The 144,179-nt window shown below is 37.0% G+C and overlaps 2 protein-coding genes across 3 annotated transcripts; both read right to left on the minus strand.

Annotated features, from left to right (window-relative positions):
• Window positions 1–10,162: 10,162 nt before the first annotated feature.
• LOC134529454 (uncharacterized) lies at window positions 10,163–118,705 on the minus strand. Of its 2 annotated transcripts, none has more exons than XM_063363569.1 (8): window positions 118,355–118,705; window positions 92,032–92,273; window positions 77,037–77,335; window positions 67,263–67,380; window positions 32,131–32,265; window positions 17,834–18,082; window positions 14,865–15,028; window positions 10,163–10,382 (listed from the first exon to the last, which is right to left on the minus strand). In XM_063363569.1, the coding sequence occupies exons 1-8, from the start codon at window positions 118,488–118,490 to the stop codon at window positions 10,250–10,252; spliced, it is 1,476 nt and encodes a 491-aa protein (XP_063219639.1). In that variant the 5' UTR covers window positions 118,491–118,705; the 3' UTR covers window positions 10,163–10,249. The 2 variants fall into 2 exon arrangements, with proteins under 2 accessions (XP_063219639.1, XP_063219640.1); XM_063363570.1 differs by having other exon boundaries at window positions 10,163–10,379; window positions 118,355–118,697.
• Window positions 118,706–133,530: 14,825 nt separating this feature from the next.
• Window positions 133,531–135,924, minus strand: LOC134528922 (uncharacterized). Its single transcript, XM_063362590.1, has 3 exons — window positions 135,076–135,924; window positions 133,593–134,620; window positions 133,531–133,537 (listed from the first exon to the last, which is right to left on the minus strand). Exons 1-3 carry the CDS (start codon window positions 135,922–135,924, stop codon window positions 133,531–133,533), a joined length of 1,884 nt encoding a protein of 627 aa, XP_063218660.1.
• Window positions 135,925–144,179: the final 8,255 nt, after the last annotated feature.

The following is a 144,179-nucleotide window of genomic DNA, read 5'->3' on the forward strand; positions in this document are numbered from 1 at the left end:
AAAGATAGTGAGACTTCAAAAAACATGTAAGTTAGAAAATCGGTACTGGAAATTAAAGTTTCACGACTTTCAGCAATATTGCTGCTTATTTAGGGACTTTTTGACTCCCGTGACCAGTCCTTCAGTTTCCTTACTTTTTCATCACTCTTGTGTGTGACCTGTAAAAACACTGATTTATGTGATTAACTGCATTATTTTAATTACTGCGAAAAATTTGCAGTGAAGAGTGACCTAGGTGTGTTACCATTGAGAACGGAGCAGAGAAGTTGTGCAGCCTGGGCCCAAGAAGGTGAAAAAAAAAGGCAGTTAAGCCTGCCCCACACGACACCCATTTCCTTAGCAGTTTTCATGTAATTTTTATGCTAGCGCGCCTGCTCCCGTGTGGGTAACATTTCAGCACCCTTCCAAGGGGTCTGGCTCTGGGTATAAAAGTTTTCATAACAGAAGTCTTAGCCAAAACCGTAATAGAACGTGTTCTATTTTTCTGCTATACCCACGAGCTGGAGCCGTCAAGATGGCGGACCCACGTGTTGCAATATAACCCCGTATATAGTCTGTATTGTCAACATTAAGGGACGTAACAAATGTAATGGTATGCCAAATGAAACTTTATAATAGTAAAACTACTATGGAATATATTTGTTAAGCTGAAATTGCCACAGAAAGAAGTAATCGAAAATTTTAAAATACGTTATGAAAATACATTGCACTCTATATTACCCATTATCTCCTATCACATCCGTAGAAGTTGCGGTAGCGTAGTGGCGAAGGGCACGATGGCAGAGGTAGAAAGGTGACTTTTGAATGTGGTTCGAATCCTCATCAATCCTATTTTTTTTTAGTTTTTTTTAAATAACAGATAATTAAATTGTACATACTGTGCTTTCTGCAAATATAAATTATTAGAATTAATTTATGATATAATATTATTAACTACATTTAGGTGTCTCAGTCCATTGATTTTATTCATAGTACTACGTACCTAGATTTATTTTTACTTTTAAAAAAGTAAAGTAAAATCACATGTTCACAAATAATTTAAACCAAAAGTTAATTTTATAATTAAAACGCCAACGTTTATTAAGAAACGAGTGTCCATAAATTAATAATGAATAAACTGATACTTCATAGCGACACACCTGTGAGGGTAAAAAAAAAAACATGCAAAATGTTTTTCTTCACCGAAGATTTAAATTTATTACGCGGTATGTGCGTGTTTATTTGTCTCACTGGGTTACAAAAAATATTAGTTACGATTCCTCTAATTATGTAGTTAAATATATAAGTAATCAATAAATCTTATATATAACATATATGAATCGGTAGCATTTTTTTACTATTACAATGAAATTAGCTTGATTAACTGTATAATTAAATTAAAATTAGAATTTAAACCGTACATAAACTACATTTAGTAAACCCAATGTCCCTTGTATCATTTAAATTTATATATTTTTAGATTTTGAAATTAACCTACAACTTAAAAATATATTTGTAATTCCAAAATTGCTCTTAATTTGTTTTTAAATACTAAACAAATTTTGTTATTTATTTGCAAATGAAAAATATAAGATAAAATATCAAATAATATTTCCGCAAGTTACATAATTTTTAACACAAACAGGTGTTTTTTTTTCAGTATTTTGATAAGTTGACTACGACAGGTTTATCCTCCCCTGATATGTTTGCTTTGGTCGGCAACTGCGTTGGCTGGTTTTCTGTTAGCATTCTAGGTATCGTGTGTATGGAGTTAAGAAATCTTTCTGCGGTTCTGCTATACAAATTTTTATGAAAATTTTTATACCCATGGGTATAACAGAAGTTATAGCAGAAAATGGGCATCGTGTGGGGTGGGCTTAAGTACTCTTAGCTGACATCAACCAGGCTCTTGCTGGTTTAGAGCACTTCAGTGTTCAAAATTTCATCTGATGATTTATGCATCAAATGGGCCAAGACTTGGTTTATTCGGCATCTTTGGTAAGGTAGGCTAAACTGGCAGTGCAGGTTGGTGTCTTATATATATTTCCGTAATTTTGCAGGGTTAGGATTCAAGATTTTAGTACTGTTAAAAGGCAATTAGTTAGGGAATGGTTAAAGGAAAATTGCCAATTTAGTAACGTTCGCAAAACACATACTCAGTTCCCTCTCCCCTGGCTGAATTGATAATAATTTGACTTTATCTATACTTACTATTTTTGTTTCATGAGTACAATGATTTAAATCAATATTTGAATGTAATTGAAGTTTTCTTTTGAGCATAGTTAACAAAATAAATTAATAACAGATGCCTTAGTTCATATGGCTTCTGCCAACTTTTGCCCATGCTATATGAACAACTATATGAGTTTTATCGTAAAATTAATTCTAAGAGATAAATAGGTGGTAAAATTATTGAAGTTAAAAATTAGAGATATGATATTTTACTGTTTGAGAAATAAATAAAAGAATATATAATATCACAAACTATTACAAATAGTGGGACAAGAACTACCAAGCCTAAGTTTTCAATCACTGTGTTTAGGCTTACTTACAATACTAACTTTGTCGTACCATTAATTAAGTTAGCTTAAAAATATAAACCTTTAGGCTAAAAATTTTTTATGTCAAATCTATAACACCATAAGTAGAGAATTGTTTCACTGTCTTTGAAAGTGGGTGAAAAGTGGTTGAAAAGTGCATTAAAATTATTATGTTGAGAGGCATAACGTAGGGCCTGGAAAATTTCGGTGTTTTCAGTATGCAAAAAGCGGTAATTTCAAATTAGAAAAGCGGTGGTTTATAGTCGGTATTTTCGTTATGCAATGGAAATTTTACCGGTATTTTAAATGTTGACTAAATTGTGCAGTTATTGAATATAATAGTTTACATATTTAATAAACAATCCATGTATACTAGGAATAGACTAATATGCATAATAACAGCCAATTAAATCCAAAACAGTTACACAAAACAGACACGTTGCTATAGATGTTTGCAAATGCAAAAACAAATTTTCTATTTTTTTCGGCTGCCGATGCCACATGCTTAGCCGAATTTAGGTGTTTGTCAATGGAATCTTTTCTTTCCCATGAAACTTTACAGTTGCAAAATTTGCACATCACTGTGCTATTGTCAGTACAATATAACCCATGTTTCTGATACTGATATGCTCTGTCTCGAGCACTCAAAGTATTATTCTGCATTTTCAAACTCTAGCCAGAAATATGTTGCAACATACTACATACAGGCTGTTACGAAAACAATCAACTAAACTTGGCGCGCGAATAAATATCAGCAGTGGAATGCCACTACGTTGGAAACGCTGTCGCGGGTCGTTACGTCAACAACAGATGATGGCTGCATGATAGTCTCACTGTGCAGACTAATTTTGTACCTGCAAAATCATTATTTGCTTATTCTCTTGCTATTTACGAAGTTACACAAAATAAATAACTACGGTAAGATAAATTCGTTAGCCGCTAACATATGTGTTTAGCTTTACACAAAACAAAACTTCTCACAGTCTGGGAAATGTATGATCTTCGTTAAGGAAGCATTCGCTTACGTGAGAAGTTAGTAGAAACTATGTTGGCTAACCTGGACAAACCAGGTTTGTTTTGTTTACATTTTACCGTATATGACGCAACTTGGATAAATACAAGATATTAGGTTATTCTTTTGCTTTGATATAATATTTTATACACTTTTCGCAAAATACAATAAACGCGTTCTCATATCCGGCCAAGTGTGCACGGTAGTTTAGAATTCGGCATCATATTATTTTTATTTTTTGTAGAGTGCAAAAGTTTGAGTTTGCTTGCATTCAATAAATACGGTATTGACATAATGGAGTGGAGGAACACGGGGTTGCCACTTGAACAAACCCCGGTGCACAAATGAGAAGAAACTTAGTGCGAACTATACCCGAGATCAATTTTGAGCATCAAAACCATACACGAACACGGCTTATGTAAAAATAAGGTAATTATGCTGAAACACAAGACTTGGGTTAAAGGATACTTTAACCTTGCGTGAGTATTAGTGATCTGCAAATATGTAATGGTAATTTTCGGGGATATATTCGCAGTGTAATATAGAAATGTTGTGGTTTTCGCGAATGTACTTACTTTTCACGTTTTCATGAAATTCGCGCAAATTTTCGCAAAATTCGCGATCGCGAAAAATTCCAGGCCCTAGGCATAAGAAATTTTAGAATTCTGCATTAGCATATATATATATATGTGTGTGTGTGTGTGTATGCGTGTGTGTGTATGTGTGTGTGTCTATATATATATATATATATATATATAAACTGTTACATTTTGAGTACTACCACTTGGATATATGGAAAATTATATATGAATTAAATTAACTTTGACACAGACTTTACACTTGCCCCATAATTGCACATCATACAACAAAGACAACTTCCCATCAGTTCACTACCTTGCATTTAAAGGTGACAACACATTAGATACATCAGCAAGCACTACCTCTCATTGTCAAATGATTGTGTATCATGCACAGAAACAAACCTAGTGGTAGGCGGAAGTCTTCAAAACAGCAATGTGTTATCAGTTATTACATAAAAAAACCTCACAAAAAATTATGTTATTCTACTATTAATCAATATTATATATTAAGGTAACACCAGAACAGGCATATGGTGTATGCCTTTTTTCCAGCTCGTCCTCTTAATTCAAATCACACAAAGGCTACAAGCCTTTTACTCTGTTTTGTAGTAACTATAACCATCTTCCACCTGTACACTGCAATACTGTTGTGTATTTCTCTTAATAATTCAAGTGTATTGCAATTAATAATTTCATTACTCAGAAATAGATTTCACCAAAAAATGTATTGTTTTCATACCACATTCTACTAACTTTAAGATCCATGATTGCAATGAAACTTGTAATTGTGAACATGCATGCAAACAATATTAACTTTCAATGAAAACAATAAATAAAAATGTTTATCAAATCACAACTTCAGCACCAACATACAACTGGTAACATTTTCATTGTTTTAATTAATGTTTTGACATAACATTTATTAACATGCAAAATATTCCAGCATATAACATTTGTTTTTCTAAAATTGTATTACTATCAATCCTTACTACTATACAGGCATAAATAAAAACTAAATTATGTCAAATAATAATAATAACAACAATAACAATAAATACAGAAGTTCTTCAGATCATATAAAAAATTGCACAGAAGTGTCCCTTTCATCCAAGGCAATGTGGACTAAAATCAATTGGAATTGAAAGAAAAAAAAACTTTGATATTGGTCATCAGTTGCCAACCATAACTTCTTTAATACTAACTGGCTTCCATTATTCACTTTCCTTTTGTAACATATTTCCTCAACTACCATACAAAAATTATTTGTTATGTGGTGACCTTGGTAACCTTTTTAATAAGGACAGTTTTGAAGCTCTTTTGTTGATGTGTAAATAAAAATTCATGCCACTCGCCAATTCATCCTCTACCCTAACCTTTCGGCATACATAGTTAAAACTACCATAACAAGAAGATGTATTTAAGTTTCATGGACAGTTAGCCTCTGTCAAATACACACATATGTGAAATGCCTCTCAGACATGAAAACAGCAGCAACAACAAAAAAGTTTGCTTTTCGAGTCAGCTTTCACCATACTGCTACAAGGAGGTGATAATTCCTACATTTATTTTACCCCAAAGAGTCCTAGATAACAGGGAACCTTGGATATTGGAGACACTAATGTATATAAATTAATAAATAATATTTTGCATTAATGCAGTGTCATTACAATTTCAGGGTGTCTACCAAACTAGAGTTTTCAGATTCCCGCTTTTTTAGTCAAATTTTTAATTTAGTTTTCCTGATTATTTGTAAGGCAGTTAGACTCCCTAGTGGCATGTGCGAAGTTGAGAACTTACCCAGTCACCAAATAAAAATAAATACAGTAGATCCCAGCTAAACAATGATTTTTATCTAATCGTGTTTGTTTTTTAAATAAAAAATATCCGCGTGAAAAGAATGTACACCTCCGCATGCCTCACGTCATGCTGCTGTAAAAGTCTCGCTTCCGCACGCAGCTTGGAATTGCCTAAGACTTCAAGTTTGTTTTGTTTGTACCTAAAACAAGGTCACTGGTAATGATGTACAGCTCGGATACTGTCGAGTGCTAACATTTTGACAAATACAGTAGTAGCATGTTTATTAGATATTTTGTTTGGTAGGTACAGTAAGCCATCATGCATGCACGTACCTCCTCTGTTTAATCATTTTTCACTATTTAATCTCACCTATGTTTCCATGCTATTGAGAAAAGCATGTCCCTCCCAGCTTATACTATATATGCAGCCAAGATCTATACTTGCCCACTGCTTTGCTAAACTGGCTGCAGCAATATATCTGTAAAACGAATAAGCAAAACTATGCAACAGCTGTGTTTACTCAAATGTGCTTCATTTCACCACCCTAACCCCAGAACTACACGAGAAAATATTACACTCAAGGTCAAGCCTTGCTGACGCAGCATCTTGTTACCTCTTCCAGGGATGACCTGGATTGCTGTAAAGTGAAGCAGCCAGACTATTGACAGCCATTACCGGCTGACTTCTGTCAAGTATGCGTGACTTGTCTAATCGTGATTTTTGATAATCGGAAACACTCATACACTGCATTTTCACTATGATAAGAGATTCTACTGTAGTCAAAAATTTAGCGAATTTAAAGAAACACCCCTTGAGAAACTATACTGCTGCCATTGCCGATGATGTCAACACGAGGATCATTAGACGGATGAGTGATTACGATATGAGTATGGAGTAGTGGTGCAGTATATTTATGTGGAGTAAATAGGAGTACCCTGCCAAGAATCAAACCAGAATTGATTAAGTGGAAGGTGAGTGATCTGACCACTCATCAACCTTGGCTCCTGGAGGGGAAGAGTGGCTGTGAAAGTAGGGTAAATGATGGGTATTGTCACTTCAAAACATGTGTTTTGAGTTTTCATTTGTGAATAGGCCTGTACGAATATTCAAATTTTTGGATACAAACAACCAACTATTCATATTTGATACGACCTCGAATACTAACACTTCGAAATAACGAATATTAATTTGCTTACGAACACTTGACATAGTATACCTCGTGAATTTATCATATACCAACGTTCGCTGGTGAGATTGTCATTTGTGCGATATAATACCCTTTTTCTGATGTTTAATGTAACTTCATAATCACAAACATGAACAATAAGCATAGTTTTAAACATGCAACAAGAAATAAATTTTTTTCCGCTAACGTCTTGCTAAACATTAATGGAAAACATTGTGTAATTGAAAACACGGCATATTTGTCATTCAAACTTGAAAACCAAATATTATTTGTATTCTTTTCATCACACACACCAGAAATGAAAAAAAAAAAGTCAACAACCATGGACTACAACACCACAAAACACGGACACTCCATTGAGATGGGCATTAAAAGAAGTAATCATCATAGTTCCATCGGAGTATTAATCAATAGTCACAATCGCTCTTACACCATTTGATGCAGTTGCAGCTTACTTGCTGTATGTATCTATGATGAAACAGAAGTTGCGACTCAAAAGTATATAAAAAACATAAATAATGGTTTAAAATTCAAGATGAAATTAGCAAAAATTGTTTTTATAATACTGCTGAACTAAAATACTGGCTGCCATTAAAAACAAAAACTCGTGAATAACTAGGGTTTAAAATTAAATATATAAATATGAGCTCATTCAATCACTAATTTGGGAATACAGCATTAAAAAAAATATTCATTTTTTTCGCAAAATAGATTGCAATGGGTTTTACAACATTTTGTGGTCCTCGAAAATTTTCTAGATCAATATGTACAGAAGCAGGTTGTGGAAAATAAGGCGAATAGGAACTGAAATGAAAGATTAGTTGGTTGGGTGGATAACTTAAGTTAGGTTAAGTTGAATCAGGTTAACTGCACAATTTAAAAAACAATTATTTCATAATTTAAATATTTTAACAAACACATTCCATATAATTATTGTAGCTAACTTAACTTAACCAACCTTTCACTTTAGTAATATTTGTAAAATTTTAAGAAGTTGTTATATGATGTGAAATTTTTTTTTATTGGGATTCTAATTCTCATTCTTACTATTCAAATTTGATATTCATATTCAATCCGAATTAAAAAAAAAAACTTATATTCGTACAGGCCTACTTGTGGAAGAAGTGTGAGGAAGCATAGGACTGGTGGGAACGATGAACCCGGAAGACGAGTTAGGGAGACAGATTCTGAGCATGGTATAATCTGCGTCGCAGACAGAAGTGTAAAGGAAAGCAACGATAATGACGCGACTACTTCCAACATTGTGCAGAAACTTTTTGATGTGAAAAAAAAAAAAGTTTCTAAACAGACAGACTTGCCCATATTTGATGTTTTGTTGTTTTTTTACCAGAGATGTGGCAAACAAGAGCAGCCCGGCCCATGGACTCTAATGTCACTTCTTTTTGCAAAAATTACCAACTGTTTTTTAATAATGTGTCCCTTCTGTCACCTAAGGAAATTTTTTCTTTCCAGCTTAATTAGAAATGTGTCAAGACTGACACATTAATAGACTATGAAAAATAATAAGTAGAATTTGAGTGGCTACTAATCAAATGGAATGTATCAAAATTTGTGACACATTTAAAAGTTTTTTGAAAAAGTGTACAACTTACTTAAATAAGACATGCTGTTTCCCACCTAAAATTACCTTAAAAAACATAAGGTAATTTGAAAAGTGTTTAAAACATTCCCAAATGGATTAAGGATTATGTTTCACTTTATAATGGGTTAGTAGTCTGCCATTACACCATTGACATCTTCAAGAAACCACATACAACTACTTACTGGTTCTGTAAACTAAGTACAAAAAAACCCTGTTGTTAAGACCCCATTTATAATGATGATCACCTCTATATTTCAACCTCCTGTTTTGAAGAACCATAAAAAAAAATTGTGTTTAAAAAAGTCGAAAATTTGAAGGAAATCTGCCGAAAATAAGTTTGAAGAGTGTTGCGCTGCATTTCTCTAGGCAAGCGCTGCATTGCCTCTGGTGCAGTCCTCTTCACCCTGCTGCCACAGATAATGGTTCCGTGGCATCAGCATGTCTGCCAGTCGCCCGCCTGCATAATGCCCAGCAGCCAACCATTGTGATATTGCTTGCTCTTGGACACGCTGAAAAACCCGCGATCATAATAAACTCAAAAAATAACACAATTTGTAATGCTTTGTAGCTGAAATACAAATTGTTTGAATTTTTTCCCTTCATATTTTACATGATTTCCTACACATTTAGGCTCTCATTTTATTAATGTAAATTTTTCATGACTTTCTCTTTAATAGTATCTTGATAACGGTGCATCATACAGAAAAATGCATAAAATAAAACTTGTTGAAAATTTAGTTATGAACAAAAAAACATTTCTAGTAAATTTTTTGTATTCCTTACCGTTTTTATTTTATTAGCATATCTCAATATGCCCTGCTGTGCTGCTGTTTTGTAACTCTTCCGCTGTTAACCCCAAGCCCTTCCGACCTTTCACTTTCAGAAGAACATATGAAGAACTTTACGCTCTGCTGTTTAGGCCACTTTTAACTGCCTCAACTGGCACAGGTGTGACAGATCAGAAAGCGTCCCCAAATGCAATTTGTCACATGCAGGTACCTGCCACTTCTATTCCCTCTTCTTTCCAAGGTTTGCACACATCCCTTCTCACACAGACGTTCCTGCTGGACAGGTAGCATCAAAAGGCAAACAAAATAAAGAGGCTAAAAATTATGCCCGCGTGAAGAGAAAAGCATCACCAACACAACAAAACAATTCCGGAATTATCTAAAAATTTCAGACTTTATCCTAGAATTTCCCGATCCTGTCAAATCCCCGCCATTCTCCCGGTTTTCCTGGTTTTCATGGTTGGTAGACACCCTGGATTTGCACAGAAATATATCAATTTAGCTGTGCGCACAAGTATATATGTGTGGAACAAGTCCAAATTTTTAAAATACACAAGGGCCTACACTTAAATAACATTTATAATTAACTTCCTTGTTTATACATTGACTAGAATAAAATAATTGTACTACACACAACCTATCTGAGCAGGAGTTAACTTGAAATGGAATGCATGGACAGTAAATGAGTGTTCTTTTAATGATTTGTGATTATTATAACAGGATAGCGTTTGCTCTTCACATCTACAACTTCATTCTTCCATTCTCAGGATTTGATAGCTTCGTACATCTTACGAGCTTGAACACGAACATCTTCAGATCTATGCTGATTCATCAACACAAATGCTTTACTACGCATCTTCTCCTGGATATTCACTCCAAATATAGCTGCATACCTGCTAGGAAATAAAATACTAAGGTTTACAAACAATTCTGCACGATTATTACAACTTTAAAATAGTATTTTCATGGAAATGTAAAAAATTTTGAAATATTTTTCAAAATTGTACTAATATTGATTATAGTAAACTTGACATGTTGGCAAACCACTGTACATACTGCCATTATGATTTATTTTATAAGGTATTTACTCACATACACTAAATTTGTTCTTTGAATGATCCTTGCGATGGAGAAGAATGATTAAAAAATTTTTTTGGACATACGCAATTGATGGTATAGAGAGGTTTCTGTATGACATACAGTGTAAACCAGCAATGGCATATGTCCACAAAAATGTTTTAAATCAAATACTTCATGTACAAGCACTAAAAAAAGCACAAGATTTTGCATAATCTGAGAGAGGAACGAAGGATTTGTCGCACATTTCTCTCCAACAAAAGTTTGTTATAGTTTTACATTCAAAAATGGAAGAACAGATCAATTAAAAAACACTTTTTGTATAATAATCTTTAAGTTTGCACAGAGAAACAATTTCTGCCTGACAAATTGCAATGTCATTGCTCCTTACAAGTTCGTTTTCTGGGATTCTATAGCTAGGTAAAACATACAAAATATCTTACACAGATAAATTTTTTTATATATTACTTCATAAAAAAATCTATAATCAGTCAAAAACAATAAAAAAATCAAATGAGTTAAGTGAATAATCATGCACGAAACATTTAAAAACCCTTAGCTGGGGCTGTATTCAAACTAATATCCTACATTGTTATTCTGCTAAATTTTTTTCATGCTTTTCAGATGTTGGTAGAATTTCACAATTTCAATAACTGAATAAAATTAAAATGATCATTTAAAGTTTATACATTGATATCATGAGAATAAATTTTTCGTCAGATTTTCTATGACAGAGAGTATCACGGGTGTCTTATTAGTGTATGTTTTATTTTTCCCACTGCCATCTGCACATTGTTACACATTTAGAAGGTCAACTGAGAAGTTCAACTCCTCCGGTCAACACTGGAAGACCGATTGTTTAGCCATTGAAAAATGGGATTCCAATGATGTCCCAGAGTCTTTTCCAGTTGAATAACAGAGCTTGGTATGATGCATGTGTCACATAAATATGTCCTGATTATCACTTTACTGATGATTGCCATTTAAAAATGTTTTGGCAATGAAACTGGCTAATTGGCTCTTCTTAAATATTGTAACCTTACCTAAAACTGCCTCTAAGTAGTAGTAAATTGAACCACGTGTTGTTCCTACAGTAATTACTGCAATATTGCTGAATGTCTTGCTTGAGTAAAAAAAAAAAGTATATCAGCTAAGATAAATAGTGAATTCAATTGCCTCAACATTATGGCGAGATGCTAAGGTGAGAAATAAAGAAAGGTTTGACATACTGTGACAGGGTAGTGGTGATTCCAACCCCCCCTCCCCACAAATCAAAAATAAACTTGCTAAAGGAAGTTTTCACTATGCAGATTGTCTGCTGTTTCAAATACATTAAAAATCAGGTGTTTCCAACTTGTAAGGGCTATATGGCTACGTTGGAAAACTTAGGCATAATTGTGGGCCCTCATTTCAATAAGAGGCCAAATTTCATAAAATTCTGCAAATAGAATATAGATACCAGTTTGAAGATATATGCACTGTTTAGTTGGAAATAAGGTTTAGTAATTTTAATTTTTAAAATGTTTATATTTTAGAATAAAATAAAAGAGCAAAATTAAAAAAAAGCTATTATAACCAGAACAATTGAATTTTCAAAAGAACCACTCAACATGGTCCAGTTTTTTTTTAGAATATTTAATAAATGGCAAAACAAATTAAACTAAACAGAATCTGAAATAAATAATCAATTGAAATAATATTTTGGACTAGTTATTAAATATTTTTAGTAACTTTTCTCAAGATTTAATATATAGGGGCAGTCTTCCCCCCCCCCCCCCGGCAACCCCACAGGGCAAATGCTTACAACATTCCTGCCAGCAGAGAGACATTTCAAACTCACAACAGCAATTACCTACACTTTAATTAAAAATTATCTTTTAGGTGTTTACTGTATGCATTAAGGGCTGTTGGGGCTGTCTGGACTTAAGAATTTAGTCTGCTATAATACTACCACAGGTTCGGTGACTGGGTGGGACGGATCCTTCAAAATAATTGGGAGATTCATATTGTCCCCTTTGCTTTGTTCATTAAGAAATCATTAAATCACAGATAATACACTCTTATTATGGTCATATAATAGTTATTACAGCATTGGACAACAAATTAATTAATTAATATTAAATAAGTAATATTCTCTAAACAAACTAATACTTCATAACACTGAATCATTTGTTATTTTTAGTAAGCAGCCAGCAGGAAATTAATTTTAAATGGCTTGTTGTGAGAAAATGAGTGATTAGTGTGTTTAAATATTAACTTATTTCATCAGTTACATGTCCTACAAACAAAATGATACCATTCAATGTCTTTTTATAGTAAAAACAAAGCATAAACACTGAATGACATGAATGTTTTAGTAGAATTCGCACAAAGTTAGTTAACAGTAAGTTCTTGCTGAAATGTAAATATACTTTTTACAGGAATATGAATTTAATTTAATAAATTGATGACTATTTAATAAATTGTTACCATAGAAGTGAAAATACCCATTCAAGGCCTAACACACGTGATGCATATCATCACCCATATTTACATTTTTTCCATGAAGAACTAAGATTTTTATATAAAAATTTTATTATTTAAGCAAACAACCTTTAATAACCCTTGGCCGATAATGTGGAGCTATTCAAAAGTATCCTTACTGTATTACAACACATAAACCCAACAGTAACAAAGCTACTTTAAAATGTCTGCATCAGGTATGAAAAGCATTGTATTATTGAAATGCTAACTAAACTTGTATTCATGTTGTAACTTAAATGTGACAAGGTAAAGAGGTAAAAGTTAGGTTTTATGCAATACTGTTATGAACACGGTTCAACTTCACCGGCCATGTAGGAATTTTGGTTTGTTTGCTGAAACTATAAAAACTATTTGGCTTATGTTATTCGCTGTGGAAAAACAGAAAATGAACTTGTAGTGGGTGGCCATAGCATAATTAGTGAAGTAAAAACTTTTAATTAAAAACACATTTTTGAATTTTTACAAATAGCAGCTAATTTGTAGTCTACACCTAGTGGCAAAAATTTGCAATTAAAACGTAATTTTCATAGATTTTAATATAAAACATTCATTTGAACCACCCTAAAACAAAAATTTCAATAAAATGCAAAAAATCCTAACAGAGTGTGAAACCAAGCTTTAAGTTGCTGGGACATTAAATTTTATACAGTTATATGGAAGTTACTCCATAAATTCCAGATAAATCTGTTCATTAAATATCAACAGTGGTACAACCTTGTTTTTTAAGAGTTAGAAATTTACAAAAAAATTAATATATTTTATTGCAAAACAACCTTCCTCTACTAACTAAAACACATGTGTTTGAAAAAAAATCAATATGCAGGTTTGCAAAACCATCTGTTAGGCCAGTAAAATTAATACAGTACACGTATGGTACTAAGCAGTTGTTGGAGCTCGAAGGACACAACATATCTACACGTAATGGCTTGTCCACATTTTATTGGGGAGTGAAACTATTCCATCACAAAAATAATTGTTTAAGCTTTAAAAGAAGTGGCAAAGTGTTGCCAACCACCCAAATGGTAAGTAAGATAATGTGGGCACAAAAGTCTCCCAACTGTGAATAAGTAAGTTTTTGGTGCTGAGGTCCAGACCTTTTTTCTTGTGCGTGTGTCTTTCTTTACACTAGGAGACAGGGATGATCACCTTAGCTAAAGGTAGACCAACATGAACAATATCACATGCTCAATATCCTTTTAAAATTAACTACTACAATTTACAAATGTCTACTTCTCATCACTACTATATACCAACAAAATTATGTGTGTGCTTCGCTTTCAACAGATCTCCGACTGTTAACTTTAGGGATATGGCACTTGGCACTCACCCATGATATGACTGCCACTTGCTAATGTATGTTCTTTCTTTGCAGAGTCAATTTTCAATTATCTGCTGCTGAATGAGTTTTATTTAACATTACATTGCTCAACACTAACTTAAGTACAAAAAGAGCAGACTGGAATAAATAATACTCAACATTTTCCATTCCCAGTAGCAGTGCACATACAGACTATCCCGCATGCTACCGGCTAGGTGATGGCACCCGAAGAGGTAGGCCTGCGCCAGTCAGTTGTTGCCACAAGAGTTAAAAACATTTACACTTTTATCGTGTGGGGGACACAATTGTAACCACGGTACACCAGAATCCACAACAACCTAAACAATGTTATATCAAGCTTCTACTCTCTAACCTTATTTCAATACAACAAACCACGGGTAAGTCAACATAGTACTTTTCTTAAGCATGTACAATGCTCTCAGAGTGACTGACAACTTACATTGTTTCAGGCGAGGCTGCCTTATCTTCTGCCGGTAAGTCAATGCTTGGGTTTAGCATGAGCTCCTTTGCTGTTGAAGTTAAGTTTGCAAGTAAAGTTACAACTCTTAAAAGAATTTCTTCATTAGACAGTGGGTCTAGAAGATACACAAGTCTGCGAGGAGCCTAAAAACAAAACCCACATTTAGTTAGTTTGGTGTGATGGTATATCACCATGACATGGCAACATGATATAGGACCAGTGCAGGGGAGCAAACACTAAAAAAGCCAAGTAAAGCAAAATAAAACAAGGAAGGCTGCATATGATCCTACACAAGTAATATTTAAACAAAATATTTTCAGACAAAACAAACAAATAGACTCAATGACAAAAAAATTGAACCTGCCAATACATTTTTCAGGTTTCCACCAGTGTGGTAATATTTCACTGGCTTGGCCACACAAATGACATGTCACATTATTTTAACACCGAGGCCATTTGAAACAGAGTTACAAGGCTTGGCATAAAGGGAAAGCAGAAATCAAAAGGTTTTTGAGAATGTGAACAAGTATTATTTTGTCTAAAGTATGTTCGTTATCTATAGTGTTCTTTGTTTATTCAAGAGTCTCTCTGGGATACTGTTAGTAAACGATTATCTTTTTTTGTCTATGACAAAACATGCAATGGAAATAATATATCACAAGTATTTATAAGAATATGAAGTGTCAAAATGTCAACATTAAGCTCCGCATCCCTGCCAATTTTTCCTTCCCCATGAAACCAACTGCCTCCTCCCCTAACAAATGACTAGCCCAACACTTTCCTTGTCACCAACCAGTATGCTTCTACTACTCTTTGTTCCTATGAAAGAGGACTGTTGTCAGCAAGAGAGGCAGCGGCGAGGTCAAAGTACATACTTGCAGTTTTGTTAACAGTTTTACACCACTCCTGCCCCTATTGCTCCCCAACACGAGTCATGAAAACAGCTTCATGTATCTGCATAAAAACTACATGACTTTTTTCTGGTGGCTGCTTCACATTAACTGTAAAGACAAAAAATTAATTTAAGAACATTAAAATAAGAATGAAGCTGCAGCCTTCTATGGCGCAAAAATACATAATCCAATTTGGTTATTTAAGGCAAGGGGGATGCAATCCTAAACCTACCAAAATCAAGAATATCATCTATTAAAAACATGTATGTAGTTATTTAAAACTAGCAATATTGTCACGTTCCTGAATTTTTAGGCGTAGCCGTCTTTAAATTTTTGTCTTTCTTGGTGCAGGCTCAGTGTGAGTTTCCACAGTTGCACAGTGGTGCAACCCGGTAACGGGAACACATGGCGGCCCAGGCGGTGGGTGTGCTGGCGTCGCACATACCGATGTGTGACGCGAACCCGGTTGTGCATCTGGCACTGCCTCGTGCTCACGTTTCTGGGTCGCTCTTAGGCGAAACATGTGTGCATGTTTTGATTTGACAGTTGCAGTGACGTAGCTATAAGATTATAAAGTTTAAGTTTGTACCTTTAATTATAAATTTAATTTGTATAACTTGTAAGGATAACCTAACTTACTGTACATTAATTTAATGACTGTTGAATAAGAGATTTAATTGTAAGTATTGTAGTTTTAATTTGAGTTCTGTTGTACAGCGAAGTGTCGTTTGTTTATGTGATGTTAGGAGATGATTATTTTATGGGTTACGTTAAGTTAGAATTACGAACCAGAGTATAGTTAATAAGAAATAAAATGGTTTATAGTTAACATTAGAAAAGGATGTACAATTATTAAGAAACTGAAGTGTTAATACGAAAAATTTTTAAGAGTTTACAAGACGTACACATTAGTAGTCACGCACAGCGTGTGCAGTATGTGCTGCTCTCTGGCAACGAGTGGCCGAGGTAGCAACCGTGACCTTGCCATTTGCTGGGAGCTTTTGTGTATGGTAAATTAATGGTAGTTTTTTGAACATACAAATATATATATATATATATATATATATATATATATATATATAATTATATATATATAATAATTCACAGAAAACAAGACTGAATCAGCTGATGTCGGCCAAACGGAACCAACGATGAAACTAAACAAGTATTATGAACAATACAACGACAGCACGGACAAAAAATGTTCAACATATAAATATCATACAGCACAAGAATTCCATGGAAGTAACTTAGTCATGGAAAAAATAATATAACAACACAGGTGAACACAGTGGGCTAACAACGACGAGTCAGATTAAATGCAGGCAGACAACAAACTTGGACAACACAATAAACATATAAACACAGCGATGAAGATAAACAAGTACTATGGACAACACAACGACGATAACACTGACTAACACAGAAGGTTTCAAGTGGCAACAGTCTGGACCAGTCTGTTTGTGCTTGATGATGGGAACATATGTCAGTTCCCGAAACATCACAACTGATATTCTCCTTCTTGATAAGTATTTCATGTTTAATGTTCACGTTTATTGCTGGATGCAGCAAGTTTTTTACTTTTACATAGTGAGGATTTTACAGGATTTTAGTTTAAGTTTATAGGATTTTTTTTACAGAATTTCTACTTAAAGTTACCAGGATTTTCCAGGATTATTTAGTATTGAGCCCAGAATTTAAGTTAGAAACCAGTGCAGCCTTGAGTTAAGCTCTCTTCTTTAATAATAATGAAACAATTTTTACAGCTTATTATGTGCTGATTGTCACAATTTGGTTCATTTCTAGTATAAAGGAATAGAACAAATTTTATAAACCAAAAGCTATAGTAAATGCATAGTTATTATTGTGACGAATCACACAGAAGGATTCTACACACGGTTTCCAGGAAAATTGGAAAATCCCACATTGTAGACATAGAAGACTTGTTTCTTTCCAAATATTTACAAAAAAACACAAAACTTCAGTCCATTCAGTTTGGTTACTGTAAATGTCTAGGAATTCTACAAGAGAAGTCAGAGACAAATAACACTGTACCTGAGCTGCCAAGAGACTGGGAACCATATCCTCATTGCAAGACAGGTTTACAAGCAGTTTCAGTGCTTGTAGCTTCACCTGAGGACTGCCATTGTCCACAAGGTTATAGAGAGAGTGCAGTGCAGGATAGAATTCTTCATGCCAGTCTGACAACACTGCAATGTTTGCCAGAGTCACGAGGGCACTCAACACAATACTCTCCTTTGGCTGTTCCACATTGATAAAAGTCAGCAATAATGGTATAGCATCCTGAAAATATTTCATGCCAATGTCACACAAACAAATCTTGGTTGACAAGAGTTTTGCTACCACATTATTTAAATAACCATGTTTCTAAACAGATGTTTGATGTATAAATTATTAGAAATTATGTCACAAAAATTTGCATGAGTTTGAAATAAAAGCATGTAATGATTTTCTTCTCAGTACTAATTTGCACACATACTTTTTAAAGTAGGATCTCACATTTACCAACATCATTTATTTAATACATTTGAGCAAAAATCATGTATTATAATGAAACATACGTTCTCCTTCAATTACTCCCTCACAGCTTGTAAGTTTATTAAAAGGCTTAAAAAAGATTATTAAAAAACGACATTCCAAATAAAAACACGATGAACAGATTGGAATGAATCATGATAAGATAGTTTCATGATACACAATGTCTACATTGAATAGTAACTAGCTATTTGTTTACTTGCAAAGAATTACCAAGCATGTGTGTTCAGGTACTATTTTTCACAGTTTTACAAATGTTGAGCTTCACTGAGGATTAGCAAACATAAAAAACTAGAATATAATAAGTCATAGAGCAATACAAATTGGATGACTTATGTTACTGTCTTGGAATCTACTCTATTATAAGGATGTATACACATTTTACAAAACTAACAAAAAGTCAACTGCATTACACTTAGTGATCTTGTAATTATATTAAATGATCAAAATCCTTTAACATTTCCATGATTGAGTACAGTACCAAAAAAAAAAAAGTTTAATTCATTTAAAATTTCAATTTACCATGGACCTACCACTTAATGAAACAAATTTTAATACGGTGAGAAGTACAACATTCATAACAATCCATCCAGAAATATTTTTCAGAAATTCAACTACTGCATATCTGCCCCTTAAAGTAATTTATTAATTCTTTCATTAAAAAAACACTAATTAGATTTGTATATTAATCTTAAAAATCTGTCTTCTGACAGTTAAACATGTTTATTATACCACTCTAAAAGTAAGTGACCATAAAACCAATGTTGAGGTGTAATGGGCATCCTGCACCAGGCTTCAGGCTGTGGATTGATGGATATTTACATTGTTCCTTCGAGCGCAGATTCTAGTGAGGTGTCGGTGTTCGCCATTTTGGATTGTGATGTCATGGCGGCCATCTTGGATCCACCATTTTGTTTCCTAGAACTTTCCACCATCTAACACCCCACTCCCTAATGTTGCACATTTTGTTACGGCCACCATCTTGAAAATCAGTATTTTTTATGCTATGAAATCGATAAAATTTTAAATTGTATAAAACAAATTACAAACAAATTATATAAAAACACTCTTCCATTTTATATCATGACATCACATCCACCATCTTGAAAATCAGTAATTTTTATCAGATTTTAATGAGAAAAAATTTAAAATTTATAAAAAAATTAATAAATCAAATATTAATAAAATATTATTCAAAACACAATCTTACGTCCTTCGTTCGAGCCCGGCAAGGGCAAAAAAAAATTATGACGAATCCATCATCCATGGAAGCTACTGCAGACTGACCTCCCACCACTAATGCCAAGGTATATATGAACAGCTAGTATGATGTCACGTCCGCCATCTTGTTTTCATCTGCTGGAGGCCACCATCCTGTTTTCGTCTGCTAGAGTGCACTACCACCATGTCAGTTTAATTGTTGTCCACTAGACATTTGACATTGACCTTTAACCTTGACTACAGTGACCAGTCGTTGGCCAGGCATGTATTTAGTGTACAGCCATATTCAGGGTGTTGGGCTAGACACGTCCAGTTGGTTAGGCACTTCCAGCCTATGGCCAAGCACATCCAGTAGTTGTTGGCTAGACACCTCCAGTCTGTGACCAGGAATGTATATTCAGTTGCCAGAAAAGCACATCCAGTAGGTGACAAGACGTATCCAGTTGGTAGATAAGCCTTTCTATTCAGTAGCCAGGCACATAATAGTCGTCCAGGTGCATTCAGTTTGTGGCCGACATGACCAGTTATCAGCTAGGCATGTCCAGACAGCAACAAGGCACGACCAGTTGGTGGCCAGGCATGTATTCGGCGGTCAGGAACGTACATCCATTAGGTGGCAAGTCATATCTAGTTGGTAGCCAGGCGCATCCAGTAGGTGGTCAAACACACACAATCACTAGTCAAGATATATTTTTTCCTCGATACTCAACAAACATTTTAAACAGCACATGTACACAATCATAAGCATAGGCCAAGCATCTCCGAACCAAGAGGTTTCATTCACAGATATGCGACCAACATTTTAAACAGGTCATGTTCGATGTCACACCAATATACCAGTCGTCTCCGAACCTTGAGACTAATCATGTCCTGAGTACAGAACTTATCTATGCTCATTCATCGACAAAAAGGAAGCAGTTTCTAAAATGAACGCACATTAGTAATAAAAGGAAGTACATTAAAAAAGAAAGCACATATGGATAACAATTCGATGTGGTGTGATACGATCTCGCTAATATACGGTAGGCTCCAACTGCACCAATGCTACGAGTGCTCCAAAAGCTCCAAAGCTCCAATTGCTACCAGAGCTCCAATACTCACAGACCTCCAAATCTCTAATTATGCCAACAGCTCCAAGTGCTAAAATTGCTCCAAACCTCCAAGTGCTCCAAAGCACCATTTGCTCTAAGAGCTGCAATACTCCAATTGGCCAACAGCTCTAAGTGCTCCAAAGCTTCAAATGCTCTATCAGCTCCAAGTGCTCCAAAGCTCCAACAGCTCCAATTGGTATAAATGCTCCAACTACTCCATCTACATTTGGCTCTAACTGATTTCATTTGCATTTTGTAATCGAACTTGGCCAGAATCATATTAAAAAAAAAGCCAGTATGGAAGCACATTCGTAAGCACAGTAAAAAAAAGAAGAAGAAAAAAACATTTAACGAAAAAGACGCACATTTGGACGAAAATTTAACTTGGTTAAATACAATCTCATCAGAATAACTATGTCCCATCAGTTGGATATAATACTACATACAGTCTTGTCTACCCACATTTAATGAAAAAGACGTACATTTTCACGAACATTGAACTCAGTAGGATGCGTTTGTCAATTTTATGATAAGATATAATGCCTCCAATAGTCATTGGCTCCAGCAGTCCATGGCTCCAACAGTCATTGGCTCAAACAGTCATTGGCTCAAACAGTCATTGGCTCAAACAGTCATTGGCTCAAACAGTCATTGGCTCAAACAGTCATTGGCTCCTACAGTCATTGGCTCCTACAGTCATTGGCTCCTACAGTCATTGGCTCCTACAGTCATTGGCTCCTACAGTCATTGGCACCTAGTCTTTTGACTCCAAAATTCATTGGCTCCAAATGTCATTGGCTCCAAATGTCATTGGCTCCAAATGTCATTGGCTCCAAATGTCATTGGCTCCAAATGTCATTGGCTCCAAATGTCATTGGCTCCAAATGTCATTGGCTCCAACAGTCATTGACTCCAACAGTCATTGACTCCAACAGTCATTGACTCCATAATCATTGGCTCCAGCAGTCATGGCTCCAGGAGTCATTGGCTCTAAAATTAAAAAAACAGCTTCTGTCAGCTTGTCGAGCAAGGATAGAGTTCTAGTACAAGCCAGAATGCCGCAGAGCCTAAAATCGTACAATGCAATGCTGCCAGAAGTAGTATCATGAGGAATTCTATGCACTTGAATTTTAGGTTGGTAAGGCAATGATCCATTATTTAATAGACAGACTTAACCCACCACTGAGCCGGAGGACTGCGGTATCAAGGACATAGAGTGGATCTACGTCACAAGGTAACAAGTGTCATGAAGACTGGTTATACCAGTTACCAATGTAAGGTACCATGGTAGTTAACGGTGATTGAGGATATTCTGTAAAAATAAAATGTAAATTTGAAGTGGAATTGTCAGCCAGTGGACAGTTTTTGGTGTTGTGTAAAGAAGAACCTTTCTTGGTATTAACGGTTTCTGTGGGATAGAAGCATTCTGTGCAGTTGCCAGTTTACTCACTGAGCAAGAAACAGACTACATTCAATGAGTTGCTGGACCAAGTCGCAGTGCAAGTTCCATGACAGTGCTTGACTCGGGGCATGCTAGCAACGAATTACCACGGTCATCTTCCGTCAAGAGCTGGCCAGCACCAGGCTACTAGTGTGTCCACGTCTCGCCAAGTACGTCATCATCCATGAGGGCCACGAGCAGGAGACATCACAAGCAAACGTGACTGCTGTTTTAATATGCACCCACTGTGTTCGAAAGGTGTTTACTAAAAAGAAAGTGTGGTATAATGATAGTTAGTTGCACGGTATCTAAGTAAATTCCTTTTTTTTAATAAACTTTAATATGATTCATTTTTTTTAGACTTTAATGAAATGTATAAATGTTTTTAAAGGTAATCAAAGTTGTAATAAAAGAAATTTATTGTATATATTATTGCTGATATATTTTGAGATATACATGTATATATATAATATTTTTGAATTTATATAATAATTAATGTTGGAAACATTTAGATAAGTGTTTCAATTACAGTAAAGCTGTGATATAATATTTCAGTGGCTCTAACATTTTATTATTTTTTTCATTCTGGAAAGATAATACGTATCAGATTATAAAGTGTAGTAAAAATTGCTACAATTCTGATAATTTACCTTATGAAATTTGTGTGTTGCAGCTATTCAGAGGCTTGAGGTTGGGTGTACCTCAAGACTGTATTAATTGAATCAGAGAACATGAGCTTTGGTTTATGTTTCTTGAAATGAAAGTTCAAAATAAACCAATATTTACGCTTGGCACTTTTCTTGCTTGTTACTCAAAAACTACGCCTGGTGTTGCACCTCCCCTGGTACAGCACTAGGCCAGAAAACTATGATAAAAAAATGAGGAGAAAATTTAAAAATTATTCAGGGTTCATGGTGAGGGAGGGGAGTGTGTGAAATGCTGCTATTGCCCTCCCTCTGGATCCACCAGTGCACTAAGCAGGTATGCTAACCAATGTACTCATATCTGACACACTACCATTAAAGTATGTCTTAGGCGTGCGTCTTTGCAACTAACAATTCTGTACTCTTACTCCTAACATAACTCTGCTCACTTTCATTGCTTCTACACAAGTCCCAGTCAGGGTCCCACTCAGGGTCAGTGCACACTGCCCGTCAGGGCTATTCTTCCACAAAGAGGTGAACTGCTAAATAGCACAACACACGCCTCGCTGCCAGAGGGGCGACGAACTCAGAGCTGAAAATGTGAATTTTCTCTCTCTCTTTCTCTCTCTCTCTCTCTCTCTCTCTCTCACTCTCTCTCTCTCGCACACCCAGACTAACTTACAACAAAATCTAATATTAAGTTCCCTTACACAGACATAAAGTAATCAGATACAGAACATATGAGGTGTGTTCAAAAAGAAACCAAACTTTTGAAATAGCGCACCAACCGGCACAAGGAGTGCACTGCAGCTATTCAGCGCACTTAGTGGCTGGTTTAGACACAAATTGCTATTTGCCGGTTTTCGCTAAGACCGACAGATGGTGAGTTACAGCCTCTGAACTAAGCACATGCTCGAGTCGTTCGTCGCATTACAGGGTGGCCACTCTTCTGGGATAATAAAATTCCTGGTTTTTTCCAGGTTTTTTCAAGGGTGGTTTTTATCAATATTTGCATACAATTTGCATTTTTGTTACACAAAGCACACACAATATGATGTTTTATTGCCGTTAAACAATAGACAACTTAACTATAGGCTTAAAAATTAAATCAATGAACTTGCTTAAAACAAAACCTACCACCAACAAAAAATTTATAATCTCACGTCACAAAAATTACTTGACACCAAACGCACGTGTTTTGCCCCTCTTGCATGGCTGGCTAATGCTGTTCTTCCCATCCATGCTACCGATATAGATTTTAAGATTACAGAAATTGCAAATAGCGTTCGTCCCGCACTTTGGATCTTTCTCCACCCATTCAAACTCTTCCGTACATTTGTCATTGTATGTGGTGACCGAACTCGTTGACATTTTGATAGTCTGCGCCAATTACATGTTAGATTAAAAGATTCAAAACAACGTCCCGCACAACTAAACTTTTAAAAAAAACTCGAGAAAAGTATCCGTGATACCGTGACGCAACAACATGAGCGCAAAGTAAAAACAAATATACATACAAAACTAGTGCTACCAACATGCCGTGCGAGAAATTACTACCATCCTGCAACAACATTTTCAGCCAAAATGCTGTTGCTTTTGAATACAGAAACATAATAAGTATGGAAGTCTGAATTGTTAACGGTTTCTTACGTACTACAAAAGTTTTTAAATGCAATATGAACAAATTAACTTTCACAAAATATAGCACACGAGCACACTGTCGTGCTTCGACGGGTGGTGAACGTGCTCATTTAACAGCCGTATGTTATTGTGATCGTTACTTCATAAAAAAAATTCCCGGTTCTAATAAAAATTCCTGGTTGATTCCAGGTATTCCTGGTTTTTTTTAAGAAATCCTGGCTATTTCCCGTATTTCCCGGTTGGCTGGCCACCCTGCATTAGTGCCAAAGAGACAATGAAAAAGCTTGAAGAAGAATGTGCATGTGTGTGACATTTTGCTACAAACGAAGGCGCAGTCATCGCAATGGGTGGGAAATGGGTCTTCTCGTCCAAAAAAGCACGCATAAGTTGGTCAAAAATCAAGGTGATGTTGGTTGTGTTTTTTGACTGCAAAGGCATTATCCAACAAGAATTTGTAACACATGGTCAGATGGTAAACAACAAAGTCTACCAGGGAATTCTAGTGCGTTTGAGGGATGCTGTGTGCAGGAACAGGCCTGTATTGTGGAGACACCAAACTTGGATATTGCAGCATGACAATGCCCCGGCTTCCGCGTCGCTCCTTGTCCGCAGCTATTTGACAAAACATCATACTCCTGTTGTGCCTAATCCACCCTATTCTCCGAACCTAGCACCAGCCACCTTTTTTTGTTTCCCAAACTTAAAACCAATATGAAAGGACATTGTTTCCAAACAATAGAGGAGACCTGCGCACCATCCCAAAAAGTACGTTCCAGGAGGTTTTTAAAAAAAATAAAATAAAAGTTGGGAACAGTGTATTGCAAGTGGTGGGAACTACTTTGAGGGGGACAGTGCTTAACATGTGCAATGAGCAATAAAGATGTTATAACAAAAGTTTGGTTTCTTTTTGAATACACCTCGTATTCGGCTGCAAACCAGCCAACATTAATACAGACTCAAGAAAAAGTTTCAAAGCGTAAACTGTTGGGCCCAGAAGATAACGAGGCATGTAACTTAAATGGCATGCTTAGGCATGCAGAAAACTTTCAGTAGTTGAAAACAAAAGTTTTTATGGAAAAAGCTATCAAATAAACATCTGGAAAAGATGTACAGAGAGCTTCATTAAAGTATTTTAGTTAAGCTGGAAGAAGAACCCTCTTTTATCGCATAATCATCGCACTCGCATAATCGTCGCACCCATATTTTAGGGCATCACAATTTGAATAAAAAAAACTTCTCACGTAAACGTTGCATGATGTTTTTGGTCCCGCTATTAGATTCCGAGCGCTTTGTGTAGGTATCTTTTCCATATAAAACTGTGTATTTTAAAGTAGAAATCTAATATTTATTCGGAAATGAACTATTTTACTTATTTAATTAACGGAAATACGAAGCTGTCTGATGTGTAAATTTTCTTTTAAAGACGTTTTTAAACGTTATAACCTTTGTCTGTTCGTCTGCATCGCCGCAGTGTACCGCTTGTAAAACTGTAGCCAGTGCTAGTTGGCAACATTCATAGGTTATGTTGCTTCCCGTATAGAGCGCGCACCCGTAGTCGAATATTTATATCTCACCGATTGGATGCAACGCGCGCTCTCTGTTGAGTGCTGAGTTAACTACATTTGATGTCCTGCACTTTTTCATGGTAAATGTGTACTATGATGATAGTTACGTGTTAGTTCACGTCACATATTCAAGTGGCTTGCGTTCGGGTTACAGATTTTGTTTTTCTATTTTAAGTTGAAGAAAGGTTTTTGTTGCATGACTTATTAATATAAATTGTTTGGCGTGCTCTTGTATACTCCACCTTTTTTTTAAATAAACGTACTTTCCATTAACGGGTTTTGTTTTTATGAATAACTTTACCTAACAAAAATATTTTTTTACGCATAATCGTTGCACCCCTACTTTTCAAACTTGATTTTGGAATAAAATGTCCGACGATTATGCGAGAAAACATGGTAAAGCATGGTGCTATTAACTACAGACTTTTAAACTTCCTGTGCCATTAACGAACATCTCTCATTGACTTCATTTTTATCAAAACAGAATTGGCACAACTGAACTCTGTCAGGCAGTAATCGAAGAAGTACCATTCAAAAAATTTGTCACAGTGTAGATAAAATTTGCAGCTTTCTTTCAGATTTACTTTATGAATGGAACTTGGCAACATAAGTAATAGTAGTTGTGAGGGATGGTGGAACAGTTATCCCCAAGGCACTGGATGATTCCATGTTTGTACTAGTACCATGTGATGCTCATCTTCTACATGTTGTTTTGAGAAAATCATTTGTGGATAATCATATCATAAAGAACAGTTAGTGCCCAAATGCAAAAAGATTGTCTCTAGTCTCAAGCATTCCTAAACGAATAAAAAAATACTGAAGCAGTGCCAACAACAGCTTGAAATCCCCCAATACAGAATAATAAAGGCTGTAGCCACACACCATAACAATACACTGTACATAATAAAAGCAACTTTCTGAGCAGAAAAATATCATCATGGCCAGTAGTAGACACTATAGCTGCTGAACTAACTGCAGATGAGTGGAGGAAACTGGAGCAAGTGATTGAGATAATGGAGATATTCGACATTGCGGCTTTGCAGCTGAGCAACCAAACATCTTCACTCTCGTAGGTTAAGTCCAGCCAGTGACACGTTGTTGTGAAGCTAATAGTAATCATGCCACTGGTTTTATTTGGTTGTTATTAATGTTGATAATTAACTAGGCAACAACTCTATTATTTTTTTGGGTGAAGCCATTAATTTGTATAATACAGGACCATTTGGAAGTTCCTATCTGCAAAGGCAGGGCTTAAAGAATGATTTACTGGCTTGGCTGAAACAAGAATTTGGCTTCATCCATACATGTAACATAATAATAAACGTCACTTTGTTAGATCCCTGTTTTAATATGAAACCTTTTCTCAATGGAAAATATGAAGAAGTTTTAAATTCAGTGACTATTTGTGAAATGAAGATGCTCAATCAAACTAGTCAAATCCCTCAAAAAGAACACACAAGATGCTTCAGCATCATCTTTTACATATAATGTTCAAACAGGCAGTAGTCAGTGGATTTAGACCAGATACAAACAATTGCTTCCTCCTAACAGCTAAGGACCTAAGTTATCTTTTAGTGCTGAATACAAAATTAAGCTTTAGCTTCGTGAACCAACTTTGAATTCAGATACTACTCTGAAGGCCAATACTGGCATGAATGAGCTCAAGAGACTCAAACAATGTGCGCTAAAGTACCTCTGTACATCTTCAATCAACGTCAAGTGAGTGTACTTTGAGCACTGCTAGTGCCACTTGCAATGTTAAGAGGAAAAAAATTAGTGTCAAAAAGTTGATTATTTTGTGAAAAGAATTCAGTGTAGACAATAGGGCTGTCTGCTGGACAGTTGTTTATTGTAATTCTTTAAACGTGCACCTTCATTTCTTTGTATTTTCTGCCATCACTTTTTTATACCTACGGTTTAAAAGAAGTTTCTAGGGAAAATTCTTGTGGTAGTTACTAGATTAATATAAATTAAATGTTACCTATTGTGTTCTCTTATTTATTTATAATTACTTTTCACTTACATATATATATATATATATATAGTAGGCGAGTTTAGTTTTATGCAGCTTGAGAATTTTCCTGAAACATTGAAATTGCTTTGATAGACCTAGGCCTAGTAAAAGACTATGAAGAAAAGTAAGTCTTTGTTATCCCATAGTAAAAACAGTGAGGGCAGTCCAATTCAAACATTTTTCCATTTTCAGTGTTCTGAACCATAAATTCTTGAATAAATGCTTTCTTTTGTAACCAAAGAAAGAAATAGTATCATTATTTTAAACACTACATAAAAAGTGTTATATTAAGTAATTTTACTTTTAAAGTAAGAACTGAACCGAAAACCACGAAAAAACAGAAACAACCCATCACTAAAATCACACCAAATAAACTATAAGATTCACGTTATCAAACCACTTCACAACAACTTAACCTCCTAATCTAACTAGGAAATACGTTCTTGGAACGATTCTTGTAATGGGAAAGATTGATTGAAAAAACTTTGCTACTACTTGAAGAGTACATATTTGGTCTGTGTTTTTTTCATGACTAGCATTGATTACTGTTACTAAGTGCCTGGGAAATTGATAAAGAAAAAAATAGCATATTACAAAAAAATATCAGTATTCTACAGTATGGATTGATTGGGTGGCAAATAAAAAGAACTGGGTTGATCAGTCCCAATTACTTCTTGAACCCCTCGTATCGATCAACTTATAAAATGTTTCCCTTTACCAAAATGTAAACAAACTATGAAAATCTCAAAAATGTCCAATTAAAAAAATTATTTCATTGCTTTAATGGCATTCCACTTATAAAGCTCAATAAAAACCTCAAAAATCGAGAAGATCTGAAAACATCAAAAATAAATTAAGTTACTTTATTAATGAAAATGATCATTATTGTAAAAAATATCTCTCTGAATCATCTGTTGGACAGCCTAACTCCTGAATTAACCGAAGGTAGGGTCGTTCATTTGAATTCCTTTTGGGACGCTAGTCAACCTCGGCTAACAATAAAAAAATATATAAACAATCTAATAATTTTTTGCATGTCAAAAAATTTGTTTACTTAATTGTGTATTAAAATGTACCTAAAACTATAGTATACAATACCCACTGCAATTAAAAAAATTAACAAAATAAAAATTATTCTTGACCCTCATTCTATGGCCACTGCCACAAAGTCACGGGGAGGAGAGTAAAACGTCACCCATGCCGATGCCACCGAATTTTCCAAGTGGGAGTATATGAAACACTCCATGCGGCCAGCAACACACTGTTTACCTTCGGCGCACCGTCATTCCATTGCCCTACTTCCCCCTTCCCAACAATAACCTGTTGACGGGCAGAACGACCTTGAACTTGCACATTCCAGGTCCTTGAAACAAGGGAATGCACTGTTCCTCCCACACAGCACATGTCTGTTTCCATTAAATGTCTGTTTATGATACTGAATTCCCGTGTAACGTAACTCACTTTCCTCATACGTTTCATGCATACCTTGACTGACATTTACATTAGAAATAACTATATTTTCACTGCCTACCTTGACAGATACCTGACTCGCAATTTCAGAATATTTTACATCACTTTCCAGCTTAATTACTTCTACAATCGTTTCTTGGCAAAGAATTGTTCCTTTACTATAGGTTCCAGTTTCTGTATCTTGTGTCTGGCTTTCAAATGTTAAAGACCTACTGTCTATCTTTTCCATTTTTTGCATAATTTTACTTTAATTCTACATGTGAAAAAAAATTTGATCAGTTCGATCTTGAAATTATCTAATTTGTTTTCTACTGTATTAATTAATCCCTGTCTCATTTGCGCTATTTCTTGCCTAAGTTCCTGTTTACTTTCATATAATTTTTGTGTGGTATGTTCAATTTTATGTATGAGGTTATGTTGACTCTGTACCATGACTTGTCATTTTGTGTAATTTCTTGTTTTGTCTGATTATGTTTTCTATATCTTGCATCATTCCCATAAATTTTTCAATCATTAAGTGATTCGAAAGATTCAGACCCTCCTACTCCCCCCCTCCCCCCAATAATAAACACAAATTGACTATTGTTTGACTCAGGAAGTTGCAGGTTTCCAGATGTTTCCTGGGGACATAGAAAATCCTGTCTCCCCATTAATGGTATGTTCATGTTCGGTTGTGTTTCAAAGTTATCTGGATCTTCTGTGAAACCCATAAAATTCTCACTTTCAGTACTAGTGCTCATTTTGAAACTAAAAACTTCGCAATTTACTAATAACTTACATATACCTAACAAAAAAAGAAATTAGTTTGACCCTCACAAATAAGTTTAGGAAAAATTAATACTAAGTATGTCCTTATATGAATTGCTATTTTCGGTGATCAGTCCCTTGTTGTCACTCGGCGCGAAGATCTTGAAGTTCTGCATTGGGTATTGACTGTAGTTAAAAAGACCCGTGATGAGACATTCACGTACCTGGAAACTGGATACAACTGGATCTCGATGATCTCACCAACACTATTCCTTGATATGTAGAAAACTCGTATATACGTGATAAAAGTTTGAACAGGCCGCCTACTTATTGAATTAGGCCAGAAACAGCACTCCTAGCAATGTTGCAATATTTGTCTGACAGTTGAATTTTCATAATTTCTTGAATCTGACCAAAATAGCTTGATCTTAGGGTGTGTAGAAGTCCGTACCGGCCACACTTTGGCCGCCAATTGTTACATCCCAGGATGGCCTGGCTAAGCAACCCAGAATAGTAACAAGACACTTTAACCACTTGAAAAGTTTATGTTATATACAATGATTTTGAATTTTGGGTTTAAGTTTGTCTAGTTGCCAATATCAAAGATAAATTATTCCCTTAGGATAAAAAGTTTATTATGAGTTGCATTTAAAAATGAAAGAGTTCAAGGCAGTCTTTTATTATTATTCCTAGAAGAAAAAAAACCAGTAGATCATAGCTTACAAAACAGGTCCAGACGATGTATCACATATTCACTGTAGCACGTCTCTCAATTAACCAAAAAAATTCAAGTCCTTTTGTTTTACTGTGGAACAAAGGTACCAATAAACTCACGGAAAATATCCCAGGAGAGCGACAACAGTCACCCGGGCTGATGCTGATGCCTGTGCTAAAATTTTAAGTTAACAGTCCAAAAATTAATAAAAAAAAGTTACGTTTCGGCCTGGGCCGACCAGCACATGTGAAGTTAGCTTCCTAACACTACTTCACTGTTTACGGCGAGCTGCCGACGATGCGGCCGCACGTAGTGACAATCGAGCGACAACTAAACAAACAACGAAATTGTCTACCGTTACAAAGGTGACAACAAGGGGATAAAATCCTAGTGTCTACTGACCATTCACAACACAGATCCAAAAAAATGACCATATAAGGAGAAATACTGGAAAAATATTTTTCTCTGAAAGTCTGGAAATACACATCACAAGACTTCAAGGCTAGCTGTGATTGGCTGGTGAGGCAGCACCCAGCAAAAGTTCTGGTTCATTGTTGCGCAGTCGTGCACTGATGTGTTGGGTTTTCCCAATAATCTGAGGAGTGAAAAATAACTTGCTGGCAACAGAGTATCTTCCTTTCTTTTGAAACCTTCTAGAATGTTCTAGAATGTTACAGTCTTACTAACCAGAATATGCTCTCAAATTTGACAAAAAGTAATTAATACAGATGTTAATTGTTCTTGCTCAAAGGGAAAGCATGCATGTTGTAAGGAACCATCCAAGCATTTACCTGGGTGATTTCGGGAATCCATGTAAAACCTAAACCATGATGTCGAGCTGAACTCTGGAATGCAAGTCCAGCATCTTACCACTGTGCCACCTCGCTATACGGGTTTTAGAGGCATCCTCTGGGGCCCTAGAGCGAGACAGCTCCCATCAATTGCTAGTTTTATAACCCCCCCCCCCCCCCCCTCATAATCCCTCTCGTTATTTTTGTGTCTTTGCGTAAAAAAATAGTTCCCCCACAGCTGGCACCCCGATTCTTCGCCAGACTCTGCTACTACCCTGCATATTTCAGCCCAACTAGCAAGCCAGCAGATATCAACATTCATCCTGACAAGGTACTGCATACTGCCAAGAAGAGGTAAAAAAGTATAAAACAAAATTAATGGAATAAAAATCTCTATTTTTCATGTTCTCTTACCAATCCTTTTATTGGTTTGATATTTTAAAATGTTTTATTTACCTTCAATTCCTTCTGGTTCTCTTGGTTCAAGGCCAGATTTCCTGTTGCTTTAATTGCAGCAAGCCTTACACTGATATTAGGATGAGTAAGCATGTTCTGGAGCCTGTACAGACATCCAGCTTCACGTAATATATCCTAGAATAAAAACAATGTAACTTTAAAATACACCAAAGTTTTAGGAAAAAAAAAGAACTTTACCCATTATTAAAATCATATGTTCAATCTTAAAAGCAAAACACATACCAATAAGAGATATAGTTTCATACCTTTCGGAATAAAGGTTCAATCTTACAGGCCACATCGGTTATTTTATTTTCCTATCATTACTATTAAATAGCTATTATTGTAAGTTTATTACTACACCCTTTGCATTTGTTGTTTGGTCGTAAATTTATTAAACATTATTTTCAAATTGTAATATCTAATACAAGTCATACGAGTGACTTTTTACTGCTATAAAATAACACTTAGTAAATATCTGGTAACAAAATTTGTTACAAAACATAACATGCACAAGAGCTACCATGATAAACTGGTCTTTGAATAATTGTTTTGACCAGAAAATGAAATAACCAACATGAAATGTGAGACCAAGTTATATAAAAAAAAAAGAGGAAAGTTGAGCGGAGTTGTAGGATAGAGGTCATAAAATTGATTGATGTAAAGAAACAAGTTATAAAGCATTTTAAAATATACATAGCTACTGTAACATTCCAATACCAGCAGCTTAGTCCACAGTTGGGTGATCAATAGTTTCCATTTTGAGTTTCTTCTCATTTATTTATTTATAGATATTTATGTACTTCAGCGCAGTCCAAAAGCCTTATGTTCGCAATGCTTACAGTGGAGCTTTGTTATCACTGTCCAAATGTTTGACTGGGGAAAGATTAGAAAGCATTTATTGAATTAGCAATGAAATATATAAGGTGGCCACATGATTAGCAAAACCAAAGTCCAGGTTTTTTCCAAGATATTTTAAGGTTCTCCAAGAAATTTCATAACATATGAAAACCACACCCTCGAGTTAGATCTGAACTGTAAAGTTTTTAGACTTTTTAAAGAACTCTAATATTTTTGTAACTTAAATGGCAAACCTTTTTTGAATTTTAATTTATTTATTTAAATTAATGAGTGTACTAGGTCTTGTGAGCCTATTACGGGAAAGTTGGGTGGTTAAGTTACACAACAATTTAATTTAGCTTTTATTTATACTTAGTTTTAAACTTTTTTTTAAAAAAGCTTTTAAGGTATTTATTACTAAGCTATGTTTGAGTTTAATAATGGCTACATATTAATTTAAGTTAAAAAAGATGTGTGTGAAGAGTCCATGTGCAACAGAAAAAAGTGTGTGAAGAGTCCACGTGCAACAGAAGTGAAACTCCTAGCTTATTAGTTACAAATAGAGATAAATTATTAATATTTTTTAATAGAACAAGAGATAATAATTGAGAATAGTAAGGATGTGGGTATGATTGCAAATGAAATAACTCTTTTCCATATTTATAAATAAATTGTAGATTCTTTGAATAAAAAAAATTTACCAAATTTTTTTTCTCGTACATTTAAAATAAACTTTGATTTTAAATAATTCTTAAACTTGAAGCTTGTCGATAATTACGTAATTTATGCAGTTTAACTACGTGTGTAGTCTGAGGTAGGTATCTGACATGTGAAATGACAACACGGCATACGAATAGGACCTAGCTCAATGCTACTTTGTTGAGCCACAGTCACCCACTGCTACACTCCGATCGAGAAATGAGAAATATTCAAGCCTCTTAGTTGAACTTAACATATTTACACACTCGTGGGCTCGTAAATATAATACAGTGTGTGATTTAGTTAATCAAATAAGAATTAGTGACAAATAATTACCCATGTCAAACTAAAGCGTGAAAAGCATTACACCAGCAGAAATAATTAGTTACTCAGCTAAAACAATACTTACATAATACTGTTTAACAACACAGATATACACAAGTAATTAAATTAATAATACATACATGAAAGAACAATATTTTCTTTCGAATATGGCCCGTGGCATGATGCACAACAATAAGCTCAAACACTATTGTGTTGCCCTCTGCCCAAATACTCTCTAAAGTCAGGGTGGCATCAGGTTCAGGCGGGTCACTACCGCCGCGGCCCACCTATCCCTGCAGCATGGCAGGGTTCAACCTGAGCAGCACGCCACCACGTGGAGCCCGCTCAACGCTGCTCCCGCTATCACAAACTGTGCCAACGGCCACGGAGTGGGGATAGCGCGTCGTCCAACCCCGAGAACAACCGCATACATGAAAGTGCGCAAGTGCACAAGTATGCTACATCATTTCTATCTTTCCCTGCCATCTCCTCCATCTGTTCCCCCACCACGTACCTAAATATTCCCCTCCTCTCCCAGTTCCCCCACACCAAACATAGCTATTTGCCCTCATGCGATTGGAATATTCGTAATGCTCGAAAATTGTTACCACTCAGCAAAGAAGTTTTACTTCAAAACAAACTGATTGAAAGACTTTTTTTGTGGCGCGATGGAAAAATACTTAAACACTCGCTAGAGGCAGGGTAGGAGGAGAATTTGTGATGTCAGAAGCGAATCAGCTGGTGCATTGGGGAGTTGACTGTGAATGATGGATGTGCGAAGGTCGCAGCAGCAGTGTATAAACTGTGGTACGTGAAGCACGGAATATTAGTCTTTTGCAATAAAATGGATAACGATGGGTGTGCGGTACATCGTGACTACAAGAGTATACGCTCATGATTCACGTATACCTACTGAGTGTGCACTCAAGTGCACTTTTTGGCCAAACAGGTGTGCTAGGACGGGCATGCCTGTTTTCTGCAAAGTATGCCAAGATCAAGTAAGTCACCACGTCCCTAGACTTAATGGCCCCTGCATGCTAAGTTTTTCATCCAATGTTACCTTCACCCTGTTTTAGAGTCAGTATGTGACGTCATGGCACCAACGACTTCGAGAACTCACTAAAGCGAAAGCGACAGCAAGAAATTTATTAATCCTGAACTATAAAAAACTACTTGCTTTTGATTTGTTTCAAGCACTGGAGCAGTGTTTGAGACTATTTGATACTGGCTCAAGCTCTGAAAGATGAAATGTGCTAGAAAAAAAAAAAAAAAAAAGTTTTTTTTTTAAAAACCAAACAACCTGATTTTTTTGGTTTAAACCAAGTTTTTTTATTACATTCTTTATTTTGGTTATCAGCATATTCAAATAAAAGCCATACAACATCCTGCTTTCTGCCACTCATGTTGAACCAGTAAAGTTATATCACAGAACTGAAGTTCAGCAAATCTGCACATCTGACTGAGACTTAACCACAGAAAGGGTATTTCCCCGCAGGAGGATTCTCCATAGAATGGGTGTTTCCTAGAGAAAAGGGGATTTACAGTATAGTCAGGGATTTCCCACAAAATAGGAATTTTTTTAAAATAATTTATATATTTCCTCTTTTTTTAAACTTTGACTACAATTTACTAATTAATTTAATTTTAGAGGAGTATTTAGCTGTGTATAGTTTACAACTTATTCAGATAATTTCAATGATAAGATCTTGATTAGTACATATCATTATTTGTTCCCGTAAATCACAAGAAACATTTCTGAGCAAATTATTTTTATTAGAGTGGAATTAGATTTTTCATTAAAATTTATTAAGATATATTTAAAAATACCTTTAAAAAAACCATTAGATTTTTTTTATAAAAACCACTTGATTTAAACCATGGTTTAAATCAGCCAACCCTAAAAAAAAGACAATTTTATAATTATTTTTTGAGAACTATATTTATAAATGTCTTTTAATATTTCTTAAATTTTTATTTGTAGCCAAAGGTTATTATTAAGCACATTGTATTATCAATGTTTTAATCTTATGTCTTTTTAGAGTTCATATAGGAATATCCATGCTGTGTATAAATTTCTAAGTCAATTTTATTTTAGTCATGTAAATTATTTTAATGATCATTTCATTGTGGAGCCAGCACTGCTATAGTTAACTTTGTACACAATATTGGGAATTGTTAAAGGCTTTGAAATTAAATTTGAATGATTAAAATATTAAATTTGAGTGTTTAAAATCAATTATCGTTACTTGGATTCGCCTTCCTCTTTAACTTTGTTTAGTAAATTTTTTTGATTCTTTTTCTGAGACATCCATACTTGGGAACAATGTTTTGAGAATTACGTGTTAAGTTTTGAAGAGTTTGAATTTGAATAAATTTGTTTGAAAACACATATACACCCTCCTGGCTGGGTGTCTGGATTGTCTGTACTACCTCAGATGTTGAGTAATGACTGCAAATGTTACTAGTTAATAAAAATATACTTTACTTATCAAATGCTGTTGGTTGCATCAGAGCTAAAACCAAAGTAACCATTTAATATTAAATATATTCCAATAGACAGTATTCCTGTTAAAACTTGTAGCATTGCAGGACAGTGCCTTCCCCAATTTTTCTTTAAGTTTTTATGAATAATATGTTTTAACAGGAATACAGTATGTAAGTTGTTTAAATAATTTTCAGGCATAACCTAACTGTGGTACATGTAGTAAATCATTGAAACTTACAATGAATCTTTTCAAATAACTTCCATGATAATATTTTACCGTTTATAATTGTTTTCCATGATAATATTTATGTTTCCATATGTTTTATTAATGTACTCTCTCAATTAATTACCGTTTCTAATATTTGTGTATTGTTTAAGCCTATTTGCTTTATTATGAAACAGCCATATAACTGTAAATTTACCGAATTCTACCTAAATAATTACGTTTTTGTGTGTTTTAAAATGTTTTTTTTAAGCTATAGATATTTTGTTTATATGCGCAAATGCACTGTAACATATTTATCTTTTGTAATTTTGTCCATGGGATGATAAAATCATGTGAGCCAGTTGCGTGGCAGTTAGAGTGAGAAAGAAAGGCGTGCGTCGACACAGTGACGCCGAGGCGATAAAACGATAATGATGCATCCTGTGTAAGAGAGAGACAGAGCAACTAGCGTGAGAAAATATTCTGGGAGTCCCCGATTTTGATGTGAAATTGAAAAGAGACAAATCAAGGGAAGCCCCGAGTTATGTGTGTACAGGGTTTTTTCATGTGTTGTAATTTGCTCTGTGATTGGCTGGTGTTGGAGGGAGTGTTTGATACTGTGCTGTGATTGGCCGAAAGTTACGTCATGGTGCAATCCTTGGTCTCTCCTGAGACCAGTGTGTCATTTTGGTTCGTCAGTCATCTACTGAACAGCGACTGAGGAGGTGATTAGTTGAGTAGGTGGTTCACAACTTAAATATGAATATTTAACGAGTAAATTTCGCGGCTGTGGTCCGGGCATCACCGGTTTATAATCTACCTTATTTTGTTATTTGGACACAATTAGAATTTTTTGACTACAGTCGTCGGTAATCGCCCAAAACAGGACTTACCAAGGTTTGTCACTGTTTCTGAGGACATTGTCCTTCGGCATTGTACCGAAAGTTGAGTGCAACTGCGGGACTTAATTTCGAACTGTTTTATTAATTCAATTTTCGGCCAGTCAGTGTGTGATCCAAATTAATGAAGCTGATTCGTTGTGAGGAAAATACTGTTTCAACTTGTAAATGTTGTCGCAAGATGGTGGAAAATGTCTCGCGAATTCGTAAGGTATAAATAAATAATCAGTGAAAAACATTTTGTGTACGAGAGACATTACTGAAATGCAACATCGCCCATAACTAATATTCTGAGGGAAACATAACCTCACTTTTTCAGCATCCGAATATGCAAGTGTACCTTGTGAGTTACCCTTCGAAGACCAAAACGTAAAATATCTGAGCTAGTCCGGCGGTCTTTGGAGTGTAACAAACTATATTACTTCAGTGATAAAAATGTATTTCCTGAACATTGTAGCTCTTGTACGTTGTTTCAACTATGACAGTAGCAATGAACAGAAATTTTTTTACGAAAAGACAGCATGTGTATAAATAATAAGAAAACCATACGGGCACAATTAAAATTACATCAGCAGCTGCAAGGGATGAAAACAGTTTACACATTAAAATAATAATTACAATTCACAAAAAAGTGCTTTTGTTAGTTCAGCACTGTAAAAACATGTTCCTAGCTTTAAATTATTCATTGAGAACATTTTGTTAGGAATGTAAATTTATATTTCTTTATATAGATGTGTACATCTAGTTGGTTATGAATATGCCTCTTTGGTTGTTTCCACACAGAGATTATGTCTGTGTACTATCATGAAGTAAACTGTAATATTGTTGATCCATTTTTCTAAATAGCATCATTTCACATCCTAACACCTTTAAATAATATTAATCTGCACCTTATGAATTTTGAGTTGTAAAAGTACCTTCCTACTCGTCAATCATATTATTTTACTATTAAAAAAAAACACTTAATATTGGCTGTATAATAAATATTATCTAAAAACTAATTGTAATGGCAAAATTTTAACCATCAGATATATGTTATTTTCTTATGATAGCCTTTAATTCAGTGGTGACTTTCTCCCCCTCCGGCTAATCACTGACAACACATAGCATTATCAGATGTTGCATTCCTCACATCCGCTGTGGAGGTTCGCCAGTAAAACAGAGCTCAAAAATGGTATAAGTGATGCAGTGTGTTGGCTTGACATGGCATGTATATTTTCAACTAAGCTGTCAATAGTGCTCAAAAAACGGCATACAGCACTCAAAAATAGCATAAGTGACGCAGTTCATAGGTACGACAAGTAGTTTTTCAACTTGCTTGATAAACAAATAATTCCTGATGGCTTTGAAAAATTCACAGATTTCTCAGTTTTTAGGGCATAAAAATAATTCCTGGCTAATTCAAAGTTTACAAATTTTCCCGGTCGGGTGGCCACCTCAAATATAGCGAAGATTATTATAATTTAAACATGTTATTTTTTTTACAAAATAAGCAGTAATCAACTTGCCTTGATGACTCAGTGTCTCACTGGCTACAGGAATACCACCACATCGGCTCAGAATGAAGACGGAACCCACAACATTGTTCTGACCTTGATGGGCTAATATTTAAATTCTTACAAAGCATGAAATGTGATAGATCTTAACTTTTTTTTAACTTGACATTATTTACATCATTCAAGTTTGATAAATTAACTTTGAATTGTTATATGTTGGCCAAAAAAATTAAGAATTAAGAAATCCTACCTTCTTTTGAAATGAACTAGACATACATACATACATAGTTTCATTACTATGTGGCTGAAGCTATGATTACTTTCTATCAACAGTTTGTAGAATTTTGTATCTTAATTGCAAATCAACTGCATCCTATTGCCCATTTGTAAAATTATCTAAAAACAGTGTGTCTACTAATACCTGATGAACCAATTTTAAGGGCATTTCCAAGACCATTAAATATAATTCCTTTACATTAGCAAACACACACACATATACAGATACACAGACATATACACACACATACATAAAATTAAATCAAACACAACACAAATAGATATAATATTTGCAGGAATAAGCTAATCTTTTTGTACTTTTCAGAGATAACTTCCACGTTTTTAAGTGGACATGCTCCTACTATTTATATTACGTGTGCAATTAAAAAATGAAGTGAGGCATCAAAAAAAGTGTAAGTTAGCAAAAGACTACTGGAAATTAAGTTTTGTGACTTACAGCAACGATACTATTTCAGGACTTTAGAACCAGTCCTTCAGTTTCGTTACTTTTTCGACTTTCGTGATATTTTTGACCCATAGAAATCAGCCTGACAAATCTATTTTTTTACCCTCTGAATTAACATGTTTTTCTTCTAAAGTATGATCCAAATTTTTGGTACTTTTTTTACAAGGAACTTAAAACAAACTTAAAATTTTGAATGTTTATTTTTATAAAGAGTACAGTAAAACCATGTCTTTCAAGGGGAGCAAAGAAAAAAAAAATGCATCTAAGGAAAATGTTATAAGCAGGAAATATCAATTTAGTGCTTGTCAATGTTTGAACTTTTTACCAAATGTTAAAACCCTCGATGGGTACACTTGATGCTTGAATTTGCTTAACCAAGCCAACAATTTTTCAATTTTGTTGTACTTCCAGCTTCTATTTTATTTGTCTTTAAGGACACACTGTCACATTTATATAAAATTCTTTCACGATTCGTAACGAAGACATTTAGACTGGGAATGCCTAATTCCAATTCCTACGCCACTTACAAGTATATAATTTTAGAACTGTTACCTACGAATGAAATAAACTATTTATTAGCAGTAGAAATCACTTTATGTTATGCCATTATGGAATAGTTGGCAACCAAAATATTGTAGGACTACGTTAGTGGATCTCAAAACATGCTAGAATGGCAAGGAATGGAAAGATTTTTTTCCAAGACAAGGGTGCCAGCAGACCATAACTGCGAACGTTATGTACCTTAAATTGAATACACAGCGTTAGCCAGCACTAACATGTAGCGTTAGTGCTCTGGCACACTTACATCTTGTTCTTGCATACAATCCCATTTGAACAATCTACTTCTATCGTATAAATGTAATTGTAAAAAAAACATACATAAAGCATAAAAAGTAAACCTATTAACATGTCAAACTTCACAGATGGGATAAGCGTTCAAATAATTCAGTTTTCAAAACATTATATTCTTGCATTTATTGAATATTATAAAGCAAATGTTATAAGCAGGAAATGCACCATTCATGAAACATTATATGAAGGAAATAAATACATTGTCCTTATAGGGAAAATGTTGAGACTAAAAAAGTATAATGTGTTATAAGCAGGAAAACATTATAAGCAGGAACATTATAACATGGTTCTTCTGTATTAAGTTGTTTCCTTTAAATTCAGCATTAAATTTTACAAAAATCAAGAGTTGTTGATAACAGATATTTAAAAATAGGTTTGTTTGATTGAATCAACTAGTACACTACTGAATAAAGATGTCAGGTTTTTAGGCCTTTTTTCTAAGCAGTATTGGTTCTCAGGTTGAAGCCACCAACATTTTGCTGTACCTTGCAATCAATCTTCAGGGTGACAACTTAAGACTGTCTAAGGGTACAATTTTCATTTTTCATAACTTTTCCCAGTTTTATATGCTTGTAGAAACCCAGCTATCTCAGTGTGCAAAGAAAGAACAAACGACTGGCAGCTACTAGGTATGGTCCTGTATTTGTATGCACTGATATATAGACCACACCTTTCCTGGAAGATTTAAAGGCTACAAAGGACCGCTTTCATTGCCTTCCAGGTGCCAGATATGAACCCTCTTAATGGCTACCTCTAGGGACATGTGAACAGTGTGCAAGCCAGTTCCAAAAGTGTAGGTGTCGGAGCGGCATCTACAAGATACTTGAGATGCTTTACGAATCATCCTAGACTATTTGAGAATGCACGCTACTTTAAACTTTATGGTGCAGTGTTCAAAGTGCAATACATGGCTGCCAATACAAGTATAAAATTATTGTATTAAAAAAACATATATCAAAAACAAGGGATTTGAACATTCTCAACATGCATCACTAATGTCGGTTTGTTATTCCATGTGTTGTAACAGCTTACCTAGCATCACCCAAAACAACATACTGCCTTCACAGAGATATCACATATTCCTCTCCTCAGCATCAGTCATTGAGATGGTGCGTACGTAGATTCAATTAAATTTTCCTGAGCTTTAATGGATATATATGCTTAAAGATATTTTTTTTCCCCTTACCAGCACTCACCTTCCATCTAGGGTTACTTAATTTTTACTTCATTATTTTTTTTATTGTATTTCCTAAGATGTTTTGCTACATAAGTAGTAAATGTTACTTTTGGTAGAAAATTTTTGGCCGAAAATATTCTACTCACTATCCCACGCTAAAAAAAGGTTCCTCTACCTCCTTTACCTATTGGAATATTGCATCATTAAAACCTGTAAAGCTATACAAGAAGAGTGCTTGTGTTTTTTTTTTTGCCACACACACACGCAACGAGGTCTCACACGCACAAAAGGAACAGGGCTCTCGTACACACGTACACACATGGGGGGGAGGGGGGCGGAGAGGAGGGTGGTTTAGGAATTTACCCTCTACCGGCCGAAGCAGCCAGTAACACAATGGGAGGGGGAGGGCTTCTTGAAACCGCCGAGCGAGAGAGAGAGAGAGAGAGAGAGAGAGAGAGAGAGAGGAAGGGAGCATGTTCGCCACCAGACACCCCTTCCTCCCCCCACAGCCCCACACAACAACAGCCTTCATTCTTTCCCGACAGCTAGCTGCGAGTTATGGTCCACAGCCCCGGCGCCAGCATAGCCATGGCCTTCTCTCGCTTTGCAGCCTTTGTGTACTGCGTGAACCTTTTTTTCCTTCCAACTAACGGTATTTTTCCTGGTTTGAAGATGCCATTTAAATCACTCTTTCTTACGAAAGAGCCAATAAGGAAGCACTCGTAATAACCAGATTAGTTTAAGATTACTATTTACGTAGTCAAACTGACGGTCAATTTCAAAACTCTCGTAACTTTGAAGGTCTCGTAGTATCCCTTACTCGTAGTTATGACTGTAAAGTGCATCCTAATTTTAATAGGCGGAATCAACAAGAAACAATATCGCCGCGCGAGGTAGAAAAATAAAATGCAATAGCTGGAAGGGGGCAAAAAAAGGTGTATAATATTGTACTGTGGTTCAGACACTTATTTTGTAGTGACCCCGGATAATAGGTCGTTAAAAGGGTGGAGGGAGATGCTGAGTTGGGACTGCCGCTCTCCCTCCCGTAGCAATAAAGGGGACAGGAGAAGGATGGCGGCAACACAGTTGTTTATGGTCCAATAAGCTGGGACACTGTATGCAAAGCCTTTGCTTGTACTCATAGAATTCTACTGAAGAGACACTCTTTTGCCAGTAAATACACCATTTTTAAGTGGTGGAACAGATTATCCGGTTTTTTTTATGGGCATTCAATCATCCGGGCATCGGAAGGTCCCAATTAACACGGATAATCGAGAGTTTACTGTACTTATATAATTTTTTTAGAAATTCATTAACAATTGTAATTACCCAAAGAACATAAAATACAGCATAGCAGGTGAAGCTGAGCATTAAAGTACGACCTATGGTTACTGAACAGCCAGTACAGTGGAGTCATACTAAGCCAATAAGGCCTCCATTTAATTTGGGACAGAGGATTGTTTAGGGTTACCCTTCCTCTTATGCAAAATATTTACGAGTGTAGGTCACATACATAGTAAAGTGAGTGGTGCCTAACTCCACTTGGGAGTACCATCCCTGAGTGGTGAGTCATTACAAGTGCACACTGTTTGTCTTTTAGTTCAGGTGAGTGATGTCATTGTTTTAGTTCCTTGTAAACACCACTTAAGTGCTGAGTAACCACATTGTTTTTAGCAATTTCAAATTGGATAGCATAGAGAAACATACTGTTACGATTTACCGGGTTCGTAAAGGATAGCCCAATAAATAGATTTTACTACACACTACACAGTTTTATTGATGGCCACTACCTATGTCACAATTAATCCTCTAAAATGGCAAATAATCAAATGTACTTAAAAAAATGTTGCTTTCCCAGTCACTCGTTTTCTTACAATTCACACACCTCGCTGAGCCGCACCTCTGGCGCAACTCTCGCCGCAGCACCCCTCGTGGATCTCCGCCGCGGGACTCCGTCGCCACCGACGCACTTGCCTTCTCCGAGGACCCACTCGATGCCTCACTCGGAACTTCACTTGGGACTCTGCCCCGCTCGCGACACTATCGCCCGGAACTGAACTCTCTGCCCTGGAACCTTTGTCCAGGGACCTCGCCCCGAAACTCCGCCACGGGAAAACTCCCGACTGAACTCTCCGACTGGGGCCGGCGTCCTTGTCTTATATATCAGCCCAGGCGCTTTCCATAAATCACGAGCGCGGCTGGGGCCAATCAAATCAATACGCGCCGACCCGACGGCAGAAATCTCTCGAAACACGTGTCAGCGGCTGCCAGGTGGCGCGCGGGACTCCGCAGCTGTGAGGTGTAAGGTGTCTATCAGCGCCGCGCGGGGAGTGGTGGGCTGGAGGGAGGGGAAGCGGCGCTCCTTGTAATCTACCGCGTGTGTCATGTAGTGCGGCCACATGATGTCAGCCAGCTGTGCACCTGCACATGTCGCGGCCTTCCTCACGTTCGTAACAATACTATGTGTGTACCATTCACTGTGTTTATGCTCATTTATCTTCGCTCACTTTCATTTGCTCTGATTAGACAGATTCTCAACAAACCATGGTTAATATTAGCAAGATGCCAATCCATCCACTAGATGGAACAATTAAAGATCAACTAACTCAACACTTTTGATAAGTTTGCTTTCCTAGTAACACTTGTAGAAACAAATGAGGGCCATATCAGAACTATCGAGTATAGTGGTGATGTAGTAAAACACTGAATTCGTATTTGGGACAGCATGGATTTGAATCATGGTTCAGCTATCCCAATCTTGATTTTCAGTGGTTACCCAGAATAATGCCTGGCTCCCTATCAAAGGCAGTGCTTGGCTCCTCTATCCTCCTCCAGTTCCCTTATATCATGATGTACTTTAACCGCTTATGATCAATAAGATATGACATAAAAAAATATTGATGAACATATGAGAAGCAACCAAAATAACCCAAATGCAAGACATTTCAAATTTAAAATCACTTCAGGATAGGCAACAAACACAGCTTTGTCCACTAACATCTTTTAAAATGGAGAAAGAAACAACAAAATCCCAACAACAGCAAAAAAAACACTCCAAGCTACATAACATTCAACTTACATAAACTAGTAGTTAAGTAAATACTTAACTTGAAACTTCAGTACAAGCTGTGTGTTGCCACCCTAACGTCATTGACAACTACGCCACTAGTTGCACACTGCATTGCAGTGATTCTCCCGTTTTACTTATCTTTTGCAGTAATTTGATGCAGTGAAAATTTAAAAAATATTAAAAAAAAACATTAAATAAATGTTCTATTTATTAATGTTTTTCTAAGCTATTAGAGAGGACTTTTCTATATCATTAGATACATTTAAAATAAATTATTATTTCATTAATACAATATGATATTGCCGGAGGTAGTAGATAATGTTTTATTCCTAGTGGCAAATGTTTTAAAACGGTTCTTACACTTTCATGAACATAAATGTGCTGACCGGAAATATTTTAAAGAAAATATCTTCACTGGTTTAGATTTTACTGTTAAAATAGAAAGGTCTAACTTCCTAATGGAAAAATGTAAACACTGGATTTACTTTATGCTTTAGAAGTTACATTATGCTCATTTATCACATTTCAATTACACCTATCCCTCACTTAGCATAACTAATTTGTTCCTAAAAATGCTTGTGTTATTCGAAATCACATAATCTGAAGCATTAGTTTCCATAAATAGCAAGGCTAATTTATTTAATGTGTTCCAAAATTGTGCAGGAATATACTTTACGTAATATAAATGCATTGAATAACACTCAACTATAAAGATGTCACACCATTTATCTTTATATGCCTCTCATCGCACTTTGTATGACAAATACGACACTGCGTAAAGGGAGATACGTGGTTATGTACTTTATCGTCAGTCGGCTGGCTGACTTGCCCGCCTGGGCGTGACCTTCAACTCACGTCGCGTACTTTTCCAAACCATCCTTTACTGACAGTGAAACCGATATTACTGTCGGGATAATTAGAAATTAATTTTTCAAAAATTAAAGTGCTTGATTGCGTATCACCACCTGGTTCACACAAATCCTGACAAGTAAATTTTTTTTTCATTGCTACATTCATTTAACAACCTTTTCCACGTGAATCATCTGTTTATTTCTGTTCCGATATCTAATGTCAAATATATTCCCGCTAGCACAAACAACAGCATTAGACTTATACAAACCTTTGGTAAGAGTCCTTATTTCGTACGATTGTGCGCACAGTTGAGATGCTTAAAACTAAAGTGCGACCAATATAAGCGTGGCCTTCATGACAATCTGTGTGCCGTAATACTTCCAGCTTTGTCTCAAATACTTGAATACGGTGCATTATGAGTGATCAAGCACATACAGTTACCGGCAGCTGAATGGGCAGGCGTTGCATTATTTTGATTGAATTGCCTGCCACTGGCTAGACTGAGTTCACAACCCGGTCTGTGGCCAGGCGACAACGGTACGGCACGGCGGCATACGCGCGGACTTAAAAAAACATTTGGTTCTTTACACTCCATAGCCGCAATTTAACTTGCCACAGCTGATGTTTGTACAACAGCCGATAGCGTACACAGACCTGCGCGCGATTCTCTTCCCCGCCTTGTTTGGCAAAACATATCCCACAGCACATGTTCACAGAAGTTGAAACAGACTTTGTGGCGTCGTGCTCCACTTTTTTTTTTGCCTGCCGAGATTTCGTGCTAACTGAAGTTTACAGACGTGCTATTTAAGACTGGGGCAGTAAAATTAAAATCGCACTAAATGAATTCGCACAATCTGAAGCCGTGCTAAGTGAGGGATAGGTGTAATTAAAATCCTGTCATATAATGTTAGCCAGAGTATAAGTAACATTTATGTTTAATTCACAGGACCTAAATTATATGGTGAATAGCAATAAAACCGAAATAACACCGAAAAGCATGCCAATATACCATAAAGCATCAAAATGCCACTAAAATCATTATATTAATCAGCATTTAAAATTTTTTTAAACTGAAAATACAAAAAAAAATCTTTTAATATATTAAATTTTATAAATGCAATTTCTTCACTAAGGAGTTTGTACCAAAATGAATATCTAAATAGATTGTAAAAAATTAAGTTTACCTTGTTTGAGCTTGCATCTCTTAGAAGTAGCTAATTTTTACATTCCTACCATTGGTATATTTTTCAAACACACAAACACTTTGCAAGTATTTTTTATTATGAATACCATGTTTTATCCCATAATTGTAGCACATTTTATAATAAAATCAAGTTTAAGAAGTAGGGGTGCGATTTTTATGAGAAAAAAGAAATTATGTTAGGTAAAGTTATTCATTAAAACAAAACCCATTTAGAAAGTACGTTTACTTAAAAAGTAGAGTATACAAAAGCACGCTAAACAATTTAAATTAATATGCAACAAAAACCTTTCTTCAACTTTAAATAGAAAAACATAATCTGTGACCCGAATGCGAGCCTGAACTAACGCATAACTATCGTCGTAGTACACACCACGAAAGAGTGCGGGCCATCAGATGTAGTTAACTCGACACTCGACAGAGAGCGCGCATTACATGCAATCGGCGAGATATCGATATTCGACTACATGTGCACGCTCTATACGGGAAGCAACATAACCATCATGAATGATGCCAACTAGCACTGGCTACATTTTTATAAGTGGTACACAGCGGCGACGCAGACGAACAGATAAAGGTGATAACGTTTAAAAACATCTTTAAAAGAAAATTTACACATCAGACAACTTCGTATTTCCGTTAATTAATTAAGTGGTAATGTCCGAATAAATATTATATTTTTACTTTAAAAAACATTGTTTGTATGGAAAAAATACCTACACAATGTACTCGGAATATAATAGCGGGACAAAAAATATCATGCAACGTTTACGCAAAAGGTTTTTTTATCCAAATTTTGACACCCTAAAATATTGGTGCGACGATTATGCGCGTGCGACGATTATGTGATAAAACAGGGTAGTTATTTTCTACACACATTTATTATAAATTATTTTATTGCAATTGTAAATCATGTATTAGTCAAAATGGCACTACTTTAGTAAAATAAGTATTAAGAAATATTTTAATTTCAAATTTGTTGAATAACGGTATTCATGAATGAAAAAGATTTTACAAAAAGGAAAACAATTACACAGAAATATCCTGTTTTGAAAATGAAATTGGCCTGAAAATAAAACTACAAAATCTTTTGCCTCTTTTTATTAAGATAAAAACTTAAATAATCATTAGTAGTAAAATACAGTGTTATAAACTGTCCCATGTTGAATCTACTCATTAAAAAATAGATATTCAATAGCAGAATATTACATTTTACTATCACAGATGTGTAAACATGGCTTTCCTATTTCACATACAAGGGGGTATGAGCAGTTAAAAATTTAATATCAATCCAACTTGAGTAAACTGAGTAAGCAAACAAGCCTCAGCACATACCCTTACATAAGTAGCAATGATACTGTACAAAAGTGTTTCACGTGGGTTGCACAACCAGAAGAGTGGTCTGTCTGATAAACTACACACTAGTTATATGGTAATGTTTGCCCCATTAAGAGAAAAGTACACGAATAAACAGAACTTGCAACAAATCAAATCCCTAAGCCACAACTGTATTTACAAAACAAGGCAATACACGAGGCAAATAAAATAGCCAACGGTAATAATATTTTGATAAATAGGAGTGCTTAGGCAAGATGACAGCTAAGAAATATGATTTTAATACTGTAGACTCATCCAAAAAATGGGAAAAACTCGGTGATGTACTAACAAGAGCTACATTGTGAGTGCCCTAATTAGGACTATGCCAACAGAAGCAGAGAGGCCGGCTGATTGACTGCAAAACAGTAATGATATAACTTAACTAATAAAGAAGATGTAACACGAAGGTTACTCAATATGAACATTGAATATCCAGGCTAACATGCCACAGTGTTTTCTTAAAAATGACAACTAACTGAAAATGTTAGAAGAAGCAACCTACTCAATATGACAACCCAAAGCTAAACTCAACAACTGCAATATGACATTCCCATTTTAGGCATCACAGATGAAATAACCACTTGTTTGCGGGTACCAAGATTTGGTGATGATTGTTGTGTTGGTACGATTTGTCTCTGCATACCTTACGGAAAAGTGGTCCCTCCTGCGCTGCAAACTTTCAGGCTGATGACTGGACTTTCTTACGCGCACGGAGCTTCCCACCACTTCGTTCCTGACTTTGCAGTCTCTGTCCTGCATGTCAGTCGATGATTGCACCTGCAGGTACCATCAGCTGTTATTACGTATCCTATCTGAGGAGCCAGAACTGCATGCATAAGAGCTGCCACTTTAGGCTTCCAATCATTCCACCCAAAACAGCTGTTATGCAATGTATGTAAACTGTGTGCCTTGTGACAGTTTTAGTTGTTAAATATTTAGACGTTTGCCAATGACATTAACATCCCAAAAGACCTACTGCTACATACATGATATGATAGCTAACTACCCCCAACTGCTACTACGACAAATAATGTGTCCTTGAATCAATAGGAAACATTAGCATTCATGGTACCCACTAATCCTGCCATTGTGTTCACATGCCCACAAATGTGTCACTATTACTAAGCATGTATACTTATATAAGGATACCAAAATTAGTTTACTACAAGGTTGAAATGATATAATCCACATAAACAAAAGATTCCAGAAGCAAAAATTTATTTAAACACCAAAAACTTACATTAATGACTTATCCAAGTTGAGTGTGAGCTTTGCAAACACTGTTGCATTATTAAAAGATATTAATTTAAATAAAGTACAGCAGCATGATGCTGTTCTTGGAACACGTAATTCATACCAGTGTTTTACATACCTGTGCATAATAAATAAATTCAGAAGTACAGTAACTAAAAAATAGACACAGATGTCAACCAAGTGGCAAGGTGTGGTAAACATATAAAAACTGAGTGCAAAGTGTATGTGCATAAAGAATGACTGTTTGAAGAAAGGGTGCACGAGTAGAATGACTGAAGGAATGGTGCACGAGTAGCATATTATGATATTGAGTACAGTAGTGCAATAATTGGAGTATTTTCATTTTGAGTTGAGTAGTCAGGACTTTTTTTTTTGCATTTACTTTTCAAGTTAGACTAACAAGAAATAGTGGCAAAAATGTAAATATTGTATACATGTCTCATGATGTTTTTGAATAACTAATATCCTACAATATTTAGATTAAAAAAACTTTTACAACTTCAAAATTCACACCATAGTTTTTCACCTAAATTAGTGAATATAGTTTTTTCTAACAAAATATTTGTAATGAACAAGTGTGAATAAAATATTAGTAACTCTTTTAATTATAACATGAAACTCAAGGAAACTAAAATTTATCTGTGCAATTGTATTGCAGTAAATACTTTTGATTCAAGATGTTTTTTTTTAATATTTAAGACAATTTTTTTTTATTCAGGCACTGTATAATTTTATTGATACTTTAAATATTGAAATTTGACTTTCATACTAAATTTTATAAACTTGGTACCAGAATATTCTGAGTTTATTTAGCTAATAATGGGTTTATGGTCAGCACGTCAAGCAGATGTACAGGACACATTTATATTGCCATTGCCACAGCTTATTCTTAAAATTTTTTTAGATAGCACAAAGGGGTTAAACTTTTGTGTCTGTAGTAAAGGTTAAAGTAAACAAAAATATGGCGACGATACCTTAAATAATTGCAAATACCACTAAATTGTACGAGATGATGTTAAATCACATCAAATTGAAAACAATTATAATATTTAACTATCTACATTGTTTATTATAATGAAATGGCAGGAGAACGTAGCATCACACTTTGAAGTCCTTAATTTGTAAAAAAATTCCTGTTTTATAATTTCCGCATAAAAAATTTTTTCTACTGAACTGCATATTACAGGCTTCAAAATTATGAAGTATTTCTCCAGATTTATAGTTTTCCTAGACCAAACAGTCAAGAACTATAATTTTTATAGCTTTATATTTAAGTAGAGTTCTTAAAACATGACATAACATTTCAAGTGCTCCTGCATCCCTAGTTTAAGGATGATTTTAGTTTTATAGCTTGGTGACTTTTACTTAGTACAGCTTTAATGAACTAAATTTAGTTTATGTAGTAAAGTTTGTTTAAGCCATCTGAGGTGGGTGAAGTACCATTGCTTCACAAATGGCTTGCACACAATCATGCTAACTTTTATTTTAAGCAGCCAGTGAGATACTATTGGCACTTGACGTGAGAGGAAAACTTTGTAAATAAAGGAAATTTTTATGGACGAGAACAGAATACAGAGGGACCTAGCTACATTGCTAAAACAATAATTTCCTATTTCCTCTTACAAGTAGGATTAAACTGGGGATAACTCCACTTGTAGAACTCTATAAAAGCATGAAATTAATGAATAATGCTTTATGCAATTTCTTGGATTGTATATATTTATTACTATTTTTGTAGCCATGCAACACTACTTGCATCCACAAAACATTTGGATACATTCTCCTTTCACCTGCTCTCTGATGTTCCTTCAGGAATACTGCATTCACATGATTAACTTACTTTGGGCTCTTCTTTATTTGTATAATCAATATTCAGCTGATCACCTGTAGATTAAGTATTTATTTAGAATTGCACTATACTTTGGAAACAAATACAAAAAAAAAATGTTGGCGAAGAATTATGATCTTTATTGCTCATAACCAGATGATTTAATGACTCAAAGCAGCTCTACTACTACCACCATTGCTGAAAAAATATCCTCTGGTACCTAACTCTTAGGGAGAAGAGTACCAAATCCAAAAAATTTACTACTTTAGTTTTTTAAACCAATTTAGTTACAACTAAAGAAGTATTATACTCAAGTAGTAGTTTACAACATTAGTTTTTCTCTGAGAGCTCATTCACAGGATACTTCTGTTGTTTCAACTAATGTAGTTTTCTACCAATACTAACTTAGACCTTCTACCTTCAATTGTTGGCGTAAACATAACCTAACTTTTCAGTGAACAGTAACTTTAGTATAATATAAAATAGTAGTAAAAGTGAGTGGTGAGGTATTGTAGTGTTTAAATTTAAGAGTGCAAAGGTATTATGGATGAGGAAATTTAAAAGAAAAAAGGAAAGCACATTTCTGAGAGCGATAAAGCAAGGTTTTTGGAATTAATGAAAACACATGTCAATATATTGTAATGTAAAAAAAAAAAGGACAATGATATAAAGAAGAGGCTAGCTTAGGATAACATTGCGGAAGAATATAATGCTGAGGCTTCAGGACAAAAATCTCAAGCCCAGTTAAAAATCATATGGGAAGGATTTAAAAGCAAAAACTAAGGAATCTGTTTCTAAGCAGAGACTAGCTATGAAAAACAACTGACATAGCAAAGAAAGATAAAAATACAAAAAATAGTAGCAGATTTAATTCCACAAGTATTTGAAAGACTTTCTAATGCGGGGAGACGATCCATACGATGGAAGTAATGATGGTTCGGTCAGGAAATCTGATAACCAAGCATACCAATTAAAAGAAATTCAAGAAACTGTGAAAACATTCATTTAATAGTTTAAGAAGTCAGCCCACAGGACACTGAAACAGCTAGGAAAGACAAATCAGTATTTGATAATGGTGAGTAGTCCCACATGCAATAATTTTTAGTTAAAGTTTTACAGGATGCACACTAGCTACGTAATAGAATGCACTGAGGGCTATAGTAATCCTATTACCTAGGCCTGCGGTCTTTGTTGATTTTATGCAACAAAATAATTGTCCAATATAAAATCAATATTTTTCTTTAGAAAGATAACTTAAATCTGTTTTATATTTCAATTTATTTATAGGCCTAAGAAATTTTAAACTAAGCACTCAATCATAAATGATTTTTTGTTGAAAAAGGAAGTCGAGGAAAAAAGAAACATCAAACTCCACTGTATTTGAAAATGCTGCTGAATTCCATGCATTGAAAATTACAGTACCGGTCAAAAGTTTAAGACCACTTTGTAAAATAATAAAATAGTGCATAGAACCTAAAGTTTTGCCGAGAAATATATTCAAATTTTTTGCAATATTCTTATACATAAAGTAAAGAAATCCTACAGCTGCAATGATAGGCTAAGTTTAGTTTAGGTGTTATTAATTTTTAAAGATTTTCTTGTAACTACAAAATTACCACATTTTGAGACATACAAAAATTTTTGTGTCCTATACTGTTAAAGTTACATCTACGTGGAATTTTTTGTTTGCATAGAAAAGTGTGCTTGTCAGTTTGGTTAAATAAAAAAATCCTAAAAAATGTCCAAAGAAAAGCCAGGCACATTTGATTGGAAAAAAATATATTTAAAAAATGCACTCTTTTACATGATTTTTAAAAATTCCTAACTTAATTATCAAGTCAGCTACAGAAGCCTGCTTTCTTCCTGCGCGTAGTTCATCTTCTGCTCAACAGATAGCAATATAGTTCACATTTCGTGCGTGTGCGGTGTTCTGAGAAATTTTCACCCATGTGCAGCTCTGTCACATTACGGAAATTACATGACCAGAGTTTGTAAACAATGGGTAAGAAAAGTGTGTCAGACAGTGTTAAATGGGAAATAATCGGTAGGAGCAAGGGCGACAAAACCCATAGACAAATTGCCAGGCTTAAATGTAAGTAAGACATGTGTGACGAACACTATTCGCAAATATCATGCGAGCGGTGCCGTGAAAGACTTGCTGCGCAGCGGACGACCACTAGTCACGTCGCCACGCCAAGACCGTACGATCCGCATGATTGCTAAAGCAAATCGCCGTGCCAGTGTTCCAGCTGTTTTACGATCATTTACAGACAGGACTGGTAAACATGTGTCACAGAGGACAGTTGGACTCCGCCTTTGTCAACAAGGTCTGCACTCGTATACCCCAATGAAAAAGCCATTGCTAACTGTAAAAACACAACGTGCTAGAATTTTGTGGTGTCGTGACAAGAAAAACTGGGGTATTGAGCACTGGGGTTAGGTTTTGTTTAGCAACGAGTCTCGTTTCCAGCTTTTTCCGTCACGCAAGGTCCGTGTTCGCCGCATACGCACAGAACGGTACCTCCCCGAGTGTTTGGCCCCTGCTGTGCAATGCGGAGATGGTGCCGTCATGGTATGGGGATGCATGTCAGCTGCCGGGACTGGAATTCTACGTTTCCTTGAAGGGACTATGGATTCAAAAGAGTACATGTGCACACTCATAGAGAACATGCTGCCCTCTGGACGCAGGCTCCACCAGGGTTATTATGAGTTTCAACAGGACAACGCACCTTGCCACAAGTCTCGTGCAACCATTGCCTGGCTCCAGGAAAATGAAATTGCTGTTCTACCATGGCCGGCTCGAAGCCCAGACCTCAGCCCAATAGAGAATATGTGGAATATAATTGGACAGCGTCTTGCATCCTATCAACCGACATCGGTAGCAGAACTGCGCCAGCAAATCTCGTTAGTAAGGAATGAGTTCAGCCAGGAGATGTGCCTGAAATTGGTCAGTAGCAAGCCCTCACGTGTTCGTGAATGCATACAACACAATGGTGGTTCTATAGACTACTAGACACTTAAAATAATGTTTTCCATACACTGTATAATTTCTGTATTGCACTGTATTCACATTCCGTAGATAAGTGTTTCTAACTTTATGGGGTGGTCTTAAACTTTTGACCGGTACTGTAAGTTGTTAAAGAGGAGCAAAATGCTAAAATGATGTTGATTGAAAGACAAAGAGAAATAGCAGAAAAGAAACACATCTTAAAGATGAATATTCTTCATAAATATTATGACAATGTGACTAACTCCAATCAAACTGTTGAGGAAACTATTGCTGATAGTTCTAGAGAGCAAGATCTTAACATAAGTAATTTTCATAATTTAGGGCAACTAACAACAGGTCAAGATGATATATTGAACTCCTCTGTAATCGTACTCCTAATATAATAAGTCTATACATCTATTGTCTATACTTAATACATTTCTGTCTATTATTTTAATATGTATTATTGGGTTCTCTTTTATCAAAACTTTTCTAAAATTGGTAATTAGTATTGATATATGGTTAACTCGAATACTTAGACCAATTATATTGATTTAATGAAATGAAACCAAAAAAATAGATCATACAAGGTAAGTTAAGTTAATAGGGGCCTGTTAATGGTTTGAGTTACTTGAAATATGAGTAACACAATATTTATATAATTAAGTGAAGTTTAATTGATATACAGTAAACTCTCGATTATCCGGGCCTGGATTATCCGGTTTTCGGGTTATCCGTGCTTGATTTTTTTATGAAGTTGTAAAAAAAAATGAAGGGTGTAGCTACGCCGCGACTGCGCTGCGCTTTTTTTTTTATTTACTGCTATGTCTGACCCCTCAGACCCTCGTTCCCCGCCACCTTCACCCGTCAATTTGTCACACTTTAAACAAAAAAGGAATGCCTTGACTGCTGCTTCCGGCTCAACTCCTCCCCCCCCCTATTTTCATTTTCTTTTCAAGCGTTCTTTTCACAGCGCCCCGCCACGCTAAAAAAAAAAAGGTCCCTCTACCTCTTTTACCTTCCCACACTCCTGACGGCTGGAAGAGGCATTTTTCACGCAGTTATTTACATCAGTTTGTTCTCCCAGGCACATTTGTTTTTGTAATCATGTCTGGTAAAAGGAAACGTAAAGTGCTGACAATAGCAGAGAAATTAGAAGTTGTGGACAGGTTAAAAAAAGGAGAAACTGCCGCGAAATTAGCACAGGAATATGAAATTGGAATCCAAACCGTGCGAGATATTAATAAAAGTGAAGAAAAACTTTTGCAGTTTGCTAGTAGATCAGACAGTGTGGCAGGGCCTTCTAAACTTAAAAGCATGAAAACATCTACCGGCAGATGTTGACAATGCTTTGTTTGTTTGGTTTAGGTCGTAAAAGGGTGGAGGGAGATGCTGAGTTGGGACTGCCGCCGCTCTCCCTCCCGTAGCAATAAAGTGGACAGGAGAAGGATGGCGGCAACACAGTGCTAGTATTGTTTACGGTCCAATAAGCTGGGACACGGTATACAAAGCCTTTGCTTGTACTCATAGAATTCTACTGAAGAGACACTCTTTTGCCAGTAAATACACCATTTTTAAGTGGTGAAACGGATTATCCGGTTTTTTTTATGGGCATTCAATTATTCGGGCATCGGAAGGTCCCAATTAACACGGATAATCGAGAGTTTACTGTAGTTACAGTTCTGAATTCAAATTATAATACATTTAGTATACTGACAATATCAATATTTGTTAAATGTCTCTAAAATTGAAATCACAATTTTAACAATTTTTATTTTTTTTTTGTATGCCAACTTGCTAAATCGGTAGAGCGGGTCTTTCTTGGGTACACAATCAGAGTTCCAAGTTATAGATCATCATTCGGTTAATTGTCACTCTGTTCAACTTTACGATTATATTTTAACAGTCTGGTATTGGAGAAAATAATTGTAATGTGTCTCGAATTTAGTCAAGTGTGATAGAAGAACGATACCACCCACCTGGTAGTAGTTCAGAGTGCTATGGACTATTTAGAATAGTTTTTTTATAACTCCATCCTGAAATGCCTAATATTCGGAAATCGTTGGCTTCGTCCTGGGAATGCCTTTTCCGGGAATCGGTGGCTCCGTCCTTGGAATGCCTCTCTTCAGAAATCAATGTCTTCTTACTGGATGCCTTTCTTGGATACTCAGTATATTCGTCCTGGGAACGCCTTTCTTCTGAAATTGATGGCTTCAACTACGTCGGATCGTCGTCTAAATTTTGTTTGTCGATTTTCTTTTCAATTATTCAGTATAACTTCATGTTCGAGGATAAGTGAAATCGTCTTCCTTTTATAATAGCTTCACAAAATGAAACCTTCAATCCTGGAGTATTAATTAGCTTTATTTTATTATTTAATTAAAATAACAGTTTGCCTCAATAAATCAAGTATGAATATAAGGATTAACGGTTTTAAAAATTAAACGTCAGTCAGTTCAGCTGGTTTTAAACAGAATGAATTTCCTTCCGTTCTTTTCTTAATATTCTAAAATTGACTTTCAGCTATTTTCAATAAATTATTTTGTGTCATTGTTTTAAACAAATACCAGAGAGTTTTACAAAGATTATTAATACAAATATATGAACTGAAAATTGAACTAAATTTATAAAATATCAAGTTACTAATGCAAAGAAGTTTAGTTAACAAAGATATACCTTAAAATTTACTAACTGATATGCCATAGAGGAAAAACACATACACTACTATGGAAATATCAATGATAACACAATAATTTTTGGCTCCTCCATCTTGTCTATAAGGTTTTTGAGTCATCCTACTTTTACAGTATATGTTTAATCTGTTTATTTTTATGTATATTATTTAAATAAATGTGGGTTGATTAATTGTGTTCAACAAGTTTTATATATTTATTTAATATAAAAATACAGAGTAATTGAATTGTGTCAATTAAACTTAATTTAAAGTTACAATCAAATAATTTGTAATGGAATGAAAAACCCATAGCAACCATGTAGGTCACCTTAATAAGAGAAGTAGTCCAGCTATCCTCACTTCAGCTCCAGCAACATCTGCTACTTCTTCGTGATATGGTTCATTCTCAACATCCACTTCATCAGCTTGAAACACAGCTCCTACTTCTAATCCAAAATTATGGAGAATGGCAGATGAAAATATAACATTTCCACAGTTAGTTGGATCAAATCTCATCTCTTTGTTGAGTATATGCAATCTTTTATTTAAAACACCGAAGGTTCATTCCACTACTTTTCTAGTGGAAATATGAGCACGGTTGTAATACCTCTCTCCTCTAGTTCTGCTGCTAACAGAGGAGTTATTAAGTTTGTAAATAGGACATAGCTGCTATCTCCAACAAAGAGACCTTCATAGTCTCCGGCATCGAATCTGGCACTCACATTGTTGTTATGCCATACTCTAACATCATGTGTAGAGACTGGCCAACGACTCACCTCATTTCATATTTTCATGTCTGTGTTGCATATTATTTGAGTGTTTATTGAAAACCAACATTTTCTGTTTCTAAATAGTTGATTGTTAGGGCCTAGTGGGCACAGAATTCTTATTTGAGAACAATCACTAGCCCAAATTACATTTAGGAATCCACCAAGCATATAAAAGGCTCTTTTCTTAGCTATACACTGTTCTACAGTGGTTGTCATTTGTATACAACATGCTTTTATAACTTTTTAAGCCTTTACAACCTAACAAAAAAGCTCTTCCTGCAGTTGTTCTGTGAACATTGATCAAATCTGCTACTATTTGGCAAGTTCCAGCACCGAAAATTCATAGTGCACAGAGGAGCTGCAGCCTAGGTGACAAAGCGTAAATACTGTTTGTATCAAATGTTTGATATGGTCCTACCATTTCAAGTAATGTAGATACAGAGACTTTACTAAAACCAAACTTTTTTTGGAAGTCTTTGCCAGTGGCGTCTCGTCAGGGCAAGCAAGGCAAGCAGTGCTTGCCCAGGCAGTTTCCAGACATTGTATTTTTTAAATAAATATTTTATTCAGAATAGTATTTTACTTTGGCTCGTGCAGTTAGGTGTATGTATTTTTTACACTATCTTCTTGGGACCCAATACTGTGCGCTGTGCGCTATAAAAAAAGAACTCGTTGACAAAAAAACATGCTGTTTTAGAAGCGTTGCTAGGTTTAGAAGCGCTGGTAGGATCGCTTTCAGCAGGAAGGCTGCCGCAGTAGTTTCCTTTCGGAAGGGGGGTGGCATGGTACAAAGGTTCAGGGAGGGGATTGGCTGGAAAAATACGCGGTAGAAGCTACGAAGGTAACGCTTTCTTGCCGAACTGGAGCGAACATGGCCGAAGCAGACGATGGAATTTTTCCGCCGACTGCTTCGGCTATGTCCGGTACAGTTCGGCACGGCAGGTGGCGATGTCGCGTTTCAGTCGGCGGTCGTCTCTCGGGGCGCGCGCATCTCTTCCACGGGCTGTTGGCTGGCAGTGCGTGGGGGATTTGTGGGCGTACGATGATACTACACTCCCACTTAGTATATAAGTAATGTAGAGTAGGTATTTTACTATCAGAATAATTTAAGTCAATCATTATTTTTCAAAAATAATGTATTTAAAAAAAATGTCAATTTTTCTACCCGTGGAATAGTCAATGTTCAGTTAAGAAAACTACTTAAATAGCACCATTTTGTACCTTGAAATCCATATTTTCCCGGCGGAGGCCCCCAGACCACCCCCCCCCCCCCCAACCTCATCATGTTTTGGTGTGAACGGAGTTATTGCTTCCCCTCATGTAAACCTCACGCCTCGCCACTGGTCTTTGCCGCCATATATCTGAAAGGGATCTCTTCTCTCTCAAACAGTTCGTCCAATAGGCTAAGGATTATCTTCATTTAATATTTTATACAAGTAGTCAAAATAATCAATATTTTAATACTGTTTTTATCTTTAAAATAAATATTTTTAATTACTGAAAAATGTTAAATCAATAAATTAACCGCAAAGAAAGCGTAGACATACATGTAACTAGAGTTATTTAAAATACTCCTTTACGTACTCCTAGTAGTGGGTAGGAATAAATTTTAGCTTGGTTTTCTCCCACACTTACTACTTACGTATGTTACTCTAGAGCGGTACACACCATATAACTGTTACAAATGCAGACAGGACTACGACAGTTCCAGAGTTCCGAGAGCTCCATGAGCGAAGGGAAGTGCGACATCAGCGAAGAGGGTGAGAGACAGCACCTCATTAACAAAGCCAGTATGTGGTAATCAAGCCAAAGCTTAGGTAGAGATTTTAAAAGGGTCCTTGTAGCTTCTCCTGACCACCAGACTCACTGCCCAAGCCAATTAGAGCACGAGAGACAAAGCACACAAAATTACTAGTTACACTTTTAACAATACTAGTGCCAAAACCTTAGCTTGCACTCGTTGTCCTCAATGACTTTCCGGTGAGAAAATGAAATGCCTGGCATGTGAACCAAGAAAGCTACTCTCAACCGCCCACCACACAACACAGCCAATCAAAGCAGAAGGGGAAAGAAAGGAAAATAAGTTAAATGGGGTAAGCATATCATAAAAGAGGGGAAGGAAGGTGCATGGTGGGTAGTATACACATATAATCTGCAGGGGCAACTACACCATAAGCTGAGACACGGCTCAGGCAGTTCAGTTTAGTGTCGCTCGTTTCATTGAACAGTCAACTTTTTTAATTTTTATATACCAAATAACTGTCTAACAAATTAGTAATTGTTTCAGTGTTACTAAACCGAATGTCATAAAACATTTCCAGGAATGTTAAGCCTATAATTGGATGGATATTTTAAAGTAAGAACTTAGTTGCTTATGCTACTTGTCGTAGCACTTACTTTCTTTAAAATTAAATAAATGTTCTATCTACTCAAGTTGACTATCGTCACTTTCTATGTAATTAAAATACTACTATTTTATTGATATAGCACCTCACATGTATTCCAATATCTTAAATAAGTTTAATTCAAAGTTTCAAGAAATAGTGTCATCAATCGTTCAAAATATCAGGTTACTATTATCACTCAAAAGGAAACTGTGACATATGTTAAGCGTGGGCACAATATAAAACTTAAAAAATAAACACTAAGCTCAAACCAAACTAGTATTGGACTTCAAAGAGATGATTAAAACCAATAGAAAGCATAGTTTAACCATATATCATCCAAAACAATGACAACTAGATATCAGCATATGCTATTCGAAGTTCATCCGAACAAAACATAGTTACGAAAACTAAACGACAAATTAAACAAATTGTTGGACACATACACTTGACATCAATGTCACTGAAGAAAAATAACTTTAATCAATATGTATGATACTGTTCAAATATTACAAATTACCTATGCACGATTAGTCAGTCAGTACAGTAAATAAACAAGAGAAAATTAATACTCAGGGATCACCTATAGAATATAGTGAGAAACAGTAAAAGAGTTACCGTTAAAATATTGTTTCAAACATCTATTAAGGCCCTGTCACACTGTCAAATTTTAGCTTCCAACACCTTCCAATATGTTGGATCCAATATCTTTGAGGGTTGTGACGTCACGTTAAATGTCACTATCGCAGCCATGTTTATTTGAGAGATTGAATGTCTAGAGTTTCCTTCAAATATTTTACGTATAGGACTGGTTCTAAAATATGTTGGATGTTGGATGGGATCAGCCAATCAGAGTTATCTAAAATAAAGCGGCCACTTTTGTTTCCGTTTCCGAAGTGTAATAGTTTAAATATCAGCAATGGCGAATGGGAAATAAATGCAGTAATTGAATTAATACTATTTTATTTCCTGCTGGAATATGTAATTGTTATTGTATATTTTCCTCCAATTGAATCTGTATGTACGGAAGTGCAGGTTAATATATTTGACTAAAAGAAGTTACTGTAGTTTTGGAATATTATGGTCCTTAAACCAGAAAACATCTTCTATTCAACTTACGATCATTATTTGATTGCTATACCAGTTTTGCTTATGTTCAGGTATTGTTGATACACTAAATTAAAACAGCAAGCATTGCGTACAAAATGTGCCATCAGGAATGAGGTATCAAAACTAGGATATGCATTTCGGAACTTTTACCTACAAATCCAAATTAATAACACCTAAAATAAAATTTAAAATATTTCAATTCAGAGACTTAATGTAACTAAAATTATTTTGGCTTACCCAATCAATCTTTCTTATAAGTCATTGTTCTCCTTATTTCACAATAGCTGCTACTCTGTAAGTATTGTCTGGAATTTTCTGGAATATAGACTCATAATTTCCTGACAATAGATGGTACTGACTTATGTTAAAGCAGCATCTCTGAGTAAGCAAGTAGCTCTGGTGATTTGCAAGAAAGGCCTAGAAATATTAAAATTCTGCCTAAGTGTTCAATTATTATTATTTAAGTTTTGAAAGTAATGCCATTTTTCGTGAATGTAAATATTTGTGTAGCAGATCCTTGTCAGTAAGCCTATACTTCCCAGGCTGTACGAAACAAGCATACCTGGTCTAATATCTCGTTAAAAAATTATTTTAAAGAGATAATGTGACTGAGGTGAAGTTAGCTTAAAGGCTCAGGTTGAGGTTTGTAACAGTAAATACACTTAATTCAAAATAAAACAAAATTGCCAATTTCTAAACACAGCAAAAATTAACACATTCACTTTAAAGTATAGGAACAATTTTGATGAAACACAAGTGAAAGTGTCCATACAACAGCAGCTAGTTGGGTGAGAAAATAAGCGGGAATGAGAAGGGATATGCCTACTTGCAGATTTACATTTAATTATATGTTTTATTCTTACTAAACATACCTTTAAATATTGTTTTTGAAGAGCACTATAAATTGCACTACAAATTTCAGGTAAAAATTTTGAGATGGTGTTGTGTGGAATACTTGTAGAGAACATAAGGGACTTAAATGATTCCCCTGTCGCCAAAAATCTTAATGTAACTGCCAGCCTCTGCTTTGCTGGTATAGACTGGCACAAATGAGTATCCTTCTTTGCAATGCGAGACTCCACAATTGAAAGTAGAAGATCAAAACTTTCAGAATCCATTATTACATAGTTCGGAAATGAATCGGCATCTTCGTATCGAAGTTCATGACAAAAAGGGGTAAAACACCATTTGTTTGCCGGGAAAGTATCCACTGTCTCGTCCACCATCTGCGTTTCCTTTTCTTAGATTTCTCTTCTAGTTTACTGAGACTTGCTACAATTGCAATTACAGCTACAGCTTTTGAAACACTTTGATGCTCTTAATGCAGGCATTGCAAACACCTGGAAAACGTAAATTTTAAACTGTGTATGATCACAATATACCTAAATTGGAATATAACCTACTTAAAAAAGCCCGCGTTCCTTGACCCAAAATTTGTTTTTGATTCTAAATACTGTCATTTACAGTTCTCTACAGAATGTTTGGTAAAACGAGCTCACTCAAAGAAAATTGATAGTGTGAAATGACTTCAAATATATTTTACATTGCTCGTCAAATAATATTGAATACAATATTTGAAGACGTATTTCATCCAAAATCACCCTTCAAATTTTGTTGTCCAATTTATTGGATACAATATATTTGACAGTGTGACAGGGCCTTTAGCAATTCACTTAAAGATTTAAATTGAAGAAGCAATCATCAAAGTTAAACTGAATAAATTTTCGAAAGAGAATACTAATTACCCAATATTATATAAAACAACATTTACCCTGCAACAAAATGACAAGTTTTACATACCATGGACCATACCTTATTTTGAAACAATACAATGTGAATTTTGTGGAGAGTCCAACTGTCGGAAATAATAACAACCTTGGCTTGTGGACAGAAGCAATCTCTGGTTGTCAGTTGACCTTGTGAATCGCAGTAGTGGTGAATGTTATATGAGGTGTGCTCACAAAGCTGAAGATGATTCGAAACAATGGCTTGCTGCAGAAACCGAGAATCTTCTCAAAGAAACAGTCAAAAAACTCACAGCACTCGGATGGGTCTTTGTCATCATTTTCCAGAATCTCGTAGTTCAAGCGTAGTTTGACAATGTGGCTCTTAACTTGACTATCTACATGTTCCATAGAATTACGGTGGTGGAGTCTATACCTTTACTAACTCTACAAATCAGTATCGACGAATAATTCACTCAAAAGTTTGTTCTACCAATAACGATGGTTCTTTAACAGTCCTTTGCAAAATTAACGTTTGTGCTCTTTCTTTAAAATTCTTGCACAAAACATATGTAGAACTATTTGAAGTCTCTATCAAATGAGCAAAACTTTTAGTTCACCAGAAGTTAGAATTCAACTCAACCTTCCAAACCAAATGTTCGTTTTTGGTTGCTCCTGCTCCCAGTCAGTTGATTTTCGAAGTGGAATAATAAAAGTGAAATTTAATAAAAAAAAAATCATATAGGTCCAGTAATTTCAATATTACAAGAATGTTTATATAGTTTTCATAGAGAAAGGATACTCCAAAGACTATTACACATTCAATAATATAACCTGGCATTACTCTACGAGCTTTAAAGAATAAGAAGAAAAATTATTAAAATAATAATTCAAAGTTGTGTGAATATTTCTCAATAGAATGTAGAGTAAAAAATAAAATAAACTAGAGTATGTTAAGTTATGGAAAGCAATGCAGAGGTTAAGAATGATACAGAGACCAGGGCTATTACATGAGGAGAAGATATTGGCAGATGTGAATAGATCAAACAAGTCTGCAATAAAATGACAAAATATGTGAGCATAAAATATATTTACATAAAAATTAATTTTGAGTGCATCAGTAAGTAAAATTTTCTGTAGTGTGCCCAAATGTAATAAAATCAGAGACAGTAGAATGGAACAGACAAGGTTCATAAACTGTCACCATTCAAGAAGTAGCCTAACTCAATGCTGCTGCAATAACACCTACCTGACTGGGTAGACCCTTCCATCAATCAAAGCCACCTATGTGAACAAAATTCTACTTAGATGCTTTTTACTAAGCATTAGTACAAGCAAAAGAACTCCCGATTTTCAGTCTACCCTTGAAAATGGCCAAAACCCACAAGTCAAGATGTGTAATTTGATTATAAAGTAATATTTTGACATGTTTCATAAAATTTATATATAAAATATCATTAGGAACCAATTAACAATAATAAATATCAATTAATACTTAATTTTCAAATGCCTCCTGCAACCTTGGAACACTTTCTCCTCTACACACGGTGTCTCAGCCAGTTACTTAGCTCTGACATGTGGCACAGTATAAGATGTCACACTGTGTTAAAATTTACAAGACGAAATCATAAAGTAAAAACCATAGTTATTACATTCATACTCCATCTATTTCAGAGTACCACAGAGCTATTGGGCCTTAGACTGATGAGTGTTTACTGTGTGTGTTATGTAAGTGTTTATATATATAAATGTAAATATAAAACTATTCTTCAACATGACCAGATAATAAACATGGCCCACTGGCCACCATTTTGTTAGAAAAACATCTGCATTGAACACTTCACAGACTAGCCTTGGGTGTGCACGTCATTTGTAGATGTGTAAATCACCCAAGTTAAATTCAATTTGAAATCTTAGGTGGGCCATATTAGGCCAGGCAGGGTGTCCAGCAAACCAGGATAGAAAAATTCCCTGACTTTTCCAGGTTTTCCAGACAAAAATGAAAATTTTTCCAGAAAAATTCAGATTTTCAGATTAATATCTTTCAGAGATTTCTTAAATGAAAGTAACAAATCATTTGCAGTTGAGTGACCCAGAAATGCAGAGTTGTAATATCGTGTAGCAACAGCTTCCTTTTCCTTGTCCCAGAATCTGACATAAATATCCATTTGATGCATTTGAGCAACTTTGTTTAAACTTTCATCAAAAGCAACAAAAATATGATGACAGTCAACAACATTATTTAACATTTCCTTTTGAAAGTAAGGAGCAAGGCCCGACACAATTGTGTATGCTAATTTGGTTTTCTGTAATTGCATTCCTGCAGCTATTTCACTATCTGGAAACATTATTTTGAATAAAGAAAAAAATTGGCAGCAGACCTAAGAGAAGAATGCTGCATAATGGCATTCAAACACCACAAAATTTTTGATTTTGTAACACTGTCTTTCCTGAAATATTGTTCAAAACCTCGAGAACTCACAGACTGGGATCTGCTAGGAAAATCACTATTATGAGCTTTGAGATGATTTGACATTACCTGACGAATGAAATTGTTCATTAGAGGCTTGTCCATCGAATTTGCTTGTGGTAACTTTAGACACAGCAGTAACTGATTTGAAAAAAATACCAACTGACTTGGAAGAATTCACTGTATTATTTGCACGTTTGTGTTTTTAGCCTTTCATGTGGCTTGAAAGAGCTTGTTTGTCCATATTACTGAGGGAAACAACAGTCTTGCATAATTTACAAAAAAAATTAAATTTATCGCCCGGCACTTCCGCGCACCAACTAAATGCTGGGTCAAGTAACCATGTAGGATTGAACGATGTTTTCTTGAATTTAGACATTATTCACCGAAATTGTAGAGGCCTAGTCGCAGCTCCAGTAAAATCTAGCAGAAAGACCGCGAAAGATTCGCAATAAACAAAGCGTAAGTTTGTATGCACATCGCTACAGTGTAAAGAAATATACTACATTTTATAACTTCCTAAGATCACAGCACTAAAATTCGTAAGTATTTTGGCTATGATTAGAGTACAAAAATTTCCAAAATAATATTTGTATCTTTCAAAGAAAATTATGTTTGGCAATCAGATAACTGACGAAACGTGTAAACAAACGGAGGAAACTGCAGTAATGGTGCCGGTGGTCGGTTCGGCCAGCTTCGGTAACCTTCGGGTACACTCGAGAACCGCCAAAAGTATGGTATGTTATAACCCAAAATATGGTACAGTAGCAATATATTAGGCAGACTAACTATGAACAGTAGCTTACAAGTTTACAAACTATGGTATTATCTGCCCCCTTCCTAACGTTGGGTGCGGTATTATCAAAATACAATATGCATGTCATACATACGGTAGGTATTTATAGACTTCATGAAAGCAGCACACTTGTATGTCCCAAGTCCAGATACGTAAAGGAAAACATTAGTTTAAATATGATTTTATTTGTCAAATAGTAAAACTAAAGAGTGAATTCTGTAAAACATTGAGAAAAACCTTCATGATAAGCGAGTGGTTAGTGGTTTTGGTCATTTCCAGAACTTTCACAATTTTCCCTGACTTTTCCCTGACCCCCAAAATTCCCTGACTTTTTCAGGTTTCCCAGGTTTTCCAGGTCGCTGGACACCCTGCCAGGTAACTTACAAATAACCATCAAAGATGGTAATGCTAGTCGACAACGTAATATAAAATCAAATAGGGTCAATGATGCTCAGCAATGTGTTACAAAAATCATGCTTTTTATACATGTATGTGTGTGGAGAAAGGAAAAGTTACAAGAATAGATTCAAAATATGTTTATTGCTTAGCACAAAAATCTGAAAGCCTAAATAGATAAACTAAAAAAGGGATTTTAAAAACATTTTTTAAAAATCTATGTAAGTAACGCTGAACAAATTAAATTAATTTTTATACAGATATTAGTCAATACGTGAACAATGAAAATGCTACTACCAACACAAATCTGTAAGCAGTAAAGATGCATGTTGCATAAAATCTATGTAAGTAACACTGAAAATGTTAAATTAATTTTCATACAGATATTACTCAATATACAAACAATGAAAATGCTACTACCAACACAAATCTCTAAGCAGTAAAGATGCATGTTGCATAACCTCAAAAAAATTAATAAAAAGACAACAAAGTAAAATAATAATTTTTTTTAAATTTACCTGGTTCCGAGCAAAGGTTCCATAGTTTCCAATAGTCACTAGTGTTTGTTCTAATAACACATCATTGTTGCTATGTAATAATGCAACTAAACTTTTGGCTTCCTGTTTGGTGAGAACCCTGAAAAAAATTATCAAATTCACTTTAGCACCACATACATTTTACATTGGTAAATCTGGTTCTTAGGACATATGACAGATTAGAAAATAAGAAAATACCTTGCAAATTCTACTACTTGATATAACATCATTTTGTAATGTAATTAGTATTTTCATTTTCATTTGGACGTATATGCGGTCATTTAACTTACTGTAGTCATAACTTTGTTTACCTAAACCTTTACAAGACAAAAGATTTACTCCTCTGAAAGTTTTATACTTAAAATTTTGTAGAATAAGCTGCAGTAACTACAGATTCTTAAAATGGGCAAAAATCCTGCTCTACAAAAACATTATTTGCACTCATATGAAATGTTTGCAAACGTATGAAATACAAGTCTTTTATCTACCATCCGCCTAGCTGAAAATAATGACAGACGTGAAAGAAAGAAATGTTTGTTGTTATAACAATTTACATTACTGATGAATAAATGAAAGTCATCAATGAAAATGATAAACATTTATATTAAATAGGCTTACATAAGCTTGACACAGATATTATTAACTAGTTTAGAATTTACTGACCTAATAATGCATAAAAACCTGTAAATAGATTTGAAACACAACACTAGAGTAAGTTTTGTTTGTTATGAATTACAGTGCATGTGGACAGCCACCCTACAGGCAACTAGTAAACTTCCCTGACATTCCCTTCACTACACCAGCAAGGGAGGGGAAAGATGGACAGAGTGGCAATAAGGCAGTCTTTTTCTCCCCTGTTGGCGTGTACCAACAAAACTAGTTATAAATTTATATGTACAGTGTACCCAGGCGCATAGGAAGCAAATATTTAATGGGGGGGGGGCAAATGAGAGTATCATAAGTGGTGGATTTAACAAAGGGGGTGTCCGGGGGCTCTATCCCGGTAGAAAAAAAATTCTATTCTAAGGAGCAAAATGGTGCTATTTAAGCATCTTTCGTGCATAAAAATAGAATGCACTACTAGCAGAAATTTTAACTTTTTTTTTAACAAATTTACTTAAGGCTCGGCATCACAAAACAGTGTTCACTTTTCAGTTTTCGCCTCGTAGAATTCATACTGCACAGAGTACATTTATTACAAGCACCTTCAAATTAAAATTTTTTTAGCATTTAAAATTAAAAAGTCACAAAAATTAATTTTTCGAAAAATGCAGTTCAACTTTAAAAAAATAAAAAATTAAGGATGGAAAAAAGATTTTCGCAATAACACTAATATCATTTTATTCAGGAAAGTCGACATTTTATTTTGGTATTAAAAATTAAAAAAGTCAAAATTTTAATTTTTTTTACTGTCAGACTCCCCTTAAGAATAAGTTAAAAATGCGAACCCCACAGAATAGGCGAGTGAAGATGCTTAAAAATAACTGCAAATCTGCTTTATAAATTCTTGTTCAATGATTTGTAGATTCAAAGAAATTTTTTTATTACTCAGAATAATCACGAGCGACGAGCGGAAAAAAATAATGCACCGACATAGGTAGACCAGGGTGGACAAAAACGGAGCGTAAGCTACTGCAACGAGCGGAAATATTTACTGGTATTATATCCCACTATAATATTTCCGCTATCAGCACTGTGAAACGTGAATATTTAGAAGAAAACAAGAACAGTTGCCGTATTTATTGTGCCTGTAGACTTATCGAAAAGTCTTAATTTATTTTAAGAATAAAGTAACGCACAGACAAGAAAATCCTACAATACCACTTAGCATTGCAATGAAGACAATGCCTCTTGTTCATCTGATGCAATGGCCGGGCAAAACCTACGCGCCTGGTGTACCTTCCTCCTCAAAAGACATGTGTTATTTTGCACATAGTTGATCATACACGTCAAGAACATAATCAATGTTAGACTTTCAGAGTTATATGTACTCACTGGGAAACAGGTCTGAAAATTGTTCCAGCTAGGAAATTTGTAAACCATCTATAAGAGCATCGGTGGCATAATGTCATGTCTTGCAAAATATGTTCATCATTTACTAGCAAATATACAAAAATTATAGTTTTAAGGTGCTAGTTAAAAAGTGGTGCATTCACTTAGCTATGTGACTTAATCATGGCTGGGCTATAATTAAGAAGTAAAAGTAGACAGTTTACTTGAAAATACTGGAAGTTAAAACAATGTTTCTCTGATGATAAGCCTGCATTAATGAAAGAAAAAAATTAACAAATGGCCTCACTGACATCTGACACACCATATGGCATGCTTATGCATTATGCCATTTACATACATTCAGTGTGGCAGCACAAAATAAAGATTGCTAGGTAACTGCAAGATATCATATACTACAATAATAATATATATGTTATTTGAATAATATGAACAATTTTCTTAATGGCTTGGTTCACGCCCGCGCCAGCCAAATGGCGGGATAGGGATTTATATGTTAACTTAAATGCACGTGATTCTGTCAGGTTCATTATAGAACTTTCAAATAAACGTCAAATTGCAGATGATGTAAGCACACAGGTCACTACGTGAACAAACTTTAATTATTATTTTTTTTACAATTGATAATGTTTGGTTTTCATTTCATCACAATTTTCAGGCAGTATGTTCTACCACCTAAAATATTAAATAGCGACCTTGGTCATATCTGAATCTTAAGAAAAGTCAGGGGCGGCGACATTGAATCTCTTTAAATATAAAAGCAAAAACTAATTTTTAAAATGTATATTTTGGCAGCACCTGGTGTAGAGGCTGCTTCCTACTCTGGTAATATCATAAGATCTGGCGGCCGTGGACAGGAGCGATAACCGCGGGGAACGATGGCTTGGGAAGGGAACGACGGCCTCTTTGCCACTTTGCCTGTCCCTCCTCCCTCTCCTTCTATCAACCCAACTGTCACACGATGGTCTATGAAACAGTGAAGGCCTGTCTACAAGAGTCCAAACCTGTGTGTAGTCTGTGTCCTTATCATGAACTGAATGACCCCACATTGACGCAAGGAAAACTGCCCTGTCTACAATTGCGATGTCTGATTCAACTGATTTTTAAAGTAGTCACCAACGCGCCGTAATTACAGAGCGCCAAAATAAGTGTTTTTTGATTGGTTTTGTTTGTTTTCATGCACTGTAAATAATGAGTACGCAGCTGTTTTGAATATTCAAGGTGTGAATGTTGTGAGAATTCAATAAAATTAAGTTATTCAATAAGACAAAAGTAAATGCTAATAAATGAATTCTAATCGCATCATGAAAAATAAATTTGTATTTTTGGCCTTTGAAAAATGCTGGTCGCAAACGGGCAGCACTAATAAATATTTTGTTTTGGTCTTCTTGGTTTCCTGTTCCTACCAAATGGTCAGTTATTTTCTGTTTACCTTTATGAAACAGGAACCGGAAACTGCAAATATCACGAGACTTCTCCATCTTCTATGCTACCAAAGGACACAGATTGGGACAAACAGTTGAAGTTTACCAATATATTCAGACTAGGGGGATTGGGACCATCGCCCACACCACCCACATCAGAGGGACACGTGAAACAATTAACGATCATTGTTCGTCAACACAATTTAGGTTATTGTAATTTTAGACTGGCCTTAAACCTCTCACTGCATGTAATTGTACTCTTCGGATCAGTTCTCTAGTTGCTACATTACAGCTACTGGAAGAAATTGGCGTAAATATTCCAAGAACCTTTCTCATTGTAGAAAGTCCATGAAGAAGCGAATGAAGCTTGAGCTAGCATCTGGATGTCAAGTATGTATTTATATGATGTAACAATTATTTTAAAATTTTTAATTTGAACTTTTTTACAGTTGGAAAGTAAGTAGAGGCAATGATGTAATCAGCATAACAACAGCGTGACGCTCAGAGGGTGGAAAAAAGTGCAACGATCAGGAGTATAGTAGGAAGATAGGGAAATGTAACTGAGGAGTGAGGTGCTTGATAACATGTTTGCATTATAGCACAACTGCTTACTTGAATACTTGTGCACTTGTATATACTTACACACTTACTCACTTGTATACTTGCACAGATTCTTAGACTTCTTATTCCTCTTATCATGTACATATATTTAAACCTTACTTCTGACATGCATGGCAGCCACGCGCCGATGTTTTTTTATGGGTTTTATGGCAAGAGTATGATGCTTTTGTATGTAAAACGGTCAGTACAATAAAATTTGATAGTTGAATAACCGGCTTAGGGCTATATACTTCTAGTGGGGAATAATAGTCTATTTTGTTTAAAAAATGTTTTTATTGGCATTAAGACAGTGTGCGGTACATGTAGGCTTAACAAAAAATTGTGGTTTATATTTTATGGATTTATTATTTTGCCTGCCTAAATATGAGGGTTATTTTTTTTTCAACCTCCGATCGGCTGTAATAAAAAAACGGGAATGAATTGGGAAATTATTTTAATGTCAAAAGAAACGTTCATCTTTACTCTATTTTTCCACATAATCACTGTGCAGATTGAGGCATTTGTCGTACCGATGCACCAGCTTTCCAATACCCTCTGCATAAAATGATGCCTCCTGCCTATTCAGCCACGTTTTAACAGTGCCCTGCAGTGTGATTACAGTTTCATTTCTCCATGGCATGCCCATTAATCGATACCCTAATCGCTCGTATACGAATCGACACGTCTCGTAGTGTTTACTCCCTTCCACCAACCATGTGGAGCGGCCAACTCACACCTCAGTTGAAGCTTGGTTATGGGAATTTCAACATGGCTGCAACGATAAACTGTACGGCGAAATGCGAGCTGCGTGGAGTCATCCGTTTCTTACAGGCAGAAGGGCACACTGCAGCAGAAATCCATCGCCGAATGAGCACTGTTAAAACGTGGCTGAATAGGCAGGAGGCATCATTTTATGCAGAGGGTATTGGAAAGCTGGTGCATCGGTACGACAAATGCCTCAATCTGCACGGTGATTATGTGGAAAAATAGAGTAAAGATATAAGTTTTTTTTTACATTAAAATAATTTCCCAATTCATTCCCGTTTTTTTATTACAGCCGATTGGAGGTTGAAAAAAAAACCCTCGTATAAAATAAAAAGCCTTTTAAAAGACTGCAGACAATGGAATCCAAATGTGCAACATGAATTGAGGCACTCATGTGTGATTTTTCCCACAACTTTCAGGTGACCATAGCCTAAGTCGCTAAGTGCCTTTGGACGGACACAGGTCAGAATTTGGAGTATGCTGTGAATGTGGGTGCTTTTTTTTTTATAAAGTTTTGTATAGTTTCGTTGGTTGCCCGCCCTGGAGTTGCAGGCGTAATGAGGAAGCGTTGAAAAACAACAATTTCATAACAATCTGGTTAGCTTAATTAATACTAAAAGTAACAATGTGATAAAACTATTTAAATTATCAAAAAATGATATACATTGAACTCTGGACCTGAGGTATAATCAAACTTTAGGCTTTGGTGTTCCTAGGATTAGTATATACACTGAGCTCCAATAAGCCTGACTACACAAGTTGAGAACGTTAATAACCTATAAAATAAAACAAAGAAACATATCAAAAAATTTAAAACAAAGTCAGTGATTTAATTAATTAAGATGAAATATTGGGTGTTTTAAAATTGATACTACTTAATAGAATATTAATTAAATCATTGCAATAAATGTTAAAAATGCCTGTTTACAAGACAATGTAATGTAATTGACATGCCAATCTGCAATTATAATATGCGGAACGTTATTACGTTGCTCTTTTTATAACAGATTTGGCTCGAATCACAACAGAAATAATTTCCTGTTCACTATGCGTATTAAATTAATGAAAGCAAGGTGAATCGACAGTCCCTTAAAAATTACTTTGACATGGTAGACATAAGTGCTACGTAAAAGAGTACAATGTAAGTTAATTTATTTATCAGTTTGGCTAGTGTTGGACAAGTTCGTGCCTAGCCAATGATTGGCAAACACATTCAAGTCATTTAGATAGCGCATAAGGCTGGAATATAGAATAAACATCACGGTTTGATTTATGTAGTGTAAGATTTTTTCGTTTATAAAATAGTGGGTGGAGACTCACAACGATCAAACCTCCGAACTGGGCACTTAGTCACTACAAAAGTTATTTAGAATCCATAGTCTGCGCCAAACTTCCTGGCAGGCGAAAATTCGCGAGGATGTGCATTACCATATAAGAGAACTTTTGACTCAACATCCAATCCAGTTTGTTCGTAACAGTCTGCTTACAGCTGAGCTGTTAACAACTTCAGATCTATCTGTGTTTTTCTGTGGGTCAATGAGGAGCTACTAGATGGGCGAGTCACCATGACATTTGGCTTGGACAGTAAATGAATAACAGCTATTTGTAACCTCTTTATTTATGAATTTATATTCTAAATCCGGAACCTCCAAACAAAATGTGAAACGAGACAAATTGTACAACTTTTTTAAGCATTTACATAAATAGGTAAACTGAACAGTTCTATGTTTCACTTAAGATTATTAAATAAGTTGATAAATAATGTTTATTATGTTCTCAGTGGACACAATGAACCATTATTAATAAAAAAATTAACATAAGTTAATTATTTTTTGATCATAATCATTTATGAAAATTTTGTAATATGTCTAAATATTTAAAACCCAAATGTAATTTAAATTTTAAACTTCAGGTTAGAGTACTTTGTTTCACAAATCAACGCAAATAATTAATTTACCAAAAACAATACATATACATTGAAGCAGGCGCACACAAAATACAAATGCAATACATGTTAGACCGTGTTAGGAGCTGTAAAAAGTATCAAATAAGTGTTTTTATAAAGCTATTTGATGAAAACAGTTTTTATCTGGAAAAGCAATTTATTGTTTCTTAACTGAAAAATTTTAAGTGAAGCCTACAAATGACCTACCTTTCTTTTAAAGAAGCAGAGAAATGTTCATTATAGATGACTGCTTTGATTGCAATTTGTAAGTTCTTGTTCCACTACCCATCTTGCTGCTCAATTAAATAATTATAACTATAAATATTCAACTAAGGCAATTTAGATGTACTTATCAGTAAGTTGCTATGGAATATTTTAACGCTATGGTTTACATCTTACCCATCATTACATTACGGAAGTTTAAATTTAATTTTATGCTCTAAGAATGAAGCATTCTTATCAAGTGATAATTACAAGATGAACAAACACTTTATGAAGAATTTTAGTTTATATAAAGAGAAGTTTCTTCATGGTAATTCTCAAACACAGGCGTAAGGAATGTTTGTGGTTTCAAAAGACACTGACTACGTACGATAAGTGTTCTCATCACGAACTGTGATAATATTTTCCAGTTAAGAAGTGTCATCGTTTCCTACAGACATGTTGTTCAAGATTTGATTCCAGTAATATAGCAAACTACTATTCATGACATCATTGTGCTGTGAAAAGTCTTGCATTGAACCATGAATAGAGGAACTCTTCATGTTCTGCAAATTCAAGGAAAGTTTAAATTAATGATAGTCTTTTGTTGTTTGTGTAACTATAATATTGCCAATCATTTAGTTGGAGAGTTAAAGTATTTGTACCATACACAGTTCATTCTGAAATATTTCCTCATAATATTAGTTAGCCTCATTATTTATCAGAGAGATTGATTACCCTAAGATGTCTCTTGCATTAAGTAGCATAGTTCTCACGTAAAACTTTCTTATCGAACTAGTAGAAATGGTTTAAATTTGTATAAGTGATTAATTAAATAATTCAGGATAAAAAAAATATTATTAGCGATCAATTGATACCGAAATTAATATTGAGTGTCCTGTTAAGTTGTATATGGGTATTGTGGTTGAATAATCATTTACATTTTCATATATTAATTAATTACACATTCACCTTTAGAATATTTGATTCCTATTATTTTTTAACTGATAACACTGTCTGGTTTATGTGATTTATTCAAGTTAAAAATAGATATTTATTAGTTACTATATATCTTCACAGAAATAGTGGCAATGTTTTTTTATTGGGTTGCTACCATATTGTACAATTCTGAAATCAACCCACAACTAGAGAGTAATGGAAGGACAACTGCCATACTTGTGCAATTAAGATATCACATCTGTAGTCCTATTTGTGGCACTGTACATGTGTTCATGGAAATTCTGGTATTTCTTATTCAGACCCCCAATTCCAGCCTCCCGATGAACTACAAACACACAGGTAGCAGCTTTCTGTTTACTCTAAAGTGCAAATCTATTCAGAACCTCTTACAATTCAGAGATAATTTTTTTCAATTCGTATTACAAAAATTTTATTTTTAAAGTTTCTCTTAACTGGTTTTCTTGTAAAGTGAGGCTATAAATTAATATTATATCAAATTCTGTAATTAAATTTAGGTGTCATAATCATTCAAATGTATATGATGCTTTAACACTTATAATTTTTATCGCAGTAATTTTGTCTATTTACTTACTTAAAATTATGTAACATTAAAACATATCACAGTAAATTTGTCTATTTTCTTATTTAAAATTGAGTAACATTACAACACTGATGAACATTTATATGTCTGTAATGTTGATTTTGTACTTGGCATAATGCTAAGGACAACACCAAACAATTAATTGATAATATTTATATAATGAGTACACAATGTAATTGTGAGAGCTTTTTTATTGGTGGCAAAAAATTTAACCTGGATATGTATATATTGCACTGAAGTATTTTAATTTTTCGCACAACTTAACGTCTTCATTCAATCGAATGACAGTCTAATACAGAACAATTTAAAATTCATCTAAATACAGCAACACTTGTTACAACCAAATGACACAGATTTTGCTGAATGTAAGAATTATTTATTGTTAGGCAGATTGTAGATATTATCGTAATATTATGAAACTAAAAACTAGTTTTTGTTTGAGGTTATCAGAAAATTATATGCCAAAAATGAAACCATTGAAAAAAAAGCATGTTTTATCCTTTATAAAAATAACTTTAAATTGACTATTCTCTCAGTAGAGATTTCACAATTGATACTGTTTTAATTCTTGAATCAATATATTTAGATTTTTTCCTTGGGTTGTACTCTATTTGAATGTAATTTGTTATTGAAAAATATTAGTGATTTTTCTCTCAATCATACCAGACTGCCCTTCCACACAGATTGCCAGACACACCAGCCGGCCAGACGGTCCAAGGACTGCTACTCGATATATTCATGTTGAACCAGCGAGACACGTTTGGTTGCAGGAGGCACTGCTTAGCTGCCCTAAGATAGCTCACAGAGCAGCTGCGGAACTGCCGGCCTTCAGAAGCCCACAGGTGCCAAGCACATCTCGGCCCATGGCCCATGAGAGTGAGTCTTACTCCACGTGAATCAACAGCCCAAGGTGCAAGCATCACGTCAAATAACGCATGGCAATGCCGCCTATTGTATCGTGTCCCTCCTTCCCCAAGTCTAAATAATGAATGTTTGACCACACATGATTACAAGTGCTCTCCAGCGGGACAGAATCACAATCGTGACCTTGAACTGAGTCCTTGTTCTTACAAAGTAAAACCTGAAAAACTAAATTTTTTTTTAGTTTTGCATTTTTTAAGACAGTCTGAAGAACACAAATTACATCTTACTGTATGAAAAAATAAAAGGGTTTTGTAAATATTGTTACATTAAGATACACACAGCCATCTAAAGAACTTATCACACTGAACTCTCAAAAATGCACGCACCTTTCTTTCATACTTAATGTCTCCAAACAATTGCGCAGTTTCTCCTCTCCTCCTTCCCGTAACAGTTTTTCTGCTTCTCTTTTGGTAGCCTCCTCGGTGTGCCGAGATTCTTCCAGATTCAGCTGGTTTTTGGATGGAGTCACTCTGCGCAATGACTGGCGGCACATTCTTCTCCTGATTGGCGAACCCACCAGTTCACCATGGCAACCAAGGCCTGACAAGTTCTCACTAGATCTGCTCGCCAAGATGTGCCGCACATCCACTGGGCTCAAGATACGAGGAGAACTCCAAGGAGAACACTGTCAATGCCAAATAACACCCTTTATAAGTGCTAATACTTTACTGAGAAGAAAAAATTTGAAGCACTCTCCCAATACATTACAGACAGAATATTTAATAGCTTTTATGTAAACTTTTCCATTTGTTCTACAGGGCAGCCATAATGTATTTAAAATACTTTCATATGAATTTAGATGAATGTTTCTCATTGCCTAAAGAGTCAACAAGAAATGGTACTGAATGACATAAAACCACGCTTGGGTAAAATCTGTCTTTTCTCTCTCTCCTACCATATTTTTGGAAGTAATAGTTTATTTTATTTATTAAATTTAAAGTTAGCTAAATTAATAAATATACTAAAACTCTAGCTACTTGTATGCATACTGATTTACAATATTATTGTATGTTTTCCAAAAAAAAATTATTTAATGTCTTTTTGGTTGCTTTTTTTTCTGAAGAACTCTTCCTTAACTGTCTGGCCAATCCAACAGCATTACTTATTCACTTTGTTAAATTTATTTTATAATCAAACACTGACAATTAGTAACAAAATTAAAAAAAATTGGAAATGTTACATACAAAATTATTTTAAAGTGTTAAGCACAGTGTGCAATCACTAGTAGTCATTCATTAGTCTACGGTTATGCCTTAGTCCTGTGGCAATTAAATGGAGTAAATTCTCATACAGACTTTTAAGCTCTAATACCTACAAATATTACAGACTTAACACTTGATGTTTCACATAAATACCATATGCTCATATTCTATTATTCCATTAACATTTTTTTTAGGTGGTAAATGTAACTTTCAAATAATCATATACATATTTTAAATCATAAGTGAATTAAGGACTCATTTTTTCTAAAATATTGAAGCATGGTTTGTAACCTCTTGGGCAATCAAAAATTAAGGAGTTTTAAGGACTCCTTTATTGCCTTCACCACTATCAAGAGGTAGAAAACCATTTTTAATATCACAAAATATCTCAAGAATAAACCATTAAATTGGAAATGAACAAAAAATATGTTCATTTGTTGGTTGAACTTGTAGATAAGCCTCCATCATTAATAATTATCTCTGGAACACATATCTAACCCAAGCCTAGTGTCCATCTGAAATTTACAGCATTAACTTTAAATCATTTCAAACTGCAGTAACTTTATAAGTCCATAGTACAAAAGAAAAACACACCTTTTTAGTTTGAAAGTAAGATACAAAATAAAAAAATTGAATTTGAAAAAGTGTTCTATAAATAAAATTGAATCATGTGGCCCGAAAGTCACCACTTCCAGGTACTGCACGTGCACAAAACTTTGTTTGCTGCCAAATCGGAAACACAATAACAATGTACCCAAATTTATCCATTACTTGCCTGCTATCAGTCTTTATGTAGTTTTTTTTTAAAGGATTCTTACTGTAATTTAAGGACTTCTAAGGGTCCTTATTTAAATAAAGACCAATTAAGGACCTTTTAAGAATATTACTAAGGCATACAAACCCTGTGAAGTTATGAATTTTTATTTAGGGCACTATATTTTCATACTAACAAACATAAACACCACCAGAAAATGTTGGTATTTACATGTTAAAAGAAGATGTCCAATCAAATTTAGTGAAGTTAGCATGAAATGGACTGTAATGCCACATGGAAACAGTTTCAAATTGTTTGAAGTAATTTAATGCATTTTTTTGGACTTACGCCACTGCAGTTTTATACTGTTTGTCATGGAAAAATTCTGACAATCAAAAAAATACAAAATATGAAGATAAAAAATTCACAGAAAACAAGACAATTAGCTGATGTCCGACAAACAGAACTAACGATGAATCTAAACAAGTATTATGAACAGCAGGACGACAGCACGGACAAAAAATTTTCAACCTCTAAATATTAGACAGCACAAGAATTCCGTTGAAGGAACTTAGTCATGAAAAATAATATAACCCAGACGAAGAGTGGGCTAACAACGACGAGACAGATTAAATGCAGGTAACACAGCAAACATATAAACACAATGATGAAGATAAACAAGTACTATGGACAACACGACGACGATATCACTGACGAACACAGAAGGTTTCCAGTGACAACAGTTACGACATTTCGGGAACTGACATCTGTTCCCGTCATCAGGCACAGATTGATATTGGATACTGGAAAACTGAGGGTTTATATATGTTTGAGCAAATGCATATGTTATTTACCTACACTACTCTTAATATTTAATAAATTATATTCCAACTGTAATCAATAATTGATCAAGAAAAGATGCTGATAAAAAAATATACATATAATTAGGAAATATGTTTGTGAAACTATTCAGCAAGATATTTCAGCTGTCCAGATCTGGTTTTCAAGTTAACAAACGTCTGATTTACGATAGTATTTATTGTATAACCTTTAGTAAAAAGCTAATTCAATTAATTAGAATTATCACATAGCAAGAAATAACATTAAGTGTGGTGTCCACAATTTTATACCTACGAGTTATATTGGATGCCAAGCTATTTTTTTTTCACCAACATGTAGATAATACTATTAGTTGCACTTGAAGATCTTCTTAGGTTTTATTAAATTTATAACTTTTCTGCATAAATACCTGATTGTATACTTTGTTCATCAAATTGATTAGCTACAAAGTAGAATATTGTGTCGTAATTTGGAATGAAATAAATAATTTTGATTGTAATAGAATTGAAAGTATGCATAAAAAAATTCTTAAATTAATATTTTAAAATTTCAGGTATTTAAATTCCTTTTAAATAATGCTACACTCCTACATAAATTTAATTTGCATTTTATATTTATTAGACGTTCAATCAGTGATGCACATTTTATTATATACATTTTATTACCATTTTTGATGCTTCAGACATATTACGGTTTGGATTAAGAATTTTAACTTGAAATTATAGAATTAGTGACACTTTTAAAACCATTAGTAACTATAAAATTTGTAAAAAAAATACAACTATTTTTAATAATCTAGAAACATTCATTGGTAAACAAATTCAGCAAAAAGTTATTTAAAACTTTTATAATCTACATATTTATTTTGTATACACCATTTTAGTTTCTGTTTAAGATTTTTGTAAAAACCAAAGTAACCAATTATAACCATTTAGTTAATATGAACTTTATCAATCTTTATTTATCTGTGTGTTGAGTTGTTTCGTGTTTTGTCGTAAAGTTATTGATATATTTCAGAGTAGGTATTGTGTTAATGTGTTTTGGTTGTTATTCTATGTGCTTATATTGTACCTATTTTTTAATGTATATGTCATATTTCGTTTATAAGTGTCGTAAGGCACAAAAAACTGAATTTCAATTTGATCTGACAGTTTTAAAGCTGCTGCTTGACCTGTGCCTTCTAGATTACACAAAAATATTTCCCTTGAATTTCAGCATCTTAAATATACATTTTGTAGACTTTAAATAATTTAATATGGATATTTAAAACCTTAATATCCTAGTTTTTTTGAGTTCTATCATCCTAATAATGAAAAAATTACATAAGAAAACCCTTGAATATTTTCATTGGATTTGCACTCATTAAATAATGATCTACAATTACTTCAATTATTCCAGTGTGCAAAAATGCAAATTCTATGAAGCTAGTTACATTACGATTTTACGAGTACGGCCATTTTCCTCATTCCATAGAATGTATAAGAAATTTTGGCAAAATAGAATACTGCCTGCCACATGTTTTTTTTTTAAATTGTTGTAATAGGAATACAGTGTTACCTATAATACATTTTTGGAAACATTTCTTTCTTCTCGTTCGCGATCTGTAAATGATTTGTTATTGCAACTATCACCGTCAGAAGCGCTATCTGTAAGCTTTAAAGTTAACCTGAGAAACAGATAGAGGGTTGACAGCGCTACCTACAGAGTATTCTATACACTACTTCGAGGACAATGCTTCTGTACTCATTCCATGGAGGGTGTAAGATAAAATGGCAGAATTCCGTCTCGCCCTGGGGGGTATGGCAGATTTCCGTTATGGTACTTTTCCGCCTTTTTCGAAGAGGCCAGGCGGAATACTGCCATTATGGTAGTCTTCCGATATGGTAGTCTTCCGATATGGTAGTCTTCCGTCGCCCCAAATTACAAACTTGATTAACTCAAGACAAAAAGTATATTAGAACAAAGATCCAACTTCTAGCATTGAACGCAAAGTGTAACAAACCCTAAAAAAAACACTGCAGCAGTCAGGTCCGCTGCCTTAAAACTTCGCGCTTCACCACAGGCGTCGGCACATCCTTCCCCCTCTTAGTATTGTGTTTTGTTTCTCCTCGCCTCCCCTCTCGGGGTTGGCGCATGCGCGCTGTGCCGCGCCGATTCAATATAAGCAGCCGTCAGGGATTTATTCCTTCTTCTTCTCTCATTTTGGTAATCATGAGCACGTAGTCTTCAAGTAGAGTTTCAACGACGTGTGAGAGCGACCTCGGGGGGAAAGCTATGTTAAGTGTTATTTCTCGTGAGTGAGGCGGTGGCCTTTGCCTTTATGTAATCCGCGTACTTTGACTTTTTGCTATTTAGTATAAATTTTCTTTCGGCTGCCACCTTGGAAAAATTTGTTTGGATTTAAATTTCTGTTGTTTAATTTCTCTTATTTGGGTTCTCAGAGCTATTCTCCCCCGAGAAGTCAATATTTTTATTGATTATGATGTTATTTATAGCGTGTAATAGCTTTTTTTGATTCATGTATTTTTGCTACACGTTAAATTATTATACTGTATCTGTGGCGTAAGCCTTGTTAGGTAATTGAGCTGGTTGACACGACGGCCCTTTTGATGGTTCGTACAGGGATTATGATCCCGTTATGCGGGCGATACTTGCGTTAAAAAAGTTTATGGCCTTGATATGATAACTGTAATGCTCGTCTACATTAGGCGTACTTGTTCGTGTGTGTCCCTTCAGGATATCATTGCTTGAGGAAATTGTATTTCGCTAAATTTGTACCTTTTTTTGTATTTATATGTCTTGATGTTCACGGACAGCATAACTTCTAAGTATAAATTCTCATGATCATGGTATTTCACGTTACTTTGTATGAAATGTCCTATTGTTATTGTGTATTGTGTAGCTTAATTATACTCTGGGCTTAAGTAAAACTTGAATTTAAATATTTTCTTATTGGAAACTACCTTCATAATCCCTGTAGAATGTATTTTTTTTTAATACACAAACAGCTTAGTTCCCGCCGACTACTTTAAGTCAGACTCTTGTTTAGACAGCAATTATAGAAAGATAAGCTTTCAACACCAGAGCCACATACCAAACAAAATAGCATTGAATACAAAGTGTACCAAACCCTAAAAAAAAACACCAGAGCCAAATACCAAACAAAATAAGGTGTGCCTTATCACCTTACAGCATTAAGCCACCTCACATTTATGGCTCTACCAAAAGTCCACAAACCAGGCCTGCCTTTATGACCAATGCCAAAAACTTTCCAAATTTATGCTAAAAATTGTTGAACCACTCACCGGCCAAACATCTACCTTCGTTAAATATTCTGGTCACTTCATCCACATAATCAAAAATTAGAAATAGCACCAACTGACATACTCGTAAACTTTGATGTTCAAAGCCTTTTTACTAATGTGCCGAACATGCCTTGGATAATAGCCATAGAATACTCTGGGACAATGCTGCACCACTCATACAAGAAAAACACCCAATTAAAAGGATACTTAAGGAATCAGTATTCATTGTCAGCAATAGAAATATGATCAGTCAACAAAGCATTGAATTAAAAAAATATATGGATACCTTTAATTAAAAAGAAACCAATTTACTACACAACTCAATTGCAAACCAACAACCCTCACATTTATACATCAGTTAATAATATCGCCCCTTTTGTGCACGGACAATCAGGATAGCCTTCACTTGCCATTGGCTGTGCAAGGAGAGGAGCTCTAACATATATAAACCCATAGTTTTCCAGTGTCCAATATCGGTCTGTTTGTGCCTGATGATGGGAAAAGAGGCCAGTTCCCGAAACGTTGCAACTGTTGTCACTGGAAATCTTTTGTGTTCGTCAGTGATATTATCGCTGTGTTGTCCATAGTACTTGTTTATCTTCATTGCTGTGTTTATATGTTTGATGCGATTCCTGCATTTAATCTGTCTCATCGTTGTTAGCCCACTGTGTTTGTCTGTGTTGTTACATTATTTTTCATGACTAAGTTACTTCAACAGAATTCTTTGCTGTCTGATATTTAGAGTTTGAACAATATTTGTCTGTGCTTTCGTTGTTTTATTGTCCATAATACTTGTTAAGTTTCATCGTTGGTTCCGTTTGTCAGACATCAGCTGATTCAGTCTTGTTTTCTGTGAATTTTTTTTCGTCAGATTTTTTATTTATGTTTTTGATTGTTGGAATTTTTACATGACAAACAGTGTAAAACAGCATTAAATCAATATTCCTCATTGCATGAATTATTTAAATAATGTTAATAGCAAGTTTTGCCCTACAAAAATTCAGTCTGGTTGGTGTAGTAACTTTGTATTGTGGGAATGAAATATTATTATGTAATGTTGGCAACAGTTTTGATTCTATGGCAGTGCGCATCTCTACGAATAGTTGATGGTTGTAAGACTATATTGATTAAGTATGGCTATCAATATAGGAATTACAGTTAATATGTTAAAATATCCTCAAATACAGAAAGTTTATAGAAGCTTTAGTGTGAACTTTTTATATTCTTTGGTTTTAATTGTTTTCTATGTGATCAGTAGTGATGAAAACATGTACCAAAAATCAGGGTTGTTTAAGAACAGATCTGTCACAGCTTGCAATAATAAACCATTTTTGCACTAACTGAAGTCATTTATGAAATTTATAAAAACTGAAACAAATATAACCAGACTATGATTCAAACACAAATTCTTGAGAACGTGATAGTAATGTCTTACCATAACACACCATGCAAAACATACAAAACACTTTTGATTACTAATATCTCAAGCAATGAATACAATTAGGTATCAATAACAAAATATTGCAGAAAACTATGAAGAGCATTGCTGTGGCAGATAATTACTACTACCAGCCAGTTATATGACAGGGTTCCCACCAACTTGTTTCTGTAAATTTCCCTGAGTTTTCCCTGTTTTCCCTGTCCTATAATATATTTTCCCTGTGCTAAATTAAAAAAAATAATGAAATAAACTAATCACAACAAGAACAATTTACATAATATACAGGCATACCTATGCTACTAACATAAGGGTATTATCAGCTATTTTATTACCTGCTAAATTGCTGTGAACATTTAGACATACATAGGCCTAATGTTATACCACTTCTGCTGCATAGGAAAAAAATGTTTAGGTATCTTGCATATTCAATGTACATTCACAAAATATTACAAATATGTACTGGTTATTCTTTAAGCCCAATAAATATTTTTCTTAATTTTTTTAATTTTCATCTCTAAATGCTCTTTTTGTTTCTCTATTTACAGTTTTTTATTTAGCAGCTCTTGAATTCCTACAGTCTTGCATTTTCTTTCTTTCTTACAATATCTGTCCAACTTCTTGTCCTCTTCTTCATTTTGACATTTTTACTCCAGGGCACCTTTGTACCTTGAAGCTTCTCCTCTGGCATATTTTATCATTTCCTGATATACTTGAATACAATTTTCACCACCAGCATTACTAACTCCATCCCAAACTCGTCGCAGGCCAATCAAAGATTTCTCATGGAGATTTTCAACAAGCATCTCCTTATTGATGGAGAATCCAGATTCCACAAAAGCATTACCATGTGAGAGAATTAATATAATTTTCACTGCAAGCCATTTATCTTTAAACTGTTCTTCTCCAATCAACATATCTGCAAAAAAAGTGTCCAATCTGTTATTGTGTACATGAAATGATGCAAGTTTGTCAGAATTTATATAAGTAACAAATTTGGTAAACTGAACACTAGGTCTATCAGATTGAAGAGCAGTTAGGTGCTTGGCAGACATAAGAATTTGCAAACATGTATCCATGCTTGTCCTACACTCTTCCTGTTTGTCCAACAATTTTCTAGGGTCCAAACAAGAAGCAGCTTTAACCATTTTGTATTTTATTGGGCTACGTTCAAGTTTCTTGGCAATCTGAACCATGCATGTTTTGCATTCTGTTAGGAACCTTTGTTTCTGAAGTTATTTTACATCAACCACACCTAACTCATGCTTTGCAGCAAATCCAATTTTCAACTTTGCGAGTGGAAGTCCCAGACTTACATCGTCCAAATTAATACTAATAAGCTGATATGCAGTTATCTTGGCTTTCAAAATTTCCATCTTAGTTAAACGTCCCAGCAACTCTCTTAGCAAGTCCTCCAATTCCTTATGCAGAAATGGTGACATTGGTTTTAATGTTTGGAACTTCTTTAAAAATGGTTCAAGTGAAGAAGCCATTGTCAGGAAAAAAAACTCAGCTTAGCTAGCAACAAAGGATCCCTCAAACAATCCTTCACTTTCTCAACAAAATATGTAGCAGGTAATTTACTGGTCTTGAAAAATATTTTCAAGTGAGGAAAAATTTGTATTGCTCTCTCACACATTGGGACATTTTCCAACCACCAACATATCAGAAAATTTGATCAGAAGAACACTGCAACTTGTAACTTGTCTGAAGTCTGATCGTCGAGCAGGTGAGTCTTTGAACACAGAATATATGGCCCTTAAAAATTGAACAACATCCCACCCGGTCTTTCTAAAACCCAATTGAAAGGCACCATGAACAACATGGAGACCACAAGATCCCAGGTCTAATATATCTGGATCTTCTTCGCACACCTTAGTTTTTGCATTCAATTTTTTCATGAACAACCTATTGACATTCGGCCCATCCATGGATACTTGTATAATTTTGGATAGTTCCACATCCTTTAGTTCCTGTTGAAACCCTTTTAAGAGATCATCAGCTGTAGAATGGCCTAAAAATGAAGAATTCCAGTACCTGGTCATTACTTGATTTTTGTTGACGTCCCATATATGTACAGCTATGTCCATTTGTTGTACCTTTTATACCCTATTGAAGGATTCATCAAAGCATGCAACAATGTATTTTGTGGATCTGATTTCATCTGTAAGTTTGTGGAAAAAATATGGGGCAAGTAACTAAGTATGGAGTCTTGGTACTACTAAGCTACATTTCTTGTGCAATGGAACTATATGGAAACATTTTAGCAAACAAATTGCTTATTCCTTGTTGGCTATTAAAACTGTCTTTTTTCATAACAACATGTAATGCCCACAATATTTCTGCCTTTCTGACATTACTGTCTCCCTGAAAATGTATTTTATTTACCATGCCTGAAGATGCCTCTTTCAGAGCACTGAATGATGATGATGATCCAGTTAACAATGAACAGGATGCTGGTGTGCTGGATGCTAATTCAGAATTTGGTGCTGTGGAAACTCTTGAAATAATTGATCCCTTTGTTTCTTGGTGATTTAAAGGCTTTGTTAAGTATGCTGACATAGATGCAGAAATACTGCTTGCAGTAACCAACTATTTTTGAAATTTCCCTTCTTGATGGCTCTTCACAGACTGCCTACCCATACTACTCAAAGAAAATACCTTTTTACACAAAATACACTTTGCACTATTTTCATCACCCTCAACACGACATAGCCACTTTTTCCAGTCAGGAAACAGTGATCCATCTAGCCAAGCAGGATTGAATTTAGACATCGTGAATGTCACACAATTATCCACTCAGACTATCAAGAATAGGCCTAGGCCTAATGTAGAGTAGCAAAACACATTCGATACTGAATCGCTTAGTCTCACAAGTTTCACCGTGTTTTCATTGCACAATTAAGGAAACTGAGCTAGCACACACCCGTGAATGTAACCTATATTTCTAATGAGAAAATAATAAGAGGACCGCCGTTGATTTCTTCTGGAAAAAAAAAACACTTCTCACAATTGACTAAAAAATTTCAAATATATTTAACTGCTTCTGTAGAACTCTTGACTCAGAATAACACAATGTGTAACTATTTTAGCGGTGTTTTTGTTGTGTTTGATAGGCAAAAATCTTGTCATGATACATAATACTACCAATAACACAAATTACAGTGATACAAAAACACCACCACAGCTGCAGCACTTTTGAAAAAATACATCTAAATAAATGAAAATATATTCACTAAACAATCTTCAAAAAGTTTCCAGCATACTGGATACTTCAAAGTTATGACACAAACGGCCAAACGTATACGAACTACGGTGCCGCCGTTTTCTACAACTGGCTTGGCGCAGCTCGGCACGGTCCGGGGCCGGCTACCATGAAATTCGGCACGTCACAGCTGTATGGCGAACCAAACTTTCCCGGGACTCGTGGCTTATCTATTACTTTGATTTACATGTACGACCCGCACCCCAACTTTCCGATTTTGTTTTTAAGAAAAAATGTGCTTGTGATACATGTATTAATCAATATATAAATATATATACACACACTGTGATTGCCGCACAACAAATTTCCCTGAGTTTTCCCTGTGTTTTTGACCCATTTCAATTTCCCTGAATTTTCCCTGTTTTCCCTATCGTTGGGAACCCTGTATGATGTATATTCAATGAATTTATGTTTTAAACTGAGGTACATTTGCCTGAAAATCATAGGCTGTTCAGAGTAGTAACATGATTTTAATTATTTTATTTTATTTATTTATTTGTAATTGTAACATGCCAACTAACAGGACAATGCCTTTAATGGTAGGCACACAATTAGACACAAATACACTCACTATAATAAACATAAATGAAAAACACAAAACAATACAATATAATACAATATAAAAACAGAACACATAAAGACAATAAAACAAAATTCAAATGTTACAATTTAGACAACACAGAACTAAAACACACATGATCATTAAGAACTAAGGAAAATAATTAAAGTGTTTATCAAATTTATTAAAGTTGGTTATTAGCCTAAAGATAAGATCATTATTTCTGTTAACTGTACATAAAGTGGAAGTTAAACGACTATTAAAAGGAGGTACTCTTAAACCGGTGTTTTCAAGTATATATTTACAGTTCAATTTGTTAGTATAACAGTTTTTAATGAAAATAGTCATGTAATTCTCTTCGAATTGAGAGAGATATCAGATTGGGTAGAGGAAGATGTTTTTGATTAATAATATTTATTAATTTATTCTGTATGTTTTCGATTTTCATATTATCGCACATATTGATGTTGTTCCAAATTACTGAGCAGTATTCTAGTTTTGACCTAATTAATGCTAAATGAAGAGAGAGGATAAAATCAGTTTTTGTAGCATAACATGTGATATATTTAATTAAAGCTAATGTTCTTGGGGAACTAGAAATTAAATGTTCAACATGTTGGTGAAAGAACAATTTAGAATCTAGAATGATGCATAAATCTTTGAGAAAAGAGGATTTCTGAATTAAGGTGTTGCCTAATTTATAATCATATTTGATAGGAAGGTATTTTCTAGTAAAGGATATTATTTTTGTTTTGCTTTTGTTCAGGGTCACAAGATTTGCTTTACACCAGTTATTAATTTCATTAATGTCAGTTTGTAATAATAAACAGTCATTAAAAGAGAAAATTTTTCTACTTATTTTTAGATCATCTGCAAATAGAGTGCCAGAAGAATGATTCAGAATTTGAGTAATGTCATCAATAAATATGATAAAGAGTAAAGGAGACAAGGTACCACCTTGAGGAACTCCAGAACTAGCTATAAAATTTGAAGAATTGGAGTTGCTGATAAGATACAAAAAAAAGTTCGATTTTTAAGGTAGCTAGAAAACCAATTAACATAATTGTCACTCGACCGAAATTATGTAACTTGCTTAATAGTAATGAATGGTTTACAGTGTCAAAAGCTTTAGCAAGATCAAAGTAGCAGGCATCTACCTGACCCCTGCTAATGACTTCATTAAAAATAGGATTAAGGGAAGTAATTAGATTGGTGGCTGTGGTCATTCCTGATCTAAAGCCATGTTAATTACTAGATAAACGATTTTTTAGTTGGAAATTAGCGATTTTAAAAACTATTTTTTCAAAAATTTTAGAGAGACCATTTAATAGCGATAATGTTCAATAATTAACCACATTTAATTTGTTTCCATTTTTATGATTTGGAATGACTTTTGCAATTTTCCATTTATTAGGAAAAACTTGGGTTCTTAAACTAGTATTAAATAAATGTTTTAATAGGGGTACTTATAAATGTGAACAGCCTTTCAGAATAAAATTAGGAATCCCGTCGGGTCCTGTAGACATTGACGGTTTTAGAGCCCTTATGCCCCAAAGCTTATGCAATTGATATTTAATTAAAGTTCATTAATTTAATGTGGGGTCTGCAAAACACACTGAACACTCAAAACTTCCAAGAGTCAGTCATTATAGAGCTCTGAGTGCTTGAGTTTGAAATCATAGAAACATTACCATGATCACAAAACTCACTCTTAAAGTTTAGCACCAAAAATTAATGCTAGCTTTAAAAATTGCAAGTAAAATGACATAATTTAAAAAGCAATTCATAAATTCAAATGATCAGAAACTAAATTGCAAAATGTAAAATATTTAACTTATTATTTTAAAATTAGTGAATCAAAAAATTGCTTGTCCTACATGTTGTTACAATAGATAGAAACACTTCCCCACTGGTGGGACAAAGCAAGCTGCATTGTCAGTGCAAATTACTGGGGCAGTGCCTCATATTCATTTGGCCGGGCGGCATACCAACATGGAGGAATGAACTAGGAACTTGCTGACACCGCCGCGTACCTGACGTTACAAATACAGCAGGCATGCCTAGAGAAGGAGCCTTGTTCTCTACCTCTTGTGGATAACTGACAAGAGCCGGACTGCACTGTGGTTCCCTCTTGCTGCCGAAACATCCGCCTTGTCGGGAGGCCTGCTGCGGATGCGATGCAAAGAATCTACGGTGAAAACCTAACATGGTGTGATATGAAGGCGGATAGGCTTTCTTAAACTCATACTGTGCAACCATTTTATATTGAAATAACTGGATGAAAACTGATTTTTGTGATTTTTTGATACAATGTAGAAATTTGATAAGTAAAAAAAAGGTGCAGCCTAACTCAGTATTGACCCTTGATTCATCCTCGAGATCTCTGGAGAATTAAATAATGGATAGCTGGCTGCGGATGAGTCCAACAAATCACAACAATGTTCTTAGCCCTTGACACGTTCAGGTTTCAGTAGGGAATAGAACAATTTCTAATATAATGCTGTAACTTGCATTAAGGTTTTGTTTGCAATGATTTACAATTTTTCCTATAAATATAATCATCTTCTAAATTTTTCACAGTTATATTTGTTGTAGAGGATTAAACAGTGAATCACTGTTAAAACTTTCTGTTTTGACATGACACTATTAAAAACCAAAACTATATTCAGTCACTTTCATAATATTAATTTGAAAATTATTATTCCATGAATATACATTTCAAATTATACTTGCCAAATTCATTAATGCTCAAAATGTACAAAGAAACATTTGCTTGTGAGTGCAATCATTGCACCATGCTGCTAAATAATCCAATAGTCCTTATGAAACACGAACACTTCAGTCTTTAATTTCAGAGTTTAAAAAAATTTCAAACTAATAAATACGAAAAGTGTAAAAATTTTTGCTCATTTTTATTACATACTAATATGAAGAAATATTGTATTCTGAATGCTTCTATAATGGAGATCTTACACCTGCAAAAATACGGCTAGGAATATCTCATTCCTTCGGTTAATAAAATAGAGAGCTGGCCATACTTTTTCACAGGTAATTTTACAACACACATCTATTGACAATTTTTAGTGGGATACTTTTAATGATTTCAGCAGAAATTAACAAAAAGGTGTCTTGTTAAAGTTGGTATTTTACTTTACAATTACATTGCATTTTTGGCCCCCTAAATGCACCACCACCACCACCACCACCACCACCACAGCAAATAGTTTTTTAATGCATGTTATCTACTCTTCAGGCAATTAAAATTTAATGTTGGTGCTTTCGTATGCATTTCCTGAAATAACTTACCAGTAAGTATACAGATACCATTTTTTTATGTAAATAATTATGTACTTGATAATAGTATTCCACTTAATAATAACTACAGCTTTCTCCTAAGTAGATATCCATTTTTTTTAAGAAGGTATTTAAAAATTTTAGTTTCAAAGGCACATGATACCCAATTTAAAAAAAAAGTTGTTAATACTTTTTTGTGTTATTATCTTGTAGGACATTGTCCGTATTTTTCAGAAACACCCTGTAAATTTAAAGGATTTCTAGTTCTTTACTCCTTATTGATTAACCAGCATTGTTAAAAAAAACCAGAGGCAATGGAATGTGACAAATGCTGCCAACTAAATTTCATGTACACTTTGTGCGCATTGTAATTTTCTACAGCATCCTTGTTATCCATGTGATGAATTAATTGTATTTAATAGTTTTGTATGACATTTTTAATAAACTTATGATCACGTGAATAACAATGACCACTAGTACTCGCAACCACCAAGCCATCTTCCACAAGCAGGAGAGGTAGGATGCATACACACACCTTGAGGACTTACTGCTTTGTTTAACCAATCATATAATTCTGTTAAATATATGCCTGTTTTAATCTTTTGTTTTTCCCCAGAGCCTACTGTACCAAAGAGATCAGTATTAAAAAATAATTTATACATGCCTGTAAGCTTCTTGGACCAGGCAGTGGACTATGCCGGGGAGAAACTCCATAATTCTGGATAGCCAACATGGTGTCTGTGAACATTCGTGCTCTCACATTGAGCTCACGAATTCTTTCTTGAACAGTCATTGGACGTAGTATCACTTTTCCAGAGCCTGTCATGTCTAGGTTTCCCAAAAGCACGTCTGTTTGTGTAGTCTGGGACAAACGGCGAAAATACAACCGGTGCTCATCTGGATAACCTGCAAACAATGCAAACAATAAAAAAAATAAATACCATACAGAAAATTATATGCTTGGTACAATAAGAGTTAAGGCACTTTGCAGAAGGGACATTAAAATTCACAAAACATTTCTCCATTTTCAAAAAGATTATGATGATTTTCCAGCACTTTTCCTAAAAAGAATTTTACAAATAAATACAAAAAAATTGGTACATAGAAAGGGGAGTAAGAGGTGTCTAGATGGTGTAGTGCCAAATGACAATTATTATATAAAACTTTCATTGGTACTGAAATTATACCAAAATAGTGTATCATGTCAGTATAAGCAAGTGAAAATTGTTCCAGATGTTTTGTTGAAAGAGCAATAGCAGCAAAGGTATTTGAATGAAAATAAAAAAATAGCATCACTAAGCATCACAAAATATATTTTAAAAAACCATAACCACCATAAACTAGCAGTTTTCAAATTCTATAACATTTGCTCCTGTGATTAGCTGATACAAATTTAACTCTTCCCAGGCACACACAAAATAATCAATGTTTTGTGGTTGCTTTTTGCGTTCCAAAACTGGTGTATTTTCTTCCTTGGACTTGACTTGGTTTACACCAATTATCGTCCTCCCTTCGCAGTCCTGTGCATTTTCCTTCTGAAAAGGCAAAGGTAGATTTAAATGACTATTAAATGCATGTATACTTTGCACTGCAATCATATGTTATTGTCCGAGACCTTTATAAAATATGTTATTGGATATTATTCCCGTAGTGATGGTTTTCAAAAGCTCTTACTTGCCATAAAAAAACCTGTAAATTATGTACTGTCTAGCAAACAGCGAGCCAGCGACACTTGACTGACTGGACTGCTAGTACCTGGTGCTGATAACAGATGGCGTCACAGTGAGCTCTTGAGCGGACAGCCTGTTGCGTGTGTGCCTAGTCCTAATATTTGTTGCGTGTAGCGATTCCCTGTGTGCAGAGTGCAGTGCAGAGAGAGATACAAAATGAAGTTACATTTACATTTAGGCATGTAGCATCGATCGCTGTGTGAGTGTGTTAGTGCTATACAAAATGTAGTATATTATAACTCATGCAATGTGACTTTCACGATTGTGCGAACAATTCCAAGAATTCAATAGTTATCCTTGGTAAGTCAAGTGCATCCAGTTATCTGCTCTGCAGTTTAAGCACATGTAATGTTGTTCATAACGTCTGTGCATGTGCCTGTTTCCATGTTAAAATCAGTCTCTGCAGTTTACACAATACCACGTCTACAGTATACAATCAATCAATTTACATATTAAATTAATTTAGGGTTGTGCGAATGTTTGGTAAGTTACTTCGAAATCGAAATTTCGCCACTTTAATTTTGAATTCAATTAGAATTTCAGTTATCTAAATTTGTAAATAAGCGAAATATTTCAATCTAAACAAATGTTTGATAGCTTACCAAAGTTCGTTTCGTTTTAATTGATTCAGAAAAAAAAAATTATTCAATGTATTTTAACCACATTCACATATGCAAGTTAGGCAAACAATATACTACCTATTCGAAAAGATTTGCATTAATATTTATTTACATGCTATTTAAATAGTGAGCGTATTTATTTTTGATCAGAGAAATCGCAATATAGTGTAAACAAACATGGCCAACAATGTGAATAGCGAGGTACTATTCGGTCAGACGCTGACAAAAATAGTATTGCAATAACGTTGTGGCATTGTAACAAAATCAAGTAACATTTGAAAAAAAAATACCTGATTCATTTGTGCAATCAAATAGCAGAGTACATATTAGACTTGCGCATAATAGTTCGCGACCGGGAGCGCTCCTTTTAGTTCGCAGCTCCTTGGCGAACTAGGTCGCTCTTTTAGTTTGTCCGCTCCCATCTCGAATTCAAAGAAGACAGGTCACAGATAGTTCGTTCGCTTTGCTCCTGCTACTGCAGGCGATCTTCTTTGTATGTTATAATAGTTATTTTTTATAATGATCAGTGTTGTGAACGCCTAGATTATTATCATTTTTTTTGGTTATTATACATCAAATGAGTAAAGAAAACAATAATTTACATAATTGGGTAAAATGGCGCATATAACAGTTCTGTTTTTATTCTTCACTTAACATACACTATAATCGAAAAATTTGAATTTATAAAAGGATTTATTTTATAGCTAGTTTAAGAAATATTATTTATGACATGCGTTTATTTTAGTGAATAAAATACTGTTTTATAAATATAAAAATTATATTTTTTTTAAGAAATAATCAACAAAAAATGTGTTTTTATGTACAGGCTACAAAATTACGTAAATTATTAAGAAATAGGCCCATTACTCTTCTAATTTGTTACCTTACAATTATACATAGAAAAACTAATAAAAACTCTTAAGTAAGATTGTATGCTAATATTACTTAAGAATGTGTATGTTCATTAGGACCTATATAAAATTCACTAAATTTATCAAGTTCAACAACACTTAACATACACTACAATCGAAAAATTTTAATTTCTAAAAGAATTTATTTATTAGCTAGTTTAAGAAATATTATTTATGAAATGTGTTTATTTTAGTGAATAACGTACCGTTGTATGCCTATAAAAATACAAATTTTAATTTTTTTTTTAAGTTTTAGAAATAATCAACAAAAAATTGTTTGACTGTAAAGTCGGTTTACGGATGAAAGTTTAACGTAACGTCATTACAAAACATTGATGAAATGATAGAATACATTTATGAATAAAATTTAATCATCGTTATTGAATTATCACTATTTTGTATTTATACAAAGAATGAGTGAAACAAAATCTACTATTTAATTGATAAATTTACTTTCATTTGCACTCATTAATTCAAATATGTTTATTACTTAATGAAGATATTATTTTAACTATAACTTTTATACATGTTTGCTATTTAACTTCTTCCAATCTGTGTTATTCTGTTAAGGATAGGACGATGATAGGAAAAGTAGGAAACGAATGGGAGTGTTTCAAGTTTAATGTGCCTCGAAAAAGTCCAATCGATGGTTGTTCCAATCGAGTGGAAGAGAGATAGATGCGGCGCAAGCGTACAATGAGCGTTACGGGATACAGCATAACGTGACAATGTGCATAACGGGACACTTTTTCGTGCGTGCAGCTGGCGTTCATCAATTTATTAGACGTCACGTCAAAAATAAGTTTATTTAACAATGGTTTTATATAAGTCAAAATTTTAATATTAAAGTTGTCATCAGCTGTCAAAATCATTTTATTAATATTAATATCAATTTGTAAACACTGATATAACTACCTAATGTAATTATGTCTGACTTGTTCTCAGTATACACCACGGTTTCCCCACCGCGAAGTTAGCGTGCTCAGACACGAGTATAAAGCCATCATCCGAAAATGTTTCATCGCAGTAAACATTTGCAACGATCAAGAGTCAACATTTTTGTAAAGTCAGTATCCATTAGACGTCTGAAATTTCAGCTATCCGACCCGAGCTGATAACGATAGCCAGCCAAAAAGACCAGCGACAAAGCCGTAATTAATACCCGAAAGGGAGAACGAGTGACGACTTTTGATAAGAGCCAGATCATGTGCACAGAACTAAAAGAAGGAGATCGGAAAAAGAACGAACTAATGAACTGAGGAGTGAAGGATCTGGGAACTAGTTCGCGTAGTTCGTCTGTGGGAGCGCTCTTCCGAACTAGTTCGTTCGCGAACTACACAAGTCTAGTACATATTTACTTCTGAATGTACAATTTTGAAATGTACAGAGTGGTCAACTTTATTTATATTTTACACACTTTTTCTCTGTGTATTAAAATGTTTATAATATAAGTACAGTCAATAAATAAAGGCTGGATTCATCTAACAAGAACTTTCGTTTTCGTTTCACTTCAGCGATACTTCATAAATTTTCTTTCACTTTCGTTTCGTGGGGGAAAGGTTACAATCGCACAATCCTAGAAATATATAAGTTTTAAATAGATGCAAAAAAAATTAATCCTTTACTATAACCCACCTAGTAAAATCTGTTAAAACTGATAATTGTATTAGCATTAAGTTGACATCGTCCGGGCCTGCGCCCCTTTTAAGTCCGATATGCCACCGCCCAAACACCATCCACCCTCCATTCAAACCTCCTGCCTACCCGTGCGTACGTGTGCGTGCGTGTGTGTTCGCCTGGCAAGAGGGCGCTGTCGAGCCAGTGCGCCGTACCCCTAAAACATAAGTATATGTAATTGTGTTGTTTGTTTTTACATTCCCTAAGTGCAACGTGACGGCAGATTGGGCGGGAGGGTTTTATGTACTTTTATTTTAAAATAATGTATTAAAATATCATAGCGTTTCCGGACATTCCCGAGGAAACCCGAAGCCAGACAATAATTAAATTTAAATCTTAATAATTATAATTTGTACAATCTTTTCTCTTTATTCATAAATTGTCACATAATTTTTAATGCATTCTTGTCATGTTAATTTAGTTTCCCGTGGCACGAATTTGCAAATATCTTTTAACGGCAATTGTTTCGGCGGGAGGACGCCATGTTAGTCGAGCGAGCCATGATCTCATCCCCAGTCTTCCGCCATCAACGACCGAGAGCAGACGCATCAGCACTCCGGGGACCTCACCGCTTGTTTTCTCTGCCAAGTAATTCTGTTAACTTTAATTTTGTCTCAATTGCTTTCTTTTAGTCCTCGGAGCTACTCTCGGTCGGGGGACTGTTTCATTATTAGTTTACGGCCAGTCTCGGTTGTTTCCTCGTACTACGTAATTTAATATGTGACCACGTGGTGGCTCATCACCCCTAAACCGATTTGTGCCGCGGGCGTTTTGTACAGTTTCAACTGTGTACGTGTGTGAGCTGAATTAGCGGAATAAATCAGGTGTGTGAATTTAACGTATTATTCTTTTATTTTCAATCTGTGTGACCACGTGGAGTGTGACGGCGTGTGGGACGCCTGAGAGCCCACTGCGTAGGTAAAAGCGTGCCCGACGCTGAGAGCGGGCAGGAATTAGTGCTAGATGTTTTCAAGGGGGAATATCACATCTCACATGGGCGACGTCACGCCCTGAGTTAGGAGTCTCACCGGGTCCACGTGCCGCACCACGTGGTGGCGCCCACTAACCTTCCACCTTAAAGCCGACCGATCGACCCCCGCCCGCAACAAAGTCAACTGGTATTTTTTTTGGTATGATTATTTTTTAAGTGGTAACTATCATGGAATACTATAATAAATCTGGGGCAAAGAAAAGAAAAGGCTGCTCGGAACAAGATTTTTAGTCGTGGCCAGAGATATATTATAGGCTTTGTAGTAACAGCTAAATCGGAGGACAACCAATCAGACTTGGAAAAAGTTAATGATAGAAGCAATCAAACTGATGATATTACTCATGGGTTAGATCACAATGTCATGACATGCAGCATTATCGCCAATGTACGCTCTGACAAAACTGAAAATGCTCTTAGCAGTGTCACCGAGAGTTCACGTGACGACCTTGCAACAAGTGCTAACACATATGGTGGTAACTTGGATAACGAAGAACCCTGCAGTTCTCATAATTTGATGCAAAGAGCAGCACCGCAGGAGGATTTTGCAGATGGCCACATCTTGATAGATTCAATTGGTAACTCATCTTCAAATCAAACAAACAAAGAAGACCCAATCCATGGGGGAAAACTGCTGGATTTTGATATTGGTCTGCTTAAGACAAACCCCTCTTCAAATTATTTTGAAGATGCTGTTCGGTGAGGGCCAAAAGCAAACCCTAAGACACTGCCTACTGATGCAGGAGACCATGAATTCCCTGTCAATATTCTGTACCGCAAATTGAAAAATGGAGAAGTTTTGCCACGTGACTGGCTTGTATGGAGTGATGCCAAACAAGCTTTATTCAGTTTTCCTTGCAGTTTGTTTAGTAAGTTGCCACCATCAAGTCGTTCTGTTCTGTCGACTTCCATTGGTTGGGGACACTGCAAAAACTGGAAGAGGCTTTATGACAAACTTACAGAACATGAAGGTAGCATCAATCACAAAAGCTGCTATGTAGAATGGTGCAGTTTAGAAATGAAGCTGGGTAAAGAAGTTAAGTTACTGTTAACAAATTACTACTGCGCAATATTCAGTCTCAAGTTGAAGTTTGGAAACAATTACTCTGTAGGTTTCTCGATGTTATAATATTCCTTGGAGAACGTGGCTTGGCTTTTCGTGGGGAAAGTAATTTGATTGGCGATCCCAAAAATTGAAACTTTTTGGGAATATTAAAGTTGATAAGACACTATGATCCATTACTTGCAAAACACTTAATAAAAGTAAAGGAATCTCAAATGGAACATAGACGACTTCAGGTGCATTATTTGTCAGTAGAAATTCAAAATGAATTCATTGAGTGCTGCGCTAACCATGTAATAGGCTGTATTTTAAAACAGAGAGAAACTGCGAAGTACTATTCTATCATAGTCGATGCAACACCTGATTCAGCTCACATAGAACAAACAGTCTTCATAATACGTTATGTCTACTTGTGTGATGAGAGTAACAAGTATGTCATCTACGAGAGATTTTTAGATTTCGTCAATTGCAACCAAAAGACTGGTGCCTCCATTGCAGATCTAATAATTCAGACATTAGCTCATCATCGTATACCCAATGGTGATTGTCGTGGTCAAGGATACGATAATGGCAGCAACATGAGTGGCATGTACAAGGGTGCTCAAGCTCACATTAAGAAGGAAAATCCACTTGCCATCTTCTCACCTTGTGCATGCCATAGCTTGAATTTGTGTGGAGTACATGCAGTACATAAAATTTCTCGGAGTGTTACAGAAGTTGTTCACTGTTTTTTCTGCAAGCCCTCAGAGATGGCAAATACTGAAGGAAAATACTAGCTACTCTCTGCATAGCAAGTCTACTACTTGCTGGTCTGCAAGAGTTGAATGTGTCAAGCCTTTTGCATCACACTTACCAGGAATCAAGAAGGCAATTGATCAAGCTCTTGACTTGAACCTTACTGTGGAAGTTCGAGCTGATTTAAATGGTATCCAGAGCTACCTGGAAAATTTTGAGTGCATTTTAATGGGTTCAATTTGGTTTAAAGTCCTGACTTCTATAAATTACACCAGTTTGGTTTTGCAAGCAAGAGATGTTACACTGGATGTAGAAGTAAAAAAAAAAAAGCATTTGATTGAAAACATTACGGCAATAAGAAATAGCTGGGATTCGATTTGGGCTGAATGTAAATGTGTTGCAGAATGTCTAAATATATTAACAGAGTTATCAAAGAATCAATCAAAAAGAAAACGGTGCAGGAAACAGTTTGCAGATGAGTCTTTCTGAAGATGCTTTCGAACAAGCAAACCCAGAAGAACATTTTCACTGGCAAGTATTTAATGTACTGTTGGATGCTGTTATTGGAAATTTGACGAAGCGTTTCTGAAGCTGCTAAAGACTTGTGTAACATTTTCAGCATCTTGTGGAAATATCCTGAGATAGAACAGGATCAAGTTTGTGAATGTGGAAGGCAAATTTATGAGAAATATAGTGTGGACATAAGTGAGGAAATATGTGAGGAACTGTTACATATCAAAGCAATTCATCTTCCCGATCTAGGACAGAAAATTATTCCACCTATTGATTTACTGAATGAACTGCATTAAATGAAACTGGACAGCTTATTTCCTAACATTATTGTTGCTGTGCGATTATTTTCACATTTCCAGTGACTGTAGCACAAGGTGAACGATCTTTCAGTACTCTGTCTAGGATCAAGAATGTACTGCAATCTACAATGTGCCAAGACCGTCTGACCAACCTAGGAACATTAGCAGTGGAAGGCAGACTTGCGAAAAAAATTAGACTTTAATCAGGTCATTGAGATATTTGCTAATCGCAAAGCTCGCAAAGCCCCATTAAAATAATTTTGAATTTGGAACTCTGTGTTCAGGCTGTGATAAGAGTGCTGTTACTTGTACTGTGTACTTTTATGTAGGTCCTATGTAAATTTTTAATGTTCAATTTTCAACATCTGTTATCTGTGGCCCAGTATAATTTTTACCTCATATTTTTTAAGTAATTGTATTACAATATGTGGAATTTACAATACACGTGATCAGACTGTGGCAGATTACAGGCTTTCATTTAAATTATTGTTAAATTTGTAACATCTCTTATCTTTCTGTGGACTAGTTTTCGAGTATAATTTACTGTACTCCAAGTTTTATGTAATTAAATTATGTGGAATTCGTGGTGTTTCTGATGCTTATCTCATTGTGTTCGACTTTAATTTGTATGCCATTTTTCATGTAAATTATTTATGTAGAATTAGTGACTTCTTTGATCAGTCTTTGACAGAGTTTATTTTGTACCCCATGTTTTTATTAAAATTATTAATTATAGTATAAAATAATTTTCTGACTTTTAATAACATAAGTACATGCCATTTATAATTTTACATGTTGTATTTTAATAAGAGAGTAAAAAATTTTCCTTTCAATGTTGATAACATTAGGTATTTTTTACAGTGATGTGAAGGGGCCCCACTGTTAGTATCCCCTGGGCCCCGGCCTGCTCTCGACAGCCCTGCCCACCCGGCAAGGCTTCATCTTGTGTCGGTGAGGACACAAAGCCAAAGTGGAGGGGATGACCAAGTGAAGTGACTTGTCACATGTCATATGTTGGTGACAGTTACAAATGAGCTTACCCCCCCTTGTCAAAGGGGTATAGATAGGCCTCTGCTAGCCTAGGTAGAGCTGATTGAGGGAAGCTCTCAACTACGACCAACGTCCTGCCGCCACCCTGAACAACATCACTGGAAGAACATCACTCTGCCTGACAACCACTTGATTGCCTATAACCACATTGGACTTAACCCGAGAAACTTGGTAAGAAGGACTTTGATTTTCTTCGAACAAGTTCAGACTTAGCACCAGTGCCGCTGTGTTTCATGTTGGTGTTGGAAGAGAGACAGCGCCGAGAATAAACAAAGGTAACTCACCCAAGGATCAGTGAAGTAACTCTGAGGTTGGAAAACACTCGCTGTTGACTTGGGATAAAGTACTCATTGAACGAGTGGGAGAAAGCGAGTTTCGTAACAGGTTGGTGAAACAAGGGCATATGCTGTCGATTTCTGTGGGCATGAGTGTGGTAGTTCAGTGGCAGTGCATAAATAACCGACTTTGACTTAGCCAACGATATTGTGGTTTCCCTAGGTGACTCAAACTTCATGTTTCAATTTGTGGTGTGTGCTGTGGGGAAAGGAGAGCGCAACACAGCAGACGCGTCGACGAGACAACAGACTAACATGAAGCTCAGCACTTGATGGTCTTAGCAGAATTTTAAGGTGAGTGTTGCTGTCGTTTTGACCCAGATGGTCAAGGGGGTGTTTTTCACTGTGGTAATAAATCCCAAGTAAGACACATGAATTTTGAATAATTACCCTATGGTAATATTTAATTTAAAATCATATATGTATCAATTTTTTTTGTATATTGTATTTTAGGATAACTTATAATGGTTTTAAAGATGGAAGTTCTGGTTACCTTTGCAATACCTAAGTAATGTTCACTTTCCAGAGCGAGTTGACTCATGTTGTGCTGATAGTAGAATACTTTTGCAGTTGTTTTGTTTTACAGTAATTTAAGCCACTGGGCACAATAATGATTTAGTATATCACAACTGTGGAATGAGTAATTGTTATTGTATTGTTGATGGACAAGCAGTTCCAGTAGAATCATTTTTTTATGCTGTGTTTTGTCTGTTTGGCTATTACAAAATTGGATTCTTACATTTGCTCTTTGTTTGTAAATAGCCACACGCTGCCTGCGAACAACAGAGTCAATAAGAAGTATGCTTATGTTCTCAAGAGCAAATGTATGGTCCTTCAGATTGATAACTTGTTTCTTAACAAAGTTCTGTTAATAAATATTTTTGCATCTCTCACAACACAGTTTTTTTTTGTGTTTTCTCTAATTAACTCCCTTGTTTCCCCTCTTGGGGGGCAACAAGAAAAATGCACCACTCTGCTGTAGAGAAAGTGTGCGAGTCGCAGTGTACAATCATGTTCTCTTCACTTAAAAGGAAACTAAGTTCAATAATTTACCTAAATTTCTTTGAGTGTAAATTTGAATGTGATATTATCCTGCTCACACAGTATGGCTTTTCAAGGGAGATCAAGGATATAGCACGTAGAGAAAAGAGACACTAAAGAAACTACTTACCAATTTTGGGGTCGGAGACTTCAACAATGAGACAGTGGCGTTGGAGGAACTGAGGCAGTTGGCTCATAAGTGCTACAAAAACGATCATTCTTTACAAGTAACTAGTGATGACACTAATTCTCAGTCCCGACTAGATAGTGACGTAATGAAAACTCTGGTACAGCCTTTAATTCGGAAGTTACCAGTACTGAGAGGCAGTACTTGCAAAAACATAGTTGAATTCTTAAATAAAATACAAGAAATTATAAAACTGAACTTAATAAACATTAAAGCTTTGTTGCAGGCCTTAGTTTTTAATGTTCCAAATGAATTGCAGCCTTTAAGAGTAGAAGCTAAATGTAAATCACAGAACAATAGTTGGGAATAAGTGCAAACAAATTTATGAACTTTTGCTGTAATGGCGAATGAAAGAAAAGTTACAATGACAGTATTTATGTCGCAAACAAAGACATGGGAAAACTGCTTTCATGTTTTTAAATGACATTGTAAACTATTTAAGTGTACTTGGGAATCATTATTTGGATGTGAATTTATTTGAAATAGTAATCAATCTTGAAATAAGTCAAACACTATTGTCTAGCACTTAAGTTAGGCTTAGTTCACTGGAAGAGTTGTGTAACATAGTCACGGACATTGAAAAAGTCTCAAAGGAAATAGTAAGGAAGATGAAGTCCTAAAAAAGGAATTTGAAACAGATAGTAGACATTTTAAAAACAGTGAGTACACAAGATGGTGTTATATTTGTGGTAAAAGTAATCACATAGCCCGGGTTTGTTATTACCGGCCGCGTGGTAAACAACAGATTGAAGAAAAAACGCGGAGTAGAACGGACAAACACAGAGCACAAATTGTTAGTAGAAGGAAACAATCAAATCTGGACATCCAAGTGTTTCTGATGTGGTGAAAATAGACATAGGGTGAGAAAATGTACAGACTGAAAACAGAGGTGGTTAATCTCATGAAGAGAAGCTGTGATAAAGCAGTTAGTTTACCATGTGTGGATATTAACATATGGGGAGATAAATCCATAGCTCTCGTAGATACTGGGGCCAGTAAGAGCATAATGAGCACTCAATGGTTAGAGCGGCGACTAAAGTAACGAGGACTAGAAAATAAACTTCTGAAATTTACACAGTGGAAAACAAACATTTCTGTTTGGCTAATTGGGGGATAGTTCAATCATTACATGGAATACATACATACCTTTTTTAAAATAGGTAATTTTCGTTGGTATTTTGATTTTCTCTTATTGGAAGGTCTGAAATTTGACATTATTGTGGGAGTTGAATTTCTGAGCTCAATAGGTGTGAACCTTGATGTTAAAAATAAGCAACTATCGTTGAGATTTGCTGAGGAAATAATACCTTTAAATTTTTGCATGCAAGATCAAAGCATGACACACACTGCAGAAAAGGAAGTGAAACATCTATGCAAGAGTTAAGTGACGTGGTGTGTGACAAAATTGAAAAGTGCAAGGTAGCTCCCATATGTTTTACCCATGAAAAATGATGTTCCAGTCCGATGTAAACCTTACTTAGTACTAGGGTCAAAGAGGGAGATTTTTAAGGGTATCCTAGATAAGTTTATTGAAGATAGTATCATACAGCTGTCGTGGAGCATGTTCGCTTGTTCCGCGTTCTTGGTAGCCAAGAAGAACCAGGCAGGTAAATTTACACTTGTGGTTGACTACAGAGAGGCCGGAAGTAGGATGATAGTAGAACCCTATCCGATAAGCCAAGCAGAGGTGGTATTTCAGCATCTAAATCAGGGCAAATATTTCATAGTGCTAGACCTAAACAACCATGCCTACTACCAGTGCCAACTTTATGAGAAAAGCAAAAATGTGCTAGCAATTGTAACTCCTTTGGGGTTATTTAAGTGGAATAGTGTGTTTTCGGGGTAAGTTTTGGGGCTTTAGCCCTATGCCGAGCACTTGCCACGATACTGGAATCCTTCATTGGTAAATATGTCACCAATTATATAGATGATGTCATTATTTACAACCAGAAAATGGAAGAAATGTGGAACATGTCAGGAATGTTTTGTAAGCATTTCATCAAGCAGGGCTAACAGTAAATCCAGACAAGGTGACATGGGGGAGGAGAATGTGAAAGTCTTAGGATTTATCATGCAGGGAGACAAAATGGTATTAGACCTTGAGAAAATCCATACCGTGAATTCCTTCAATCAGACAAAGAATGTTAAGGGAGTACGCAGATTCCTTGGTATGGTATAGTACGATGCCCATTTTATACCTAAAGTATCCAAAATTACAGAACTTTTGAACAAGCTTAAAAGAAAAGGTATATTTTTTATTTGGGAGGAAGAGCAACAGAGCACGTTCAAACTAATGAAAAAAGCTCGAATCACTGCTTTAGTGATACAACTGATTGTCTTTTCACGTAAGTTCGTTCTTCAAGTCGATGCTCGTGAACTTGCACTAGTGACTGGCACCTCTAACCAGTAGCTTATGGGAGTCATTTGTCGAGAGGAGCCGAAAAAAGGTATTCAGTATGCGAGAAGGACGCATTGGGATGTGACTAGACATGTGAGAAATTCACCGACTATCTAGAGGCATTAGAATTCGAATTACGGACTGACAATCAGGTGCTGACATGGCTGTGGAAATCAAAAACACAGTAAGGGAAACTAGGAGTTGGGAATAAATAAAATGAGGACTATAGCCCTACATCCTCAGTTTTATGGCATGGTGGAAAGGTTCAACAGAACTCTCGAGGAACACCTTGCCAAAGTTGTGGCTGACCATCATCATGATTGGAATCAACATATCCAGTTATTCCTGATGGCATATAGGACTGCCATTCATGACTCCACTGGACAGATCCCTGTCAGAATTGTATATGGACAGGAGTTGACGCTGCCCTGTAACATCAAGTTCAGCCGTCCTCGCCCTGAGCCGACCAGCACCACTGACTATGTCAATTGTCTGGAAAAGCATATGGCACTCATACATGATCGGCTTGTAAGAACCTCCGATTAGCGGACAACCAAATTAAGACGCGGTATGACCGGAAGGCTATCTCGACTGGTTATCAGGAAGGCGATTCGGTGTGGCTGTACAACCGGCAGCAAAGGAAGGGCAGGTGCCCTAAGCTTCAAGTGGCATGGTGAGGCCCATATGAAGTGTTGAAACAGCAAAATGATGTGGTCTACGGGTTCAGAGGGACGAACAAGTAATACATTTAGACCGATTGAGAGAAATGCGGACGAGATGTGTTACCTGTTTGGGACAAACAGGTTTGAGCGGACAATGTTAACGTAGGAGTTAAGGGCGTGATGCGGGCCAGGTACCTGAGCGGCCTGGCAGCCCTGCTCCGCCACTGACATTACACGCACATCCTTCAATGATTAGAACAACCTGGCCTCATCACTGCCTTATCCCCATGCCCTCCTTCCTTGACACTGTTATCTATCCCTTAGTGGCCTGGGAATTCTGCGGGCTTACTGAAGCCGCCACGTGGAGTGGCGTGGATAATGTGTTGCTGTTCTGCATGCTTTGAGCATTGGGTCAGCCCGGGATGATGCAACACATCTCAACCACTCAAGTCAGTTCCAAAAAAGATGGCCAATGGGTATAAAAGCAGCGATACCAGCCTTCACTGGAATTACAAGAAGTGAGTTCTGTGAGCGGTGCAGACACTGGGACCGTTCCTGTGTCACCAAGTGGCACAAGACTGTATGTGTGGACAGGTGCGAGGTAAGGGGCGAACCACTGTTGAGCCTAGCTCCAGTGAAGAGTGTGAACTGTGTGTGGACTTGACAGATAATTAGTGATTAGGGAACAGACATTAAGGGGTTGCCTCCCATTTCAGGTCAAGATTTTATATTTACAGTAATTAAAGATTAACTTTTAGACTTTTTCAATTGATTAACTTTCACGAAATGAAAAAAAATATACAGCGCATACTTCATGCATAATTAACTGCCAAAGTTACATTTTGAACATTTTTGCATTGTAAAAATAAGGAGAATTTAATTTATTGCAGAAATGAAACTTTTTAGGTTTAACTGCAATACCACTGGCTACTTCAAGAAATGGCTTGAATTTCTTTCAGAAAATATTAATTAATTTTACATGGCATTTCAAAATTCTCAAATTTGTTACGATTTTGACAGCCCAAAAATATGAAATGGGTTCTTGTGATAGAAATGCAAACCATAGCATGAAGTAGCCAGTGGCATTACAGTTAAACCTAAAAAGTTTCAGTTCTGCAATAAATTAAATTCTCCTTATTTTTACAACGCAAAAATGTTCAAAATGTAACTTTGGCAGCTAATTATGAAAAAGTATGCGCTGTATATATTTTTCATTTCGTGAAAGTTAAACAACTGAAAAAGTCTAAAAGTTGATCAGTGATTAATATAAATATAAAATCATGACCTGAAATGGGAGGCACCCCCTTAAGTATGGTGATTTAATTAGTAATGCAAATATTAGTAGCAAATAAAACTGAACAAAATTAATTGGGCTATCCTTATGAACCTATTTATCTCACTCTTAATTTATATACAGGGTGTATCAAAATTCATGTTACAACGCTTGAGGGTAGAAAGCTCTTATTATTTGCAACCATTTTTGCCAATAAACATGTTGCCGGAAATGCGTAGTTAAGCCCCTGTAGCCCCAGAAAGAGTCAGCGTAGGCAACCCGTTGGGCTTTGTGCAAGACAGACGATGCTGTGGTGAATTACGTGTTTACGACACCGGGCAGCACTCGAGAGGACTGTACGATGTCAAATGCTGACCCCCGCCCCTTTTTACTTCCGTTGGTGGCGCCCTCACATCTTTCTTCTGTTCGTGCCGTGCCATAGCACTGCGCAGCGTGACATCGCAGTGTCGCAGTGTGTTTTTATATCACTGGTGGTCTGTCGTTGACTGTTCTGTCGTACAAGCAAACTCGTGGTGTCATTTCTTTCGCTGTGGTTCTGAAAAGGGCTACGTTTTAGTGGAGCTCAATGGAGTACACGTTTAGTGAGTACACGGACATGCTGCTTGTTTACGGGGAAGCTAGAAAAAATGGACAAGCCGCCCGTCGTCTGTAAGAAGAGCGATATCCGGGTCGTAGGATTCCAGCTCACACCATGTTTGCAAGACTTACTCAGCGAATGCGTGATACTGGTACATGTGCCGTCACAAGACCAAATGCTGGTGCTCCACGCAGGGTTCGTACTCCCAGTTTTGAAGAAGATGCACTTCAGAGATTTGAGGAGAGTCCGGATACAAGCACAAGGGCAGAAGGTTCCGATATGGACGCTGACAAAATGGCTGTTTGGCGAGTTCTTCATGAGCAACTCTTGTACCCGTACCACCTTCAAAAAGTGCAACACATGGGTTCGGCGGACTATCCTCTTCGCATGACCTTTTCTCGTTGGTACATTCGAAGAGTATTGAGGAACCCCGAGTTAGCGGTTTTATTCAGCGATGAAGCCAAGTTCACTCAAGACGCTATTCACAATTCGCACAACAGTCATGTTTGGAATGATGTCAATCCGCATGCAACATGTGTTACAGCTCACCAGGAACGTTTTTCAGTTAATGTGTGGGCCGGTATTGTTGACGGCGTACTCATCGGGCCTTTTTTTCTTCCGCCATGACTCACCGGCGCCGGATACGTCCACTTCCTTCAGAATGAACTACCAGGTCTTCTTGAAGATGTTCCATTGCATGTCCGACGTGTGATGTGGTACCAACATGACGGGGCACCACCTCTTTTTTCCCTGCAAGTGCGAGAGTATTTAAACCAAACATTTCCAAACCGATGGATTGGACGAGCGGGCCCTGTCGCATGGCCGCCAAGGTCACCGGACCTAACCCCGTTAAATTTCTTTCTGTGGGGTTACGTAAAAGGGCTTATCTACGCTACGCCAGTAGAAACGGTAGAAGAGCTTACACAGAGAATCATTGAAGCGTTCGAAATCATAAGGTCGACTCCACACATGCTCCAACGTATCCGTGAAAACATGATTCGCCGTTGCCACCTCTGTGTCGCTCAAGGTGGACCTGTTTTTGAGCCGTTGCTTTAGGCTGTCATGTTGTTAAAACGTATGCAACAATTTCAATGTTGTGAAACAAAGCCGAAGCTGTGATTGATTTCAGAGTGAAATTAAAATCTGTGCCACGATTATAAAGGTTATTTCTCTACTCGAACGCCCGCACATTCACAATATAACACTCTACAACGGGTTGCCTACGCTGACTCTTTCTGGGGCTAAAGGGGCTTAACTACGTGTTTCCGGCAACATGTTTATTGGGAAAAATGGTTGCAAATAATAAGGGCTTTCTACCCTCAAGCGTTGTAACATGAATTTTGATACAGTGTATGTGTGTGTGTGTATATATATATAGACACACACACACGTAAATATTAATGAACACGATAACTGACGTATTTTGCACAAAAAAAAAAAAACCATTGAGAAATCTCGGTTGAGTTTGTTAATGGCAAATATCCGACCAATGGGGCAGAAATGGGGAAGGTTTATCTTAATAGGACAATTGCTATAATCCCCGCATCCGTATGAAGAGTTTATATACCTCGTTAAATTCATACCAAAAACTTTTGTCAAAATAACTGCAAGGAATAATAAAAAGGGGTTAAACAATAAAAAAATTTCTTAACTTCCTTAGCAGGCACGCCATCAAATCAGTTCAAATTGTTTGTAAACTTTAGATGTTATCTAAAAAATGTTTATGAAGTGATTTTTGATAAGTCTAAACATTGTTGCAAGGAGTTCAAATGATTGGAATTGAAATACAAACAAAAATTATAATATTCTTGCAATATAAAATACATTCTTATTTTCTGCAAACTTAATAAATATTATCTACAACTTTCCCCTGAAATAATACTTTATACGACCAAACAATACTGTAAGAGATTGAAAAAAATAGTGTCTAAAGAACAGAACATTTCTTAACTAGGTACCTTACTAAATTTACTACCAAATCTGATACAATTTATCGCAAATCTTCTAAATAGTATCTAAACAAACTTTTGTACATTGAGAATATTAGGGTTTTTTTAAAGAATTATGTTGGAGTCATCCGCAAAGCTAATGAGATACTTATTTTTACTGATTCTTACGCATCATTCACGTATTCATTAATAGGACAGGACAATGCTTCCTTGGGCAACCCCGATATTTGTTCTTTGGATATCAGAATTGACAATGTGGAACCAATCATTCAGGCTGAGTAGAATGGGTACTATATGCTTCATGTCATTAAGATAAGACTGTAATAATTTGTGTTTTTTTAAAATATTCCCAGTAAAATTTAATTATTTTTATTCAACATTATATTTTGATTTATCGTGTAAAATGTCTTAGACGCTTTATAAAAAATTCCTAGTGATTTATCATCAATTGCCTTGTATTGGTATCTTTTATAAAAAAAAATAAGCAAAAGCTGTTTCAGTGCTTCTAGCTGTTGTAAATTATATAGTATTTTATAATTTTCATACATATAATATTAACACAGTCTTCAAATATATTTTTCCGAAACTAGACGTAACTGCTATCAGATGATAATTTTATATATTGGATTTATTACCTTTCGTATGCAGAGAAATAGTTCTTGCAGTTTGAAGATACTATGGAAACATTTCAGTAGTAAAAGATGAGTTTATTATATGAAAACCAACCAAATATAAAAATATTAAATTATAAAAATTCAAAATTACTTTACTGCACATAAATCACAGATTTTAAATTGCTAAAATTACAATAACATTTAAAATATTGCGTGACCCGATATTCACAGAGTGAACCATGGAGCGAAAGAGGACGCGTGTTTCTGTCAAAAGTAAAATAAAGAAAATACATTTATGCAGTTTTGAAACCAAATAATTAAAATGTGTTAGCAAACACTGCACGTTTGTAAGCGTACAACTGCTACATTGGTATGGCACAGTTTTGCTAGTACATCTTTCAGATTCCTAACAACATAATTTCCCTAGTTTTCTTATGTATAATATATCTTGAATGTATATCAAATAATAGGTCACGTTTGGTTCACGCAATAGGGCTATTAATATAAATACAATAAATTTTACCATGATAGAGAATAAAATGTTAATAATTAAAGTTCTACAGAGTACCGTCAAATAAAATCTGTGAAATATTAGGAAATAAATGTTTCAGTGTTCAATATAGTTTGAAGGAAATGTAAGAGTTTTCGTCGATTAGCTTCTTTCTATCTTCAAAATACGACTTACTGTCACCGACACCAGTTTTGTAGTCAATCGTTTCAAAGCAATGTTATTCCCTCCAGAACTCTGCGATAGTTGGGACATCTAGCAGGCTAACTCTAAACTCATCGTGGAAAACTGTGTCTGACGTCTAGCGGCATAATGCTGAACTCGCACAACATTCTTCAATTTCACGAGCTACACACGTCAGTTAAATAACAAGTTTTAAACGCAATTTAAATTCTGTGCGGTATGCAATCATTGAAGCGACATAGAATTGTTCAGGATACTTAATTTACATTGTGTGAAAAGCAAAAGCCTTGTACAGTTTTTATATATACCTACCTAATATTTAGTTTTAAAATTTTCTTAGTTAAAATTTAATAAAAAAAGTTTGAGAAAAATTTTATCATATTTTAAAAATTCAAAGCTTTCTTTACAAAACTATGGCTGTTACATTTGTTTACCTACAATGATATTCATGGGAGAAATAATTTCCCTGGTGGCTGCAAAACTATGGATCTTAGCCTTAACCACCCCTTAGAATTTATAAATGGAAAGTTTATTTGCTGATAGTTAAGTGTATTTAAAGGATTTCATCAAGAATTTGGTTTTTGTAGGCATGACAAAGATGTTAACAGACACAACAATGGTATAATAGACCTACTGGGTAAACTCGCCAAGTAAAAAAAGAAGTTAATACATTGGGCACTACTTCTTGGGACCTGTCTCAAAGATGTGGTAAACTGTTAATTAATAAAAACATAAAAACAATAAGTCACCAGGAATTATAGTATGTATGAGTTAATATCTGTTTCTCACATAAATTGCAGATCTTTTTTCAGGGTACTACTATAAACAGGTTCTGGGAAATAGATGCATTTTAACTACAATAAAAGGTACATAAAATAGCATTTTGACAATGCTTTTATATATTGTTTAAGTAGAGGATCCAACCAACCATTATTTTAGTTATAATTCATTTTCTTCTAGAATCCACTTATCTCTCAAGTTATTGGTTCAGTTTTTATAAATTATAAATAGATATTTTTAGTTCTACTAATATAAGGGTAGATAATAAAATTGATCACTGCTATAAATAGGGACAAGATTATACGGAGAATTGCGATAAAACTGAAATAACATTGAAAAGCATGTAAAAACACTGCATAACACCAAAATGCAAGTTAATACACCATATAGCATCTAAATGCAGACCTGCCAACATTCAAATTTAAAAAATCATGAGGCCCTCGATAAAAATTTCCAGGCCCATAAATACAGGTTAGATATAAAAAACAACAAATGAGAATCTTTAAATTTAAGTGACATACCTGTGCATATGTTACATGGTCTCTGCTTCAAAATTTATTTCAACAAATTATAGGTTGCAGATTTAATTTAGTTGAACATAATTTAGCGCTGTCGTGTAGTGATCATGCAGGGCCGCAACTAAAAAAGATGTAAAATAACATTATGCTCGTGTAACACTATTATCACTGTTCACAGCAAAATTGATTTTTTTATTGGAAGCAATACACTTCACGTGTTAGTTGTGTTTTTTTGTAGCGACATGTTTCACAATGTCTCCTCTTCCACTATGCGAGATAGAAAAATCAGCACGGCACACGCTACAAAACGCAAAATTGCTTCCTTTACGTGACTCGAGTATTGATGGAAACTCGTTACTGTAAGCTTTTGTAAAATTTGTTTTGTAACTTTTACAAACAAAATCTTGGGGCCCCAAAAAATCGTGAGGAAACACTATTTTGGCGTGAGGGCGTGAGATGGACCTTAAAATCGTGAGCCTCACACCAAAATCGTGAGAGTTGGCAGGTCTGTAAATGCAAGTTAATACACCATATAGCATCTAAATGCAAGTTAATACACCATATAGCACCTAAATGCAAGTTAATACACCATATAGCACCTAAATGCAAGTTAATACACCATATAGCATCTAAATGCAAGTAAATACACCATATAGCACCTAAATGCAAGTTAGATCATGAAATTAAGTAGTATTTAACAAAAACTTAATTCAAATCATAAAAAAAGTAATCTTTTAATGTTGGAAATTCAAGGAATGACATTTCCGACAAAAAAATTGTGCCAAGTGCATCAATTGGAAAAAATATTTAATTTTTAAATTGTGCTATATTATTGAAAAAATTAAAACTACAAATGATAACTAATTTCTTTACAATTGAAAAGAATTTATGGAGTATATACTGCTGAAAGAGGGGAAGCATTCTGGCTACAGCAACTACAATATCCTTATACCCTAAATCCTGCTTAATTTTTTTTCTTTCTTCTTACTTAATAAATATAATAAATTGCTTGACATATCATGTCTGGGTATGTATAAAAGAATTAATGTAATATTTGTAATTCAGATTATCTGAAAATTTTTTATCAATGTTTGTTTTACTTCAAAGGTATATGTATGTAAAACTAATATGTATGTGTATTTAAAAATGTGTATGTAAAACTGTATGCATATATATAACTGTAAATATGTAAATGACATGTTCCATAGCCTTATGGTTTCTACCAAAAGAAGGCTCAATGGAACATAAATAAATAAATAAAATAAATAAATAAATAAATCTAAATGTTACTGCCTTAGGGTACTTCAATAAAAATTATTTTACTGTAAAAATGCAGCATATAAATTTTACTCCTATCTTAGTGAAGTATTAAAAAACCGCTTTTATAAAAATAAAAATAATAAGACTGAAATCCTCTGTTTTAAAAACAAAATTGGACTAAAAATAAAACCATAAAATTTTGTCTAGCTATAAATGCTTATTTGCCTTAAATATATTTCAAGTCTCTATGGGAAAATGGGTGGGGACAAAAACAGAACTTGAAGACAATATGGTACATTTGGAAAGTAGCTGCTCCTGGGAAATAAGGCTAGCAGTAATAAAAATTGAAAGGTTTTGAAGGGGAACAAAAGTATTTTAACAAAGATGTCACATATTATAAATGTAGCTGACATTTATCATCCCATGACTTTAGTTATTATTTGCTTTATTTTTAAAGAGTCTATATTTTCAACATTTATGGATTTTTTGCAAATTTGTTTGTATTTTGGAATGACACGTGTTTATTACCGTAGTGAACATTAGTCACAAGGTACTTGTGATGCCAATTTTAAGTAACTCTGGTTCAGAGTAACATTTTGATAATAAAAATTGTTCAAATATTCATTTACTTACATCATGACATCTTTTTGAATCATTCTGTAAGGGGAAATAGAATACTATAGTAGTTTACTGTTCTAATAGTTTGTTAGATCAGGTTTGTTGCATCCAATATAACGTAAAATTGTAGCTGGTCAGTTACATGTAAATTACTTTGAAACTGAATGGAGTTTTGTTAAGTTAGCAACATTATACCAGGTAATTTCTTACCAACAGTTCTAAACATACACTGTATTTTTAATGTAGCTAATTGTCCACACTATTTTAAAGTAAATTAAATGTAGCTAACCTGACAGTTTTCACGATTAACAGTTTGATAAGTTAGGTAATTTATAAATAACATAAAATAAATGGTTGGATAGTCGGTTAGGTAAGATAAAGTAAAAGTACTACAAAACCATGTGAATGGCTTGATTAGGAGGTTAGCTACATTAATTTTTAATTGTTGCTAAGCTAACTGACCACCCACCCTATTTTATTGTACTTTAAATGTAACTGACTTTACCTAACCAACCGTTTACGAGAAGGAACATTTTTTTTAATACTTTCTTTGAATGATTCTTGCAATGAGGAACATTGATTAAAAACATTATGTTGGACATACACCATTGCTAGTTTAAAATGTGTAAACAGACTAACATAAGTTGAAAACACACACACAGTAAACCAAGCTAAAATAAGTGAATATCAAATGTTAAATGCATGGACAGCCTTTTGTTGACTCACTCCTTCAACCGAATTATTTATGCTGTCTATGCATTAATACACATCGGCTGATTTTGGTTTGGCTTTCTGTGTGTGGATGTTTGTGTATTCATATTTTGTTTGCCCATTCTTCAGGTTTACTTTACGATACACAGTGTAAATTAGGAATGGTTATGTCTAAAATAGTGTCTTCAATAAGTTTTTTTTAAATATAGCTAACATAACCACTAGTTTAAACAGTAAATTACTGGTTAGTTTTTTGAGTATTGTAATACCCCTTAAATAGCTAAACATGTCAGACGCGCACAATTTTTTTTATCATTTACCTAAATCTTTTAAATTCAAACATACACTATGCATGAAAAAAGTTTCACACTAGTTCAGTTTCTTTTTTTTGCTTTTGAAACCCAAACTAGATATGGATTTGCATAATTTAGCTACACAGTTGATTATATATGTTCCAATTTCTCTGATATGTCTTCTTACATAGCTTAGTCCCATTTGAAAACTGCAGTAAATATGAGACTACACTGTGTCTAAATAAATCAATTGCAAGGGCACAAATGCATCATTCAACATGTACCTTAGCCATCAATCTCCAGCCAATTTTAATTCTGTGATAGTGTTATTCAATGCTGTACCAAAGCAGGTACTGTATTATATCTGTCCTTAACTTTTACATATCTTTAAGGACTACAGAGGACTACCAAGAAAAACCCAGTTTGGTTCCAAGGAGGCCTAACTCTAATATTTCACAAGTAATAAACGTGGCTGGGTGATTATCACGAAAGTGAGTATTTTAAAGTCCCAAAAAAATTATAGCTAGACTTATTAGGTGGGAAAAATAATTAAATGTGTGTATTTTCCTTTCATAACACACTGTTATGACATCATAAAGTTATATTATTAATGTAATGCATTATGCATAAAAAAAATTATATATACTAAATATGTCTTTCTCCTGGTATGTCCCACATCTCAGATAGTGCAACTTACTGGTATGTCATTAATAGTCTTATTGAAAATTGGCACATTTATATTTTTTTCCTTTAATATGAACAATTCAATGGTAAGTTTAATTTTTTTTCTTCTGATTTTTATAAGCCGAGAGAAATTTATTATTCAATTTGTAGTTCTGTCTCAATATTTCAAGGTCATTCTCCTGTAACAAGGGAAGTTTCCTGAAAATAGGTTTCAATGTTGAGACATTTTGTGTTGTGGTTGGTACACTGAATATTTTTTTACTTTTTGGAGGGAAAGACATTGCAAGAAAATGTGTGTGATTTGTTGCGTTTTTTTCTGAAGAACAGCAAAGTTTTGAATTCAGGTAAGTGACTATTTCTACTGTCATTTTCCTGTATGCCTTTTCAACTTAAGTTCAAGTAATAAAAGTTTTTATTCTAACTTAAAATGTAGATATATTAATTGGCAATTCATTGTAGGTGAAATCTAACCTCAAATAATGTTCTAAGACTTCAGCCATGGAGTAAAACAATGATAATGTCATTCTCCTGGATTTTTAAGGTTCTGATTTTACCAGGAGAATGACTCAAATCCAGGATAATGACACACTCAGACCAAAATCTTTTTTTTTTCTACATTTGCCTAGCAGTAAATAAAACTTTTAAAGTATACACTTATCATATGCATACAATGAGGGCCTATTTGACAATTTAGTATCAACAAAGTTACGAATTTACATAGAAAATGTTCCTGTGTTGCAGATTTATGGCTCCACGGAAAAAACAAAGCAGAGAGGAACAACGGAAGAAAAAACGAGATGCTGAAATAAAGCGACAAGAAAAGATAAAATGCAATCCTTAATTGCTGCTCGCACAGAAGATAAAACATAAACAGAAATATGAAAACAGGAAGAAAAAAGGTCAAATAAAACCCATTGCTGAAAAAACATACAGGGAAAAAAGACAGCAAAGAAAGACATGGCGAGAAACTCAAAGAAACCGTGAAAGAAAGAAAAAAGCAGAAGAAGAATGTATATTTCTCTCCAATAATTCACCACCATGCAATGATTCGGAAAACATACGGGAGATACCAGAATGTGAACTTTCAAATTGTTTCACACATTCTAAACTTCAACAATTAACAAATTACTCTACCAGTTAATCACTTAATGTAGCGTCTACGTATTGTGCGAAAGTTGAAGGCAGAATGAATGCCGGAAAGAGAAAAAGGAGAAAAGAACTTCAAAACCTTAAAAATAAATTGTGTGAAGGTGAAAGAAAAGCATCAAGGTATCGAAAGCGATACCAAAGATTGCTTGCAAAAATCCAAAGTGACAAGAAGAATGCTACACCTAGAATGAAAGTAAATGGTTTCTTGAAAGGGCGGAAGGTTGATAAAGATATTAAACGAAAGCTGGTTTTTGGAGAAGTATTGGTAAGTCAGCTAAAGGGTTTCAGTGGCCACAGGAATCAGGAAAGAAGAAGGATGAACGTCCGGTGCCACTACAAAACGTTTTGTTAGCAATAAGCAATCCTACTCCACTTGGACAATCAGCAACACTCCACACTTTCGACAAAGCTGAGCTGATGAATAAGCAGATAAGCTTCACCTAACCATAGAAAACCAATTATTCACCGAAAATCGCTATCGAAACAAAGCAAACAAAATGTACATAAACTACTACAAATTAAAAACATTAAAGAAACCTTACAAAAACTCTCACCTCTTTTGGTTTAATGGCAATAACAATTTACCTACTGATAATATGACTCTCACACATATTAAATTGTTGCTAAAAAATTTGCCATCCACCATTTAAGTAATTCAATATTGCATAACACAAAGTTGCTTTCCTGGTCACTACTACAATCACAACTACACATTATTTTACTACGTTGTACAATTTAATTAATTCAATATAAATAAATACGACCTTGCATTTCTCTCATGAATATTACACTAATTATTACACTAATTACCACACATTTCCAATAAATTTCTAACTACCTAATAAATACTTTTCGTGTACTTATTTATTCACTTTATACAGATATCCATTCCATTTATTACTTCACTCCTACCCATACCAAAGCCACTACCTACTATCGCTCCACAACTCACAATATCCGTTATTTATTTTACCCACGTTACTATTACGCCTTATACTGTTACCAATATTACACACTACTTATAGGTATTTTCCTTCACTCCTCCAGTCAAGTTTATGATCAATGGCCAACTTCCATATTCTATAGTTCACAGTATCGTGTTGTGAATTTGACCCTTTCTATAAGCTTAATTTTATGGATGTAGATCTCCCGGTTAGTTAACAATGAGTATCAAATACTTTTACAGAATCATTCCGCAATTTTCTTACGTCATGGCGGCCGATTCACTGCATAAGCTATCAAATGTGAACTACAAATGGTAATTTCTCAAAAACCTGTAGGAATTAAGAAAAGCTGTTTACAGGATAAATAGAGGAACTTATTTAGTGTTCAAAAAAAGGTATTTCAGAATTTTATTATTTTCTTTACCATAAAGCCGCAAAGTGAGAAAATTAACATCATTCGAAAACATGTCAGGAATGTTTTTGTGTGGCTCTTCAGAATAAGCTACATGTATTAATTCCCTAACAGATCCCATTTTAGTTTCAAACTAATGTAAATCCCTGGTTTAATTAAGAATGTAACGAAAACTATCCATAAAGTATACACTTAAACTGTTATTAAACGATGAGTTTTTATGGTGTATACACTAATCCCAAACACAACCATTAATATCGATATTGTAATTAAAAATCATTTACCTTCATATTCACGCCGACCTAGCCTCCGACAAAATGCAGTCCTGACCACCGAATATCCAACATAAGCAAATCCAGCAAATATAGCAGAACACAAGGCAACTTTATTAACAGTTTTATCGCCGGGTGTAGAGGCCATGATCAAACAGCAAATACAGCACACCAAATGATACAGAAACACAACTCCTGGACGTTGAAATAAATTTATACTTAATATCACATTCTGCTAGCTAACCTTTCAACAAACCTACATTCTTTTGCTAAAGTCAAATACAACAATTTTTTATTGCCGCAACACAAAATCTTATAACAACCAACGAACATATAATTCAGAGACTTGAAACACAAATTTCCTATACTGCACAATTATTCGTTGAGTATGCTGCTACCTATTATGGTACTGCAAACACAGGAACAGGTCACTTTAAATAAATATTTGTACATTAGAGATCCGCCATTTAATTAATAATTATAGTTATTGAAAATTAAAATAAATGTTTTAAAATATATGGATTAATGTACTGACCTTGAAAAACCCTTAAAAAATAGATATCAGCCTGGCCTGTAATACGGAGTGCTGTAGGAGCACGTCCTCACTGTAATGTGCCGGAAAGACGAAAATATTATACTGGATGTCCGAAAAGTCTTTCCCTGACTACACAAATTAATAACATTGGCTAGAAGTAAGATAAAAATATGAAACTGGTGACAAAATGTTGAGAAACTATCCAAGTTTTTTTTTTCAAACATCAGTACACTTCCACATGAGCACCTATGGTAGCACGTAGCACATCTAGTTGATATTCAATTCCCGTCCACACATTAGCCAACATCATTAGAGGGATCGATGCAATGACTCTGGTTATCCGTTGTCGAAGGGTTGCACTATCTGGTACATGTGTTCGGTAGACCTCGTCCTTGACATAACCCCATAAAAAGAAGTCTAATGGGGTTATGCCAGGAGAGTGTGGAGGCCAAACATTGGTCCATCACGACCGATCCATCGTCCAGGAAAGGTCATATCAAGATAGGCACGGACATCCAAACCCCAATGAGGTGGTACACCGTCTTGTTGAAACATGACAGCGGGATGATACTAAAGCAGCTGAGGAACAGCATAAATTTGTAACATGTCCAAATACACTGGAGATGTGATGGTTGCCTCAGCGATGAAGAATGGCCCGATAATTCTGTCATGCAATAGCGCGCACCAAACATTCACTTTTGGACTTCCTCTGGTACACTCCATCACCTCGCCAGGGGGCTGTGAGCCCCAAATGCGAACGTTATGGCAATTCACTACTCCACTGAGAAAAAAAGTCACTTCGTTAGAAAAGGCAATTCGTTGGAGATAGCCATTATCGTCCTCCATACGTGATAACATTTCGACTGCAAATTCATATCGATGTGTACTGTCAATGGGCAACAGAGCCTGAACGATTTGCACTTTGTATGCACGAAACATTAAATGTTTGTGTAGGATATCGTGGAGAGAGCTTTTTGGCATCTAATTCACGTGAGGCCCTTCGCACAGATTTCTTCGGACTTCGCAGAAATGACTGTCTCACAGCTTCCACCCTTTCAGCTGAGGTTGATGGTCGACCAGACTTCGGAAGGTCAGCAACCGATCCTGTGGTCTTGAATTTCTCATACAATGTCTTAATGCTCTTGACATCAGGGGGAATCTTTCCATATGTGGTCTGGAAGTTTCTCTATACTGTTATTGGTGATCATGTCTCGTGGTACCACAGGATACACTGCGCTTTCTCCTGATTGGTAATCATGTCTGGCTTCCTGGGCACTACACAGACACTGCACAACTACTGCGAACCTATAAAAAACTTGAGTTATGACCTAACATTTTGACACCACATCTAGCCGAAGTTATAAATTTGTGTAATCAGGGAAAGACTTTTCGGATAACCTGTATAATATAAAAGTGTAATAAATATCCATGAACTAAATAGTAATGTATATTTATTTTTTATTATGAGTTTTTAATTTGTGTTTATTCCTTAGAGGAAAAGATTCACAGATGATGCTTTGTAAATCAAGGATTCCTGCTCCTGATGGGAAAGTGGTGGCCATGTATATATAAAATTGTTAGTCTGTGGCCCTATTCTTGACCTTGTCGGGCTAATTCCTATAGAGGAATTACTTAAATCCGACGGAGATTTGCTAAACCCTATTATTTAACATTCCCTAGACGAATTAGGTAGGTAAAAAAAATTGTCACAAACTATCGGAATTATTAAGCCACCTCAAATACACTAGAGACTTGACACTAACTGCCTGTGCTCCTCTGTTGCTTAGGCTGTTATGCCACATCGATGCCTGCCCTGTACCATGAGCATGCCATGAACAAAACAGCAGTTCAGGAAAGTGCAGCAAATGGAATGGCCCTGCAGCTGATAAATTGATAGCCATCTGCGCAGTTATCACGCGACACTTCTGTGTTCCTCCTCAGGAATCTCATGTATCAATCCGCTAAGTGTAATCACCAAACTTTATTATGTTTTCCTTGAATTGTTAAATGCAATTTAAATATCATCATCATTTGTATTTCTTAATATAACAAATATTATTCACTGTGTGAATATGCCATAAAACTCAGCCCAAAAGTTCCTGCAATCTGTGTACTTCGCGCGGGAAACGCGGCCTTAGGCGGCGGAGAACTGCAGGAGGCGCACCAAGCTTAGCCAGCCCAAGGGTCAGATGCACCACGTGGTCATCAACGCTTTGTTCTCTCCGATTGTAACCGCCATAATGTATGTTTTTCTAATCCTTTCCATTGGCCTCGTGGCCGGTCTCAACTACGGTGTAGTTTTAAAGGGCTAACCACTTCACTTAAATGTAACTTTTGCAACCGCGCATTGCATGTTTCGCATTTTATTTGTAGTTAATGGGCCACATGTGCACCCTATCCTCATGAGTAAGGTCGTTCTTGTGAATGTTTCCTCGTCGCTCACACTGGGCTGTCTATGGACGAAATGTGCAAATGCTTAACTGAAATTTCCTACATCTTAAATTCACTTCCATGGGACTTTGCTGTAGTCTATATCTTCACAAATGAGAAATGTGTACGGAGAGACTTCGCCCATGCTTAAGAACTTTTAACGTAATTGAACTAAACTCTACTATTCGCGAGATGCGCTAAACACTTAGCTTTCGCGCAAGTGTTTAAATCAGGATATATATAATGCTAGTGTTTCTTCTAATGTTAATTATTAGAGTTTGTTATGTGCCACATCACGAACTTCTGAGAATTACTAAGTCTGTAACTGTGCATTACCATCCATGGACATTAATCCCACTTTGCCACCAGACATTAAAACCTGCAAATTAGTTGCAGTCGTAACCATAATTTTCTGGTTCCACCAGTACGCATGGCCATGCTCCAGCACCGAAATTCAATGGGCTGTGTGCTGTGGTAGCACCATGAACGAGTGACCATTATGTAATAAATTCACACCATTTTGCATTCTGTCCTGTTTTCATTCAATTGCTGTATACAGCCACATCGCCAGGAACGCTCCTTGAGATCTCACTGGGAAAATAATTCAATTTCCTTATCAAGAGTCAGCCCAGACGACGACAGACTAATATAGGACAGATATATAGTAACCAGAGATTAGGAAAATATATAGATGTAACATAAACAGGGCCGTCGAGAGCAGGCCGGGGCCCAGGGGATACTAACAGTGGGGCCCCCTCACATCACTGTTAAAAATACCTAATGTCATCAACAGTGAAAGGAAAATTTTTTATTCTCTTATTAAAATACAACATGTAAAATAAGAAATGGCATGTAATTATGTTATTAAAAGTCAGTAAATTACTTCAAACTAACATTAATAATTTTAATAAAAACATGGGGTACAAAATAAACTCTGTCAAAGTCTGAACAAGGAAGTCACAAAGGGCCGGTTTTATGACCCCTGGCTAAACCTCCAGCTAAAATTTAACTGCAGGCTAGCTCTTATTTCGGTTTTATATCTCCCAGTTAACGTCTACCTTCCAGTTAAAGTTCCGGCTAAACTAGCGAGTGGATGAACCGTCCGCTAGCTGCTTAACCGGAGGCTAAGCAACAGAAAATAAAATGGCGATGTATCAGGCGAGGTTAGTTGTTGATAGTGATGATGACTATTTGAGGAATTCTATTGAATATTTGCAGGATGTGATGGAATAATTTAATACTAAATATAAAATGCTTCGTTGTATTCGTCAAAGTTTTATTAAAAATTACATGAAAGTGTAGTCACGTTGTTCGATTCTTGTCGAGTCGTATATTATTATTTGACTTTAATTCATCACCAAGTACATAAACGTATGCAATGTATATAAACTTAAATGTTCCTGCTTAAGAATATGTGTAAATTAGTGCATTTTAAAATTGCAAAACGAAGGTTATTATTACCCATAAAATACGTGTTTTCGTGGAAGTTGTATCTGTGAATTTTTATTCGTAATACAGTGGACATATGCCGGGAATGAAATGCACTTCATACGACTTCAGACGTGGTTCTAATTCAATTAATACAATTGAATGTGAAAAAAAATGTTACCAAATTATCCCTTCCCTATCTTACAAACCTTTAGGTACTTATTATCTACCTGCCACGCAAGTGCAAAACGAAAACAGCACTGGAATTATTCTGTTTCCCGTATCCAAGTTTATCCCTTGATCCTATCGGCATGACCCTTTATAAGTTGGTCTTGTTTTACATTATACTTGCTGTTTTAATTTAGAATGTTGAAATATCCTGCACATAACACAAAATACCTAACATATCACGATGAAAACAAATTATGTCAGGTCTTGTAAAAATGTATTTCTTTCGTATACATATTACAATCATAATTATTTCACCAGTGAATATGTCTAGGATCTCTCGACCTACTAAATTAAAACAGCAAGCATCCTATACCACAAACTAATTCCATCAGGATTGGATTAATTTGGATACGTGATACGAAACTTTTAGTACAAAAATGAAACCTAAACCAATGAAATGAATATCGACAAGTATTTTCCCGAAACAGGGTCTATATTATTTGATTATGAAAGAAATTTATGACAGAAATAAGTGTTCTCTAGCAAAAATGTCTTATCCCTATTTATTTGTTTGTATAGAATTACTTCGTTAGTTTTGGCTTAATATATAACCTAACAAAATCATGAGTTTAAATACAAGAATAAAGATGAAAACACATGGTTTTGTATCTTAAATTGTAATTTTATGGTTTAATTCAAAGCAAGTTTAACGTGGAAGTAGGTTTTGTTTAATTTAATTATATATATGTTACAAGATAAAGTTCGCGTCATATTTCTTTTCTGCAGCTGTAAACATTACGATTCACAATACAAACAAACAGCTGACTAACATTATACCAGAAAAAAAAACTGTCTTGCAACAAAAGTTACCAAATTCTGGTTTATTTCATTACCAACACACCCATTATTACACCGCATGCTTCATCAGGTTCCAGTTAGCCAACCGCAGGCTAAGTATGGGTCATAATACACCCCTCGTTCGTTAATCGGGTGCTAGCCTAACCGGAGGGCTAGCTAACCTGAAGATTTAGCCGGGGGTCATAAAACCGGCCCTAATTCTACATAAATAATTTACATGAAAAATTGCATACAAATTAAAGTCGAACACAATGAGATAAGCATAAGAAACACCACGAATTCCACATACCTAGTTAAATTACATAAAAGTTGGAGTACAGTAAATTATACTCGAAAACTAGTCCACAGAAAGATAAGAGATGTTACAAATTTAACAATAATTTAAATGAAAGCCACAGTCTGATCACATGTATTGCAAATTCCACATACCGTAATTCAATTACTTAAAAAAATATGAGGTAAAAATTATACTGGGCCACAGATTACAGATGTTGTAAATTTAACATTAAAAATTTACATAGGACCTACATGAAAGTACACAGCACAAGTACAGCACTCTTATCACTGCCTGAACACAGAGTTCCTTATTTAATGAGGCTTTGCGAGCTTTGCGATTAGCAAATATCTCAATGACCTGATTAAAGTCTAATTTTTTCGCAAGTCTGCCTTCCACTGCTAATGTTCCTAGGTTGATCAGACGGTCCTTGCACATAGTAGATCACAGTACATTCTTGATCCTAGACAGAGTACTGAAAGATCGTTCACCTTGTGCTACAGTCACTGGAAATGTGAAAATAATCGCACAGCAACAATAATAATGTTAGGAAATAAACTGTCCAGTTTCATTTAATGCAGTTCATTCAGCAAATCAATAGGTGGAATAATTTTCTGTCATAGATTGGGAAGATGAATTACTTTGAGTTGTAACAGTTCCTCACATATTTCCTCACTTATGTCCACACTATATTTCTCATAAATTTGCCTTCCACATTCACAAACTTGATCCTGTTCTATCTCAGGATATTTCCACAAGATGCTGAAAATGTTACACAAGTCTTTAGCTGCTTCAGAAACGCTTCGTCAAATTTCCAATAACAGCATCCAACAGTACATTAAATACTTGCCAGTGAAAATGTTCTTCTGGGTTTGCTTGTTCGAAAGCATCTTCAGAAAGACTCTCACGTGCAAACAGTTTCCTGCACCATTTTCTTTTTGATTGCTCCTTTGATAACTCTGGTAATATATTTAGACATTCTGCAACACATTTACATTCAGCCCAAATCGAATCCCAGCTATTTCTTATGACCGTAATGTTTTCAATCAAATGCTTATTAATATTTTTTTACTTCTACATCCAGTGTAACATCTCTTGCTTGCAAAACCAAACTGGTGTAATTTATATAAGGTAGGACTTTAAAACAAATTGAACCCATTAAAATGCACTCAAAATTTTCCAGGTAGCTCTGGATACCATTTAAATCAGCTCGAACTTCCACAGTAAGGTTCAAGTCAAGAGTTTGATCAATTGCCTTCTTGATTCCTGGTAAGTGTGATGCAAAAGGCTTAACACATTCAACTCTTGCAGACCAGCAAGTAGTAGACTTGCTATGCAGAGAGTAGCTAGTATTTTCCTTCAGTATTTGCCATCTCTGAGGGCTTGCAGAAAAAACAGTGAACAACATCTGTAACACCTCGAGAAATTTTATGTACTGCATGTACTCCACACAAATTCAAGCTATGGCATGCACAAGGTGAGAAGATGGCAAGTGGATTTTCCTTCTTAATGTGAGCTTGAGCACCCTTGTACATGCCACTCATGTTGCTGCCATTATCGTATCCTTGACCACGACAATCACCAATGGGTATACGATGATGAGCTAATGTCTGAATTATTAGATCTGCAATGGAGCACCAGTCTTTTGGTTGCAATTGACGAAATCTAAAAATCTCTCGTAGATGACATACTTGTTACTCTCATCACACAAGTAGACATAACGTATTATGAAGACTGTTTGTTCTATGTGAGCTGAATCAGGTGTTGCATCGACTATGATAGAATAGTACTTCGCAGTTTCTCTCTGTTTTAAAATACAGCCTATTACATGGTTAGCGCAGCACTCAATGAATTCATTTTGAATTTCTACTGACAAATAATGCACCTGAAGTCGTCTATGTTCCATTTGAGATTCCTTTACTTTTATTAAGTGTTTTGCAAGTAATGGATCATAGTGTCTTATCAACTTTAATATTCCCAAAAAGTTTCAATTTTTGGGATCGCCAATTAAATTACTTTCCCCATGAAAAGCCAAGCCACGTTCTCCAAGGAATATGATAACATCGAGAAACCTACAGAGTAATTGTTTCCAAACTTCAACTTGAGACTGAATATTGCGCAGTAGTAATTTGTTAACAGTAACTTCTTTACCCAGCTTTATTTCCAAACTGCACCATTCTACATAGCAGCTTTTGTGATTGATGCTGCTTTCTTGCTTTGGAAGTTTGTCATAAAGCCTCTTCCAGTTTTTGCAGGGTCCCCAACCAATGGAAGTCGACAGAACAGAACGACTTGATGGTGGCAACTTACTAAACAAACTGCAAGGAAAACTGAATAAAGCTTGTTTGGCATCACTCCATACAAGCCAGTCACGTGGCAAAACTTCTCCATTTTTCAATTTGCGGTACAGAATATTGACAGGGAATTCATGGTCTCCTGCATCAGTAGGCAGTGTCTTAGGGTTTGCTTTTGGCCCTCGCCGAACAGCATCTGCAAAATAATTTGAAGAGGGGTTTGTCTTAAGCAGACCAATATCAAAATCCAGCAGTTTTCCCCCACGGATTGGGTCTTCTTTGTTTGTTTGATTTGAAGATGAGTTACCAATTGAATCTATCAAGATGTGGCCATCTGCAAAATTCTCCTGCGGTGCTGCTCTTTGCATCAAATTATGAGAACTGCAGGGTACTTCGTTATCCAAGTTACCACCATTTGTGTTAGCACTTGTTGCAAGGTCGTCACGTGAACTCTCTGTGACACTACTAAGAGCATTTTCAGTTTTATCAGAGCGTACATTGGCGATAACACTGCATGTCATGACATTGTCATCTAACCCATGAGTAATATCATCAGTTTGATTGCTTCTATCATTAACTTTTTCCACGTCTGATCTGTTGTCTTCCGATTTAGCTGTAACTACATAGCCTGTAATATATCTCTGGCCACGACTAAAAATCTTGTCCCGAGAGCAGCATTTTCTTTTCTTTTCTGTGCCCAGATTTATGATGGTATTCCATGATAGTTACCACCTAAAAAATAATCATACCTAAAATAAATACCAGTTAACTTAATGCTAATACAATTATCAGTTTAAAAAGATTTTACTAGGTTGGTTATAGTAAAGGATTAATTTTATTTGCATCTATTTAAAACTTATATATTTCTAGGATTGTGCGATTGTAACCTTTCCCCCACGAAACGAAAGCGAAAGAAAATTTATGAAGTTTCGCGAAAGTGAAACGAAAACGAAAGTTCTTGTTAGATGAATCCAGCCTTTTTTTATTGACTGTACCTATATTATAAACATTTTAATACAAAGAGAAAAAGTTTGTAAAATATATTTAAAGTTGACCACTCTGCACATTTCAAAATTGCACATTCAGAAGTAAATATGTACTCTGCTTTTTGATTGCACAAATGAGTCAGGTATATTTTAAAATCTTTCATGAGTTTGTTACAATGCCACAACGTTAGTGCAATGGGTACTATTTTTGTCAGCGTCTGACTGAATAGTACCTTGCTATTCACATTGTTGGCTATGTTTGTTTACACTATATTGCAATTTCACTGAAGAGCAAAAATAAACACGCACACTATTTAAATTGCATGTAAATACATTGTGCAGTTTCAGTGCTACTTTCAGGCACAAATGTACGATTTTTAATTTAATTTTTAATTTTTAAAGAAGGAAACCAAATAATAGATTTGCATTTTTTTATTTCTTTAATTTTGTTTCCAGTACTGTACACTCCGACGTAATCTTGTGCAACCCAGTCCACCTGCGCTTGTTCGCAGGCTTCAATTAAATAATGTTTGCTGACGATTTGTGATTGCAGCATCTCAACCGCGGTTTGAATCACGTTTTCTTCCTGTAACAGTATGACTTTTCGTGCTAACGAACGCTACCCCAAGCCCACTGCTCAGGGTCGGACTGGGCCGGAAGGGCCCGGGTGGCTGACCACAAGCCCGGGGCCCGAGACTAGATAATGGTAGATGGGATACTATCGGAAAATACTGAGACACACAAATTGAGATAAACAAAATATAAAATTTAATTATCAACGATGTAATAAATTATTAGGTACGGACAATAGCACATCAAATTACCCACTACCAGTATAAAAGGACCTCCCTTAATAGGCGAGTTTCTTATAACTCGAGCTCAGTTCAAGGTCAAAGTATAGTAACCTGATAGATATTCCAATAATTATTAATTATATTAAACACACATTTAAGAAAGGCGTTCTTTGAAAATTGCTCGACACAAGAGACTGATATTAATTATATAGTCCCTCCTCTAACATCAATGGGCAGTAGGTTATTTTATTTTCCTAGTATTTAATACACATGTACATTACCTACTACATACATTTAAATATTGTTTTTGATTTAAATTACACTTACATAAAATAGCAACCATTGAGTGCTTGGCTACTTTGGCAATGATGTCCTATTATTGGCTTTTGTATTATGTATAACACAATTCAAACATGTATATTAATTATAAGCTGTTGGATATCTCAATAAATAAAGAAAAGAAAATAATAAGTATAACAAATAATAAATAAAGCTAGCCAATCAACTTTTTTTTAAAGAGAACTTTCAGCTAAGCAGTTAATGACTCGATTGTAAAAGCTGCTGTTCTCGTCATGCTTGATTAGATCCGATTCTGTGTTTAATATAATCAACTAATCCAACAGTTCTTGCCCCAGTAGAGAGCGAAGTCTCGTTTTAATGAGCTTCAACGCTGAAAATCGTCCCTCACAAGTCACTTGCGTGAATGAAATAGTGAGAATTACACAATATGCAACATATGAGGTGGTGTACGTGCTGATATGCATGTTATACTGTGATAACAGTTTACATGCACTGACGCCGTCCCCGTTGCCTGATCTGAATTTTACGTGAATTAGAAATGTTTTGATTAATTTTGATCTCAAGGGCAGGGTTCCTGGCCTCGTGGCTGCAGGCAGGGACGCATCGACAAAGGACTCCCCAGGCTGTTATGGCCTTCCAGGACGCCTTATTAATAAAAACACACACGTACTTTTAGCTGGTTTATTCCGTCGCACACTTTACACGTTACACGCTCACGTAACTGGCCGCTTCATCGTCGACCTAAGCTCCACGCACGCCACCCTCTATTGGCGGACTTGTTACGGCCACACGGTAACCCGGTGGCAAGTACGTTGATAGGGGTTGTTCCCGGCGAGTTGTGAGTGGGATGCTCGGGCGAACGGTAAGTCTGTTCCTACCTACGTGAAAGTCTGCGGAACGCAACGTGAAATGCGTGGGCGACTGGCCATACAAAATTACTTAATACAAAACACTACACTACAGTCACTGTGGTTAGTCCCGGGTTCGGACCAGGTCCGGGTGTCCCACACAGGTGGTTATACAATGGCGGCTACTCCGCGTGGTGGCTGGGGCCACATTACGCTGGGTACGGACGCGGCGGAATCCGGCAGGATATCGCACTCGCGACCGTGGCACGTCCCAGTTAATGACTCGTCTTAACACTTAGGTTTGCGTTTGGCGCAGTGCCGCCCCGCATGGGCGAAGAACTATTTCCCGAGGTGGGATTTCACTAGCGTGAGGCACAGGTGCCACGAGGGGTCACCTAATTGATTATGTAGCACACGAAAAGCCCGGTATCGGGCTACACACTATATTAAAGGACCGTGCGAAATCTCGAACGGCCGATTCGGGCCGACCGGGGAGCTGAATTAAACGGTTTGACTATATTTACCTATTGTAGTGACTGGTGGAGTTGGCGCGAAAGTTGAGAGCTCCCCGTGCGTGGGCTGCCGGCCCTGGCGAGTGCTGGATGGCGACTGACTAACTTCCCTGGCCGGCGGGGCAAGGGAGGAGGAAAATTCCGCGGGAAACTGCGGAGCGCGGGAAGATGATTTCGACCAGTTTTGTGAATGATCCCAGTTTACAAAATGATTATTAATTTAACATTAATTATTAGTTATTTTACAAGTATTAGTTTTTGTTTGTCTTAACAAATGCATGAACAAATTATTTAGTTGCGCAGTGCCACACCCGGCCGGGCGCTTTGCGCACGTAGGGGGCCGTGACTGACGTCACGCCGTTCGGGGCACTGCGCTATGTTGCACGCACGGGCGCGTTCGAGGCGCGGCACTGATCAGGTGTTGAGGACACATAATGGCCTGTGCTCTCAGAGGGAGCACTGACGGCGGCGTCAAATGCCCCCCCCTCGACGAGGCCGTTTTGTGCCTCAAAACCTCTACACACGGTGGATCGCAGCACTCTGACGTTGCACTGGTTTGCACACAGGTCTGGTTAAGCTGTGAGTAGTGTACTGGGGTGAGGTGTGGTCCCTCCAGGTGAATAGGGGCCCCCCTTGTGGTGGGCTGTACCGTGTCCCGGCGGTGTGGGGTCCCTAGGGCGGTTCTCCCCCCTTGTGGATGTTGGGAGCTCCTGGCTGTGTGCCCCCGGTGAGTGACGTGATTGTCCCCAGAAAGTAGTCCCGGAGGTGGGTTGGGGCATGGCGAGTGCGGCCTAGACGGCCGTGGGGACCTGGGGGCTCAGTTTCGGGCAGGTGGGCACAAGTGGGGGCCCCGGCCTCTCGGTTGCTATTTGCCTCCCTGTTGGCCTGGTTGCTGGTGATGTAGTCACCCAGGTGCGAAGGGGCCCGCCGGTCCCTCTGGGGCCGGACCGTCCCTGTGTCGGCCTGCTCGTCTAGGTTCCCCGTGCTCCTGACTGCCCTAGCTTGCGGGCCAGCTGCCCCGTCTCTTCTCCCCCTTGCCAACGGCTCTCCCGTACAGCATGTGGGTCGTACCAGACGCCGCCTCCGGCGTGGATACCTCCTATCCGCTATCTCCTCATCCTCTTATTCGGCCGCCGGTTCCTCCATGACTACTCGGAACGTTGACGTGCTCAGATTCAGGTCTAGTGGCCACCACGGCTCGTCCTCCTCGTCCGCTTCCGGCACGTAGGTCTCGTCGTCCGGGTGGCTAACGATGGGTGTGGTCTCGCCCGTGTCGGTAGGGCTAGTAGCGGGAGGGTTACAGGAGGGCGTCGTTGCCCCTGCCTCGTCAGGTTGGTCGTCAGTGGGGGCGGTGCCTGGACTCGTCGGGAGGTTGACGTCAGTGGGTTCAGGAGAATAGGAGCCCCTCGCGCGTCTTTCCCTTGTCCCGCCGATCGGTGTGTCGGGGGTTGGCCCCGGTCCTGGTGTTGCTTCGTCACCTCGCGACGCGTGTCCCGCGCCCCGGGTCGTGTCCCCACTGAGTCCGGGGTCGTAGGGGTTTGGTGCGTCTGGGAGGGTAGTTACTAGTCTTAAATCGTCCCGGTGTATCTTGGCCGGGCGTCCGCTCGGGGTGCGCACGGCGTAGGTGGACGGCCCCTTCTTCCACAGTATCTGCCGTGGCGGGGACCACTTCGGGGCCAGCCTGGCGCAGAAGTTCTTTGCCCCCGCCGAGAGGTGGTGTTGGCGGACGTAGACCCACTGTCCGGGTGTGAGGGGGACAGGGGCGTGTGTGGTGGTGGGCGTTTTGTGGGCGAGGAACTGGGCCTGTCTCTCCCTCGCCTGCTCTCGCATGGCCTCGATCTGGGGCCGCAACTCCTCTCCCCACCAGTCCTCGGTGGCTGTGTTGGCTACTCGGCACTCCCCCGGGAGTGCCAGGTTTTGCCCCTGCACGAGCTCCGCGGGAGAGTGGCCGGTAACGGCGTTGACGCGCCGCCTCAGGCAATACAAAATCTTTGGTAAGTGAACGTCCCATTTTGTGTCGTCATCCCCCAGGCGTAGCCGGAGCTGGGCCTTGATGTCCTGATTCCTCCTCTCTGTAGGGTTGGCGTGGGGATGGTACGTGGGTGTCGTGTGGTGGGCGATGCCCCAACGACGACAGTCCGCCCGCCATTGTTTGCCCATGAACTGACTTCCATTGTCCGTCAGGAGGACCTTCGGGAAACTGTAACGGGAGTAGACCTCTCCCTCCAACAGGTTGGTGATCGTCCGAGCCCGGACGTTAGACACCGGAAACGCCTCCACCCATCGCGTGAAGAGGTCGGTGACGACCACGAGGAAGCGTTTCCCCCTGGGTGTCCTCGGGTACGGGCCCATGACGTCTAACGCCAGAGTGTGGAAGGGTGCCTGCAGCCTGCGGGGCTGTTGCTGTTCGACCCCGTCGGCCCTCCGGGCCTTGCATTGTTGGCACATCTGACAGCCTCTGACGTACTCTCGTACGTCCCGCGCTACCCCGGGCCAGTGAAAGGTGTGCCGCAGCACCTCCTGTGTTTGTTCCGCCCCTGGATGCCCCGCCAAGTCGTGGTCGTGATAGAAGTGCATTACCGCCAGACGGGCGGCGGCGGGCACGTATGTGCGCCAGCTCTCCATATCGCCGGGGGCGCGTGTCTGTAGCTCGCCGTCCAGACACCACTGGAAGGAGCGGTGCCCGGCCGCGCACGCGGCCACATCGGCGAGCGCCGTCGCGTCCGTCTGTTGTGCGTGACGCACGACCTGGACGAGGCTGACCAGATTGTAGGCCCGGGGTGTTTCCGGGGTTGCGGGGTTTTGGGTGGCGTACAGGGTGGCTGTTTCCTCCCCCTCGGGCTGGTCATGGGAAGTTCCTGGTGGCGGCAACAACTCATCCCACGTCCCCTCGTCCTCGAACTCTGTGCCCGGGTCAGGGTGGCGTGACAACTCGTCGGCCAGTTGATTCTCCCGACCCGGCACGTCCTCTACGTGGAAGTAAAAGGTCTGTAAGGTGAGCGCCCACCGGGTGAACTTGGATTTCCGCCCCTGTACCGAATCCAGCCACTTCAGGCACTGGCTGTCAGTCCGGAGTGTAAAGGGCCGACCCTCGAGGTGGTGCCGGTAGCATCCCACGGCCTACACGACCGCCAGACACTCCTGCTCGTTCACGTGGTAGCGGTGCGCCGCCGGCCCAAACTTGGAACTGGCGTATTCTACGACGCGCCGCTCCCTGTCGGGACCCAGTTGATACAGGACCGCGCCCATGCCCTCCTGGCGGGCGTCGGTCTGCATGTAGATGTGCTCTGCGGGTTGTAGACGAGCAAGGGTGTGACATTCCCGAAACAGGCGTTTGACGGCGTTCAGGGCGTGGTCGACCTCCGGGGTCCACCGGAACCGGTACTTTGGCGACAGAAGGTCGGTCAGGGGGGCAGTGACGATGGCGAAATCGGGTATGAAGCTCCTGAGCCAGTTGAGCAGCCCCACCAGCTGTTGAAACTGCTTCCGGGTACGTGGGGGAGGCTTGGACTCAATCAGATCGAGCTGGGCCGGCAGGGGCCGGCACCCGTCCGCGCTTACCATGTGTCCCAGGTAGGCTAGCTCCACCGCGCCGACATGGCACTTGCGGGGCGCGCAGGTCAGGCCGTGGCGGGCCAGCCATTCGAGGACCATGGCGAGGTGGTGCGCATGGTCCTCCCACGTTCGCGACCAGATGATGACGTCATCCTGGTATGCCGCGGCAAACTTGCCCACGAACGCGTCCAGGGAGCGTACAATCATGGTCTGAAAGGTCGCGGGGGCATCCATCAGCCCGAACGGCATGGCGCAAAACTGGAACCTGCGGCCGTCGGGCGCGGTGAAGGCCGTCTTCGGCCGGTCCTCAGGGCAGACAGGTACCTGCCAGTACCCTGACTTGAGGTCCAGTGAGGTGAATATTCCTGCTTCCCCCAACCCGGCTAGGGCATCCGTGATGTTGATGATCGGTGGAGGGGTGAGGATGGTGACTGCGTTAATGGGCTTGAAGTTTACGCAGAACCGGAGTGAGCCGTCCTTCTTCTTGGCCATCACTACCAAGCAATTGTACGGCGAATCACTTGGTTCGATTACCCCATCCTGCAACATCTCCGCGATCTGGGTTTGAATCGCCTCTCGCTCCCTTGGTCCGAAACCGAAGGGCTTGACAAAGCGGGGCTCGTGGGGTCGTGTCGGGATGGTGTGTTGGGTGACTGTGGTCCGCCGCAGCATGTCCGCAGCGGCGAACACCTGCGCTTGTTGGGCCAGTACCTCGTTGATCATGTTCCTGTACTCAGGGGGCACCTCATTCTGCAGGTCCGCTAGGGTGATGGCGGGGGTTGGCGGGACTGTCCCCCTCTGGTTTACACTGTACAGTGTCCTCCTTCCCTGACGCCCGACGTGAATTCTACCCTCACCTACGTCGATGGCGGCGTCCTCCTGTACGAGCCACGGTAGTCCCAGGATCAGGTCGTCCCTCAGCTCCGGCACCACCAGGGCTGTTGTCCGACTGCACATATCCCTGACGGCGATCCTTACCTGGGCGCGCCCCGTCATGAGCGCGCTAGCTCCCCAGGTGGCCAGCTGGACGCCTCCCTCCTGCTGCTCCAGGTCCGCCTCGGGCACCAAGTGGGCCACGACGTAGGTGTGGCTCGCCGCGGTGTCCACCAGGGCGTGGACAGGCTGGCCATTCAGCAGGACGGGCACCCGCATCAGCTTGTCCGTGGTGTTTCCCGCTCGCCCCAGCCACAGCGGTGGTGCCCGTTCAGGTCCTGCAGGTTGTGCCGGGTACGTCGGGGGCGCCAGTGACGCGGCGTCGCTCGTGGACGACCTGGTGCAGGACGTTGACGGGTGCTGGGGGAAACCACCGCCTGGTCTGACGGGCGGCGATGGTGCCCGGTCAGGTCCCGCAGGTGGTGCCGGGTACGTCGGGGGCGCCAGTGACGCGGCTCCGCTTGCCGACGACCTGGTGCGGGACGTTGACGGGTGCTGGGGGACACCACCGCCTGGTCTGACGGGCGGCGATGGTGCCCGGTCAGGTCCCACAGGTGGTGCCGGGTACGTCGGGGGCGCCAGTGACGCGGCGCCGCTCGCCGACGACCCGGTGCGGGACGTTGACGGGTGCTGGGGGACACCACCGCCCGGTCTGACGGGCAGCGATGTTGCTGTGCGGACTGGCCTCGTGGTTGATTCGCTGGCCGTGATCCAGGAACAGTAGCCCGCCGGTATCCTGTTCCCTAGCGAGCGTTTCCCGACTGCGTTGCGCCAGGCCGGAGGTCCTGCCATATCGCGGCCTGGGTGGGGCACACCTCGTGCCAGTGGTAGGCCTCCTCCCTGCAGTAATGGCACCGTGGGGGCCGGTCTCGCTGTCCATCGGCCCGCGGGTTAGCGCGCGCGGCCCGCGGTGTGGTGGTGTTGGCCGAGGGCACGGCGGGTTGCGTTGTGGCCCTTCTCTCCCTGACCTCGCCCCCCCGGCGGATGGTGCCGGAAGGGGAATGGAGGTTCACGTACGGTACTACCGCCCACGCATCCTCTGGGGCCGTCGTGGATGATGGGGATGCCCCTTGGCGGCGGGCTGCGGTGTCCCGCGGGCGCGGTGACAGGCGTAGGTCCTGCTCGATTTCTTTCGCCAGTTGGACGAAGTCCTCGAGCTCACTGTCCACGGCCCCCCGCAGGTGCAGGCGCAGCTCCCTCTTCATTAGCTCTACTGTCACGTCAAGCGCCGTGTTGACCGGCCCGCCGGCGTCTAGACGTCGGTGTAGCCTCACCTTGGACCGGATGAAGGTCTCCACGTCCTCGTCTGCTCTTTGTGGTTCGCAGAACAGGGCGCGCTGGCACTGGGCGCATGCGCGGGCGGCATTGAACCGAGCTTCCAGGCGTGGCGCAAAGTCCTCCCGTTCCACGCCGTATTCGCCCGTCATGGACCACCAGTCCATTGCTGGCCCCCTAAGCTGCTCCGTGACGCGTTCCGTCCACTCTTCCTTAGGTACGCCGTACCTGGCCAGGCGGTCCTGGCACGCCCGTGTGAATTTCTCCGGGTCTTCGTATGGGTGCCCAGAGAATTCTGGCAGTTTGACCCGGATGTTGTCCCGTCGGGTTTCGCTCACGACGGTCGCGGGTGCAGGCGAGTTCACTTTGACCTCGCAAGTCGTGCACATGAATAGGCCATCGCGAAACTTCAGGAATTCCCTAGCTTCCGTGCACGTGCAGTGTCTAGTGGTGCCGCACTGGTGGCAGTAGGCTATCTCTTCGAGCTGGCGGTGGCACCCCACGGCGTGGTAGCGTCGCGCCGACACGACCCTGACCTCCCTTTTGATCTAGGCCATTGCTTCCCGCGTGCCGCCTTCCCGTGTGGTCTGCGCTTCTGTCCTCATGGTTCCTTCCGCCCCGCCTGTCAAGAAGTCCGTATTCCACCACTCCCCCATGTCGATCGTGACGTCAGTCTGCATCGCGCCGCGGCAGGACGGCCCGGGCGGCGGGTCGTGACGTCGCTGTCCCGACTCCGTGGTGGCGCAGCCGTGTGACGTCACCCCTCACAGCTGGCCTAAGGGTGGTGCGTGGTGGGGAGGGGTGGTGAGCGGAGTGACGTGCGGGTTGAGGGGTGGTACCGGGCGTAGGAGGGGAGAGGTGTTGCGCGGGGTGGGTAGCGCAGGAGGGGGGTTGTCCGGCCGGCGCGGTGCCGCTCCGTCGCGCGGTGTTGCCACGCTGCGCGCTGTTGCCCTATCCCTACACGAGCCCTTTGTCTGCTAATTTTTCCGTTTTGTTTTCTTGGCTTGTTTGTCGAAAGAGTTTGGTGATGTTATAGCCCCACGTTGGGCGCCATTTTGACGCCGTCCCCGTTGCCTGATCTGAATTTTACGTGAATTAGAAATGTTTTGATTAATTTTGATCTCAAGGGCGGGGTTCCTGGCCTCGTGGCTGCAGGCAGGGACGAGTCGACAAAGGACTCCCCAGGTTGTTATGGCCTCCCAGGACGCCTTATTAATAAAAACACACACGTACTTTTAGCTGGTTTATTCCGTCACACACTTTACACGTTACACGCTCACGTAACTGGCCGCTTCATCGTCGACCTAAGCTCCACGCACGCCACCCTCTATTGGCGGACTTGTTACGGCCACACGGTAACCCGGTGGCAAGTACGTTGATAGGGGTTGTTCCCGGCGAGTTGTGAGTGGGATGCTCGGGCGAACGGTAAGTCTGTTCCTACCTACGTGAAAGTCTGCGGAACGCAACGTGAAATGCGTGGGCGACTGACCATACAAAATTACTTAATACAAAACACTACACTACAGTCACTGTGGTTAGTCCCGGGTTCGGACCAGGTCCGGGTGTCCCACACAGGTGGTTATACAATGGCGGCTACTCCGTGTGGTGGCTGGGGCCACGTTACGCTGGGTACGGACGCGGCGGAATCCGGCAGGATATCGCACTCGCGACAGTGGCACGTCCCAGTTAATGACTCGTCTTAACACTTAGGTTCGCGTTTGGCGCAGTGCCGCCCCGCGTGGGCGAAGAACTATTTCCCGAGGTGGGATTTCACTAGCATGAGGCGCAGGTGCCACGAGGGGTCACCTAATTGATTACGTAGCACACGAAAAGCCCGGTATCGGGCTACACACTATATTAAAGGACTGTGCGAAATCTCGAACGGCCGATTCGGGCCGACCGGGGAGCTGAATTAAACGGTTTGACTATATTTACCTATTGTAGTGACTGGTGGAGTTGGCGCGAAAGTTGAGAGCTCCCCGTGCGTGGGCTGCCGGCCCTGGCGAGTGCTGGATGGCGACTGACTAACCTCCCTGGCCGCCGGGGCCAGGGAGGGGGAAAATTCCGCGGGAAACTGCGGAGCGCGGGAAGATGATTTTGGCCAGTTTTGTGAATGATCCTAGTTTACAAAATGATTATTAAATTAACATTAATTATTAGTTATTTTACAAGTATTAGTTTTTGTTTGTCTTAACAAATGCATGAACAAATTATTTAGTTGCGCAGTGCCACACCCGGCCGGGCGCTTTGCGCACGTAGGGGGCCGTGACTGACGTCACGCCGTTCGGGGCACTGCGCTATGTTGCACGCACGGGCGCGTTCGAGGCGCGGCACTGATCAGGTGTTGAGGACACATAACGGCCTGTGCTCTCAGAGGGAGCACTGACGTTGGCGTCAGCACATGGTACGCAACTTTGAAAGACGTCAAAACCACTTCTGGAAAAACACATGGCATCCTTTGCTGTTTGGTCTAAGTCTAAGACATCTTCGTCGTCTTCTTCTTCACTTTGTGAATCTGAGTCTTGCTTATGTTGCCTAGGTGAAATGTGCTCATCCCAAAGAGTTTTAGACAGTTCATTAATATTATTTGCAAAAATTTCAGTTCTTTTGACAGCAACTCTCGATCGACATTTGCAATTGATGCGAGAGACTTAGTGCATCATTATGAATCCCATTTTCGTTGATTTTATTGAAGTTTTTCGGGTCCAAACAAACGACATCTTTCATTAAATCTTCGTTGCAGATGAATTTTTCGTTTATTTTAACCAAAGCTGTATTAATAATGACTTTGTAGACAGAAATAGAATAGAATCTCTTTGGGTCTGTAGCCAATAATGTTGCTTCATCTTGGCATAACTCATAATGTTTCTTCGTTTTTTTTTTTTAGAAATTCTTCGTAACGGCAACGTGGTTTGTATGTCGAGATCAATGTTTTCGGCGTACATTAAGTCTTGAACATCGGATGCAAATAAACTTGTAACTTTGAAAACATCATCAAAAGTATCTAAATATCTTCGTAAATTCATATCTAAACATTTGCTGAATCCCCAAGCTTTAAGAAGATCCAATATAGGGATTCGGAGATAATAGCTTACTGGGATTGATAGGTCAAACATTTTCTTGAATGTGAAGGCTGTCAGGATAGTTTCAAATTTCAAAAAGGAATCCATCAATGTCTTTGCTTGGAACGAAACCTTTGGCTCGAACTCCGTGCTCGAAGATATGACACACTTAAAGTGTTTATTAATGCGACATATCGAGTTTTCTCCATAATAGTGGTCAAGGCTTTGTCTTTAGCCACCATCTCGTTTTTACAATATTCTGTAATCGTCTCAATTTGTCTTGTCCAGCTGTTAATTCTGAAATTTTGTCCACCCATAGAGATGTGAGCTTAAATGATTCATGAATGAATACACTGGTAGACTCCAAGATCCTAAATAAATTCTTTGCTTCAGTACAGCTTGACGTCGCGCCTACTAGCACTATGTTTAAAACATATGAATAACAATGCGTGAAATTTAATTTTGGCACTTCTTCCTTCAGTTTTGCTTGAAAACCATTATACCTGCCTGCCATATTTCCGGCGCCATCAAATGACACGCTAATAAGTTCTTGTAAATCTAAGCCTAACTGGACTACTTCATTGCTTACAAGAGCTCTGTAATTTTCTCTTGTTGATTTCCGGACAGGGACCATGCTGAGCATCCGTTCTTGTGAGATCCCATTCTTAACATAGCGTACGCAAATTGCAGCCTGGTCAACAACGCCAACATCCTGACAAGAATCCACATTGAGGCTAAAAGATTTCGCCACCTGGATTTCTATAACGATTTCTTTTTTAACTTGACGTGCACATATATTTATTAATTAATTTATAGTGTTTTTGACAAAAAGGTAACAAGCTTACCTCGACCCTTACCTTTTCCTGAGTCTTTTCTTTTTTTTACTTTTAGTAATTGCATCGAATATGTGGGCCTTAAGAACTGGATCATACTTCGACAACAAGACAACTAAATTTAAAAAGTTTCCGTGCTTCTGTTTCTGGTTGTCGTCAGCGATATCCGTTAATGATTAGAAGGCCTCACTTGTTCCACGATAGCAATGCCTTGTTTAGATATAAATAGTATTATATCAATTATTATTTTCAGGACCAGACGCATATTGGAAATCTCATGCATATTCTTTCGCGTGAGATGTTGTTCCACATTTCCCACCCCCTTTTTTTTTGCTGTAAGCAAGGCGACCACGGCTAACTGATGACTGTGGCTTTCCTCGTGTTTGTCGAGTTGCTCATAAATATACTTTTTGGACGGAGTAATACCATCAATAGATGGACTTCTTCTTCCTCCTTTTTTTTTTTTGTCGTCAGATGCAAAACACATTCAGGCAGTACAAAATAGCTTATTTAATTCAAGAGAATAAGAGACATATTCTCGTCGAATTAAAGTTCCTGTTGGTAACTTTCGGTAGTAAACCCGATTTCCATCAAAAGGCAAACTGTTTTTATCACCCGAAGGTTGCATAGGGTGAACAGATAAGAAACTTAATTTCTCAGCAGTTGTAGCATTTTTTCTTGGCGGAGCAAATTCAGAAAGTTTTTGAATTTCACTGTAATCATCGTCTGTAAATGTAAGTGGTTTTAGCGCAACGCTATCGATATTTGCACTAGCTCCGGTATCGCTAGAAATTGAAGTAATTGTGTCTTTAAGATTAGAAATGCATGCAATTGTTTCTTGTGATGCTGTGTCCTGCGTGATTAGTATCGGTACAGCCGCCGCTACCATGCTCTGTTCTGAAGTACTTGCATGCGAAACTGAATCCAATTTTTCGTCTGATACAAATATTGATGATGATGATGATGATGATAATGATGATGAGGGTCATATAAAAATAAAATATTGTATATACATATTTTATAGCTATACACATTCACGAAAATGCATTGAAATCTTTGCGCATGGTTTCGGAAATTTAATAAAAATCCGCCTTTTTTCCTCTACAACAATACGAGTAAATGGAGCCTCATTACAAAAGTTCAGCTATCTAGGTCCGAAGGTTTGGGCTGAGCATTAATGATTTAATCAGCCAGGACTTTTGTATATAATACATTAATATTTCTAAAAATTGAGCATTATTTAAAATATTTCGAACCTATCTGTAGCTTAAAATTCATACAACTGAACAAATATATAAAAAGACGTAACTTTGGCTTAAAACAGGTAATTTGGACAGATTTTAGAATATAAAAAAGGAATTAAAAAGTGAAACTACGGGTAAAACTAGCAAATATGAAAAGATTTGTTAAATTAGAAAAAAACATCTGTATTAAAATTAATCTATTAACCTGGTTGCGTTTCGCTCCGATTTTGAGGATCTTCAAGCTCTTGAGATGTAGACGTGAAGGAAAGCCTGGATTGCTTTGGATTCGAAGCAGCTGTTTGTAATTCGATCTTTCTTTTATTTTTCCGTTTCTCGGAACCAGATTTGTGTTTATATGCCGCTGAATGTGACTGAAACCATTATGTATATCAATTTTAGTAAGAAATACATATATAATATTAGACATGTACAAAGGCTCCAAAGTAACTTTTTTTCAGAAGGCAATTAAAATAATATGCAAATTATCTTTTCCATTGTAATGGACAATTCAGTTTTTTGATGTATTAAGTATTTAACATAATATAAGGAGAGTTAAAACAAACTACACACATCACACATCCAAACATGAAAAACCATAAACAAATAAAAAAAAACGTAATATTATTAACTTGCACTAACTAGAGTATCGGCGATAACGGCAATACAAACCGACAAAACAATGGAATACGGTGCCCGGAGCCAGGAGCGCGCGTCGGGGATTCCCCAAACACAAGATTCTTTACTTGCGTAATGCGTTCCGTTTCATCAGAAGTATGAGATGAGAGTGAATAAATACGTTACGTTCGTTAATTGTTATTTATAAATGCTGCAGTACCGAATCAATCGAGTTTTTAAGAAAATGCAAAATTAAATTTCGTTTTTTTTAATATCTATGAAACAATGTAAAATGTAATGCATTACACTATAATGATACACGTTTAAATAAGTTGATTCGATCAAAAGTTATTGCCGTTCAGAAAAAAAATTCAAAACTAGTTTCAGGGGGTGGCTTGCTCAGGTTCAACCATTTTTCTATTTTTTCTATTTCATTTCTCTCTAATTGTATGAACGAACTATCTGATATAGTATTACATTTAGGTCGCAAGAGCTGGGACCTAGCCTGCGCGGGCTTCCTATTCTACGGTTGCCGCAAGCCAGGCCCGTGGGGGCCCGCGCAGGCTGGGGCCCGGCTGGCAAGTGCCACCTCGACTATATGGCCAGTCCGACGCTGCCACTGCTAGCAACTTTCATTTCTCGGAGGCAAGCATAGGTAAGGCTTTTGCCAGCACGTACTGAATTAAGTTACAGCCCTCGGCGACGCCTAGGGACGGTCCACATGACGCCTTTCGCAGGCGACTTAGCCAGTTTAAACCCCCCTCCCCTCATCAGCCACCTGTGGCTTTACTAGAACTTCCACTCGGAGCAACGACCTCCCGTGAACCCCCTCAGGGTACATGGTCTCCCCAAGGACATTCGCCATTGTCAAACAGAGCCCTCAGTGAAGCCTAGCAGCGGGAAAAATCCATAACCTTGCTCTGTGCGCTGGTCGCGAGTTCGCCCACTGCACTCCAGCGGACGTTTCTGTGACCCTCCAGGCAGGTTCTCATTTTGGCCACCAGAGCGCACTACTCATCCCTCCCATAAGAGACAGCTTGTCACAATCGACCTTGGCAGCAGTCGCAGTGCGATTGCGATCTTAGTTCGCCTGCGACTCGTGTGAGAGCGCGGCGAACATTTTGCAGTCTGCTTCGCCCCTTCAGGCATCCCCGGACACCTTCGGGCAATTACCCCCCCCCCCTTCTTTGAATGGGGGCAGTTACTTCCTTTAATTAGGCGCTCCGACGCCATTTTCGAAGATTCGGTGGGCAGCATCTGGTCTGTGCGGACTATGCGTCGCGATTTGCGAGAGTCAATCTCTGTTGTTCGTCCAAGACTCGACACTACGTCATGTAGTCGCCAACGTCAAGGCATAGAGGCCTCAATTTTCTTATTTTTAAATTTTGCTGCCTGTAATAGTTTTTTGTTAATCTAAATTATTTCATTATCTCTCATCGTGACTACCGCGAACTACCGTGCCGGGAGCTGCCTTCTCTGCTCCTGGAGCCAGCCTCCATAACTTCACCCCGCTGTTTTGGGTAAGTGGTCGTCATACCTCCCCTCCCCCCATTTTTTGCCTTTCCCTGGTTATAGTCTTGCCCAGGCTTAGCCGCATGTTAACCAGTCTAAATAATTTGGGACTTTGGTTGCAGGCGGGGTCCAAGTTTAGCTCCAAGTTTAGCTGCAAGTTTAGCTGCAAAACTAGCTGCAAGATTAGGCGCAAGAATAATGTGCAAGGTTATCTTCGAGACCCCAAATTAGAATGGAACTTCACTGCCAAATTAGCAGTCCGTGATTGGGCTCATGCAGTCAGAAGTTTTCTCCCCTCTCCGGTCGAGATACAACTTTCTACACAAAATGATTTCTTCTGGAATTTAATCTACCGGAACCTCCGGTGCCAGGACACAGGATATAATTAAATTTCATTTGAAAAGAAAATTAAAAACCAAATGTAGTTGTTTCTTTCTTTTGAGCCTGCGAGCTCACTTAAAACCAGAGTCAAGTTCAAGATGCGTGATTGTTTTACTTTTATATGTATTTTGTTGCCCTGGGGCTCCCTCCTTTTCGTAATTAATATATTTTAATACATGTGTACTTAAAAGATACAAAAAAAACTAAGTAAATTATTTTAGTAAAAGGGCAGTTATATAAATCAAACCATCAGTCTTGTTATGTCATTATTATTCATCCTCGATCCACATTGCCTCTTAGAGTTCCTAGTAGGTTATAAATGAAATTCTTTTGTACGATGTCTGGGCACCTCTGTGATTATTATTGTTGTTGTTTTTGTTTTCTGGGCTAACACTTCCAAGGCCTTAATTTTTACTTCTTAATTTGTTGAGTGTTTACCTGTAGCCCAGCATATGTAACCAAATCTTAATGCAAAGCTTTTCAAATAGGTAGTACCTACATTTTTTGCATAACTTGCATATGTGAATGTGGTTAAAATACATTGAATAATTTTTTTTTCTGAATCAATTAAAACGAAACGAACTTTGGTAAGCTATCAAACATTTGTTTAGATTGAAATATATCGCTTATTTACGAATTCAGATAACTGAAATTCTAATTGAAATCGAAATTAAAGTGGCGAAATTTCGATTTCGAAGTAACTTACCAAACATTCGCACAACCCTAAATTAATTTAATATATACATTGACTGATGGTCGACTGTAGACGTGGTATTGTGTAACAACAGAGACTGATTTTAACATGGAAACAGGCACATGCACATACGTTATGAACAACATTACATGTGCTTAAACTGCAGAGCAGATAACTGGATGTACTTGACTTACCAAGGATAACTATTGAATTCTTGGAATTGTTCGTACAATCGTAAAAGTCACATTGCATGAGTTATAATATACTACATTTTGTATAGCACTAACACACTCACACAGCGAC

This window comes from Bacillus rossius, chromosome 2 (genome assembly GCF_032445375.1).
Source record: "Bacillus rossius redtenbacheri isolate Brsri chromosome 2, Brsri_v3, whole genome shotgun sequence".
NCBI lineage: Eukaryota > Metazoa > Arthropoda > Insecta > Phasmatodea > Bacillidae > Bacillus > Bacillus rossius.

Excerpts from the sequence above, each read along its gene's own strand:
- LOC134529454 (XM_063363569.1), bottom strand. The coding sequence starts at position 118,490 with ATGGCCTCTACACCCGGCGATAAAACTGTTAATAAAGTTGCCTTGTGT. Across the intron at positions 92,274-118,354 it reads AGGTCGGCGTGAATATGAAG|GTTATCCAGATGAGCACCGG; the intron begins GTAAATGATTTT and ends CATTGTTTGCAG. Across the intron at positions 32,266-67,262 it reads GAACCTTTGCTCGGAACCAG|GATATATTACGTGAAGCTGG; the intron begins GTAAATTTAAAA and ends TTTTTATTCTAG.
- LOC134528922 (XM_063362590.1), bottom strand. The coding sequence starts at position 135,924 with ATGTGCACGACTTGCGAGGTCAAAGTGAACTCGCCTGCACCCGCGACC. Across the intron at positions 134,621-135,075 it reads AGGCCTACCACTGGCACGAG|CACCCGTCAACGTCCTGCAC; the intron begins GTGTGCCCCACC and ends GGTTTCCCCCAG.